General features: G+C 42.5%; 3 protein-coding genes across 7 annotated transcripts; 1 reads left to right on the forward strand and 2 right to left on the reverse strand.

Moving 5' to 3' along the window:
* Window positions 1–31,435: 31,435 nt before the first annotated feature.
* On the reverse strand, window positions 31,436–52,269 carry slc9a8 (solute carrier family 9 member 8). The gene is made up of 16 exons (XM_035382841.1): window positions 51,911–52,269; window positions 51,206–51,384; window positions 48,728–48,808; window positions 47,029–47,087; window positions 43,082–43,165; window positions 42,743–42,844; window positions 42,570–42,604; window positions 41,353–41,496; window positions 39,523–39,661; window positions 38,921–39,026; window positions 38,410–38,526; window positions 37,172–37,254; window positions 36,225–36,336; window positions 34,556–34,776; window positions 33,174–33,320; window positions 31,436–32,918 (listed from the first exon to the last, which is right to left on the reverse strand). Exons 1-16 carry the CDS (start codon window positions 52,150–52,152, stop codon window positions 32,802–32,804), a joined length of 1,968 nt encoding a protein of 655 aa, XP_035238732.1. The 5' UTR covers window positions 52,153–52,269; the 3' UTR covers window positions 31,436–32,801.
* Window positions 52,270–56,142: 3,873 nt separating this feature from the next.
* b4galt5 (UDP-Gal:betaGlcNAc beta 1,4- galactosyltransferase, polypeptide 5) lies at window positions 56,143–88,708 on the forward strand. The gene is made up of 9 exons (XM_035382389.1): window positions 56,143–56,735; window positions 75,661–75,780; window positions 76,236–76,349; window positions 76,658–76,785; window positions 79,927–80,043; window positions 80,942–81,129; window positions 82,201–82,323; window positions 83,048–83,149; window positions 83,497–88,708. The coding sequence occupies exons 1-9, from the start codon at window positions 56,630–56,632 to the stop codon at window positions 83,678–83,680; spliced, it is 1,182 nt and encodes a 393-aa protein (XP_035238280.1). The 5' UTR covers window positions 56,143–56,629; the 3' UTR covers window positions 83,681–88,708.
* Window positions 88,709–91,418: 2,710 nt separating this feature from the next.
* On the reverse strand, window positions 91,419–110,426 carry LOC118207403 (EMILIN-3). Of its 5 annotated transcripts, none has more exons than XM_035380921.1 (5): window positions 102,505–102,628; window positions 101,918–102,336; window positions 94,814–94,933; window positions 93,785–94,032; window positions 91,419–93,560 (listed from the first exon to the last, which is right to left on the reverse strand). In XM_035380921.1, exons 2-5 carry the CDS (start codon window positions 102,082–102,084, stop codon window positions 91,711–91,713), a joined length of 2,385 nt encoding a protein of 794 aa, XP_035236812.1. In that variant the 5' UTR covers window positions 102,085–102,336; window positions 102,505–102,628; the 3' UTR covers window positions 91,419–91,710. The 5 variants fall into 5 exon arrangements, with proteins under 5 accessions (XP_035236812.1, XP_035236811.1, XP_035236814.1 ...); XM_035380920.1 differs by having other exon boundaries at window positions 101,918–102,387; window positions 102,505–102,605; XM_035380923.1 differs by lacking the exons at window positions 101,918–102,336; window positions 102,505–102,628 and adding an exon at window positions 109,902–110,426.
* Between the last annotated feature and the right edge of the window lie 33,753 nt (window positions 110,427–144,179).

Raw genomic sequence — 144,179 nt, forward strand, 5'->3', positions numbered from 1 at the left:
CATCTATAGCCACGATTTTTGTTTTTTCATAAAACACCATCATTCACATTTTAAATTTTTCCATAAGATGGAAGACTATTCATCATCTTAATTATTCATTATATTTCAGAATTTATATTTACATTGTTTGTATGTCCAGCTGTAATATTAATTAGCAGAATCTCATCGATATTCAATATAATTCCTGTAATATGACCATGCTGCTGTTCTTCATAAATTTGCATGGAAGTACTATTAAATACATTACACCCAGGGGTGGACAGTAACGAAGTACATTTACTTGAGTACTGTACTTAAGTACATTTTTTGAGTATCTGTAATTTATTTGAGTATTTATTTTTTTGGAAACTTATGACTTTTACTCCACTACATTTGAAAGATAAATATTGTACTTTTGACTCCACTACATTTCTATGAAGGTTGTCGTTACTCGTTACTTTGAAGCATAGCTTTGAAGTCAGCAGTTGAATATTTTTTTTCTTTTCTAAAATGCGATTGGCCACACGCTGTGTTCCTCACAGGAGAAAAACTAATCACAGTGGCCTACTCCTACTACGCTGTCGGTCAAGTTCAGAGTGCTTGCTTGTTGCACCAGTGATTGAACAATTCAATTTGAACTTGGCGGCGGTAATGATGGTGACAGCAGAAGATAAGGACGATTCTTCGCCACCTTGGCCATATCTGAATTCCATGTTTGAGATTTGTGAAATTCAAAAAGATTCATATTGTTTTAAATGCCTGCTCTGCTTACCGCGCGCAAATTCGTATACTCCAGTCCATGTGTTCCCTCTAGCCAGTTACTCTTTCAACCAATCAAAAATCAGAAGAAAAAAAACTCAGGAGGAACAGTCGTTTATATATAGACAGGCACAGAAAGCAAAATATTGTTGATTGTCTTGATTGTGTGGAAGCGGACGCGGTAGGTAATTTCATTAACATGTAATTTCATCTATGCAACATTTTAAAGAGAGATGAATAAACGGCCCCCACAAACGCCGGCTATTATTAAGGGCAACTTAGACTGCTTGAGAAAAATCAGCAGGTTGCTGATCAGCAGCTAAGCTAGGATTGGATATTTCCCACATAGCTACATAACATTTACAGCGGTGACAGGTGAGCTGGAAATTGGTGGGGCGCAAAACATTCCTTTAAACTAATCATTAGTAATTTTTCCTTTATTATCAAGCGTGCCAACGATCGGACTAATCAAATGGCAAGTAGCCTAACACACAGCGTCTTCATACCGTGTTAGGGGGATTAAATCATACATTCAATTTATCCATTTAAAATCAGTTTTGATCACCAACTAGCTAGTCTACACTTAACAAACAAGATACACCAGTTTGTTATCTACCGTGTTAGCTTTCAGAATAACCAGCAAAAACAAAACCTACACTTCAATTTTGTTTACAATCTACGCATTGCAGATATTTGCCATGAATTCGAGTGCGGAGAAAAAAGTGCATGTATCCACAAATAATGTTGATTAAAAATTATTTCACAATTTCGTACTGCAAATGAAAATAAATGTAGGCTATTAGGCCTAGGCTACTCGCTAAAGCTGATGGCTATATGATAGTATTGCTATTGAGTAGCCTATTTTGTGCACTAATTGCATTGATACTCAAGGAAAATCAGGGGAAGATTCCGCCACTGCTTAGTGATTAAAACTAGTTTTTCTAAATCGCATTTATCATTTAATCTCCTTAACACAATGCGAAGAAGCTGTGTGTCCCTTTCCAATTGCTTCAGATCATTTGCATGCTTGTTAATCACTGAAAATTAATTAAAACAGTTCGAGATCAATGATTAGTTTAAAGGAAAGTTTTGTGCATCACCAATTTTCAGCTCACCAGTCGCCGCTGGTTTTATTTTGTTTCAATTCGACAGTTTAAGAAAGATGGATAAAGGAGGAAGAAAGGGAGGACAAAAGAGGAGGATGACCAATTGTTCTCGTGGGTAAAAAAATTCTCAGCATTAATGACACATTAATGAAACTTGAAATATTTTATGTAAAAGCTTGCATCAATAGTATACATTCTTTTTAAAACATTGTTTTCCTTAATTACAATTATGTGCACAATACATTAAAGATGTACTATTACTAAACTATTTTGAGCTGAGACATTCATTGGTTTGTACCTTTTTTCACCCACCTCCCAGCGGATCTCAGGGTCCACCCACCTCCAAAATCCCAATTTAACCCCTTATGTTGCGGTATGTAAATGTTAGTTAACGGTAGCCCGTTTGCTAATTATGAAGTTGTCTGAGCTTTGGTCAGATGAAATTTCATGGAATTTGAGCGAAGGGTCATCCAACTGTTTCACATTTCAGGCAATGCTATCTATCATGTGTTGCTATCTAATAACAGTAAAAATGCATCTGTAAATGAGCTTCTGTAAATGTATCGTAGAAACAATACAACAGTGCGTTGGCATTAAAAAGAAAATGTACTTTTGAATACTTAAGTATTTTTAAAAGCAAGTACTCCAGTACTTTAACTCAAGGAAAAATTTGACTAAACAACTTTCACTTGTAGTGGAGTAATATTTGACCAGGGTTATCTGTACAATGTATAGGATTACACCCTATACATTGACAATGTATGTGTTTTTCAAGAAGAAATAAATGTAGAAATCCACTGGGCCTTGACCTAACATATGGTTGTGGACTGCTGGTAAACAGATTTGCGCACTGCTGATGAGTGTAGAACTAATCACGTGTTTGTAAGCATACTTTGCACTCCCTCGTGATGTACCCAATTGCTTTCACCTTTCAGCAATAATATAGAAAAAATGAGGATACAACTGAGGTCAAAAGGTTAGAAGAAGAAACTTCAAACAAGTATTACCATGGACTACCATGTGCATTGACATTACCAGCATCCATGCTGGACTAGGCTGGTGCTTGGTTTGGAGACTATGGGCCTGTATCACAAAGCAGAATTATGGAGTTAGCTGGGTAAAACCTGGAACCACCTCAAATCTGGGACGTGGACTGAAGTAAAAAGAGCAGTTCTGTTTTTCACCCTGGCCCGCTGATTATCCTCCAATTTTGTGTTCTGGCAGAAAATTTTTCTTGTGCATCACTGTGACAAGTGATTCCCTGTCCTTGATTGCAAAGCCCTTTGAGATTCTGAGATTACTGTAAAAGTGCTATATAAAACTGTTCATTATAAACCTATTTACAATGGCATTTTTAGAAAGTGGACAAACTTATTTCATGTGTGCAATAAGCTTAACAAATTCATTTTCAGAGCTGCATGGTATACAGGAGGCTGTCACATTTTTTAATTGTTTATCTAAAGTTCACATATAAAACCACAACCATCTGTTATTTGAGAAAGGCAGCATTCATTTGTTACTTGGTAAAACAGATACATACACACAACCTACAGTACCCATTGTTCTTAGTTGTTGGTATTTGCATCACATGTTTCCCATGCACAGAGACACTTCAAAACTAGTACAGTAGTACAGCATTCATTTAATGAAATATGCATAACAGAGGCCTTTGGCAAAGAGACTAACACAAGTGACCTCCTTAATAATAAGCCCAAAAGTAATGAAAAATATTGTAGCAGTAAATGAAGGCAAGGCAGTTTGGTTTGTTTGATTTGCTGCCGACTCCCAAAAGGGACAGATATCATCAGAGAATACCAAAGGACAGAGATAAATGGCTTTTATAAATGGCTGCTTCCGTGGAGAGGAATAACGAGGCAATTTGTCAGATGGCCCTTGGAAGTGGTGGACATCGCAGGTCTACGTGACATTACTGTGGGTCCTCCTGCGGGCGGAGGAGGCGATAAAGTGATGAGCCAGAGAGAAGCAGTGTCATTAATGCTGATTCCACGAGGGAGCACAGGGGACCGCGCAGGACGAACAGGGGAGGCTGTCACAGCGGCAGGGCGGTGACAGAGCTGGCCGACAGAGCAGTCAGCGTTCCCCCGGGGGTCCGGTCACCGCTGACAGACGCCGTGCAACGCTGTCTAAAGAAAGCTGCTGTGGGGAGTGAGAAAGGAAGCTCTCTCGCCCCCTTAGAAGCCACAACATAGTGGCAGGTGCTCATTCATGCAAGCCGATTACGCTTGTCCCTGGTGCCATTAAGCTTAGCGTTTTACATGAGCATGGTGCCTTCGTGGTGAAATCTGAGTGCAAAAATACAGACAGCCACATCCATGTAAACACAGACACCAGTGTGTAGCCAAATGAGCTATTAAATAGATAGTAATACACACATGTCCACACAATGTATAGTCTTGAATTAAACAGAAGGAAGGGCGATATAAGGAAGTTGTAGTGGTGCCACATTAACTTAAAAATCAGTGCAGCATGTGGCAGCTCACCAAAGTATCACCCGTTGGCAAACAATTTGTAGTTGAACCTTGCCAAACCATACTGTAGAACAGCATACATAGCAAAATGAGTACTTTTAACTCAAACAGAATGCATATACTCCTCTGTTAGTTATCTTTAATCTCATCTGTTAGATAGATCTGTATTATTAAATGAGCAAACATGCTTCACGAAAGCCTGTCAGGTTTAATGCCTGATCATTCTTTTAAAATTAACTCATATTTTACCATTATTGCTTAACATGTAGTAGTCCAGAGCACAGCTGTCACCATAACAATTGAATGTGAAGGGCACTACAATTACTATTTCTAGCTGTAGTGTAATTATGAGCAACAATTCATTTTACACAGGGTTTTTACCAATAACAGCTGTACATATGTAGGAGCTTTTATAGGTTCTAGCATAATTGGGGTCTGACCTGTTATACAATTTATATATTCCAATGATCATCCCTAGGGCTGCATCTAGAGTGTGTGACAGTATTGCTTGTGCAGAATCAGTTTCCATTCAAACCAATTAAAATTTTACAGCTGCTCTCTTAATGGTCTGACTAGCCCCCAATGCCCAGCAGAGTGTTAAGACCAAACCCCATATGCTAAGCATTCATCACATTCTCGGGACCTGTTCCAGAACAATACACTGCAAACCACTCATTACTGTAAATGCATATCTAATTTTTGTGGGAACACCTGGTGAATCTGAACACGATGCTATTGCAGGTGACTGGTCTTGGTACAACATGCACCGCTTACTGCATGCATTTGAAATAATAATAAACAAATAATGTTGAAGATGATGATGCTGACAATGGAAACCACTGATAATGCATTTCTTCCTTTTTTGAATAAGTGTGCTAGTGATCATGGAAGGAGCATTGATATGCTCATCCACAAGCCAGGAACTGTCTTCTGAAATAAACATCACTTGTGGTACTGAGAGGAGACGTGCATGTCTTGCTGATGACAATTTGTAAGCTGTGGTCACCTGGATTGTAGCAAGGGGGTGCCCATGCAGCGTTAAAATGGAGCCCTGGTGGACTTAAAAACCGTGTGCCACCACTGCAGACCCCTGGTTATTATTGGTTAGTGAAATAATTCAGACATAATCTAGCACTGCCTGGGCTATAGCAGTCAGCCTGCAATTGTTGTGAGTATGTTTACCCACTGACCCACTCAAGAGACGTCCAAATCCACGCCTATTTGAATAAATGCCAGGGAGCTTTAGACTGATGTTCCACCAAGGGAACACACCAAGAGATTGGCCTTCACAAGGCTAATGGATAAATGCATTGAGTCCAATCTGAATTTTCTGCTTTCAGCATCTAGGAAATGTATGTTTGATAGAATGAAAGTAGTTACAGCACAAAAGAGGAAAATGTAAGTATAAGATGTGTAGTTGCTTAGGTATGGTGGGCAAGAAGTGTCTGACAGTAACCTGCGACCATTTTCTGTTGAACACATCTATTCAAAAGCATCAGGTGGCATTTAATGTCTCTCCAAAAAAGAATCATCATCTCATCACTTTATTGTACTAATGAATCACAAATCTAGGATAGTCTGAATGATCAACGTTGGTTGCATTTGCCATCAGTGTGCACACATTGTCTGCGTGGAAAAATAAGATAACAGAACATCTGAGCAAAAACACAATTCCCACTTATTCCCTCCAAAGCTGTTTGGGTTGTTTTGTGCCATTGGAAGCCACTGTGTCAACTGAGTCAGGTCTAGTTACTCGAGTGATAGAAAACTGTGGACATGTAAAGGTCACCTTGACCTTAGTGAACAGCAGTTACATTCTAAAGACTTGTGTGTTTGTGTGTGTGTGTGTGTGTGTGTGTGCGTGTGTGAGCGAGAGAGTGAGAGAGTGAGAGAGAGAGAGAGAGAGAGAGAGAGAGAGAGAGAGGGAGGGAGCAGAGAGCCCACTGCCTGTCTAGCTAAACGTGTAAAGATATTCCAAAGCAATAAGCCCTGGATGATAAAGACTTAAACAGCTTAAGCAGATTATTAAATGAAAACGATCTTGTATTTTTTGTCTGATACAGAGTGCAGTTGAAATGGGTGCTGAGAGGTGAGGACATACAGTACTTACACTCTTTTAACACAGAAGCAATGTCCTGAGTGAAGCCTGTGTTTACCATTGGTGTGAGAAGGTCAACCCGCGTTACCCGTCCTGGGTCCATCACCCCACGGGTTTGACACAGCTCAGCTTTGGTATGAAAGGGGTGACATGAGTTGCTGTACACAGCACGGTTAGCTGGCCAACCATCAAACTTGTTATGTGTCTTACTGGCCCAAATTTCCTGAATCGGTACTCCGGCTTACAACAACCCACATGCTGAGATGATGTTCCAAAGCATTTCTATATATGATGGAAACCATATTGGCAAGATTTGGGGCTATCAATTAATCATTGGGCTATCAATTAAGGAGCTAACATACTGGGTTAAGCTAGCGTAATGGCAAACTACATTGTATCTGATAGCCAGCCAGTCCAAAGACATGCAGGTTAGGTTAACTGGAGAGTTTAAATTACCCCTGGGTGTACTCCTGCCGTTGCCCTTGACAAAGGCACTGGCCTCAGAACTGGAGTTGGTCCCCGGGCGCTGCACTGTGGCTTCCCACTGCTCCTAAGTAATTAGGATGGGTTAAATACAGAGGATGAATTTCACTGTTTGTACATGTATATGCACGTGACAAATAAAGCCTTCTTCTTCTTCTTCTTCTTCTTCTTCTTCTACCAAGCGGTGTTAGCAGGAAAAAATGGAATGCGTAAAGAAGCTGTAAAGCTGTGTGAACGGCGAGGCCCTGGTACTTACGCATGACCATAGTGTGATGTGAATGGATCAAACGCCGGTTGAACCCGTGTTCAGTATCCATGTCAACCCCAGGTTTTGTGCATGAAAGGGCCCACATGGATGATGCAACACAGTGATAACAGTGGATGCTCTCACTCAATGGCCAGGCTTTGAATTAGGGAGGACAAGCACAGATGCAATTATAAAATGGCTATTAGAGTTTTTATGTATGGCACCAGTATTCATGTTCTCCTTCGTGCTTCATTCCATTTTTAAGAAATAATGCCCATTTCAGAAAATACTCATTGATCTGTACTGCATTGATTGCAGTTGGGTTGTTTGGAATTTACTGATGGTGAAATGCCCAGAGAAAAGTGGGTGTGGGAAAAACGTTATTATTCAATGGCAAATTAACAAAATGGAGGAACAAGCTGAACAACCTTTGTCATGCAATGAGTTTTATAGATTTTTTGCTGTTCAAAATCTACAATTGTTCATACAATGCAAACACAGAACAGCAATGTGGTTTATACCTGCTGTCAGGTGCATGTTTTGACCTCTTGCTGCTGAGGAACACAAATGGAGAAACAACATTGTTTGTATAAACAACAATGATACAATGGTAGAATATGGCAAATTATTTTCAGTGAATTATGCCCCTGTTCAGGACGTGGATCAGTATCATTTAAAACACCAGGGGCTATGAAACCTTCAAATAGTGACTGTTTTCAGCAACAAAGATTTGAACAGATGCAATCACACATAAATATACACACACACACACACACACACCCTTAAGCTGAATCATCAAAATCCATGAGTGAAAAGCATAACAATAGCATTCGTGCATAACAATTATCCATGTCACAGCTTTATGGAATATGAGACATACCGCTGACACATCATCCCCTATGGAAGATCTGGCCTCCCTCCACTGCTCCCACTTGTAGGAAAAATTGGAATCAAATAATATTGAATGGGCAGGGCCAAAACATATCAACAGGCAATTTTGCATAGATTCAAAAGTGGGTTTCTATATAGAACTTCAATAAGAACTTAAACCAGAATTAGATATTTTCCTTGTATTGCTTTTCATATGATTTAATAGCCGAAGACAACTATGCAACTATGATTCAATAATTATAGTTACTATTTTCAAAATAATGTTGCTCGAACTTCCTTTACCAAAACAAAGCAAGACTGCAGACAGGGGTGTGAGGGCGAAGGGAGAAGCCCCAAAAGATTATATCTAAAAGGGCAAGACCTCATTTACACAATCGCACTGTAGAAGAATCACAGTTCAGCTTGGAAGCAGCTTTATTCAGAGCAAGTGTTTAGTATTCACAAAAGAACCTGGCACCTTTAATTTGAGGTCGAAATTAGTGGGGGGGGGGGGGGGGGGGTCCCAAGAAATACATGGAAGATTGACAATTTTGAGGTAAAACATTTTCCATTACTGTAAGTGTATCATTTAATTTGATGAACACTGACATTAAACATTTAGAGAACTATTAAAGGCTCACCACAGTCAAATCTATTGCTATTATTATGAATGTGTAATGTGCATGAAACATTACCTCTACAGTTCAGAATGATGATATATTACTTATGATAGTACAATTTGGAATTGTACTAAAGATGTAACTTTCCTAGTAACCCTTGGATTGCTGAACTCATGAGTGGCAACTGTTACATGAGCAATTCATTTGAACTGTGCAGATTCATCTATCCATACCCTGGGTTTTCAATAGGGGTTCCACAGACCCTTGGGGGATGTTGAAGGTACTGGGTTCCTGGCTAGACTTGATATGCAATAACGATTTATAAATTTGTGAAAATATAAAAAATATATATATATAAATATAACCCCTGGATGGGTGCCCCTGGATCAGAAAAGGTTAAAAACCCATGACTGGTGTGTGTGTGTGTGTGTGTGTGTTTACCGTTATTTGCCTTAGTCTGTTCTTCCTCATCCTTCAGGGGCAGCCTCACATTTATACTGTAGCTGGATGCTCTGTGCCATCAATACAAAGGGAACCCTTTGAAGTTTGTTTTCAGGGTCAGAATTACTCTAAATATTATTGAAACATTGTAAAAGAAGCACAAACAAACACAGTGAAAGTGGCTAACATTTCCACTGCAATCAAAATGCAACTACACGTCACAAATGGCAGACAGAAAGAGTTGGACTCAGAGACCTGAGAAATAAATCATCAGGGTGCTGAAGGCCCCATTGCATGCGTTTAATCGGCATCAGTGGTATACAGCTATGGCGGTGGCTATCTCCTTCTGTCGAGCTCCTCTTCTAGACTACAGAGAAACATATTTTTCAAAACAGGATATCACAGGCAGAAAACAATCACATTCTTTCTAGTGGAAAGCTATAGCTTCAGGCATTTAAAACTGCAGTGTAACTAACAACATGAACAGGCACAGCAGCCGGAGAGGGGTAGACATAACTGTGTTCGACAGTAATTAATCGTTTTAGCCAAAAGGCACTGTTCTGCCCCTTTTCGATTGAAATAACTAGATATACTAGGTTCAGGAGACCTGTTCCCGGAGATCTACCATCCTCTAGACTTTCATTTCAACCCAAATTTGGCTCAGCTGATTCTGCTAATTAGTAGCTCAACAAGATCTCTATGATACGATGGACCTGCCCAGAGTGTATTCCTCCTTTTTGCCCCAATGCATGCTGGGATAGGCTCCAGCACCCGCCAAACAACCCTGATCAGGGATAAGTGGGTTAGATAATGGATGGATATACAAGATCTGTTGTTGAATGAAGTCTGCTTTGTTAGTGAAAACCTACAGGATGGGAGATCTCCAGGAATGGGGTTAGGCACAACTGTTATAGGTGATTCATATATATTGCTCTATTGAGCCTTGATTCATGAACTAGTCTGTAAACTGCCATCTTTCTGTAATTCTGTTCTTAATCTATATGGGCTCTTGATTGCTAGCACTGAACAACCCTGATGGACTATTCATTCTACTTCCACTCAGTTAACATGCTGACTCAATGTAATGCCATGGTTGTGTTGGCAATGGTTAAAGGCCATCAGGCTGAGTGACATAACCCCTGCAAGCCCATCTATCTAAAGAATATTGATTGGATTTCCATAATACTCAAATATATGTAATTGTAATTGAACCTATAGTAAATGCCCAATCAAATGCCTACTCCTTTTCTTTTAATGTGGGAGAAAATAAAGCATGATCTCCATGTAACATTCCAGACATATGAAGGACTCCAGGCCCAAAGAGACAGCACAATCCACTGAGGGGTAGTGTGCACTGTCACAGGATCAAGATTTTTCCCATAGCATGACTCCATCTCATGATTTTTACTCGAATGGTGCCCTTGATGTGAGTCAACTTTGCGTGCATTCTCAGAACCCTCCCCCACCCCCCACAGACACACACACAACAACAACATGAGTGGGGAAAGTGATACAGATGTTATGTGAGAAACTGCCAGGCCAGAGGAATCAGGCCCTAAACTAAGGACAGAAAAGCTTTGTGCTCCAACACAAAAGCTACTTTAATACTGGAGCAGACATACTTTCCGGCAGAAACCCGCTCTGAAAAAGACCTGCTATGTACTGGGGCAGAAGAACAGGGGGCTGAGTAATAGGTCTAAATCAACAGCTAAATCTTTGTGAATTTCATATCTGCCTGGCTTGATTATTAGGAGTAAAAGACTGTCCACAACTGATGGCTTTGTTCGAGAACATTTTAATGGAATCTGCCACTGCTATTACCCCAAAACAATTATGTGCACCTAAAAGATACACACACAAGGAGATTGATTACATATCCTTTTGAGCAAAGTGGAATCTAATTTTGAAACTGTCAAAGTGCATTTCAACTACTGCAAACCAAAGCCAGACTGTGCCCTATTTATTCCTCATCCATCTCATGGACACATGGCTCATCTGGATCACTGTTCAGTATCAATGTAGTATTCTACATGCTTATATCTCCATGCCCCCCAAACAACCACACTTGTGACATTGTCTTTTTAAAGGATTCCAATTTATCATTGGGAAGGTTTTCTTGGATCTGTGTAAGTAGACACACCAACCATGCTGATGTCTACAGATTCGATTTTCAGCTGTTCTGTGGATGTTTTTATTTATTTTTTTTTTAAATTATTTATCAGTGGACCCAAATGGATTAATCCATGAATTGTATTTACAGGCAAATAGCAATGTCTTGGTCAGGGAAGTACATTCGGTTTCTGTAATGACTGTCGTTTAATCATGCATTGATTGATTTCAATCCTGCTGTGTTGGATAATGTTGCTTGTAACAATGTTCTGAATGCACAAGAGGATATTTCTGAATCAATAAGTTGGATTGCCTTGCCTTCACTGACTACTCATGACACCAATTTGCTGTGTGATAGCAATTTCAGTGTGATTCATGATTTTTCTGTCCTCTCTTATGCTATCATGTCGTATCCTGACCAAATAGCATCACGACCTGAGAATGTTTAACTCAACTCTGCTGGCTAGGCATGTGCCAAAGACCTATTAATGAAAAGCATGATCACTGCTCATTATCCTGGATAACATGGAGTGTGTAGAATTCCCTTACCTCTATGCAATTAAACCACCCTACTCAAACAACTACAGTTTGAATTCAGTCAGTTTAGTACAGATTGCTTTGATCATAGGTGGTATTCAGAGAGCTGGAAGATCTGTTGGCATGTAATTCTCCATGGCTGTGGTGGTTTAGCACAAGACTAAACTAATCTAAACTAAAATAAGCCAAAAGGATCCGGTCATGGTGGACTACACATATGACTTCTAAATAGTTATGAAATATGTCTATCAAGTATTGCACTGTGCGTTAGATGCTGCTACAGAGCTTTTGAAACTGTGTGCATTAAAATAATTAAAATAATAGATGCGTTCATGCCAATATTATGCCTTTTGTCTATTCAAGTTTATCTATTTCAGCAGTGTGTATGTCCGTATGTCCCATTGATAATAAGCCCTATGTAACTGCAGAAAAAGAAAGATACACATGCACGCATGCACACATACACACGCACACACACACACACACACACACACACACACAAGACTTGCAATTGCTTTCTCTTATGTCCTCCACTGTGCATTAAAATGCTTCCTGTATAGATTAGTCCTTGGAATCGCTAAAGGTTACAAAAGATTTAAAAGGGCTTTTCATAATTTGTTTCTTTTTTTGCCTCACAGAGTTTTTCAATGATTAGCTACTCAAAGCTGCTTCAACAGAATGAAATTAATCTTGAGAACCATGTGATACATAAGGATGCAAAATGCAGGAAATTTGCTGTGGAATTGAATCAGCCAGAGGCAGAAACCTCCAGGCTTAAATCAAGAGGTCTATTACATTGGAGCATTGTATAGATCTAACCCCTGTACCTTTAGAAATACTGTATAATATATTTATAAAGGTACAGGGGGTTTCTGTGTAGGGTATTCATTTCCTTAGAAGAGTTTAATTTATTTAGGCAGTTAATTTATCTTTTTTTTTTTTTTTTTGAGGGAGTCTGGATAGAGTGTGACTTCTGTGTAACAAAAATCTCAATTACATTTGTATTTCTCTCTTCTGTTTCTGTGAGACGGGTTCTCAGTGTTGTATTTGCATGTGTGCCAGTCTTCATTCTACAGGTTGGCACCTGAGTTCAAAATTGACAAAGGTTTCTTAATTGACAAATGACTATTTTGGCTTGAAACAATCCCACATTTCCTTTTGTTACACCTATGCCTCTCTTTCTTATGCACTTGATTTTTTAGGAGGAATTGTTATTAATAACGTGGAATTGTCACATGTACTTTTGAGTCTGAATTGAGCTGCAGCTGAATCACAGTCTGTCTTGCCCTTCAGTTACAAGCCACAATACAAGTCACACAGCAATACAAAGCTCTGATCCTTATCAGTGGCTTTATCTCTCACTGACAGAACTGCAGCCTGTGGGCACCTGGCGCATGGGCGGGAGGCATTAATGCAACTGCAACCCAGGGAACCCTGGACATATTGAGCTCATCCTGATACGACAACATGATACCATTTGTGCCTTTCAAGTCCAGTCTGTAACCTGAAATATGAAGGCAACAGAGCAAAGTCTACTCCGCATGACTTGCTTGTGACTTTCAAAAGCCTTTTTTTTTACTACAAATTATAGCCAGTTCTCCAAAATTGTAAAGTGTACAGACTTTTCATCATTGCAACCTGTGGCCTCTATTCTCTGACATGGCTGAGTTCATCATTTCATCAACAAGGGCATTTTTCAACTTTAGAAGCAAAAGCAGCGGCAACAGCAACATTTCCAATGACTCCGGCGAGGATGGCAACTGAAAATAGCCTGCAGCACTCATCTGCTGGATGGGTCATCAAGAGACCACTCACCCTTCCTGGGCTGGCTCCTGGAGGACATGGTTGACAGCACACCATGAAATTCCTCTCCTCTCATCACATCTTCAGCTGCTTTGGCTCTATTCCCTCATTCTATCTCAACTCCATTTTCTTTAGAAGGTTTTTTGTCTCTCCTCCTCTGAGAATTTCGGATCCCTGACAAAATGTATACTTTTTCAACTGTACACTTTTCAAGAAATACTCATTTTTACAGCCTGTGTATTGTTTCTAAAGGTACATGCCTGTTGTGATATTACTAACTGTGATTGGATTTGCACATTGCTTGAATATAAGCACCCCCCACAAACCTTTCTTGTGAAATTGCTGATGTTGATGTTGCATCAATGTTTCTACCCAGTGGATATGTGAGGATCTGGCCGCCAAAATGACACTGACCAACTCTGACACTTACAGGAAGAGGTGGCCACAAGGCCTGCCTGCAGGTCTTTCCTCTGATATGACAAGTGGCTGGGTCCTGCAGTTTGAAAGTAGATGTTTTTCCCCAATTCAATGGGGGGAGCTAAGCTCCACACCTCAAGACAGTGAAAATTAGATCCTGTGGTTTATGTGCAAATGAAGGATTATCCAGGATTATCTGAAAGGATAAATAGACTCTGTAAACCTCACCAGTCCTCTCTAACAGATCAGAGGGGACTATGACTGGCAGACGGTAAAGAAAAATGAATTGGCTGATCTCTTGGTGGATTTTGATGTCCTAAGGCAGCCAGGAAAAGAGTGGGTGTACTTAAATTGATATAGAAAACAATAAAACAAAGACATAACTAGAAAAAATTCACTCAGTAGAATGCATACCTCTGCCAAGACACAACAGTCTCCTCTTGCATGACTTTGCACAATCATTTCTTTTCAAGATATGTTTGGCTACAGGTAAGGTCATGGGATTACCAAAATTAATAAGCTATTTTCCTCTTGGGTACATTCATAAGCACAGAAAATTCATTGCAATCTGGCCACTATTTTTAAAGATATGTCAATCACAATTTGAAAGTTGACGGCACTAGGAAAGAGGAAAGATCATGGACACACCAAAATCTATCATTTCCTTCCTCTTGGGAACATGAATATGAACTGTACATTTCATGGTAATCTGTCCATTAGTTTTCCAGATATGTCTGTCATGGACAGTTGGACAAACAGATGGACGGATGGACGTCATTACAATATCCTCCTTTGTGGAGGTAAAAATTGACAGCTGCTCACAGTTATTTGAATGGGCTTCTGTGTGCATGTAATCAAGTGTGACAAGGGAAGAAAAGGCACCATGTCTTAAAAAAAATAAAAAGGCTGCACATGCTGGAGAGAAATATGAAACTTCTCTTGATCAATTTTTTTTGTCAAGAAAGGGTATATTCACACACAGTGAATGCTTACAGAAATGCATTTCCTTCTTTCAAATTGCTATAATTCATCCTGTATTGCAAAGTTTGTAAAGACACATTCATTATAGCTACTTACAGACATTATATAAGTCACTTTATAGCTATCCTAACACAAAACAAACTCTCTTGCTGGACTCAACTGAAATATTGACATGTTTAAAATGGAGTGCAAATGAATCCATCTCAGTCACGCAGACATGCTCTTTAAGGTCCCATTTCAGCTCCATAATTTGCCAATGCAGGGGACCCCTGGGTCCCCTGCATTGAATGTCACAGATGTATCTTAATTAGACCTGTCAATCACTACCTTCGCCTGGCCCAGACTTGCTCTCTGCCCTACCTGGGGAACCATTAGGGCAAGTTTCCTTAATGGAGAGTGCCAGCAGCTCACACCTCGAAAGATCGCTCTCGGATATGCTTACAGATCCAAGTGCCATGGATTAAGGTCCCATCTGACAGGCTGATGAAGGCTAATGGTGAAGATGTTGTAGTCTGTATCTCCCAGTCACTTGTCTCCCCAGTACTGTCTCTGTGTCTGTGTTCCCTGAGCTGCTTCACTCCCCTGCATTTGTGTGATTTCACTATTCGGGTGGTTCCGGGTTTTCGTGGTTCCCCCCCTTCCTTCCAGTCTCGTTTTTACTTCCTACTTATTTCTAGTTTTACTAATTTCTACTAATCCTTACTAATTTATAGATTGTAAAGTACTAACCTCATTAATATACTAACATGTGAATATTACTAATGGACTAACACACACTAGTTTTGGGTTTTTGATAGTTTAGATCACTATACTAATACATTAACCAGTCTCCCCTTTTCCATGCTGCGCTGTAGCTCCGCCCCTTTTCTTTCTAGCCTGCTCTAACGCGGAGTTCTGCAATTGCCTGCACCTGTCTCTTGCTCTGACTGCACCTCTCTCTCTCTGCACGCGTTTTTACCTGCTTAACCCAGGCCGTCTATTATCATTGTTGTCTATGTGATTCCAGTCCGCGTTTTGTCAGTCCCCTGTCATTTTATTAGTTATCCTAATGTTCTTCACCTGGATGTTGTTTGTTACTCCGCCCTCACTCACTTACCCCTCCTTGATTGTTACCTTCCCCAGTGTATAAATGTCAGTCTTTTCCACCAGCTCACGGTCAGAACGTTGATCGAATTCATTGTGCCGATATTTAGTAAGCCTTTGTTTATCGAGATTCCTGAGACACCCCTTCTGTACGACTTCGAGTTTGCCTGCCCCTTTTGGTTTGTTTGCTTCTGGTTTGACCTTTGCTTTGCTTTGACTTCTCTTTTGCCTGTCCCTTTGTACTTTCGCTGCTCTGATCTCCTGATTTTTGATTTTTTGCCTGTTTTTATTTATTACACATTTTCCAGTGATACTGTCACAAAAAAAGTTGTTTAGGCAAATAGACAAAATAGGTTGCTTGACCCTTGAAAAAACTGCAAGTGAGGTAAAAAGAATGCTCAAGTGCATCAAATTTAAAACATTGGTCCTAGCATACCAGGCAGTCAAGGGATCAGCCCCAGCATACCTCCACAAGATATTCAAACCCTACACGCCAGCCAGACCCCTCCGTTCTGCTACCTCAGGACGCCTAGCACCTCCCCCTCTTCGCACCTGCACTTCCAGAACACGCCTCCTGTCTGTTCTGGCCCCACGATGGTGGAATGACCTCCCAGTGGAGGTCAGAACAGCTGAGACTGTGACCCATTTCAAACGACTGAAGACCCACCTCTTCAGGCTGCACCTCTCCCCATCCCTCCCTTCCCCCCTGTAAATGACTAAACTTAGGGTTGTAACTAGGCAGCTGTTTCATAGGTGACTTAGGCGCATCAATTGTCTTAACGACTACTTGTATTTTTATTTATTTTTATTTTTTATTTTTCCATAGATTGCGTTGTTGCCGTTCTCGTTGTTAGTGTTAATCAGTTTAACCATCAGGGTCCAAGTTGAACTATGCGGTTGTTCCCTGTACTTGGACCGGTACTTCTCTCTAGGGGTTTCGTCATACTTGTTCTTGGTTATGGTTATACACTTTGTTGTACGTCGCTCTGGATAAGAGCGTCTGCCAAATGCCTGTAATGTAATGTAAAGTGGGAAAACACTGAAGCAGTGACAATTAAAAAACAATAAATAAATAATTTCTGGTGGAAAGTTATTCTGTTCGGAACCAAGTTTAGAGAGGAAGCCCATCGTACACTCACTGGCCTGATGTCACATCTTTTTACACCCTCAGTTTGAACAGAGGACCCCATCCAAGGCTGAGGGGGGTTCCTCATTTTTCCATAGTTTGAAGTAATTCAAAATGTCCCACCTGAGGGCCTGTAGCCCACATCCATATGACAGTGACTATACACTTTGCATGTAACGATGCATAGAACCAGGCTGTGCTGAGCACTGTGGAAACCATGACAGGAGGGTACAGCTGAAGGTCAGGTTTAACGATGAGACTATAATTCTCTTTAAAGGCACTTGACAGTTTTAATATCTTTAATATAAATCATTTGAGATTCATTTGCTACAAAAAACATGGATTGTTGCAACAGTGAGCATGCTCAGTGTTTGCATGTTAACTTTTAGTGTTTCAAGTAAGGCTTCCACCTCTGTGAAGACCGGTGTTCTGTTGCCTTCAGAAGTCATTACAGCCTATACCAAGACTGAGTCTGTCTTGGATGTCTTGTGTGCAGACTGTAGTGTGTTCATTTTTTGCAGCAAGTGTACTTTCTGTTTCTGTGTATACTGCAGTTTGGTATTCGGTCAACTGCAGGTCAATATGCAACCTGGGTCAAATTCCTGAAATGAGACCATTAAAATTCCAAAGGATTATTGGCTACCTTAAATGGTAAATGGACTGCATTTATATAGCGCTTTTATCCAAAGTGCTTTACAATTGATGCCTCTCATTCGCCAAATATACAATACAGTACAATATAGATAACAAACTTCCTCTTTCATGTGATAATATGTTTTGGTTGATAATAGTGTGCCAAGAAAAAGTATTTGCCCCCTTCCTGATTTGCTCTATTATTGCATATTTGTCACACGGAATTGTTGCAGATCTTTTGACAAAATGTAAAATTAGACAAAGTGAAACTGAGTACACACACAATACAAAACTTATTATCATGGCTATCATTAACAGTTGTAAATCTTCCTAGGAGTGGCCAGCCTGCCAAAATCCAACATCATACCAACAGTCAAAAATGGTGGTGCTAGTGTTATGGTGTGGGGATGCTTCGTTGCTCGGAACCAGAAAATTATTAAGGACAATGTCCAGTCATCTGTCCGAAAGCTGAAGCTGAGTTGAAGTTTTGTGCTTACTCAAGTTCCCTTTGTCCAATATTATGTTTTGTCTAAATATCTGAAACCATTCAGTGTGACAAATATGCGATAATAGTGGAAATCAGGAATACTTTTTCATGGCACTACATTTTCTTTGAAAATTCTCAGATATCTGCATGATCAGCATGCAACATTTATTGACATTTAAAAAAGTTAATATGTCAGCCACGTATTTAATTTAGGTCTTGTCTGTGTGGCTCAGTGTCTTCTGCATGGATCAGTATTGTAAGAACAGAAGTGGAGGGGTGGCTCCATGAAGAATGATCATATCCCTGCCTGGAGCAAGGAGCAGAAGGCTGATGTGTCAAAGGCAGCATTACTCACTATTGTTAATTAGAAAACATTGGACAGTTATGGGAAATATTTTTTTGTTTGATATATGGAGTCATGGATGCTTTATGGAACCAGTTTGGCGTACTTATGGCAGAAGAAGGCACTCTCTATTGATTAAAGTATAGGAATTCAAACAGTGAGTGACATCTATTCCCATGTCATACTGTCCCCAGCAATGCACGATTCAGATCATTCCAAGAAAAGCCACTGATTTTTTTGTCCTCACACCCCGATCTATGCTCAAAGAATGACCTCGTCATACGACCTTGGTCTTTGCGTCATTGTCAGCTTGCTTCCTCAGAACATGATGACAAAGCACTACCGTGCATGTGAAAGACAAGGCCATCAGTTAAAAGCGGAAGTAGTCCAACATCTTGTGCCTAACACATCAGTGCAGCTATTTTAAGCTGTATCCAATCCAAAGCTATTTGTGAATAGCTCATTCCAGCTATTCACAAATAACATTCTGCAGCTATTAACAAAAATTGTTTGTTGAATAGACACTGCTATTATCTAGAAGGGCAGACATTCATTACTTTTAATACATTTTAGACATAATCTATTTGCATAGCGGAATATTTACAGAAGCAATTTCAGTGAGGGACACAAAGGTTTCCAACATGAATTTGAAATAACAACCTTTGAGTTTCACAACCAGTCATGGTACAGTTACAGATACAAAGAATAAAGAAGTAAGAGCAATGACTGCATAATTTGAGGTGCCCATAGAGGGGAGAAACCATTACAATTTCACGTAATACATGAAAAGGGAGCTTTTTGAAAAAGGTGGTTGCTTTGCAAACTGTCTAGGGTCTTATGATTGAAGGCTAAAACACAGTTGTGGAATTTGCTTTGGATTTAAATACACTCCAGAGTACAGGTGATGATTTCATTTATGTTTCCTGCTCACTTAAATGGTAACTATCTTCTGAATTCTTCTTTTTGTTAATTATCTCTTCCCCTTATCCCCATTATCCCCAAATATATCTCTCTAATTTAAACTTTATTTTACCAGGCTGGTCAATTAGCATCATAATCTTATTAACAATCAATGTAGCTGGTCGTCATAGCAACGCCACATGAAACTGTTGTGACGTCATCTTCAACACGACACACACAGGAACAATGGAGGATATCAAAGCTCTCACTGGATCTTTTCGTCGGCAACCAAACAGAGGAACGTCTGCACCTCCTCAATTGACCACGGCGTGGTTTTGTGGGTTGCCATTTAATCGAATAGTCCAGTGAATAAATAAATAAATAAATAATAGTAGCTTGGCTATTTTAAAATGGCGGGTTTGTGCAGGATGTCCCGTGTCGCGCAATGATGACGCAGTGACGCAATGACGCAGGGATGATTCTAGTGACAATTCTCTCTGACCAATCAGTGGTCTGCAGTGTTTTCACGTCACCTTTTTGTATCGCCTCAGCTCGCTTGGAACCTCGACTGAGGTGATACCAAAAAAATTACCAGGCACCAGGCACTATCCACAACTTTTGCCCGATAGAAAACCAAAAAAGTTGAGTAGAGTCGAGTTGAGCCGGTACCATGCGGTGGAAAAGTGACTATACACAGAGCATGGCAATAATACATCTATAAGACGGCCTTTGAAGGCAGGTAGAGGGATGACATTGGCCAATTTTCAGCTTTTCCAGTCCCTAGCAGCGGAGAAACTGACGGATGAACTAGGTGAGCCAGAACTACATAGAGTGTGGCTTACGGGGGCAGAAGGAGCTGGGGTTAAAGTCTCTCAAATGTAAAACCTGGAAGAAGGATGTTCGTATTCAGAGCAGGTTTCCTGGCTTGACACTGGAAGAGAGAGTTGCCACTTTTCTGCCAATTCATTACCCTGTTTCCATGTACCTCTATTAAACTAAGCACGTGGTTCCATTCGAAAATGGCAAACCTACAAGATGAATTAAGACAATACATTAAAAAAGAAGCTGGAACACCTTGACCTGGAATTAGATCCTACAAGGGCTGGATGAATTATGTACGCTTGTTTTTCAAATGCGTTACAGCCTGATGAAAACATCTCAGAGCCCTGCCCACACACACACACACACACTAACTTCCTCACTAACTCACTCTCACATGCACCCATAGCCACATTTTTTTTTCTTCATTTAATTACAACGGAGCTCCTCTCATCAATCGTGGCAGCACCCAGGCACTCATTTGTCATTCCTTTGTGAGACCTTTTACACTCACCTAATTGGCTACTGGATGTGCCTCTCATCCATCTGTCTGTTACTCCACTGAGGCCGCTGTTGTGAGGAAGCTGTAACTGCTGAGATGAAGCACAGCTCATGCAGCATAGCCCCCGGTGAAAGATTAAACACACGCTCTTCTTGCACTTCAAATTTTTTATAACTTCAGCGAGTGAGTCTGAAGCATATCTGACTTCAGCTCTTGGATATTTATTACTCCTGAGAATATCAAGTGATATACGGAAGAAAAAAATACAAATTTACGACAGGCTTGTGCCAAATCTTATAAATTCTGAACTGAATAACTGAGTGACAAATAAGCATCTAAGGTTATTGGCACCCTGTGCATTTGTGTGCTCTTGAATGTAGATTTACTATTTGAAATTATGCTGTTCCATATATGGAAATCTACTATTTTGACATTTTTAATTCTCCCCCTTTTTTACTGGCCAATTTATAATGTCCAATCACACTCAATGCAGTGCTCATAGGACGGCCCCCCCGATCTGTCTGCGGGTGCTGCTTGTTCTGGTGTGTTTCTTCACCGGTACCTGGCGGGCAGAGCAGAGGGTCGTTAGTACAATTGGGAGCACCCGTGGCCACTGTTCCCTGTATTGTTAAGATGTCCACGTCTCCAGTTTGAGGAGAGCGCTTTATACACAGATACCTTTTGGTTTTTGTTTAAGCCTTGGTTCCTTTTGTCAGCTCTTTCAGGGTTTACACCATACATCACTGCTGATTATACTTTCACTTTCGCTCCCCACATTTGTCCTGTTTTTAAAAAATGATATTTCATATACATTTGAACTTATTTTTAAATGCGTTGGTGTGAGTACCTCCATATTCAAATGTATAATACAAGGCATTGCAATTTTAAATGAATATATTTTCAATGCATTAGGAGGAGAAATCCACAAAACCATTCTTTAAAAATATTAGACTGCATGTATGTGTATTTACAAGGGCGAATGTACAAATACAAATAGCACATCCCCAAGAGAATTTAGTTCCTAGTTGACCTACCCGGTTAAATAATGGCAATAATTTAATGCAAAAATGACACACACGGAGACATGGCACACTGTGTACGAATGGCATGACTCCAGAATTAGCACGTCGCTGCACATGGGACTTGGGTGATGCATAGGTGATATTTGCTAATGGGCTTATGGATTATTGGTCTCATTGCAGAGTCAGGTGGCACACATGCAGCATCTCTTCACAAAGCAACGTCCTGCCCCTGCTCTCACATGGGGTTTGTATGATCAAGGTCACCTAAGCTGTGAAAGAAGACCACACGTTAACACAATTAACATGCTGAAAACCTGCCAAGCTGAATTAGCTGCACACGCCTAGAGTTCCCCCTTGTGCCAGTCACATATCTTCACAAGTTGCCAAGACCGGAATGTTCTGATGCGATTACCACAGTATAAAGATCCATTGCATACATTTGTTTTGCACCATGTCACAAATCAACAGCATGAACTTCATGACGGTATCAATTTCACAGCATAAAATAAGCTGAGCTTTGCTTGACTGAAAGATTATGATTTCATGTTAAAAACTGCTAATATACAAAAGCTGAATACACACCTCCAAACTACTTGACTGCTCAGTGACCTGGGGCTGAACCAACAAACATAAGCAATGCCTATACTGTACATACATTGTTTTTAATACTGAAACTAGAGGACATGCATTGCTAATCCGTGCATACTAGTCTGATAATCCTACATCCTATATCCTATGCCAGTGGGCATTCCGGGGAAATCCCCAAGCTTGCTCCATGTGTTTAATACAGCAGGGCCTTCCGGAATGATGGACAGCTTGGAAGAACAAGCCACGCAAGTATATCACACTGTAGCTTGCTGACAAACTAATTTTAAATTATATCACTAACCCTAACTGATCCACAGAGTCCTTCCTTCTGGTGGAGCCAGTCATTGAAATTCCCATTGGTGGATGGTAATAACACATTGATTGATGAAAACATTTAAAGGTCCAGGAAACTGGATGCAGATTGTGGTTATATTCCCCAGAAGTGACAATTGATTTCCTTCTTAATATTTCTTTCAAGTTTTTAACCCAATTATAACCATTAAATTGTAATATATTCATATCCCTAAGACACCTCAGTTGTAAACCATTCCTTGTTCCTAGGTTAGAGAAATTTGTCCAGTGCAGTAACAGACTACTAGACAACATGAACAAAAGCAACTAGCCTTTACCACTGTATAGTTAAACGTGCAGATCATTCAACATGTAATAACATTGTAACAATTAGCTACTGTACACTGACATTAGACTTGACAGCAGTGTCAAACTCCAAACATTACACCCGAATAAAGAAAGGCTGGGATTCCATATATCTAAGCTTGAAAGCTATTTAATTATTGCTAATGGTCGGCCTACTTACCGATCCATCATGCGTCTGTTCTGCAACCACCAGGAGTGTCAGTGGCAGTAACAGTTGGGAGGGAGGTTAAGGGAGGAAAGGCACTGCACCTGTTGGCCTCCAGAAATTAAACACATTTCTTGTGGGTCTTTTCATTTTTTGGAAAAGAAAGAAGCATATTGGTTTTTCTGCATCGAGAGAAGGAACAATGCTTAGACATTTCTAACTTAGCTTACCGGCACACAAATGGTAAGAGCACATTTACATATTACAAGTAAAAAAGATGTCACTGGTCATATCGTTTTAGTGATGAACAGCAAACCCCACCCACAGAAAACCTGTCGCTTAGCCAAGGGGAAAAGCAAGCCAATCTCGGCACAAAACGTTTTAAAACAACACATCAGCAAAGAATGCATGGATTTCATTTGCCTGGACCTTTAAGAAAACTTCAAGATCATGATTACACAACCCCTTGCTGAGAATTCCTTTCTGGCTGCAAAGGCAAAACTATATGATTATCCTCTCCTCCTTTATTTTCCACCCATGAGACCTCATGTGTCTATAGGAAACTGCACAGACCTTATCTTATTAATGAGATAATCCTCCAATGTACTACAGCGCATCTCAAAGCACCAATTACTTAGATCTATCTAACCCTTTCAGTCCACTGGTGGTTCCTTTCATATGAAGGTGCAGTGACGTCTTATACTGTACAATGTGGTAATTAATGTAATTCTCACATTAGGGATTCTACAAGCCTGAGAAAACAGGTGCTCTGACAACATTTGTGTAATTAGTGTTTGGCTTCCCTGTGGTACAATATAAACTCCAGAGAACACAAGGAGTAGGCAGAGTCCTCTCCACTTGCATACTGCAGGTGTCTGGCTTCTGCTCCAAGCCATCAGCTGTTCGACTGCAGTCAAATAAGCACCCTCTCACCACTGCAGAGGTGTCTCTCATTCTGCCTGTCTCTGTTTGATTGATCATGCAGTTCATTTTTGCCTTTGCTGACTGCAACCAGGCAAATAATTTCATCTCAAGAAGAAGCGTGTGTGTGTGTGAGAGAGAGAGAAAGAGAGAGAGAGAGAGAGAGACATAGTACTTTCCCTTTATGTGATTATGGTATTCCTGGCACATTGTTGGATTTTACTTTTTTTAGACCAATTGTCAATTTGTTTCACTTTTAGAATACATACGTCAGCTTCAACAAAACTACAGTATTCTTGAAACTGAATCTGATCGAAGCCTTCAGAGCATGCTAAAACCGCTCGTGATATTCTCAGATGAGGTGCAGTGAGATAGCACCACTGCCTATCAAACGGCTGCCGCATGCTCCTCTGTACTGCTGTATTTCAGATAACCCTGTTTTGAGCAGGGCCTCAGGGTTCCATGGTGCACAGCAGCTCTCAGAGTCAGTCCTCCATAACAACTGGGGGAGAATGCACGTGGCACCTTTTGTTTCCAGCCAATAAATGGACCTGACTATTTTTGTAGATTTAGTGCCAATATTCTTATTTATTTGTTTTGATGGTAAAGATGAGTTTTCCATGTTTGGTGATGTTAATTGCGTGGTTGTTGAGGACTGTGAGCCTGTGTTTCCACAGGTCACGCTGCTTCATGCAACATATCAGCTGCACAGAACAGAATGCATCAGGCACCTTAGTTGGACTCTTGTGACAGACCAAATCTGCTGAACCTGAGGTCTGAACTGGCTGTAACCGTGGCTGCCATTTCCATGCTGTTGTTGTGGAGCAGAGACTTTATGAAGCATTCATGGTATTTTTAGAAACAATCATTAGCTTTTGCCTTTTTCTCAGTAATTTTACTTTAGATAAGAAAATACCGGGTAGGAACTGGATGGGGTAATAATAATAATAATAATAATAATAATAATAATATGTTGTTGTTGTTGTTATTGTTATGCTATTTTTTAATTGTGTTTTTCATATGTTAATTATGTAAATTACATCAAATTCATGTACAATTTCTTCATGCTCTATATACTACATATTGTAAATTCAATAGCAGATGTAATTTGTCATGCTGGTCAAATAAATTGATAAATAAATTCAACTGATTTCAAATGGAGCCCCAGGAGACTACCTGGTCAACACAGCCATCGCCTGCTGACCGCTGTTGTGGGGTGGAGAGAGAGCCAGGAGAGGGTCCTGTTCTGTTCAATATCTCCCACCCTCCACATGACAGCAGGGAATGCTCCAAACGGGCCGTGTCTCTGAAGCTCTTATCAGCCTTCTGACAAACCTCTCTCCCCCTCTGCCTGATCTGACTTTCTTCCCAAAACTAATTGGGTTTGCTTTAGGCAGAGACCGTAAGAAAAAAAGGCCCTGTACTATCTTCTCTCAGCAGCTCGCCACTTCAACCCTTGGCAAAGACGGCAGAGACAGCAACAGGCTAACATCACTTATACGCTTCTTATTTTGAAGTGCTACACTTTTAAAGAGGTCAAGGTCGAGGGCTAGGAAATTGGTTCCGTGCCGGTGCTTCTTATAGGTCATTTGCTCCCCCTCAGCATCTTGCATGAAATGTGAGGCATCGGTCTTGTTCTGCTGTGTTGCAGTCATGTGCACCCTGGAGATTGGACTCCCCCTTCTTTTTATCAAATCTCTTCAACAGGGGGCTAACATGCAACATGGCACCTTGCCCTTTTTTGGCAGAGAAAATCTTCACTGAAGGGAAAATCAATTATTCCCTGATCTGGCATCCTCCTATTTCTCTAGTCAAAGGATCAAAGAAGCTTACTCCTCAATTTCTGTGTTAAATACATTGATGGAATTTAAATAAGAATTTTTTTTTTTTTTTACTCTGAAACTGGAAAAGGAATTTAATTTACAGAGGCAAGAAAACACACCCGTCCCGAAAAACTAGACATTTCAAACGAAACAACAAAAGCCACAGGAAGAACAGAATGGAACTGAGTTGAAAATGTCCTGATAACCATAGCTCAGTGGAAGACATCCCTACCTTTTTGTCATGCCTCATTCTCCACAAGTAGGTTGTACCATGCCTCAAAAGGCTAATGAAACCTCCACAGGTGATGACACCATTAGAAGATGAAGAAAAAAATGTTACATAGAACCTTTCAACGAGCTCAGCTGCACCTCATCTTTTGGAAAAGTTCCAAGGAACTTGGCAGTCTGTTCACCTCCAGTACACTCTCTCTCTTTCGCTGTCTCTGTCCTAAAGCTCTCCTCTCATGGGCAGCACCGCCCACACTCCTGTCTCAGAACCTCTCAATCCCCTTCCCCTTGAGCATCCACCTCTAGTTCTCTTCGGCTTGGCCCATTAGAAAGATGGAATACATTAAGCCTTGCATTTCCATAAGACATTGCCACATTGATGAAGCTAGGAGCCCACAGGGAACACTTTCAAAGACTCTTAAACTAAAAAATAAATTCAATAAAATAATTAAAAAATGATAAAAGAAAGAACAACAAGCTGTTGAGAGAGAAATGCATAATAGATGCAAAAGCCCAACAAAATTCCCAAACAAGATTCATGGCTCCCTTCCTTCACAAAAATAAAATTTTTATGCCACTAGCAAAATGAAATAATTTCACTCTTTTATTTTTGGACATTCATCCTCAAAATTCAGATACATGCCTCTTCTGAGAATGTTTCTGATCCTCATATCTTTTCACTGCTTGTATTAATTAATTTTATTTTGTATTGAAAAGCCTAATATAATGCATTTATACTGCAGCTGTGCACTGATATGCAGGTACACACACACACACACACAGCCACAATCTTAATACCACATGTCCAAAATCTGCAACCATCATGACGGACCCTTTCCCCAACCCAGCCCCCGTTTGCCAGGGGTCAATGAACCTACTTCCATGTCTATTACGTGACAAGAGGACATGACTGAAATCAAGGCAGGCCAAACATTGATCCACCTGCCAGTTGCACATCACAACAGGCTAGCAGTGACCAAGCCTCCTATGGGATTGGCAGGCGGCAGACATGGGTGTCAGCCAGGTCTGTGACAGCTCACGGCCATACTGCTTAAATTAACATTGTACATAACCAAGCTTATTCCATGTTAACCAAATGCTGTGACTGTGGCTTGCTGACTTGAATTTCTATGCATAATCTACCTGGCACTTGGTTCACTTCTATTGCTTTTTTATCCTAGCATACACAATCCACTCATACCAGTATGAAGACAGGATACTTGGAAGTACGTGAAATGACCAACAAATTCATGAGGGAAGTTGTAAGGGTGTACAGTATCTCTAAAATCAGATGCTGGATGATCAAATATGCAGCCTTATCTGGCCAGAGTCACGCCAGTTTGGGCTCAAAAAATCTTTCTCCAAGCAGAAAAGGAAGGTGATAAAGAGTTTTTGATGGCAGTTTGATACTATCTACCACCAGAGCTGCATCATCGTGACTATTCCAAATGGGCAACATGTTTGGAATCTCAAACTTTGGTAGGTGTGCTTAAGTGTAGTCCCCACGCACATCTACTTTCACGACCTTCTTTTAAAATATACAAAAACACCCATAGGAGCTAAAGCAAGCCAGGTTACACCCTTTCCTGTTATTTTCTACAAAGCCTTGAAGCCCTTATTATTCTGTGATGGTTGAATCACATTCTACACTTGAACGAAGCACAAACCTCAGGAAAAACAGGAGGCCCTCGTTTCTACTTTCTACACTATTTCAAAGAGTCTTTCTTTTCACACAATTGCCTGTACTTAGCAAGAGCACTAGAATCTGCACATTACATCTGTGGGTAACCATATCAGAGCAGTGGTCAAGTCTAACTGAGTCATGACCCTTGCCAAAAGTGAGCACTCTCTTCTTGAAGCTAGTAATTGTTCCACTGTGTCCAATATCATCATACAGTATCATTTAGTATTTAATAATAAAGTCAATGCACAGGGTTAATATACAGATTATATACAAATTAAAGGGAAAACCTGAATAAATGAGTGGAGAAACATAATGATTATTATCATCCTATCATGCTCTGTGGCATGTATAAAAATGCTGAGCAAGCCCAGTTGACCTCGATTTTGGATTAAACTGGCAAGAGGGAAAGATCTAAATAACTTTGAAAGAGGGTTCATTATAGGGGCACGTATGGCTTCAGTCACAAAGACTGCTCAACTGGCTTATGTTTCAATAGGAACAGTGACTAAAGTGACATCTGCATTTAGATCTATGGGAAAGACATTAGTAAACAGGGTCAGAAATTGAGGTCGAAAGCACACATTCGATGACCGTGATTCTCGTGCATTAGTGCGATATGTAAGGAAAAACAGAAGAGCAACTCTTCCTCAGGTGACCGAGAATGTCAATGCAGGACATGATCAGACTGTGTCAGCAAAAACAGTCTGTCGTAACTACATAGAGAAGGATATTAAGGTCGCAGGGCTTAAAACCCTCATTAGAAAGACAAATGCACATTTGAGAGTTCAGTGGTGCAAAAACCATAGGCACTCGTCTACAGAAATGTGGAAAAAAGTAATATGGTCAGATGAGTCATCCTTCACCATATTCTCAACAATGGGTGGGCGAATGCATGTGTGGGATACAAGAAAAGCGTACAGGACTGAATGCTTGACTTCTGCAGTGAGGGGGTTCCGGTGGGGTCACTGTAAATCAATACAAAGTCATTCTGAGTGATCACCTTTATCCCATGAGGACACATTTCTATCCTGATGGGAGTGGTTTCTTCCAAGATGACAATGCCCCCATCTGCAGGGCATGAGGGGGTCACTGAATGGTTTGATGAGTATGAAAATTATTTGAATCATATGCAATCACCAGATCTCAACCCAATTAAACACTAATGGGAGATTTTGGACCGATGTGTTAGACAGCGCTCTCCACCACTGTCATCAAAACACCAAATGAGGGAATATCTTGGAAAGAATGGTGCTCCATCCCTCCAGTAGATTTCCAGAGACATTTAAGCTGTTCTGGCAGTCCATGGTGGTCCAAAACCTTACTAAGACACACATGTTGGTTTTTCCTTTAATTTGCCGCCCATCTGTATATCCGTTATATCTAACAATAAATGTTTTGCAACCAAATACATTTTGAAGAAATAAATAAGCAATGCAATGGAGTGGGGATAGGATGGAAGCTCTGACTACTCAAAATTCTCCAACAGGCAAAGTATTTGATACACCTGGATTTGTCATCACTTTCCTCTGCCTCTGTCAAACATTGCCAAAATGTCTTCATAGATCATAGATCAGCTTCTGACCAGAGCGGTATTTATCCTTCCTCATTTATCAACCTCAAAACCAGCTATTTGCATTTGCCATTTACAGAGCACTCCCAGAACTCAGGTTCCCCCTACCCCTCCCATTCCCTCCTTCTTTCGATAATCCACCAAACTCGGATATATCGTGACACTTGGCCACTCTCATGGCGTTTTTGCAAGCACCATGAGACACGTCAACAAAAGGATTATTACACAGCCTGAGAGTAACGCAGGGCAGGGGGGCGATGCGTTAACTCCTTTCCCAAGTGAATGCAGGGTGGGTTGGCCTGCTTGCCAGAGAAAAGTATGTGGTTTGGTGACATTCTATAAATATGACAGATTGGTCCATCTTGAAATCCAGTCAAATCTTGTTCATGAAAGCACCCATGCCACCGAAGCCTGACATCTCATTCTTCAACAGTAAAGCCTACAAAAGAAAAAAAAAACCTTTAAACGCAAGTCTCTATTAGAGGGGAGAGCGAGGGGCTTGAAACGGTTTTAAATTGATGTGCCCTCCCATCTGGGCACTCAATGCATTTTAATAGAAAGCGGGAGAAGAACCTGTCCAAGGGGCAGCAGGGGTGAGCGGGGCATGAACCTCTCTGTCTCAGAGCAGCAGAGCCTGGAGACTCGCCTCACTGCATGAGCACAGCATACAACACCAGGAGAGAAGAGCAGGAGAAGGAGGGATGGAGAGAGGAAGGGGAATGCAGTGACGAGCAAGAGAGAGAGGGGTTAGACAAGGCTGCAAAAAGTAAATAATCAGAGGGAGAGAGGAGTCAGAGAGGGAGGGATGGAGAGAGGGAAATAAACTGAGCGAGTGAAGAGTAAATGAGAGGGATTAGTGAGGGAGGGATTGAGAAGGGAAAGAAAGTGAGGAATATGAAGTGGTGAGAGAGGGCCAGAATGAAACAGAGAGAGTGAGGCTGGTGACTGGTGAAAGATGAGAAAAGAGAGCAAAGGATGGAGAGAAGGAATGAGCAGTCAAAGAAAGGGGCAAGAGAGAGAAGGATGGGGAGAGTGAGGAGTAAGGGAGTGGGGAGAAAGAGGATAGTCTGAGAGAGGGAGATGGGGATCTGCTGCCCCCTGCAGGACAGTGTCCTTTCAGAAAGGTCTGCAGTCTGCAGCGTGGCAATCACAGGAGCTGTGCCTAGTGCTTATGGCCACAGGTCTGGGAGCAGTCAGAGAACAGTCCCTCACCTGACTCCAGCCCTGACTCCGACCAAAGGTTCGGCTTCTGTCACTCATCAGAGATGGGCACAGTTCTCCACCTCAGCTTCCTTCTATGGTTTTTTTCTATGCTGCTGTCTAGTTGTTCTTGTTTAGGTCCAAATCTGAAATATGACCAAGTGAATCTGATAAGCACACAATTCCTGATGCATTTCCCAGTTTATCTGAAAGTCATCTGAAATAAATACAATATATTGATATTATAAAACAGTTCATTTTCTTCACACTGTGTTAAGAGATGAATCTTTTGTCATCTCCACTCACATTTACTGTTATGTGTCCCTGGCGTTTAGCAGGGACAGAAAAGTGTCACAGTATGCAATTTGAGTGTGTATAAGGCAAAGGACTTGAGGATTTGTAAAATTTTGAGCAGTATAAAATCAGGATTATATATGGTTAAAATTGGAAGTGCTAGAAATCAGATGCGGGACTACAAAAAGGTACCTTCGGCTCCCTCTACTGGGCACTTTGCCACTGCATTCTGCAACCATTTCAACCAAAAATGAAAATCAGTGCTACCAAAAGCAAAGGTAATACTGTTTTTTCTGACATACCTGACATTAGCTAAAATATATATTACTTCATAAAATAAAAAATTGTAAACTAATTATAGACCTGAAGATATTAAATAAGTCTTAGCTCAGATAATTCCATAAATTACATGCGAATATGCAATGACAAAAAAACAAATGCTGAGAATAAGAATACTTGAAAGTACACAGCGTGCATTAGTGTGTCTTTATTCTTACAGCTGAAGACATTACCGTTATGTGAGTACAGTTTCAGTATTTGACTTCATCATTGAAAAGCTAGGAGGGCCTAAGAAAAGTTAATCATGTCCACTTCCCAGAAGCACAGACCTCCAACATTAAAGCAATATCTATAACCACAAGCTGTAAGATTCACTGGATTACCACTTCTGGTAAACAGTATTACACATGTATCAAAGGGTAGATTTGCATATCATATAAGAATGAATGAAAACTGATCACGCTCATAAAAAAATTAAACTGTTGGCTGCGTTATGCATTATGAATGTGGCATCCAGACACCCAGTGAAATGGCTCCTGCTTTATCCTGATGCTTCTCCCCTCACCATAAATATCAAATTGAGACTTCTACCTCGCTGCACTGTTTTGATTGGACATCCCAAACATCCACACCAGCGTGTGAGCTCTAGTGGTGAGGAAAACACGGATACTTAAGACAATTTAAAGAAAAAGGGAATCCAAAGCAAAACTAATTAACACATGTGGAGGATTATTATGTGCAATAATTAAATAATCATGAAACATTTTTCACTGTTAAACAAGAAAACTGACATTCGTCAAATTGTGGTCAACCACAGGCAAATTAATAGAAATTACATCATAAAGGTGCTCTGTGATCAATCCACAACAGTTCTGAACCTAGGTTATTTTTACAGCAATATTATACAGCAACAAATATGGCTTTTATATGAATCACAAGGGGCCAACCACTCGTTCCCTAAACTGTCATTTGAATAGCATGTGATTCATGGATATGCCATTATTTCCAGCAGAATTCCCCAGGCAGAATGGAAAAAAAACCTCCCTTCATTTTTTGACACATCCTGCAGTGTGCAGCTTTTACTAAGTAGCACTCCCTGGAAATATGACAATATTATAAAATCTACACTGCTGTCCAAGGAAACATAAATCAACACACAAATACAAATGAAAAAAGATAAAATACAAAAATCCACAGCCCAGATTCAAAGCCCATCAGCCCAGAACATTCATTGGTACTTAGTGTCATATTGACACAGAAATAAGATCATAAAAAAGATTACTTAAATGCAGGAAGTTGCAATAATATTGCTCTTTTTGGTTGAGAGAATTCCCTTCTTTTTTCTGTCTTACATTTAGTATGTGTGCCCATTTTGTGTAAATAAACTCCAGTTGTGTCAGGTCTTCACAGTGTGACTTTCTAAATGTTCCTTCATTTCAAACATTCATCATTTTGGTTCACATTAAATGGTTTGCTCCAGTGGAGGGGGGCAGGGTTCATCTGTAAAAGTGGTACAGTCCCATCTTTTCCTGTGGAAGTCTGTATCAGTAGCACCCCCTCAGAGCAGCTCCGCCTCCTCTTCCTCCTCATCCTCTGAGCCTGAAGGGCCCTGGCGCACCTCCTCGTACCACTTGTTTGTCAGTGTCTTCATCTGGATTCGGCCGTGCAGCAGGTCCTAAAACAGATGGACAGGTGAATGTGAGGTTTCCCTTTCTACAAGCCAAGAGAGAAACTACGGAGCTTCACTGCTATACTTGGATGTTAATGTTCATACCAGGCTCGAAAGTGTTCTCACTTCTTCACTATACAACAAGCGACCTTTCATGAGCCTAATACCACAGTCTAAATACGTAGTGCGTGAGGGAACATAGGGAGGGTGCAGGGGACAGTGAAGTGGACACTGGGAAGGCAGCGGGGGGCTGGGCCTCACCTCCTGAGTGAGGCGCCGGGTGAAGAAAGGGTTGAGGTACTTGGCATCCAGCCACATGAAGCCCTTTAGGTCCTGACGCTGGTAGATGTGCGCTTCGTACTCCTCCTCTGTCAGCTCAGACAGGTGCTCAGACTCAATGGCGTTGCCCTGCGACGGAGGGAGATGAACATTTAGCCATTTACAGCAGATGCTCTTATCCAGGACTTGCAAAGTACATATATAAAAATGTTAAGCAGGGAGCAGGAATGATATTATTAGTAATGAAGTTATTAGTATCACAACCAAGAGAAAGTGTCATCAAGCAAACCTTTTACAAATGCCATCAATAGCATAATGGATTTAAATGTAGCATAAGTATGTCCAGGTTTATTTACCCCTAGGACAATGCTCAGTCTATGATATTAAAGAGCCAGAGTTTGCTGAGCCAAGAAGCGATTTGAACAAGTGGGTTTTCAGTCTGCGGCAGAAGATGGAGAGTGACTCAGCTGTCCCGACAGTCACAGGGAGCTCATTTCATCACTGGGGGCCAGATTATAGAAAAAAACACCCTGAAACACATGCACACACACGCCCACATACGCACAAACAACATCGTTCCCACACCTGAACGCAATTCCCACCGCCCAATTCACTAAAGACAACGTGACGCAGAAAGATCAAAACATGACATCACTGCGGGAGGAAACAGCATGTGACAAGGTGGAATGAGGCAAAAATAAGACGGAACGTTTCAGACAGAGCAGCATACCTAACAAGCGAGTTTCAGGCCTTCATCAACTTACCAGTCAGAGGACATTACTATTACATATTACATTAAAGGATAAAATGCTAAAGCGTCAGTCTTTTTAAAAGTATTGAAATATTTGTCAATCTAGCCCTGAAGGCAATAAAACTTCACAAACTATCCATTATCCTCAGCTGATAACATAATGAGCAAGAAACTCAAGCTGTCACATGCAGAGGATATGAATATCCCTTTCAAACCAGCTCATTGTTGCCTGCCAATCAACAATTTGACAGAAATCTAGATAGACAAAATAAAACCAGTTAACATTTGCATTTTACCTTTGCACAATCTTAAAATGATAACTTCCAAACAAATGGCATTCATGCGAACATTGTTGGGGGAAAAGAACCCTCTTATTTTTTCATACAATAGTTTACAAAATCAATGAAATGATACTATTATTACAGCTTCTCTCCAATGGTAATAATGCTGACAGTGACTATTTTTTACTTATTCAATTACTTATGGGCTAATATTACAACTTTTACACCTTGTTTAATGGAAATAACAAACAGCTTTGCATAAAATGTGAATCAAATAGATCACATTTATGCACTACTTCAATGTGAACACAAGTATGAAGAAGCACTCCCACCATTTTCTCAGTCTTGCTGAGGTTGACATCCTTCTTGTTTTTGCGATGTGATTGGCTCTCTGCGATGTCCATAAGGCGGATAAGGGGCATGGTGCCACCGCCCATCAGCAGGATAGTGAAGAGGACGATGACAATGGTGGTCGTTCCGATCAGCTGACGCTTCTCCAGGGGCTCCAGGCCCAGATGGAGGCTCAGGGCATAAGGAATGGCTCCACGGAGGCCTGGATAGATTATTGGGGGGTGGAGCATCATATGAGTTTCCCTACACATTCCCCACACTTATTTGGCAGTTTTTATTTGCCCCTTGCACCCGTGATCGAACCAGTTATAACACCCAATAAAGTTAGAGCAGTCAGAGTTGGCCATTTATTTCCACCTCTCTATCAATGCTTTCTCTGAATTAATGTGTAGCTAGGGAGCACTGACAGCCTGTTGGCAGTAAGCACTTCAGACTGGCAATCTTGTTACCTTATTCCCTAGTCGCTGCACTGGGTGAGCAATTCACAAATCCTCTGAAGCTTTTTTTCCCCACCATTCCTACATCTTTATTACTGATGTTATACAGGTTACTCATGTTACACATTATTTCAGAAGGGTTTTAAAGACAATTTTTTTTAAAAGCATGAAACTTAAAACATGTCAATCACTGTGGTGAATTTCCATTTAAATGTGTAATGTTGTTAGAACTTCACAAGGAATTGTGTGATTGTTATGTGGAGCAGTCTTCCTCATTAAACTACTGAAGCTGCTACAACACCCTTGGGGACCAAAGCCACTGTAACATATTAACAACATATTCCCACACCCCAGGAGCTGCTTTCAGAACTCAGGAGGAAACCAAGCTGTTCACTTCGGCTGCACTGAGAATATGCAGAGGAGCACGAGGCTCAGAAATCAGAAATGACAGCAAGATAAACACCACCTCATCATTAAAGTATGCTTTTGCAAAGTCGACTGAATGTCATGAAAAAGCCTCACCACTCACAATGGGAATCAAAACACCCTCTATATTATAGATCCTCTTATTTCAACAGGATATAAACTCATTTTAAAGTCACTTTTACGTGACAGGATTTACGTCACAGAAGTTTGGTTTCAGGTATTATTCCTTTTCTAATATACAGATAACTGGACTATATCATATTTGGTATACAAGTTAATTTGTCATTTTATCATGCATAATAGTGGTTATCTGTGTATTACGTTAACGCAACATCTTAAATATACATACACATAGCAAATACATCTCATAATTGTTCCTGTTATTTAAAAAAATAACACTTCATCACACATTTTGCCCATTCTAATGTCAAACAACTAAACCTCTTCACCATGTCTGCATGCTTTATACTGAGTTGCAGCCACATTATACGCTGTTTGGAGGAGAGTAGGCAATTTGCAATATCTATCTAATGTATCTAATAAAGTGGCCACTGAGTGCTTTATGCTTCGTGCTTCAACAGCAGCTGGGCTTGCGCTCAAGTCATTCTCACTTCAGGGCACACCATAAAAGCAGCGTGAATTTCTATAGTTTCAGACCCCTTATCAAGGACTTCATCGCACTGCACAACCGTTCTCGTGGAGGGATGCCTCATACACAGACTGAACCAATAAGCCATTTCCTTTACATATTTATAGCCTTGTTTTTATAGAAGTAGCATGTTCTTACCACTGAACCACAAGATAAACATCATCTTAGGTGTGATCTTGTGGTCACGGAAGAAGTTGAGCAGGAAGGAGAGAGGGAAGATGTTCACTGCTCGACCCACCAGCACAAGGACCTGCGGAGAGAATGAGCAGAGCAAAACTGGGCACTGGGGTCAGCTCTGGACCCTACAGTCTACCATAATCAATGTAAGCACTTCCTCATTCAATTTCATCTTTATGGGGCTTCTGAGTGACTCAGCAGGCAACAGCACTCACAAAGCACAGGCAGAGCCCTATAGCCTGTCTGGGTCTGGGCTATGTTCAGGACTGGAGTTAGTCTGGTGGGACACCATTGGCTTTACCCCCCCCTGGGGATGGGGTGGTCTAAACCCTAAGGTTCATTGGGTTCCCATTGCATAAGCACCTCAGGCTACAAGCCACCATCAGGGAGAGACTCGACTGAAATACAGTCTGATGATGGGCGTGTCCGTACAGCTGCAATTCTGACAGTGCAGAACTGGCTGGAACAGCAGTGACATGACAGCATATGGTAAAACTATATTTGAAGACCAGTTGTTGTTGAAGATCAGCATCTGTACTCTAAAAGGAGGCTACTGGCATTAAATTCCTGGTTATTAAAAGAGACCACCTCTTGTTATGGACAGGCCCAGGAAGGCAAACTCATGGAAGGTGTATGTAATCAGGACGGAGTGTAGCACAGTGGGTAAGGAACTGGGCTTGTAACCGAAAGGTCGTAGGTTCGATTCCCGGGTAAGGACACTGCCGTTGTACCCTTGAGCAAGGTACTTGACCTGCACTGCTGTATAAATGGATACAATGTAAAATGCTATGTAAAAGTTGTGTAAGTCGCTCTGGATAAGAGCGTCTGCTAAATGCCTGTAATGTAATGCAATGTAATGATGAAATCGTGAAATGGAGGAGTGCATGGTCATTCTGAAAGGCCCTTACTATGCACCAGATGACAAAGGACAGCTCAAACTTATGCGGGAAGCTGAAGATGGACAGGCCCAGGAAGGCAAACACGCACGTCTCTGCAGAGAGAAAAGACAGCAGAAAACTGTCACCCACAGGGCATGAACCTGGTGTGATGGCTCTAGTCCCTCTCTTAATAAAAAGTCCCTCTCTTAATAAAAGGCTCTATGGTATACTGGTGCACATCACAAGCTCGGTAACATGGATCCAGAAAGTAACTGTATAGTGGTCTCTCTCTCGTATCATTTCCCAGTCACGTTCCTCCAACTACAACACAGTTGCATCACAGAAATGTTATACGGCTGCCAAAGGGCACAAACACCTAGGAATTGAAGTCTAAATATGGTAAAGCAGAGAGTAAACAAACATTTATGAGAGAAATGTTTTGTACTTTTCACAGATAACTAGAACATACTGCAATTTGAGTTCTGTTATTGGGCGAGGGGGAGCTGTAAAATTTAATAAAGGGAGCCTTGTAACAGATCATTTTATCTCAACACATTCTGGAGGAAAATACCTCAGCAACAATTGATTCAACGAATTTGGCAAGCATTTTGATGACCAAGCCTGTGTTTGTACCAAAGAATACTTGTGTGCTCGTACACTGCCATCTTTGCAGAGAAAAAAAAAAGATCAGTCAGCAGACATCGTTTTTTGGTTTTCTCACGATGAAAACCTTCCCTAAAGGCTAGCCAAATACTACACCCAACTTCACCAAAAAAAACCATCAATAAATCAAATAAATTGTGGACATTTTGCCTTCAGCATCAGCAATTAATTGAGGCAAAAAGGCATTGGCTGCAATGTCCCTGGGCTGCCAGCTTTTCTGCAAACCGGCAGCTTATAAAGTAAGCTTCATGTAGTCCTGTTCTCATGATGTAACCCCAGCTAATCTCTCCATTGTGCATCTGCTCAAGTTCTCAGAACAGTGTGCCTTAGAGCATTACATTACCACTGTGCAACGTAAGGTCAGAATCTAAAGAGCCACTCCACTCCACTCCACAGCAAAAAGTATAGAAACGGGGTTCTCCCCACTGGCCATCATTCTTCCTACAAAATAACTGCTCGGGTCATTAAAAAAAAAAGGAGGAGGAGACAAAAAACTGAATATGTGCAGTAACAAAAGGAAAGGGGAGCACATTTCAGAGAAAAAGAGAGGAGCAGGGAAAGAAGATTTGAATTAAGAGAACAGGCAGAGAGGGTTAAGGACTGACCGCACATGAAGGCCACAGTTCGCAGGGTCTGCTGCATGAGGATCTGAGTGACTGGGGACAGGTTGTGGTGGGTGTAGTGTGACATCACAATCCCAGAAAACAGGATGGCCATGATGCCTAAAGAAAGACAGCCAGACAGAGAAACATAAACCCAGAGAACATACCAGTTATTACATTTGAAAGCACCACTCCACATAAACTCTACCCATCTATTAAGGCAGGCTCTTAAATCTTTGCCCCAGAGGGCTACAGTCCATCAAATTTTATTTCTTAACTTTGTCACATGCTCACCTGGTGTAGGGATTTGAAATGGGTCGATAAAAACATCAGAGTGACAGTTAGTTCAATCAGGCAGTAAACACAAAACCTTCAGAGCGCCCTTAAACACAGTTAACTTGAAAGATCAGAGCTTCGTGTTTTGCTTACCCGTATACAAGAGACAACACATTCAGTTTTTCCTGTTGTGATGCGCAAAATGATGTTTCGTTAGGGGTGAAGTGTACAGACTCACCAGACAATTTGATGCCCTCAGCCAGACCATACGGAAGGTAAGCAAATATTATCATCATCCCAAATTCCAGGGAAGGCGTCTTCCTCAGGTCAAAGTGTTTGAGGCTCTGAGAAGACTTAAGGAGATCAGTAACCCTTCATTCTCGAAAGCCTCCTACTACACTTCCTGTAACGTTATTCCATATTATTGCTACGCATCCTGTAACATGCTAGTTCTCATAGTGCTACACTTACTGTAGCCTGTTATCTTTTGCATCAGTGTCCTTAAACATGTTAGTCCTCATGCTTGTCCCACAACATATTATTCCTCCTGCAAGCGTCTCGTATGTTATTCATTATACCTGGGCCCTGTGCCATGTTACACTCATATTACTTAGCCCTTTAACATTTCTCACATCACAGTGCCCTGTCACATGTTATTCCTCATACTGGTGTCCTGTAGCTCATTATACCTTATACTACAGCTTTCTGGTCACAATCCTATGATCTTCACCTGATATGTTTTTTGACATATCAGAGGAAACAATATCAAGTAGACTGTGCTGAAATATCACATCCGGTGATGTTCTAATTCTTGCACACACAACCAGCCTGAGAGGATACAATGGCAGAGATGAGCCCAGTGAGCGTGCCCAGTGCCGCGGAGCCGAAGAACATCTTCAGGAAGTACCCAAGAGCCTGCGTAAAGGTCTCCCAGCCCGTCACCGTCGAGTTTTCTGAGCGAGCGAAGCCCTCTGCCGTGCTGTCCAAAAACACAGACCACACGCTCGGTCACAGGGTCAACAGGTGCCGCAATCAGAGGGCACTCTGGCTTTAATTGAGGCTATATGTGCATTTCCACACAACCTTACGCAATACTGCATATCTCTCATGGGCCAATACTTTTACACAGTGCTCAGTACCATAATCTGTCAAAGAAAAGTGGCACTGGTGCAACACTAATATTCATTTTGCGATGTTATTTACGATGCCACAATATGCAGACATGAACATGTAATCCAAAGAGGAGAACACCTCAGCAATCTATGCTCGGTCACACACATTTCATTTGCTCAACTGTTTCCCTAGGGGGCACCAAATTTGTACCAGGAAAATCTACCACAGCTACATTTCTCACAGGGAGAATATTTCAGCAAGAATTCTACACACGCGAGGGAGTGTCTATTCTTCCTGAGCTGCAGTAGTAGCGCCACTGGTAATACAGTCCTTTTTTTGTTGCTATATTATTATTATTATTATTATTATTATTATTTTATTATTATTTGTAGTAGTAGTAGTAGTAGTAGTAGCTGTAGCAGTAGTAGAAGTAGTTGTAGCCGTAGTATTATTGCAAACAAGTCACACACACATTAAGGCTTTGTTTCTCATTGCTTTTGCGACAGGGGGAAATGCTGAAATTGAAAGTGAGCCCTTCCTTCGAGCAGCGCGTCTGTCTTTCTTTCACAGCCAGCTTCTTCATGAATGCATTATTAATGAGTTTTCCCGCACACGTGCAGTTGAGGTGTCCATTAATCCCGTGACAGGAATCTGCTGCGTCATTTACCGCAGCTGTGAGTCACACCGAGCGTGAGGCGGAAGTCACCTGGAGGGCAGTATCTCTCACCCCACCGAACAGGTGACCGTGAAGTAACTGACCTCATCCACCTGCCTCGAACAGCTAGTGACGTATACCTGTCTGAAAGCCCGCTAAGAATGTCTGCAGTATTGTGTAAATAAAACAGTACGTGCATTTATACATTATACAGGCATGTATAAATAAGGAGGTGGGCACACTGCATAAATACCTTAAGGCCACAAGAGCGGCACAATGCAAATGATAACACCTCTCTATGGATTCTTTTGAGCACTGGAAGTGAATGAAAGTTGAAAATGTTGAAGACATGAATGTTGACCTCCATCCGCCAGACTGATTTACACCTCTGCAATTCTTTTTTTCCCGGCATGAGTGGTTCAGTACACAAGTTTCACACCTGTAGGCTTTCCACTCGGAGGAAATTGCATATTGGAAACTTAAGTGAAGCTGCCCACATCCTTTTAACATCAAGAGCTGAACTGAGAGCATACTCACAGGACCACTTTTGGCCAAATGAATAAGAAGAACAAACAGAATAAGTAAACCACATACAACGGCATTTTGAAAGTGGTGCGTCTCTTAAGACCACTTCCTGAGCAAGTCAGTCTCTTTAGCACGTTAACACTTCATTTGCATTCAGTTCTCAGATGGGTAAAGTAAATACAAGTGTGGCGTTGCGAAATGGGTCATTCTTTTCAGAGAAAAAGAAAAAAAAAAGATGGCCGCAGTTGCACTTCTGGGGCACGAATGAGTGTCAGGAAAGAAAAGGGCACAGACGTGTTTTCTACACGTGGGTCTCCAGCCCAGAACTTTGGCACCCTCCGGTCTGGAAGGAGAGGATTGTAGGAGAGGCCACCTACTTGGTGAGCACGATGGAAACGGCGTCGTTGAGAATGCTCTCGCCGAACACCAGCATGTTGAGAACGGGATCAATGTTGAGCGCGTTGAAGATGGCGATGGTGGCCACAGGGTCAACGGCTGAGATGAGTGAGCCAAAGGCAAAACTGTGGGAAAGAAGGTTATGAGGAAAAACACCCACGTATCTCACCACTGGGTCAAATCTTAAAATACTTTAACCCTTTAGACACCAGAAAAATTAAAACAAACTTTTCCTTCATTTGATTCTATGTTTTGGCTAGTAACTATTCTCAGGGTCCTGTAAGAGCTTTTACAAATTTAAGTAGCATCAAAAGAGTTAATGCATTTCAAATACATTTCGCCCAGGCATGATATATATATACACAAAACCAAGAATTATCAACTGGCAGATAGTCACTCATTCATTTCATCTCAATTACATGCTACATTGCTATTTCACTAGCCCCACTTGTTGGGCTACTGACTTTAGGGTACCATTGAGCTTGACACTGTGGTGAGGTAAGTCCATATAAATCTCAGGGATATGCTTTTCCTACAAATCAATGGTCAGTTACTTCTTATAAATTATGATCTTGTGTACATGGGACTCCAAACCAAGCTAACTTCCCTTTCCAGATCCTCTAGAGCAGTGATGCCCAATCATGTGCCATGGAGGAGCGAGAGTATGCAGGTTTGCCTCCCAATCATTCACTTTACCAGCTGATTTCACAATTAGTTCCCTACTCTCTGGTTGAAAGTGTGTTAATTTGTGAAATCAGCAGGAGTAGTGATTGGTTGGAATGAAAACCTCAGCCCTTCATGGAACCTGATTGGGCACCACTGCTGTAGAGGGAGAGTGTTTGGGGTGAGACTAATTCCCACACAGAAAAATGTACAGATAGGAAATATTTCCAATAGTGGCTTTAAGAATGGGTACAGAGGATAACGCACACCAAGGTCACATTCATCTACCCCAATTTCTGAGGGTGGAGCCCCCTCCCTCCTTCTTCTATTACATGACCAGTGATGTGGCTGGGAAGTCAAGCAATATGAGCCATAACTGTCTAATGACCAAGTGGACCCTCTGTGTTATTCCCTTCACCAGAAAATATGGTAAAAACATAACGTAGAAGACAGCGACTGCTGTTGCCCTTCACCATCAGAGGAGACCTCAGAACCTGTGTACAAACTCACCTTATTGTTAAAATGGCATTCTTACCTGTCAGTCATAGTCATCTTGTAAATGACATCTGCCTACATGAAAGACAGACACACAAGGGTTGAGTAATTACTTACTCAAGAGCACATAACCCCACACTTTCACACACTGCATCACATACACACAGTTTGTTTATTGAAAACAAAATGCAAAACGTAATGGCAATACTTCACCTGCCCAAGGAAGTAGATGCCTCCTCCAACGATGAAAGCAGAGATGGCTGTACCAATGACAGCAAATAGGGTGATGGATCCTATATTTTGGAAAAAGTTACCCTGGGAAAGAAAAAAAAAGCATTATTCTTCCTCCCACTGCATTAGGAAGTATTTCAATGAGGTGCTGTTTTAGAAAGGCAAAGATTCTTTAACATACAGTAAATAAACTCCATTCTCAATTATGTTTCTCTGACTTCAAGCAGAAAGATGGCTGTCATTAAATTATTGTCACGTGTGGTGTCATAATAAGGATAAGCCATGATGGCCATTGATTGGATGAGCAGCTTCAAGTCTCACCTTGTGCAGGGAATACCCAGACTCAAAGATGATGGGTGGAAGCAGGAGGAGGAAAAACATGTTTGGTCGAAACATTTCTTCTTCCTGCCAGACACAAAGATATCTCTATGAGCATAATCAGCAAATTAGCAAAAATCTAATATGGCTTCACTGATTCTAGATGCCCAGCAAAGTAGCCTTGTCAAATTAAATTTTCCAAATAAACATAGTTATATATGAAAAACCAGTACATAATAATCAAAGCACATTTTCTGTAGCCTGTATGAAAGACAACAAAAGTGCTGGTGGCAAAGTGTAAATAGCACAGAAGCACAGTCACAGAGCATAATGTAAAACAAAATATTGTAATATCACAATAAGTAAATAAGAGTTATCAGTGTGAATCTAAAATTCTGAAACTATGAACCTGAAAGGAATAATAAATAATGCCAAAAACAGATACTGTAAAAATACAGTACATAACACTTATTATACAGAGCACATTTACTAATGTAAAAATAGATACAGCATGCAGCTGACCCATGACCCTGCCATTATGGACTGAGACAAGGCATCTGCAAATGGAGCTGTGCATATCAAATATGGCTGTGACTGGGGAGGTGAATCTATTTTAAACTTAAACTAAGTTTCTTATCAGAGGTCCTTCCAGAACAGCAGACTCTGAAAGGCAAGAGCGACGGAGGTCAGGTCCGGGTGCATCCTACTTCACAGAGCTCACTGCCTGCTATCAGAGCACATCCCAGAATGCACTCCCAGGTTGGGATGGAGACAGCAGGCTGGTGTCACATGCCTAGAGCTAATGCCCAGCTGCCCTGGTCCACATTGATCCACATATTATGAACCAGAAACACTGGACACTGGACAGCTTCATTACGTGGAGCCAACCCTGAGAATCATGCTACAAACTTTTGTCAATTTCTCATTGGCTCATTTCCTTTGCTCGTCATTTCAAGTTCTCCTCACAGATAAAATTAACATATGTGAGCACACAAGGAAACAAATACATGTATTTGTTCCTATGCGTGTACATAACCATAAAATGCATATTTTAAGACAAGTATTAGCAATAGGTATGTTCACAATACACAGAGCATTAGCAAACATAAAAATGTGAAAAATGAGGCATTCAAAACTGGACAAAAGGGCATTACATGTGATGCAACTGGGCAAAAACAATAGTTGAACTGCACTAAGTAAGAGCTAATTAAGTTTCTGTGGAAAATAGCAGCTAAAGTGAGAAGAATGGTCTTTAGGAGTCTAACTAATTACTAATCTTCCCCTTAAAATCATCCTACATATGCAGGGTGATTGACAGACATGTTAGGAATGTAGTTGTAATGGCTGTATTTCTGCAGATTGAGAGGACCATATTATTCATACTACCATTTATACTACCATTTTAAAGACTGTGGCCACACCAAGCAGAACTTCCTCAAGCTAAAGTAAACAAAAGTCACTAAGGGCGATTAAAGCTTAATGCACAGAACAGGAAACGCACACAATTCATACACAACATTACAAAGGACACACCCTGCATTTCTGTGTCTGAGGCAGCTTTCTGCCCCTGTGGGAACCCTATCTTTCTACAGTTCCAAAGAGAAAAAAAACCTGGCAATGAACAGAAACCTATTAGCTATTGGCAATTAATGCATTACATCTTTATCATGATTTTTTTTTGACAAATTATGCACAGTCTCTGCTAAATTAGACCGTTAAAATGGCCAAGCAGCAAGCTGGGTGATAGCCCAAAATGAATATAAAATATGTTTAGTATTTGTTGCTTTACAGTAGTTGTGCTATGATGGAGAGGGAAAAATCCACAGAAAGGGTAGTGATGCAGAGAAAAGGGAAAAAGAAGGGGGGAGAATGAGTGAGGAGCAGGGAGATATGGAAGCAAGACTCTGTGTGTGTGTGTGTGTGTGTGTGTGTGTGTGTGTGTGTGTGTTTCAGTGGATGCTCCTCACTTAGGCAGAGCTGCAACAGGGCATCGCATGGGAAAAACAGGTGGTACGAAAAGGAGAACACAATTAAAAAGGCATCTCTCTAAATGAGGGAGATTTTTATGATTCCGTTTGTGGATCGAGAACATAATAAAGCAACACAATTCATATTCTTCATAAAGAAGTAGAGATTATTCAAATGCAGTTGGAGCAAGTTCAGATAAAACTACTAAACAGACAGCAAATAAAATAATGAAAGTTGACCTTTTGATAGACATAGAAATAGAAAGAGAGAGAGAGAGAGAGAGAGAGAGAGAGAGAGAGTGAGTGACCACCCCACTTTAAACAGAGCAGTGCAAAATCAAAAGTAGCACACCACTTGTGTGCGCAGACAGCAGGGGTCTGGTACGCTTTAATGCTTCTACAAAAATTACAGCCCCCATTTTTCCTGGCCAAATCTCCAGAAATACCAATAGAACCTAGGACTGAGTCACTGCATTATGAACCTTGGGTTCATGAAGTCTGATAAAATTATATAAGGGAGTTACATAAGGGAGTCAGAATAAGGGCTACAGTCAGGCCTAAAACATAAAGGCCGCCGAACTTAACAGAGTAGCGTGTGGGACAGCCGTACTGTTTAGTAGCAAAATGGGCCTGGCTTGCACAGTCAAAGGGAAATGTCCTGATAACTCACGGCAGCCGGCAGCGATGTGTTTAAAACAAACAGCTTCAGTAATTATTCAGCTGTGGCCATTGATATCATGCGACGTGTCAGCCCAGGAAACCACTCTGACTAAGGGCTCCTATCAAACAATTAACACATAAATTCATCATCAAGCAGTGTCAGACAAATGACGTTCAGTTCCACCATCTTGTGTATGTCAGTTCTATTTTCGACACAGTCCCCACTCAGACACAGAATCATGAAGTCAATGAACTAAAAGCGTGTGTCCTCCAGAGTGTTGTAGGCTCAAAGCTCCAAGCACAATTCCCTCTCTGTTCGGCATTGGCTTCCCCAGCCACTGCTGACCATCTTTGAGACGTCCAGTGCACAAGCACAGCATTGTGGAGCCACTTCCACTTCAACATTTATTTTCTATATTACTGGGAGTCCCGTAACAAAACAGAGGAGACCTGTAAAAGTGTGCAGAATATCACAGCAAACACGCGAGTGCCGAGGCTGGAAAGGGGCTCGCCTGCTTTCCTCCCTGCAGCTGCTGCGGGGACAACGTGCCGATGAGCCAACGTGCGTCTCCTGTTACTGGGCCCTGGGACTCAGCACCGGGCCCCCAGGCCCAGAACAATAGTCACTTCTGTGCAGAGCACAGAGATACCCAGCCTCACCGCTTTGCTTCCTGGAAAGAATGTTAATTAAAGCCTGTGGACTGGGACAGGGTACCACCAGGGAGGGGTACGGAAAGACAGGCAGAGTGGCGCAAAGAAGCCAGGGTAAAACACCGCAAACAATCTTTCTCTGGGAAGGAATTATACAGAAAAACCCCAGGGAGCTCTATACTGCCAATGGGGTTTCCATGACAGACCTCACAGCAAGAAAACTCAATCAGTGTATCTGTCTGGGTTTGATACCTGATAGAGATAACCATTTTCTCATTTTTTACTGCATACTAACACTGATAAAGAAAATGAATCTGGCAAACCCCGAGGCTACAGGAAATGGTTCATAGCCCCTTGGTTCACTTGCCCTAGGCTGCAGCTGTCCGTGTTGGCCAGCCTGTGTCTGTTATGAACGGGGTCACTGAAATCTGAAATGGATCACCAATGCTAAAAGGAGCACCGTGCTGTGGGAGGCAAGCAGGCAAGCAGGCAGCAGACTGAGAATCCACAAGACCCTCCCGTTAAGAGCTCAGTGAAGGCAATCACAGCGAGTGCTCCACAGATGCATGGCCTTTGTAAAGACAGCTGTCCTTTTCTTTGGCAGTGTTGCACAGAGGAAGAGGCATAAATGAAAATTAACAGTAATTCAGGGATTTAAAAGAAAACTCCTACCTTCCAATTGGCCAGTTCCTGAAACTCTATGATCTTTATGAAAGCACCCATTAGAATACCTATAACACATGAACAGAAGCAAAAATAGATTCAATTAACATTTAGACCACCATTTCATTAATAACGATGCAAACTTTAATTATGCATTCAAAAATGAGGGGAGGCATCTACATGGCATGGCTAATGGTGGGGGGGAGGGGGGGTTGGACATAAACAAACCAGCAGATACAGTACATAACATAACAAGCTTTAAAAAGCAGCCAATGCTTGGGAAATAAAATCCAATTGGGTAAATTAACATTTTGTTAAGTATAAAATTAAGTATTTTCCTGTCTTCTCGTGTATCGCATCCATTTTCAGTTCTTTTTTTTAGAAGACACATTACAGGTGGTATTGTACTACTTTAGTACAACTTCACATATGACATCTGTGACATCGATGGATGTCTAAAATTTCACCACTCTGAAAAAGTAGTTAATTAAATGAAGCAGAAAGACAAGGAGGGCACTCAGGAAACGGAAACGCACAAAGAACAGAGTGAAGGAAGGAAATGTTCCCATGTTCCTGAATAATAAACTTCTGTTATCTAGCTGTCGCCTTCGTGCATCTGCTGGCAAGAGGAAGCCCGTGTTTGATGCTCCATAAAACACACAGGAAGTAAAGGTTTGAATATAGTTACAATTCTCAAATTGCATGCCCTTGTACAGTCTGAAAGGAACTTAAAGGTCCAGGAAACTGAAATCTGTGAATTCTTGGCAGATATGTTGTTTTAATACCTTTTTTGTATTCGCTAACAGCTCAGAAATATTTTTAAATGATTCTTGAAATAAAAAAATGTCTGTGCCAAAATTGGCTTGCTTTTCCCCTTGGCTAAATGCCAGATTTTCAGTGGCTGAGACTAACTGGGTGTTGCAAAAACGCTAAGCCCAGTGAAATCCTTCCTACATGCAATATGTAAATGATGCGCATGCTACTGTTTTGTGCAGGCAAGGCAAGTTGAAAATGCCTAAGCATTGCCCCTTCCCTGGATTGAGAGAAAGCCATATGCTTTTTTATTTTCCAGAAAATTAAGGGACCCGCAAGAAATGGGTTTTATTTCTGGAGCCCATAGGCACTGCAATATTGCAACAGCCCTTACAGTTAGTATTTTCACTGCCCATTTTCACTCAGAACCCAGTGCAGAACAGACGCGCAGTGGAACAGAAAGTAGGCCTGCCATTAGCTAGCAATAATTAAATAGTTTTCAAGCTTGGCCATGTAGAATCAAAGCCTTTCTTTACTTAGGTGTAATGTCCAGAGTTTCAGACTGCTGTAGAGTAAAATGTTAGTGCGCAGTAGCTCAGTGTTACAGTGTTATTAAGCACAGAATCTTCAGGTTTTATAATGATGGTAAAGCCTTCACGCTGCTTTCTTTCGTTTTGTCTGGTAGTGTAATGTTCCTGCTGGGGGAAATCTGCTCTAATCGGCTCTAACCTAGCAATGAGAAATGGTTTGCATATGATGTGTTTTACAGATATGAATGTTAATGAGTGCAGGATACACCCCCACACCGTAATAGTCAATTGTCTCCTGAACAGTATTTATTACAATTTTATGCTTATAACTGGGTTAAAAACGTATGAGAAATATTAAGAAGGAAATCAATTGCCACCTCTGAGGAATATAACCACATAGTACATGTAACAGCCCCTGCACTTACCCAAAGACACAACTGCAACACTCTCTGGCAAGAAATGCAGCTTGAACTTTATAAGAAGGTGCACCAATATGATGCAAATACCTGGGGAAAGACAGAAAGAATCATGTGAATGCGAACATATGACTTTCAGTGTTACAGAGGCCAGCTACTTATTCCAAAGCCATTTTCATACCTGCTTTTCAGACATCTCTCAGCAGGTCAGTATAGCCTATCTTCAATTGCACGCTACACAATTATCACATTACACCTCTCCAGATATCGACATTGATGAGTCAGTTTCCATTAACAATGACTTGAAAGCAATGTTTGCATACTTTCACCTACTGTATTCAATGTGGTAATTAGAACCACAGACATGTGGCATCTAGCATATTTTTACAGTGCCATGCTATGAAGTTGTTATTAGGTGCTTGCTGAAAGGCATTTAACAGTCCTTCGAAGTTTTGTGCAGCAAAAGTTTCTGCTTGGATAATGCTTTTTTCTTTTTTTTAAATCTCCCAACAAGTTTGTCAACTTGGGGGAAATTGCTTTGCCAAATGTGTACATTCCTGGTTAATTGGACTGCATGTCACATCAAGCCTTCAAGGGTTTCCTGGTTCCTTCCTTTAAACATGCAACTTGCATTATCAACAAATGCCCAACAGGCATTTCTTGATCCCATCTGCAACTGAACAGTAATTTAAGCAGTAAGGTAAGTCATATCAGCAAGGACAATCTTCAGATCTGATGAAGTTGATTTTCCAGGTAAAATAAATAAAACTTGCTAAACATCATTGTCTGTTGTTGAGTCATATGTGACTACGCAGCAAGTGTTAGTCGCATCCAGTTAGTAAGGTGCTGGGCTCAGAAGCGCAAATGAAAAGGAAGGAAGACCCCACACTGAACAGCTCCATACACACCTTTATAAGAGACAACTTTTTCAATTCCCAGTGGATCTTCTACCAGCTGATTTGTCCAGCTCCATTACATTCATTTTATGTCCATCAGTAGCCTGTGGCACGTACTTCTGCCTATGCCATTTTAAATCACCTGATATACTTGTAATTACATATATAACTGACATGGGGCATTGCAAAGGTTGAGGAAAAGCCTATAAATGTGAACATGGGCATCCCCTAAGTCAAACGGGCTCAACAGCCATGAGGCCAAACACTGACATCATCTGCAATGGAATTTTTCTGAGTAGATGACATCGAAAATAGTAAGCTAATTGAAGCTAATCAGTGCAAACATAAAGGAAAGCCTGCAGATGCCTTTCATTTCAAGCCAAATTGAACTGAAAGCTTTAGACATGTGATTAACACAAGATACATAAATCGTACTGTACTTCCAGCAGTGTGGTAAAAACTGCTCCCAGTCAGGAGTTAATCTGATTAGATCTAAGACCTAACATACAATCCTCTTAAATTAGTTCCAACAACATTTTTTCAGTAAAAAAACTGTGATGATGGCTCTGTTCTGTTATTTTTGTTAAATCATACAGAAAACACAGGGATGAAAAGTTCAGGCCAATATGAAAATGACACAATTATAGTATGGAGTGAATATAGCATACAAACAATAATACTTTGTATGTTATGGTTGTTATCCATCAACTATGAATTTTATATTTCTGTCCCATAGGGTGGCTTGGTTTTTAGGTTGTGAATGTTAGTAAGATAGAGTCTTGAAAACTTTCTTAAATGTATTTGAATTTTCTTGTTTGTTTTCAGGAATCTAGGCTGCTGCAAACTGTCCAGTTAAATGATAAGAAGCTCCCACAAAATTACCACGCTATTTTGTTGTATCAGTTGTTCAAGCAAAATAAATGACTACAAGACTGTACGTTCATTTTCACAAATCCCAGAGAAGAGCATGTTTGTGAATTTACAAGCAATTCATAAGTATGACATGAGACTGATGAGCAGGTGTATCTAATGGGATTGAGGAATATCCACCTCAGTGAACTGCTTAAGTGTCTATCCCTGAAGACCTCATTATGTATCAAAAAGATCACAGCTCTCATTCAACAAATCAGCCCTAAGTCAACATGAGCTTTTCAATATATTTATTCACAAAAAAAACTTTAAAATAAATCTTGACACATGCAGTCCATTTGTTGTCTAAATGAAGGTGTTCGTAAGGCAAGCAAACCTAAATTTCACATTTCCCTTGGATATGAAACTAGACTCAACATTTTTCTCCCTGCCACTCCAGTACGGCTTGGTACATGGTCGTTTATCCAGGATGGACAATACGCAAGCCATGATCTGTCTCACCTTTTGCTCTACTCTAGGTAAATTTCACTTGCTGTCCAGCTGAATAGAGACATAACTGTTTCATAGGCCAGATATAGCTGCTCTGGGTGAAGCTTTTGAGTGCTCACTCTGGGAGTGTATTCCCCCTCAATTTTCCCCCTCCCTGTGTTTCACTGCATTGTGCCCCTTGGGGGGGGGGGGGGGGGGGGGTGAGCCACACTGACCCACAGACAAGACTCACCAATGACCAGGAGGCTGAAGAAGATGGTCATCCCACTGGACTGCTCCTCCTCCTGGGCTTTGACCCCGGTCTGCACTGGCAGGATGGGCTTGGGGGTTGGAGGTGAAGGGGTAGTTGCCTTGGCAACGGCTGTGGTGTGGAGTGACTCATTGCTGGGATTTTCAGTGTCATTAAGCCTGCTGCATTGGGAGAAGAGCAAAATGCATACCAGCGTTTTAAAAAGGGGCTTGTCCTGTGCTCAGCCTCACTTCTTTCTCTGCTACTTGAATATTGACTTCAGTTCCCATACAATTGGAAATATTGGCCATCATTCCAAACAATTTGTTTCTTAGCACTGCTTTTGCACTAAAGAGCCTATGGCTAAAAATACTTCACCATATTGATACATGTGATGATGACTGGTTGACAAAATGGACAGCCCTCAGCTAATTTATGTTCTTTTCGTCAAATGAAAAGTTACTTAGCAAAACGTGATAAGACAGCACAGGTAAGGAAGCAAAACGCAGGTCAAGATTCATTCCTCTCGAATGACGACACTGACGTTGTCAATGACCGCATTCTTAACCAAGTTAACTGCGTGTTTCCATGCACATTAATTCCTGCCCAGCGGATCACACGTCAGTAACTCACTAGCTGCTATCTGATATCCATTACACGCATACGTGTCGTATTTACTTAGCAAACACAAGTTATGGTTACTCTTACCTAGTTGACCCCGGTTGTCCATCAACCAAACGCTGGTTGGCAGAAAGTTCAATGTCGTTTTTTGCTGCTATTTGTTTAGCGTCGCCTGTATTACTAATAAGTTCTGGTCCCCCATTACCTCCGGCGTCATCACTAGAATGTAAACCAGAATGTTGGCTCAGAACTTGCTCTGTCACAATTAACGCTGGATGTAGAAGCAATAACGTTAGGTACATTAATACTTGGTTTTTTAAATTTTCCATCCTTAGAAATGTCCCTTAAAATGTTACAATTCCGTTAAATTGTAACTAAGATTTCAGTCCATTCCATATCGCCTTATGTTTTGGACTACACCACGGCTATACTTCCTGGTTCACCGTTCTTCACAGTGAAGGGAATTGCAGTCTCTAAATAACGATGGCTATTTGGTATGTCTTTAATCTTCAGTTATATGGTATATTCGATATTTTACATGGGATGTAGTGGTAATATCTTGAGGTGACAATATGTAAACATGCTTAGGATCAGCGCAGTACCGTGTTAGCTCTGGTACTAGTAATTATTTGTACTACAGTTCCCGAAAATACGTAGTCAAGTAATTGACGTAGCCAGTGATACGCGATGTTCTCAGGGACTTGTAGTTTTAAATTTTACTGTGTGCGTTTAGTTAATCGGAATAGTATTGGAAAGTGCGCATGTGCAAGTGTTTTCTCAATACATTTTGCGGGACACAATTGGCTATTGAAATTGAAATCTCACGTTAGGCACAATACGATTACTTGGAAAATAATCAGTAGATCTACTGGCTTTTTCTTAACCAACCTGAGGTCGTTTCAGATAATTGAAGGTGTCTTTTCTCCTTAGTCTCATGAGCATCATTTTTTGTTTTCAATTTATTTATTCATTTATTAATTTATTTATTGTAAAACAACTTCTGACTCAGAACATCCTTTCATATCAAATTGGGATCACTTGCTAGGGCGCTAAAATTTCCTCCTGAAAGAAAAAAGACACTAATAGTATTCCCTCTAGGCAGCAGAAGAATATACTGTAAATCAGTAATATATCAACAAATTAATAATGGTCTGAGGAGAAATCCCTGAGCAATTCTCACACTACATTTAAAATGCATATTATCTGGTGCCACTGATAACCACATATTGCTCCACAAACTGGAGTAAATAAAACATCAAAAACTGAAGCCCCTACCATTTTTATACATGGTACAGAGCATGATAGGATGTAATTGCTTAATTGTATCATGCAGTACACCTGTATGGAAGAATCTGATTTTGTTTCTCAACTCCTTTATTCAGGTTTTTTCTTTAATTTGTCACCCATCTGTATATCTTTATGCTTGCAAGTCAAATGGGTGTTAAATTAAGCTCATACGCAGAGTCTGATATTGTGCCTGAGAAAATGTAAGATGAGAAAATGCTGATTAGCACAAAATCTGCACATTTTGCATGGTCAGAGACAAAGTGGTTAGAAAACCTAAATACACATCTGGAGGCAATCCCTAACATACACATCAAATTTTCTAGAAATGCGAAATTACTCTGGGAAGTTATGAACCTCTCCATAAAGACACATTTGGTAGACATATCAAGGCAGGTTATAGCCTCGTGCAATACATCTCTAAACAATAAATGCTCCATGTTTGGTTAGGCCATTCTGGGAAAGGATATGCATGAGTCATGTTTTTCAAATATAATGGGTGTGGCTGGGCACAGCAAGGATCAAGAGTTGTGGTTATCCTACAAGTGAACATATATCAATAGACTAAGCTTGTAACTGCAAAATGAGAGATAAATTAATTTAGACAATAGTCACTGATATGTGTGAGATATGTTGGTGGCTATAACTGAATCAGATTATAACATCTCAGTTACACTTTACATAGATTGAATCCTGTCAAGTAATACTGGGACAAGTTTCCAAAAAAACATATATATTGCAATCATGTATCACATAACAACAATAATTTGTTGTGACAAAGTTCATGAACTCACAAAAGGTACTTTCCAATGGCTATGCAACAGATTATGTAATTAATAATTAAATTAGTAATTAAATTATTAGTAAATTGTAAGTTAGCTACATACTAGCCTGTTGAACAAGTATTCAACAGGCAGTTTGGTGCAGCAATGGCCATGAATAAACGAAAGAAATACAAATGAGCTCAACTTCTGGCAGATCAATGCCTTGATATGACACATCCAAAATAATAATTGACGAAAACCTAAAAAAAAAAAACCTGACTAATTTGGCCCAGATGTGGACAATAAATAAATAAATAAATAAATAAAATGTAAACCTCCCTACTCTACAAATCAGGTGAATACTCCTTGGTTGCCTGGGCTACAACACTATTATAGGTCAGGAACACTTTGCTAGCCTTATCTATCTGGGAATAAAAGATCACTTCCAGCGGAGTTCTCACAGGGACAGTGGCAGAGTATCTGTAAACCTGCCAGCTGCCACCAATTTGTCACAAGCTCACATTCATATGCAAGGAAATAAGGTACTGTAATTGAGTAAGAGTAACCTAGAGTAAGCTCACACAACGCTAAAGGCTTTCTTCTGTTCATTTAGTTTTCCTTCCCTAAAGATGTAAAATCTTCATCTGACCACCGTGGATCCTTGTGTCTCTGGCAGAAAACAATTGCTGGACCCATTGCATTGATACTGAAAAATCTGCATTTTGACAGATCAGATTGTTTGCTTTTTCTCAATTGCTTGTGGTCATTGCTGGCGTCTGAGTGGATCAACCAAGCTTGAATTTAGCTGTCTTGTAGGCAATAAGAGAGCCAAACCATCCCACACTAAATAACACCCTTCTTGCTGTATCGCCATCTGCTGGGAAGACAGGTATTCAGAGAGACAAAATTAGGTTCCGGTACACTCAGTCTCCACCGATATCTGCATACCTGGGGCACACTGTAGGGGATTCCATATGCTAACAGATGACAACCCTTCCCCCTTCTCTCCAGCATGCCTCTCAGCTCCATCCCACTTGTACTCCACTTTTCTCCCTAGATGCCCAACCCCCACCCCTGCAGAACTATATCTAAAATGCCCTATTTAAAACCTACAATGGCAGACTTGATTATATGCCCTTGTTCACACGCACATCCACACACACAGGCAAACCTATAAGTATTCATATGAGCATGCACATATTTGTGTTTACATATGTACAGTGCAGTCCCTAAGTATTTGGGCTGCAACAATTTTTGTTGTTTTGGCTCTGTACTCCAGCACATTGAAATTTGTGATTTGAAATTATTTGGATATGAAATTAAACAATGAATATGAGGTTAAAGTACATGTTGTCAGCTTTATTTTGGGGGTATTTATGTCCATATCAGGCGATCTGTGTAGAAATTACAGCACCTATACACATATTCGTCCCTTTCCCCATTAGGGGAACAATGTTCCCTTATGCATGGTGCTTAGTCCCAGTCGCGTCATAACAGATATACACAAGACATGGTGTATAAAATTCATATGTGGTGTAAGGACATCAAGAGAGGAGAGGAGATCCATGTAATCCTTGCTGGAGTCTACCTTTTCAGAAGCTGACTGGCAGTGCTAAAGTGCAGCAGTGAGGCTGAGCTGGCTTGTGGAGGAGCAGGGCAGAGTGGAAGGTAACTGACAGCCCAGTTCCACTGATAAGTGGCACAGACAGGCTGACCTAAAGGCTTGGGTAAGGCTAAATCTCCACATAATTACACAGTGAGTAGCGTTTGGAAGCCTCACTTGTGACGCATCTTCTATGACTATGTGTGGGTCAAGGTCTTCAGGCTATCTTCCCCATACCCTCTTAATGAAGGCTCTCTTGCCGATACAGATAAGGGCAGAGTGGACTTCAGGGTTACACTGTGTATGAACTCTCATCATATCGGTACGCCAATCAAAAAAAAAAATAATAATAAATAAATTTTAGAACACTCACACATATCATATAAGTTTTTTATTGATTTATTTTATTTAAAAGCTCTACTTTTTTGTAGGCCTATAAAATGTATGTGATTTTCTTTTACCATTGATTGACTCCAGGGGACATTTTGTGGGTTGGATCAATGTGTTGCCCAAAAAAAACAAAAAACAAAAAAAACATTGTTTCTGTAACTACAAATTCCCGCAGGAATTTTATTTACACAATTTACATTGAACGTAGTTACCTACCGTAATTTATAAACAGCCCCTCCCACTCGGATGCACTTCTCCCGACACTCCCTCTAACGAAGGTAGCCAGCTCGTCGTATCTGCAGAGTGCGGACGCTCGTAATGCCCCATTCATCACCACAGCGCAGCGGCTGAGAGGCAACCTTCACCGTAGTGATGAGATTTCACTGAAACACTAACAGTATTAACGAACCTCCAAGCAGTGAAGTGTTCACATGAAACGCCGCTACTGACAGCTGTACTGTCGCCCAGGAAGGGGAAATTTTTAATGTCTACCCGAGGAGCAAGCGAATATTTTGGATACTTCTTGCTAGCTTTTATCCTGCCTTCCTCTTCGTACCTCCTCGGTCGGTGGTGGTCTAGTCTAGTTAGCCTCTCCTCCTATTGCAGCAAGCTTAACAGCTTCTAGCCGCTATCGCTATCGCGTTAGCTAATTTACCGCACGGATAGAGGAATAAGTCGGGGGGAGATTTTTGCTTTTCGCGGTTTCTTTCATTTGCGGTTCTTATAAACCTTTCCGTGTATTTTATTTCTCAAGACAGAAATATAATGCGGACATATTTCAGATTACCGAGAAGGTCATTCCTTGGGCTGTTATTTCTGTTCTCTCTTTCCACCTCTGCATTATACTTCATCTATTCAGCACCAGGCATCGGTAAGTCTTTTTCCCTTTCGTCCCAATTAGCGGTTAGAAAGAGCTTAATTTGTAAAATCAATTTTTCATATTGCTGGTCATTAAACCAGGTTGTAGATTAGCTACCAGAAACATAACAAGAATATTGCTACATTACTTAGGCTATATAGCTTGCTCTCTGATAATTCTCTCCTGTGAGATGTGTTGGCTCTGGCTAGATGTAGCCGAAAGTCCACATTACACAGCTGTCTAACGTTACCTAGCCTAGGTAAGTTAGCTAGCTAGTTTGAAGGTTTTGGGAATAAGCAAGCTGGTAGCCTACGGCAGCACTCTGCACGTTGTAGCTCTTCACCTGTTTGATGATGATGACGATGATGAAGATTATTATTATTATTATTATTATTATTATTATTAACGTCATTGATGAGGTAACGGTAGTAAAAGACGTCGATTTTGTTTGATTTTGCTAGCTAACGTTAAATCTGGTAAGTTGAAGGATGTTACTGATTTTCCTCCATGGCTACTGTGGTGTAATTTAGGCTAATTTAATTGAATTTCGAATAACGTTAGGCTGCCTACGTACATTTTTCTCGAATTCTTAGTAGCCTACTGGACGACCTTGATTTTGATTTGTGGTTTTTTTTATAGTCTATGATGTTGATAATAAAATATAGCATAGACTAGTATAAATCGATATGAAGCAGGCGTTGTGGACTACAGAGAAATATTGGCTATTTGCTACTTGTATTTCTGAGGTTGTATCACCGAGCTAAACTCAAGGTTGAATCCAAAGTTACACGATTAAACCTCGTTTAAAGGTTTTGGGTTGCTTAAAATAATAAAATGATGTTACCATTACACCATGAGCTGGCATAACAATTAAAACATTCTTCCACGGCACGAGAGGCAATAGTTGTCGCATGGTGTTTGGTGGTCAGGGACGCACTTCTCACAAGGGTAGTGGTTTCGATGGGATACGATCGAATTGTTGAGATGCTGAAACATTTTAATACCCGATACGTTTTTATAACGCTTCTTATATTCCATGCCCATAGAGTTGATGACAAATGCTTACGTTAGCTTCATAAAATGCGTTTAGTCGCCAGTGTGGTAACACACAAAATTGAATTCAAAATGCCCTTTTGCTTCAGTGTTAGAGTAAGAAGTTGTAAAGAGTTGCATTACGTATAGTCCAAAGGTCAGAATCGGAAAGTTACTCTGCGTGTCTTGTTATACTCATCTTGTTTGTTTGTATTCAATGCACAGCCTAGTGCTGACAATTCGCTGTCTCTGTCAGTTGGCCTCATAGCACGTAAAAACGGTCTGGGCCAATGTTTGCTTAAACTGAGATAATATTGTTTAAAAACGAAAATATGAAATTTATTTTAAATTAATTAAATTTGATTTAGATCTCCAATGTCTGTTGAAAATCTGTTGCTTGTGGACAAGTAATTTGTAGCCTAATTCTGCTGTATTTTTTAAGAAACAAATGGACTAACTGTTTTATGTGTATATCAGGTCCTCTATTTTGAGAATAATAAGCATTCCACATGTGGTTGCCTTGTTGTTTAGTAGTTATAGAACACACCTTGTTCTGTCACGACTACAGTGTGGGTTAACAGAACATTTGTCCTTTTAATGTTGTACAGTTTATAATGATCCATTATAACTGGGCTGTCGTGAACCATGTACTGGGTTCAATGTAGACATCAGTAGGGTTTGCGTCAGCTTGAGAGGTTGTCCTCATCCCAGTGAGCCGGAGCAAATCTGGTCATGGATCACCTGCCATAAGCCTATGCAGCTCCTCATGAAGCATATCTCTACAACACAATAACTGTCTGGCTCAGTTTGAGGACGACAAAGCAGCTAGGAGGCCATGCTTACTCTGCTTCTGAAAATATATTCAGAACATTGTGGGCTTATTTGAGTACACCTTACAGAGATATTGTTAATATAGTCTATGAAAAATTGAACATTTGTATAAATATATTTATCTGAATGACATATGATTTGGCCCATTGTGTGTCTGGAAAGTAGTGAACAGGTGAGAGGAGGTAGGATGTAGGCTAGTGTACAGCATTGGAACTTAAGGCTTATTTGTTACACTGTGTGGCACTGCACACAGTGTATGTTGTACTGGTAAATTACAGTCTGCAATGAATGTACTTGTCAGTCCAGATGATGAATGAGTTATTTTATTGAGCTTTTTTTGGTCCATCCCAACTTCCAGAATTTGGTAAATAATGGGCAGTTGTCCATTAACCAAAACCATGTAATAGACTTGGAATGGGAGTGAGCAGTTGCATTGTGTTAGAGTTCACATGGGTCAATGAGGAGTATCAACCATAACACCCCCACCCCCCTTGCTGTTGCTTGATAGTGGATCCTTCTGGGGGGGACCTCCTTTGGACCGTGGCGCAAGGCCAAAAGAATACCAAGGGTTCAGATCCCCCACCTCCCATCCCCCGCCTTTATGAGGGCTGTAGAGAGAGTAGACTCGGGCCACAGCTGGGCTCGAGTGCAGAATTGTATTTAATTAAAACCGGAGAGGATCCCGTCAGACTGCACAAAGTGAGCACCTATTTATAGAAGAAAACCCTGGGAGAGACCAGGTGCTTTCCACGGTTGAGGGAGCTCTGCTTACGGTGAGAGAAAGAGTGTGCAGCAAGTGAGCGGTGGTGCGTAACACTCTTATTGTTGTCCCAGTACACATTTACTGTAACATGCACTCTTATTGTACGACAGCTGAGGTGCAGCCATTTACTCACTTCAATTATAATTATCATTGACTCAAAAATCAATTACAATTATCAGGACTAAGAACAGGACTGAGAACTATAGGTGAAAAATATGTAAAAGCAAATGTAGGATAATGGATACAGTCTAATAGTAATTCAGAATACTACTACTGTCTCATGACATCACATTTAGGCTAAAACACGTGGCTCAAATTCAAGAAATGCTTGTGCTGATAATATTAGTTTAGATAGGTAGCTGATTAATTTCATGTCATGAAATTTCTACATCTAGACTTTTAGTTTTTTTATTTCATGAGATGTCATGAACAATGGCCTAACAATTTGTTCATTTATGAGGTGTTGGTTCAGGCCTGTAATGCAATGTAAAGAAAATGTGTCCAGACTTCTTAACAAGAATCTACTGAATCTGAGAGCCATTGCCTTTTACTACAGTTATTTTACACCCAATTATGTATTTGCATCAGGGTTGCATTCCACACAATGAGAAAACAGAGACTGTGAAAATGTAATCTAACAGTAATTAGCATAATTTACAAATCGTCTTAGTAAGTTGGAACCTCATCAATTTTGTTCTATGCTGAAAGCTACACGCAGAAAACCTGTTTATAAATCCTCATGTATAATTAACCCTACCAGGACAACCTTGCACGTTTACTCAATTAGGCTGTAATGATTCATTGATCCCTTCCAGAATGTTGTACCAAGAGGGAATATATTGATTGCTCACTTATGGTCTTGCACTCCTTTTGAAGTTATCTTTAAACGTTGGGTATTTTGCACAGAAGCCTTCGACCATAACTTTAAATAAAGCAAGTTATCTTTAGTTCAGATGAGAGTATATGCCATAGAGCGGACACGGGAACTGCTGAGGGTAGGAGGGACCAGGTGGTGAAGCCTAGGCAGTAACAGGAAACGGCCTCTGCTGCGCATGTTGAGGGCAAAAGAGCTTGCTGCCCTTTTAATTCAGTTTAGAAAACCAAGGTGATTTAACAACCAAAGAATACCTCACTGGTCAATTTTTTGTGGACATAATTTCTGATATGTGTAGCACTTTGTGAAACAATAGTTGTTTTGGTCCAGTAGTTATAAAAATATATATTTTTTAACATTTACATATTATGTATTGTATATTTTCACAATCGGCTTTTAATATGAAACTTAATGATCATTAATCGAGTTTCAGAATACCATCGGTGAAGTTTTATTTTGCCTTCAGTAGGCTGATATTTCCCATTCACTTTAATGGGAGCTCCAATGATTTGCACTTACCATGGCTTACTTCTGGGGCTTCACAAGCTTAGGATAGCTTCACAAGCTGAAGGTGTGCTATTCTGTCCATTTAAATATGCATGTCTGTGCTATTGAAAAATGAAAAATTGAAAAATTGAAAAATGAAGGGCGACACATTCATTAGAAGGACAATATCAGTCATGAGAAGCAGAAGTGTTATAAAGTGCAATTCCCCTTTAAGCTTCCATTTTGTACAGTACAGGTCTTAGCCCGAGAACGCAGAGAACACTTAAATGAGTTGATACGGCCCCACTAGTAGGCACTTGTCTATCTGCAGATCCCTTCTATAATTAGATGTACAACAGAATAACAGCGGACCCCCTCAAACACACTGATACCATGTGAAAACAATTTCTATCTGTCATCACTTGACCCTGCAGGAAGCCTTTTGTGACTCTGAGTGCCAAGTAGTTTAGAAGTCCTTCTGATCTACGAAGACCTACAACCATGCACTGGTAGGCTGTATACAGATCCATGGTAGTAATTTTGGGTAAGAAAGGTCTTTTCTCATTTGTGTTTATTGTGCCTTCTGCATGGAGGAGAGCGCTGTCCAGTGTGATCAGCATAACCACAGGCTGAGCTAAAGACCGAGTGAGTCAAAGCTCTCTCAGCCTACCTAAAAATGGGCACAATATGGCGCATCATGCTCTAAGCTGTTATTGGCCATTGTTAGATATTCATACATTTGTTTGGTTTCGGACCTCTTCCTGGGTGAATTCAGTGCTCATAGCATCAGCGGCTCCAGTGTAGCATGAGCACATGGTGCAGGGAGGTAGTCACATATGGACGCATTATGAGATCATTGGCGGGGTGCGTAAAGTCATTATGAGTTTCTACCCCATGCATTTGTCATTCTTTATTATGACTTCTACATGGGTTCTGTTAATCCAGTGATATGGGCGATGATCAACTTCTTTTTTTAAATTCTGTAATTTATATATTTTGCATCCAGCGTATATGTAATAAATAATAATTATTCATTGTTTTCTGAAAGCGGCTTGCTCTGCCCCAACCTCTTCCTGTCGGCAGGCAGTGGCTTTCTCAGGAGCACCCCTGCTCCCCGTGCCACCTTTCTGGAGCCGTGGTCATGACCTACTGCATTTGCCATTTCCTCAGGGTTTGAATGGCAGTCTATGTATAGTAAACCAAAAAGCATGCTAGAATGGTGCTCAGTCTGTGACACTGCCTTTTTTGGCACTTGGAGGATGTGAATTCCTTATTGATTCTTCTGTTTGACTTACTGCTCCAGTTCCTGAGCCTTTTAAGGTGCACTGCTCTTCCTGGTTCATCTCCATGGTAATTCACTGACCTGAAGCATGCATAGCACTACCTTGTGGTTGTAATGAGACCCTGTTGTTTTCCATTCTGATATGAGAAGCTGCAACAGCACAAAGTGTGGTTTCAGAAAAAAACGGTGGTCTATAATGAGAATTCTTTCATTGCTCCGTATTGTGCGGGCTCAATCGTGGTATGTGATGGGATTGTGTAAGATCCAGTGCTCAGCGTTATTTGAAGAATTTAGTTTAGTTAAACATGTGTTCTTCAAGGACATAAAGATCAGTTTTTATACAGAAAGACTTGCATCAGACTGTTTTTCTCTACACGCTTGCATTTGGCTTTTAAGCCTATATCATTCAACAATATAGCCTGGTGGTATGAAGGAGTAGGCTAATAAAACGCAGGCTCATTCATAGACTGAAAATATTTGATCTGTGTCTTAAGCTGAAACTCTGATAAGTAGAAAAATACACATATCTGACTGTGCAGTATAGGCATACCTCTGATCCATGTTTTTGGCTAATTACAGCAGGGCAAACCCTGTATTAGTCATCCACTCATAAGAGGTGAATGGGAAAATATTGTTTTGTGAGGAGGCATCATTTGAAATATGGAACACACAGACTACACAATCTAAACAGCCTGTGTCAGTGTCTCCCCTGGGTGTTTAGGCATGAGAATGGAGTAAACAGCACTAATGGCTTTCCCCAGTGATGGCTGTGGTTCATCAGTTACAGCCTGACCCAAGGATTCAAAAACTTGACTCTAGCACAGTAGGGCTTTCCAGGAGACTGAAACATCCTGCCTAAGACTTGTCTCGAGCAGTTTGTTTCAAGTGATTTTTTGTTTGTTTATTTGTCTCTTAGTTTTAGTCCCGCTTGTGGTCAGTAGGCTTGTCCTGTGTAACAGAGTCTTTGGCCTGACTAGCAGATGGCAGTATGGTTGGGGTAATTAACCATGTAACCCAACCAATTTGCAGTGAATTCTTTTCTTTGACGTCTTTGTCATCATCATTGCCTTGGCGATGAGAGATATCCAGTCATTGCTGCAGTAAACAGTATGACAAATGGCACTGCACACACCCAGCTTTTGGTATGCACAGTGACATACGCAGCTAGGACTGATTGCATAACATATTAAACAAAAACAAAACCCTTCAACACATTTTAGCCATAGGTGCAGAGGCGTGTCATATACTGTTACTAGTAGTTCACCTTCTGTTCTTCAATGTGGTAATACAGTAAAGTGTACATTAGTGTAAAAAGGAGAAAAAAAAGGCTGCTACATATTTAATGTCATCCCTACATTTAATTGACTATATAGTAGTTTTGATTGGTTTAATGCTAAGCTCCACAAAACAAGTTCAGTATGTAGCAGCTAAATAAAACCTTAAGTAAAAAATCAGTGCAGAAATGAAGTGTTTGATGTTCAGCTCATCAGTGGCTCAGGGGACCTTTACATGGGTGGTGTTGTAATTTATGGTCATTTGCTCAGTGAATGGGAGTGACCCCAGCCCTGTGGAGCATTGCCCTTCATCCTGGCCAAGGACGTTAAGTCATACGGCTTTGCCTTGAGCCTTTACAGGGGAAAGAAACATCAAATCTGCATTGAGGGTCTCCCATGTGACCCTTTGCCATTCTGACACTGATATAGAGGCATGCTGAAAACAGAAAGAGGGAGGGATGAGAAGAGCAGTAATGGAATGCCACTGAAACCTACTAAAAAAATGTAGCAATTGGAACTTGGAAGAATGCACTTCATTTAGAATCCATTTCCTGTTGTCCGTACAATCAAAATGTACAATAGGCCTGCTTTAGGAAGAGAGAGGGCAGAAGGCGAATCTGAAATGGCTAAGCTATGTGTGTGTGTGTGTGTGTGTGCATGTGCGTGAATGTGTGCGTGTACATGTATGTGTTTGTGTGTGTGTGTGTGCGCGCTTGTGTGTGCTTGAATGTGTGCGTGCACATGTTTGTGTGTGTGTGCGCGTGCGTGTGCTTGAATGTGTGCATGTACATGTGTGTGTGTGTGCGCGTGCGTGTGCTTGAATGTGTGCGTGTACATGTATGTGCTTGTGTGTGTGCGTGCATGTGCGATCCTGTGTCTATCGGTGTGTCTCTGTCTGTCCGTGCACGCATGGCTGTAGCCGGGGATAAGGTTAACAGGATTATGGGAGATTACGGCGTACAGCCAGTGTAATTTAGGGATGAGCGGAGAGCAGTGGGTAAACAGGGATGATGACTTTCAGAGCTGGGGAAGAAGAGGGACAGACGGCCCAGTGGGCATCTCTCTCCGCCCTCTGCCGTACCAGAGACCTGCTGTCAAACCTGCTCTGTCACCTGCCTGGAACTTCTGCGCCTTTACTACAAGGAAACAAAACCACTGATTATATCATCTTTGCACTGTCACCATATAGGCCTATCTCGAAAATTTTCTGGTATGTAGTACTTCCTACCACGCTTGGGGAAGAACAACCCAGTAATCCAAGAAACCAGTTATTTGTGAGTTAAAACAGCCTGTTTAGATAATAATAGTTTATTCTATCCTTTAATTTAGAATTTTTCTGGTGTTTTATTCACAGTATTTTTGACTAATAGTCTCACCAAAATGCTGTGCTATTAGATAGCCATCAGAAGTCATGTGAAGTAAGAATTCTGAGTGACTTATTTTCATTACATCTTTATTAGTCACTGAATACCTTATCATTACCTTTCCCTAAACTGGCAGAAGAGGAAACTGGGTAATAGGTGTTCCGTGCAATGAAGGTGGAGATCACATTATGAGGCTAGTGCTAGGGTGCATGTAGTGCCCTGTGTGCATCACACATATCACTGTGGAACACCCCCCCCCCCCCCCCCCCCCGAAAAAAAAAAGATGACAGTCCAGTTTAGGCATGTGGTACAGTTAGAGTCCACACCAAAAAAAAACAAGTTAGCGCAAATAATAGAGTACAGTAGAGTAGGTTGGGCTGATAAGGTTTTCATTACTGTTAATTTATGTATTTATTTTGGCTGTGACTGCATATTTGTCATCAGATACCACTTCCCCATAGCCAGCCATCCGGCGCCTGTGTAGATTGGTTGATTTACGCGACTTAATGAGATTTTATGCTAGCTCACAGCAATATGCAAGCAGAATGTGTTTGTACTTAAAGTCAAGTCAGCTTGGCAACGAAAAGAATGCTCTGTACTGCCAACTTCTGAACTACATGAAGCTTGCTAGTAGCTAACTTATTAAAGACAGGTATCTAGATTTTTGGCAGGCTATTTATTTAAAATATTAACCCTCTTCACATAAAACTTGGGCTGATTGCAAAAAAAAAAAATGAATGCAATGCCTAGATACATCAGGGATACGCTGAATATCTCAGACATTCCTGCATCCTGTGTGGTTCTGCATATGTGATTAAATGAATTTTCTGCTGTACACTAGTTCCAAGGTTAGTTACTACCTTCCTCAAAACAATAAGTACATTTTGATCTGTTCTGTAAATTTAGCTAAAGATCTTTAAAACTGTGTGCCATTGATCTAGAAAAACAAGCCTCAGGTTTCACTGGAAGTATGTGTTTAAAGGCTTTTTCTAGCTCTAATTACTGTACCATCTTAAACTATGCAATAAAGTACTTTGTGTGAGGTAAAATTTGTGACCGTTGGTGTGCCCATTTCAGTATCTGCCTTCTCTGTTCTGTCATGGGCAAACATTTATGTGGGAGCATTTTATTTTCCACCAAGGGTAGTGGTTGCCTATTCTTTAAGAGTAAGTGATTCATTCTGGACTTGTCATTCGGAGCCATAAAAAGTATTTTATTGTTAGGCCAAGGTGTGGACACAAGCCACGCTGTACCTTGACAACAGCTTGTGACGGGAGCTAAGTTGAAGTACTACAGCATTGGTAGTCATGATTTTGGTTGACTTCTAGCAAGTACAACACAGCATTAAGGGCAAATGGCTTCTCTAGATAAATATAGAAATCTTGTTTTTTTTTTGGGGGGGGGGGGGGGGGGGGCTTTTTCAGCTTTATTTGACAGATCAGTGTAGTAGAGAGACAGGAAGAATTAGGAGGATAGAGAGGGAGAGACATCCGACAAAGGTCGGCGATCGCACCCGACTCGCCAACGTCGCGGCTCGCAATGGGCATATGGAAAGCGCTCTACGGGCTACACCACACGAGACACCCTAAATACAGAAATCTAACACCTTTTCCTTTATAGTTTGTCTAATTTTCAAATACAGACATTGTTTTGTATCGTGGGATGTTTATAATATTGTTGATTATGCTTCAAACCTAGCTACTTGTTTATACGGTGTCTGCTAATCAATGTTCATGTAATAAAATAATGAGGTCTAATAATACAGGGCTGATTGAAGGCATTATTGGATTTTTAAAAATTTGGAAGTGGGAAAATTTATTTAAATAAATATGGACATTAAATCTTTTTTAAAAAAATACATTGTGTAAAGTTTTTCATTTGAAGGTTAATGAAATATTTTAAACTTGATAACCTTTTTACCTCAAATATGCTTTCTACCCAAATTTATGTATGTTGCTATGCAAAATGCAGGCATAGAAGTCCGGGACTTTCAGTATTTTCACTACTTGCCTAAGGAAAAATCTCTTAGAAGCTGCTATTGACAGATATGATTATCTTTTGACCCGAAATACTTGCTGAAATTGGGGAGCACTACCTTTTAGTGTAATGTTTTAAGAAATGCAGGTAACAAAAGAAACAGACTAAATACCCAATTGAAAGAGAGCAACTATAGAGCATAACTGTGGTGGTTGTTTAATAAGATTTCCATAGGTGCAAGTACATGGTCTATTGTCCACTAATACTTTCAAGCCCATGTCATTGTCATTGTATGCTGTAGCATTCATATTTTCCTTCACTGGAACTAAGGGGCCTAGCCCAAAACATGAAAAACAACCCCGGATCAGCATTCCTCCTCCAACAAACTTTACAGTTGGCTCTATGCATTTGGGCATGTAGCATTCTCCTGGCATCCGCCAAACCCAGATCCATCTGTCAGTCTGCCAGATAGTGAAGCGTGATTCATCACTCCAGAGAACACGTTTCCCCTGCTTCAGTGTCCAATGGCGGTGTGGTTTACGCCACTCCAGCCAGCACTTGTCCTTGCGCATGGTGATCTTAGGTTTGTATATGGCTGCTCAGCCATGGACACTCATTTCATGGAGCTCCTGACGAGCAGGTCTTGTGCTGACGTTGCTTTCAGAGGCAGTCTGGAACACGGTAGTGAGTGTTGCATCCGAGGACAGATGATTGTTTCACACTACGTGCTTCAGCACTCGGCAGTCTCGTCCAGTGAGCTTGTGTGGCCCACTGCTTTATGTCTGAGCTGTTGTTGCTCCTAGACGTTTCCACTTTATAAAACTGTATTTACAGTTGACCGAGGCAGCTCTAGCAGGGCAGAAATTTGATGAACTGAGTTGTTGGAAAGGTGACATCCTGTGGCGGTGCCAAGGTGAAAATCACTGAGCTGTTCAGTATGACTCATTCTACTGCCAAGGTTTTTCTGTGGAGATTGCATGGCTGATTGCTTGATTTAATGCACCTGTTAGAAATGGGTGTGGCTAAAATAGCCAAAACCACTAATTAGAACCGCTGTCCACATACTTTTGGAAATGTAGTGAAGTCTGTCGGTCTTCATCAATATCCAGTATTATTGTCATACGGCCCAGCCCTATCTCATTGTGAATTTTTCTGCGACAGATAAGACTGGTTGCCTTGGTAATATGGAATTATCAAAATGCCTGGCAGCCCCAGCCATACACTCCTGAGACAGCCTTGGGTTGATCGCCCCAGGAGCAGATGGTCCTACCCTCACTCTTCCACTGTCACGTGTACCGGGAAGCAGCACACTCAGATTCCAGTTCAGATGTATTCTACTCACTTTGATACTTTGGTCGTTGATACCGTTTCTCAGGCTAACTGTTCATGAGTGTTTATAGCCCTGCGCTTGGTGATTATCCTCAGTCTCAAACCACAAGTGCCTTCCTGTTCATCTACTCATTAACTTTAAATCATGCACTCCTCTCAGCTCTATGTCCCTGCTGACACATCAAGCTCCACCCATCCTTCCTATTTTCTGTGTCCCTGCTCTTTTGCCTTGGCTGAAGAGAGTGTGTGTACCAAGGCTTTCTAATGGCGTCTCTAATGAGATTATTCCTTTCCTGCAGCGAAACCATATATTCAGAAATTCAGCCCACGTATTTCACAATTGCATACTGGCTGACTTTTGTTGTGCGTGTAAGGCGTGTAATTAGAGGAACACTTAATTCATACTTGTCTCACTACCTGTGCGACTCTTGCACGTCCTAAGCTGTCCATATCTGCTCAAGGACAGCGCTCGCTACAGCTCTCTTTAATGTGTGCCGGCATTGTGGCAGAGCAGAAAGGGCACGGTTCTCTCAGGCAGCGCTCGTAATTTGGTTCCTGTGGTGCTATTAAGGGATTCACTCTTTTCACTTGAAGTAGGGCGTCCCTCTCCCCCGCGTACCCCGCTTCCTGCTGCGGGAGCTTATTTGGCTCAGCAGGAGTTGGGCGGCCTGCCATCCCCTCCACCCTAACACAAAGAGCGGACGAGTGAAGAGAAGGCCAGAGGGGACGCGCTTTCCGAGTTGCTCACACCTGAGGTATGCAGGAAGTTATGGAAAATTCCTGGACTGTTTATGGCCCAGGGGCTTTCAACCTTTTCTGATCCAGGGACCCCCACCCAGGCTCATAGGCATCCAAACTATTTATATCATAAGTTACATTTAAAAAAGGGTTTTATAATTTTCCAAAATAATTTGTAGTCATTTCTAAGCAAATCCCTGAGGGGTCCGCAGGCCCACGGTTTGTGAGCATGATGAACACACTATGTACAAAAAAACCCTCCATGATGCATTTCTTAATGTTATCTGTAAAACAAATCAGCTCTCGCCCACGCAGCATAAAAGATTATGGCATAATGGATTGATGAAGCATGTGATATTTCTTTTAAGCGCTGCCAGTTTCTCAGACTTCCTGTCCCCTGTACAGGGTTACGATCAAGAGGGCTTTTTTGGGGAAATGGAAATTCCATAGAATTACGCAATGATTGGAGGACATTGAGAAGGGCAGCGCGGGATTGAGTCGGAGCAGGCGGGGTAGGCGCTGTGATGAGGGACTCAGCATGGGGCTTGGGTGCCCCCATGATGCACACATGACTAGGGCTCATGTGACCCTCAACTGCATGGGACCCCTGTCCTGGTCAGCTGGGAGCAATCAGATGTCCCGTCCCCAGCTTGGAGTCCCATGACCCCACTTTACTCACCCAGAGGAGTAATCCCCTGCCCCCTTAGAACTTCTCTGGAATCACGGGACTGGTTGTGTTGGGGGGGGGGGGGTTTGGTAGGTTCTGAATTCAGCAGAAAGAGGGCGTGTCTGGACAAGGAGCTCACTGGAGACTCATGTGCATTGTACTGCCTTAAAGCAGTAGCCTTAATCACAGGTCTGAAGGTGTAGATTAAGGATAAAACCCCTTATTAAATGCACTTGGGAGAAGAGAAAATGCTGTGTCTGCTTTCCTCAGTAACTCAGTCAAAAGCCATCATTACTGTCACATGGGATTCTGACTCACAGGAAGAAAAGCTTTTCACAAGTGGTGAGCGTGAGCAATATCAATGTGGTATCAATGAAAGCTGAAGTGTTTTGCTCCAAACCAGACTGATACGGTCCCATATGGGCTGTGTTCGGTAGGACCTTGTCCTGGCAGTGGAGGAGGCCATCATGATGGCTAATGCTATGGGGAGGCCAAGAAGCTAAACCAAACAACAGGACTGGGACAAGTACATTAAAGCATCATTGCCCTGATTTCTTATAAATTGTCCATGCCCAAAATGTTTTTAGGAGCACATCATTTTTGCCTACAGAGATGGCAGTTTTAGTGATTGTGCACCGTTGTGAACAGTACACAGTCGGCATGAATCAGTTTTCATATGTGTCACTGACATAACTGGGGACTGCCCTACCCACAGTGTTTGAATTTTAGCTTCTAGATTTTAGACTGAAATGCCTCTGAGCCCATTTAATAATGTCCACCCGTATACGTTGACTAGTCTCCATTCACTGCTTCTCTGTTCGCTGTAGAATTCAGAATCAACCATACGCCCCCCCACCCCTTCCCTGCAGCTAGTCCCATGATTCCAAAGTCCAAAGGAGTTCCTCTGATAGCTCAACAGCGGTCCTGTGACTGATGTTCAAGTGCCTTATGCATTGTGTGGAAACTGGAACTTCAATTCACTTCAATGATGTACACTTGGCTTTGAAATAAAGTTTGTTTGTTGAAGGTTAATTAATATCCCATGCACATAGATGGAGAACTAGATATTTGTAGCAGATTAATACATTTAGTAGTATTTTCCCACCACCTGCATTTCATATTTTGTATTTTGAGAGTGCAGATCTAGGCTAATACCTGAGTGTTATTGACCATCTTCTATTGTTTGCTTTTTGTCTGTCCTCTAAACCTGATTGTTAATGTTTGTTATGCTAAATGATATATCCAAAGAGCTTTCTTTTTAGTTTCTTTTGCTACTGCTTGTATGAATCTGTTTTCTGAGACCATGATGCGTGGGTGGTTCAAGTTTCGGACCTATATTTTACGCTGTATCTCTAAGCCGCGACATTCATTTTCACTGTGGTTTGTGAGAAGGCTAGCATGGGTTTACAGGCACACAGATTAATTTAACGGGATTATGAAAAGTAAAGGACTTATTATAGAAAGAGATGTGATGCTTGTGGAGGTCTGGGCCGTTCCCACTGAAGCAGCTGTTTCTCGGAAACCGTCGGTGATGCAGTGGGGGTGGGAAGCGGGGGTGGGGTTCTTCTGAAGTATTCCTGCTTACGTAACCCTGCTACTCCTCAGCTTCTGGCTGTCGACTGGGAGCGAGAATGGGGTGCATAGAAACAAAAACAAAAAAACTCAGTCAATCAACGTGGGCTACGCTGTAGGTTTGTCTTTTAGAAACATAAGATTAAAGTGTTTTATTGCACAGTATCTTTATATGAGCAAGATGTTTTTTAAAAATGAGCCGACGATGAGAATGAAATGAATGACCTGCGGTGGGTTTGACTGGCCAAGGCTGCCGACAAGAGGAGGGGGAGTGGGGGGGGGAGTAAAGCAGCGAAGGGGCTGGACTTCCTAAAAGTGCTGCTGTCACCCGTATTAAAATAAACTTCTCGAATAGTGGGTCTCTCAGCACACAGGGTCTCAAACATGGCACTCTTTCTTCCGGTTGTTTTACACTGGCTGTAAGAAGATTAGCCCTATGTGAAAGTGGTTCTTTTGGGTTCTCTTTGTTTTGAGATGTAGCCTAAATCACATGGGTGTTTTTGATCTTTAATCCAGATTTTGTTCTTGTGTTGAAATTAAAATTTTTCAATTTATTTGATCTTTAGACAGTAAAGTTAAGGTTTCTGGGTCATTTTGCACATTTAGGCTGATCATTGTCAGTGACTGAGTATCGCAGCAGTGAAATCCACAAGATATTGATGCATGCAGCTCTGCTGCATGTTGATACCTTGTTACTCACAAAGTGCTTAAATATAAATTTTATCTTACCACAAGGCCAGAAGAGATGGGGGAGTTGGCATGCGAATAGAGTGTGACATACAGCCACCAAAAAGTATTATCAGTACATACTCCCTTATTGCACAACTCGGTATCGTCGATAGTTTATGACATAAAATAAAATGACCCCTGCTGCTGTTCTGAATCCAAAATCCAACTCCAAACAATCACTTATTGTAATGACTTCAAAATAAAAATATAGCAGCTGGGAGATCTTTTCCATCAGAGGAAATTGATTAGCAAATGCACAGAATTGGCAAATGATCATGTTGCAACACAGGCAGCGGTTGACAATACCAGATGATTTTAATCTCACCCATCAACACATTGGAACTGTGGGCGAGGCTCTCAGTTGAAACGCAAATAATGGCGCTCACACAGCAAAGACAGTTCACCAGAAACCAGGACGTAGGATTTTCCAGCCACTGTAAACCTGGTGTGACAGTTAACGGAGCGTCGCACTTGCGGATGACTGTAGGGGCAAACAGGAAATGTGTGCGTGCGAATGAGAAGGGGAAGAGAATCGATTCTTTGTTGCGCGTCTTGAAAGGTCACGGAGAGCCTTGAGGACACCGTAAGATCAGACGCTTCCCTTACCCACTCCCAACCCACACACGCCCTGTGTGTGCTCAACTGTATACAAACACAGACTCGAACAACAGCAACTCTGTCTCTCCTTGTGACCCGTTGTTACACAGTAGGCTAAATGTTTCCGTATCTGTTAACCTTGATTCACGTATCGGGTCCAGGGAGGAACGTTAAAACCCTGAACAAAAGAACAGAATATTTGAGTGCCATCAAAGAGTCCAAGGTTGTTACTTTTTTATCAATTGCTCTGTGGATTTGCTCAGCGCTGTGTAATCTCTGCATGTGATCTAAATGCAAACACACCATTACTGAGGCTGGCACTGCAGTGATGGAAGCTTCTATGGGAAGCAGTTCTGGATTCATTACCTCTTTAAGGATCCCTCGTGTTTATTTTTAGGTTATGTTTGGTCTGAAGGGTGTCGTTTTTAAAGGTTTTATTATGTATTATTTATGTATTCATTTGCGGGGTTTTTCCTGGCCTGAAGGGTGCTCCCCATCGTTGGCCCGGGGTTCGTTTAGCCTAGCCAACGTTTTGCTCCAAATTTCAGTGAGATACCGTGTGCTCATTCAAGTCATAAATTTAACTTGAGAACGTTTCCGCCCAAACAAGTTGTTGCAACCTCCAATTCAAAACAATAGAACATGTTTCCTAATGATATGGATTAAAATATAGAGCAGAAAACTGGGACACCTCACAGGGACTGGCCTGAAATAAGGAACACTGGCGCACACTTAGCTCAGGGCAAAAGAAACTGTTTAATGAACTATTAAACCTGTTCACAGTGTGGTGCCCTAAATGAATTAATGTCCATGTGTACTGGATCATGTATTGAATGATCACTGTGTATGGAATTCCAGGCATTTAGGCTATAACAAATTTTACACTGAATAATTATCAAGTGTCAAAAAAGAAAAAGCGAGGATAAGAACTGGTTTTGAAAATATGCAGCACTTGTGTACATTTAAAACCTGCATTTGTGAAGGAAAAAAATGCTCCCGTGGTCTACTTCAGCCTCTAGTGAAGCAGTGTTGTATAGAATGTTGTCTTTTCAGACAGAAGCGATTGAACTGTGCTGGTGAGGGTACTGTACTGTAATGCGGGTTTCAGGTGTACCGTAGTCTCGAGTGTGTAGTAAGCTGCTCCCAAGGGACGACACTCTCAGGCAGAAAAGCCTCTCATGGTGAATAACCACCAGTGGATCTGTTGTGTCACCTTGGAGAAGCACCAGATGCAGACATTGTGTGTGTGGGAGAGAGGACGGGCGATTGGTCTCTGTGTGCCACGTGCATCCAGCGAGAAAACTGCACTAATGGCCAATCAGACCCAGACCACTGCAGTGCCACTGAAGTCCAGGTCCTTTGTTACTAATTACATTTTTCACAGTAAGTAGTCTGGAATACTAGAGAGGTTTAGAAGATTAGAGAGAAGGGCCTGACAACCCTTTAATGATGAAAAAATATTTTTTAAATGCTAGTGCTCTCAAATGTGATCTTTCAGGCCCTCTTCAATGGGATTCTTTGAGAACAGAGATTTCCTGGTGTACGGTCTGATAGAGGCAGATTCTCAAGGTTGTGTGCGTGCATGTGCGTGTTTGTGTGTGTGTGTGTGTTTGTATGAGAGAGAGAGAGGGTGTGTGTGCATGCTTGCGTGTATGCATGGTGTACATGCCTGTGCCTGAAATGTGAAATGTTGAACTCTGCAAAGACAGGAAGTCAAAAACACACTAATAAACATAGGCCGCTGCATGTTAAAACAGGCAGGTGATTGCAAAGTGTGTGTGTCTGACAAATATATGCAGTCAGCAGACTGGAAGGAAGAGGGTCATGTAGGCATCAGTGAGCAGTGGAAATGCACTCAGGCACCGGTAGTGTAATTACTAGCATTTGTTCATAATTTGTTATTAGAGTACATTTTGTGGGAAATTAAAGATGTAGGCTGGGGCTGAATAATAAACAGAATAACAGCAATTAGGCCTGTCCAGCCTAATTGTTGTTTAATAGAAAAGACCTGATTTTGATCATTAAGATCTAAACACTGAAGACTTTTGCTTTACACTAAGTTTAAACTATCTGTGCCTGATAGTTACCATGGAGATATATTTGACACAGTTGATTCTAGGTTGCATAAAAATCTTATGAGTTGTGACCCTTGTTTCAGGTATGATGGATAACTTGTTAGCATTACATAAGTACTGCTGCCTGATTCTGGCACTATTTATGGTTAATACTGTTCTATGTTTTTTTAATATATATCAGTTTCGTAAATTTGTGATGTTCTCTGTGAAGTGTCATACAGTGTTAACTAGAATACATCTAAAAAGCAGCAGTACCACTTAAGATAAACTAGTAAACAGCTGTAATACTTTTTAATTACTTATAGACTGGTTTATGGTTGACACTTTGGATTGAGTGCATACTGGCGTTGCAGCTGTAAACTAGCATTACCGCTGGGGTGGGAGGCATGGTGGGTGGTAGGCTGGGTGGTGGAAATGCAAGTTGGGCAATAACTTTGAAGTTATTTCTCAAAGGGCTGTTGACCTTTTTTATCAGCCGATACACATATTGTGTATCAGAAGTCCCAGTTCCTACAGCGTCAGCTGACCAACCTATCACTGGGCTGGAGATAACTGGACTAAACAGAGTGTTTGTGGTTGAAACCCTTTTATATGAAGTGAACTATGTATGTGCATGTTTATTATAGATTATAAGTAAGATTTACAAGAAGGCATACACGAGTCCTTTTCAAAGTACGTCCTTGGGTACACATGTAGTCAGACCACATTTTCTTCATTGCTATGCGGGGAAGCTGAGCACGTGTTTGAAATCACAGCCTGTTGAAGTTCAAGTCACAGCAGGGCTGAAGTACAGAGACAATGCTTCACATTCAGGTCACATGTATTAGCAGTCATGTAAATGAAAAAATGTGCCTTCATACTTCCTGTATCAGCTGCCCCCAAATGATGATGCAATCTCTTAGACTGACTGATTCCTGCAAATATGCACTTCCCACATGAATTGAGTAATATTTTGTTCTTCCGCCAAAGGGAATTGGCTTATGGCATCACATATTTAGATCATTACAGTTCACAGGTGACAGCAAAAACCCTGTTGACCAACGCACTGTGGCAGACTGTTTTCAGAACCTCATCGATTCAGTCACTATACTGCTGAGCTTTGGAACGTGGCAGTTTCTTCCTTACTGTAACTTTCTCAATAGTGAGCCATTTGTGAAAGAATGTTGAAAGTGTACTTCGTGTATGCAAATAATGTGCAAGGAAGATGACGTGTATACTAGGAAGATGATGACGGTGGCATGGGTTTTTCAAAGAGACGTCTCTTTGCAGCGGTGGACCCTGTTGCTATGGGGGGGGCTTTTCTTTTAGCGTAACCACATCTCACAGCCTGTCCCTCTCTCCACACAGTTAATGAGTACTTGTTTATGGTCCAAGCCCGGGGGATCCAGATCAGGGAGAACGTGCGGAGCATTGGAGCGCAGGTCCTGGAGCAAGTGGTCCGGGGAGCCTACAGCAGCAACGGCACAGGTAGAAGGAGCACGCGGGGGAGAGGGGCTGAGCTCGCTAGCACGGCCTGCTTGGAGGTCCAAATGTTTTCTCGTGTATGATGACGTGTTTCACTTCATCTTAGTTTTATAAGAGAGGTGTGAAAACATGACGTCTGACTTTTGACATTACTGAAAGTGACATGTTAGCGATAGCAGTTAGCTTCTGTGTTTACATCAAATGAATGATAGGCCTAGTTTACCAACTCAAATACGCAGTCGGCCTGCGTGCTGTCACTGTCACACATCCGTGTCTTACAGTTTCTAAAGTCCCCATAGGTGTGAACACTATTATTAGCAAGCAACTTAATGTGACAAATGAAAGTACGACTGTGTTAACACCCACCAAAAGAACAATACAAATAAGATAAATGCTATCTTCCAATTTTTATTCTCTCCATTCACTCTTTGTAACAGTGTTCCTTGTCCTCTGTACAGATTATGCCTATGACTTTGACATCAGTGAGCCATATGTCCAGACAACCACCTACCTCCCAGAGGGATTCACCTACTTGCCCAACCAGAGGTGCCCTGAAAGGCTGCCCTCGATGAGTGAGTATGGACTGCTATCTCACTGCTGAAGACTGTATCTTTGTACTGCCACACATGATACACAAGACTTGTGCAGGTGTTCAAGCTCCAAAAATTTTTACATTCCAAAAAGATTTACATTCCATGACTAGACATTCAAGAATGGTGATGTAACGTTTGAGAACTAGCCTGTACATAGACCCACACCTTGAAGCAGGCCTTTGTTGAAAAGCAGTGAAGCTGTGGGTTTTATGTGTGTGTGTGTGTTTCTCAAGGGTTAATGTTTATGTGTGTGTGTGTGTGTGTGTGTGTGTGTGTGTGTTTCTCAGAGGGCCCAGTGGATGTGAACATGAGTGAGATTGCCCTGGAGGATGTTGAAAGGAGTCTTTTGGAGGGGGACCCCAGTCTGGCTGCGGGGGGACACTGGAAGCCCCATGACTGTGTTCCCCGTTGGAAAGTGAGTGAGATTCCCTCAGTCTGACTCATTGCTGCTTTCACAATACGCAGTCATTTGGATTGTGGCATCACACAAATAGCATGTGTATGAGATTGATACAAAGATGAAAACGTAAAAAGGTGACACAGCATGTTGTGTTCAGGCTGGAACTTTGGGTCATATAAACACAGGTTGTAAAACAGACTAAGTTGCCAGCTAGAAAACCATGTCATAAAGGCATAAACCTGACCTGAGGATTCTCACACAGAATGTCATTTCCTTTTAGCTATTGATTTATGTTAAATGAGGGCTATTTTATTGAATAAAGGTGCACACTGTACCTTTAAGCTCAGAGGGATGGATGCCCAGCTGCCTGGTTGGCTCCTTAGCTAGTAAATTCTGGTTGCTGTTTTGTTAGCATGCAGCATAATGCAAGTAAGGTCATTTCCTCACGATGCAAGTAAGTAATGAAGGATGAGAAATAAAAAATCCCTTTCCCACCACTCATGACAATTTGCAAATGCCATAAAAAACATAAATACTGTAATTCATTGTTAACAAACCTGTTGTTGCTGCTTGATAGCTTTTTAAACTAACCACATGGAATCACAGCTGGTCTGTTCATTCTTAAATGATAGTTCAAGGGTGACATCAAAAATGCCGAGTTGACAAGCCCATTGTAGCAGTTGTACTGTTTTATAAATTATAAACACCAGTCTTTAGTAAACACTTCACTGCTGAGATGTGGAACATAATCACCAATTAGTTCCTTAATTTGCTTGATAGTGAGAATTTCCTGGAAGAATGAAGTTGAAAGTGTTCGTCATTCATCTATGAAAATAAAGCACAAGGAAGATGAGGGAAGATCTTGGGGCTGTTTACAAGCGGTGTTCCAGCTTTCGCCCAAATACTGGTGTGTGTATGTCTTTGAGTGAAGGAAGGGCGTGGCTACCAGAGGCATACAAGCAAGGGGTCTGAGTGCAGGTTCTTATCTCTGTGGGCCAGGTTGCTTTTGACAAAGGAGAGGTCCGAGCTTGACAGTGAAGGTGGCTGCAGATGACTATCTGTTCACTGCATGCTTTAGATCTCCCTTGGGGAGGCCTGTCACTTTGAGAAAAGATTACAGCCATAGCTCCTTCCCTCCTGCCCAGTCCCCACATCTGTCAGTGCAGCCCTTCCACATCTGGAAATCTGCGGAATCCAATATCAGAACCCCCTAAAAATGTCCGTGGGCTAAAGGCTGTTTCACATAACTGGAAAGCTTCCAGGTTTAACCCTGGGGGGAGACCCGCAGTTATTTTCTTGCTCTCCGGTGGTATAAAAACAGATATGTATTCTTGTAAGAGTCCCTGGCTACAGGCTCGGGTAATACTGTAAGTATCAGGAATCAAAAGCAGAGAAAACCCCTGTATGAGTATTACATTACACACCTCATACAGTGGTTTTTTTCAGCTTTGATTCCTGATACTCAAAGTTAAAAAATAAAAGCCTGTTCAGTCACAATGCTGTCCTTCAGTTCTGCAGTCTGAGGCATTTACGCCCAGACCCTTTTCCTTAAATTCAGATTGTTCCAAGTGTCCTTTCTGAGATGAGATGTCTCCTTCACTGCTGCTGATAAGACTTCCTTTGATGATCTTCAGTTGGGCTTAAGGCCAAATGAGCACCAAATTATGTACATAATCTTGAAGGCAATTGTGCAATCGGTTGTTGGATTTAGTCCATATTCCAACCCAGGCAGGTTCGCTCACACTGTGTTATAGGAAACACAGTAGCATTTCTTAAGTGGGACTCAGCCTGCCATTGAAAGACTTGAGGGGGGAAAACTGTAGAACAACAAAAGCTTTTGTAATACATGATAACATACCATTAGTATTGGGAACAGATAACGTGTGAATAGGTCCCAGGTAGGGCTGTCACAATTGTAGTATGATCGCATGATTGTGATTATTTGAACCACCCGCGTTCAGTTTGCCTAATCGCTTCATTTCACGATAAGTGTTTTATCTTCAGGTTTTGTGCTTTCTCCATTGCATATTAATTTTTATGTGTAAGTTAAACTGTATTTGTACATTAATGTACTTCCGTCCACAGTTTCGCCATATTACCAGATTTTCAGCTCAAGCTGTCGGAAATAAATATATGCGCAGGGAGTGAGCGGAGAGATTGCTTCAGCATTGTTTCAGAGTGTGCACACGCCCCTTGACGTTTAGGATACTCACTCCACCACTTTGCTGACAGCCATGTAATTTCGATGTAGGCAGAAGACTATTTAACTGAACAACATACATTTAATTCCAAAGCCAAATACAACTGCACCCATCTGGACACATTTCGGTTTGAACCCCAAATAAAAGGGGAGAACCCAATAACTTGGAGGAGACGATGTCTTGCATCGGCAACAAAGAAGTAGCGGTAAAAAAGTGCTAATACAGTGAACCTCAGAAACCACCTGACCCAGTTAACTAAATTTAAAGTCTCAACTGCAATCGCTTCAGGTCAGTCGAGGTAATTGCCAAAATATGAACAAGTTAGCCTCAAATGGTGCACATTAAGCAGCGGTGTGCCACGATGTGTACCGAAGGAAATGCGGCCGTGCAATACGGTTGAGAGCATTTTAGGAAATGGTACAAATATTTGCCAATCTATACAAATTGCAAAGAGAAACATACATTTCCCAAACCGTAATACCTGACTTGTGTAACCAAGTAAAAGATGAAATTCTCTGATATTAAATAATTTAAGTACAATATGTTGAAGGTTTTTAAGTATGTTAAAGCAAAGAGTTTTATTTAAGTTTGTGCAGTGTCAATAAATGGCTCTTCATAAACAATGTATCATTACAGAATTATTAATTCGGCTTATAATAGTTGAATATTAAATAACAAAAAATAAAAATATTCAGTTGTTAATCACAATTATTTGTGTGACAATTAATTGTTACTCAAACTTTTTTGATCATGACAGCCCTAGGCCCAGGTTTGTGGATGGTAATAAGGACATAGTATCAGTATGACTCTTATTTTTGTCAGCCATATGTTCATTTTGTATGTTGTTGGCAACACACGCCAGTTCCCTGAAATAGCTGCTGGCATCAGATAGAGGCTTATGTTTTGCCCTCAGTGTGGTAATGTGACCGCTTGGCATTTGCATCTTTGCCCTCAGGTGGCCATCCTGGTCCCTTTCCGGAACCGCCACGAGCACCTCCCCATCCTCCTCCGCCACCTCATCCCCGCACTCCAGAGGCAGCGGATCCAGTTTGGCTTTTACGTCATCGAGCAGGTCAGCCCCTTCGCCCCCCCCGTCTCCGCTCCGCGCGCCATGGCAGACCACGCCACTCGCCCCCATGCCATGGCCCGGGGAATTTACCAGCGTGTAATGTCGTATGTGATTACAGAACGCGTCCCCCTGGTGAGAGAGTAATGAGTAATGGCTGGCCATGTTTTAAGAAGGTGTCTTCTTTGTTTACACATGTGTAATTTCAAGTAAATAGGATGTGGAGCACGTGGTCCATATACAAAAAAAAAGAATTTTATGCCCGGGAAGAAGTAAAAGAACCCTAACCCTGAGCCACAGTTTGGTATTCCAGACCTGCCATTATACCAAAAGCACACGCCAGCACACAGTGATGTCCACAGTGTGTGGTACAGTAACTGGATGTGAAGGGCTTGCGTGACTGTGAGATGTGTTCTTTCCCTGCTTCATTTTGAATTTGCTCTTGGGAGTTAAGTGATATGCTACAGGTCTCAATCGCTTATTAAGAAAAATACCTATTATTGCAGTAATGGATGGAATCAGTTAGAGAAATCCCAAATTTCAGTTCCCCTTGAAGAAATCTGAAGAAGCCCAAGGTGCACTTATGCCCCAGATTCTGAACCAGTGCACCACAGTATGCAAGGTATTTGGTAGCTGTGGGAAAAAGGTGGTGGGGAGGGGTTGGGAGTTTTTGTTTGACAATATCTCCCACTGATTTCTCAACATCCCAACGTCTTTGTGTGAAGAAATGCCTTGGGTTGTGTAAGGACCCGGGTTGTACTCTGTGAGCATTCTTATCTGTTGAGTGCAAGGTATCAGTGCTTACTCAACGCTCATTAATTCCATTACGCATTCTAATGGAATTAATGTTGCAATGTGTTAACGAAAACCTGTGTGTGTGTGTGTGTGTGTGTGTGTGCATTAGGTAGGGAACAAGCCCTTCAACCGGGCCATGCTGTTCAACGTGGGGTTCAAGGAGGCCATGAAAGACCTGAACTGGGACTGTATGGTCTTCCACGATGTGGACCACATCCTGGAGAACGACCGTAATTACTACGGTTGCAGCAACATGCCCCGACACTTTGCTGTGAAGCTCAACAAGTACTACTACATGTGAGTGAGGCATTATGCATAAATCCAAGTAAAAGGCATTCTTTGGCTTTTCAAAGGCTTGTTCAATAGACAACCATGGTTTAGAATCACATTTGAAGTGTAAACCCTTTTGGAAATTGAATATAGCAGAAAATGAAACAAATATTTGTCATGTATGGTATATTTTCCGAAAGGTCTGCATATTTACAATGAATTTTTATTCAAAAAAAATTTGGCACAAAATCACAACTGAATGTAAAGATTTCAGATATGATTTGTTATCTTTAAAAGTTATGCTGTTATCTTGGGAAAACAACATTTGTTATTACAAGATAATGATATAAATAACTTGAAGAAAATGGAGTAAAAAATGACTCATCAGACCATAACTTTTTCAATTAGTGAAGTATAACATAACAGAACATAACATAACATAAAGTAAGTCGAGAACAGGCCATTCAGCCCAACACTGCTCGTCTATTCCTACCACTAAACTGCACTTAATACTTAGTTTACCTAAAAGCTATGTAGTATCTAACACTGTATCACTGTATTGAAGTATACAAAATGCATATTTTGTTGAGACAGAGTCATAGAGGTGTTCATTCAGTTCTGTGGTTTATTTTTTAAGCCATTTATTTGGGGTGTTTAGCAACTACCCTGTTAAGTGTCTGTCTGTCCCACTGATCCTCTTTGCCAATGTAGTTTGTGTTTGGTGTACGTTGGCGTAATTTTCAACACTTTTCCTCTTGCCACACTAGGTCGTAAGTTGCTGTAGAAACTCTTTCATAGCTGACACATACTGCTAATTAGCATTGAACGTATTATGAATCACCTGTGTAATATGACTCACCTTTGTAATATGTTGTGGTTATAATGAGATATTAACTAACTAGCCAGTTAAACACTTTGCACTTTGGTTCAACCTACTTTTTTTGTGTTTCATTTTTATTTGAGTACTTTCAAATCTCTGGATGGCTGATGATATATTCATGTTAGTGAGGTTTTTGTTTTTTTTCTTGGACCTATTTTATCAAGCTTTTGGCTGTTTTGTCCCCTATAATGCTATTTATTGCTTTTTGCTCCCTGCAGGCTTCCATACAATGAGTTCTTTGGTGGGGTCAGTGGTCTCACTGTGGAGCAGTTCCAAAATATCAACGGTTTCCCCAATGCTTTTTGGGGCTGGGGAGGGGAGGACGATGACCTGTGGAACAGGTGAGGAATTTTTCTGAGACAACAGTGCAAACCGCCCACTTTTATTACATTACATTACGCTCATATAACAGACACTTTTTTCCAAAACAGTGTTGGAGAAATATGAGTACATGCACCTGGTTTAAATGAGCAATAGTTCCAGACCTGACTAAGAACATCATTAAATCACTAGTAGAAAAATGCTAACAAAGAACTCTGAGCTAACCAAAGGAAGTACAAGCTAAACCACAAACTGAATTGATTCAAAAGGTGAGAGTGCTATGACGTGGGAATAATAGGTGAACTAAGATGCACTCAGAAGAGGTGGGACTTCAGTCTGCTTCAGAACACACCCAGTGATTGTACTGCCATGACCACTTTTTATACGGCCATTAAGTTTATTATTGGAAAATATTATGCACTGAGAATGCTTCTGGCACGTACAACAGAATGAGTAAAGGTCTTTGCAGAGCCCTTTGATCTGGGTAGAACAGCATCTCTTTATTGTGTACCTGTGTTTTATTGTGTACCTGCGCGTTATTGTGTACCTGTGTTTTATTGTGTACCTGTGTTTTATTGTGTACCTGCGCGTTATTGTGTACCTGTGTTTTATTGTGTACCTGTGTTTTATTGTGTACCTGTGTTTTATTGTGTACCTGCGTGTTATTGTGTACCTGTGTTTTATTGTGTACCTGTGTCTGCGGAGCATGCTCACGCCTGAACGCGCTCTGCGTCCCCCCCGCAGGGTGCAGTTCGCGGGGTACTCTGTGAGCCGGCCGCTGGGGGACATGGGCCGCTACATGTCCATCCCGCACCACCACCACGGAGAGGCGCAGTTCCTGGGCAGGTGAGGCTGGACACCTGTTCTAAAATTCACCTGCGTCACAACAGGAGCGCTCAGAATTACTTCTCCTGACGCCGGGAGGAAGGCTGGCTAGACAGAACGCATTTGTGTGACCTTCTTTGATGGTCAAAGATGTGGAAGTTGTGAATGAAGACTTATGCGTGTCCAAGCCACTATTTTTGGGTGTGCTGCCTCAGAGAAATATGGCGGCCATCTTTAACTTGTGCATCCGTGTGTATTTCTATTCGTGGTGGAGGGGGGATAGGTGAAGGGGAAACTGAACGAGAAGGAAAGGGAAAGGGGGGGGGGGGGGTTGGCCTGTTTCCTCATCCCCTCTGCGGTCCCTGCAGGTACACGCTGCTCCGACAGTCCAAGGAGAGGCAGGGCCTGGACGGACTGAACAACCTGAGGTACAAGCCTCTGGTCACCCGCCGCCACCTGTACACCAACATCACCGTCAGCCTGACCAGGGAGATGGCCCCGGTGACCGGCTACAGCGACGACCGCCCGCCCCTCGGCAACCCCCACTCGTAACCAAGCGACAGCCGCGCCTCCCACTACAGCCATATTTCAACGGTCTCCATCGCCGCTTTCCCCCCAAAAAAGAAGCTGGTCTTTTTTTCAAACGACCGAACAAGGAGACGAACCGCGTGTCCGCACTGGCTCCTCCAATACGCTCCCCCGCCTCCGTAACTCCTCCCATCCTTCTGCTGTCTGCGCCCAGTCCTCACGGCGACCGATGCCTTAGGCCTGCCTGCAGCGCTTTATTCTGTTCCCGTTTATTCATTTATTCTGTCCTTCCTTTCTCACGCCATAGCCCCCCTCCTGTGCAGCTGCAGAGCAGGCCGAATCCACTGTCACTTTGACCACAGACATTTCTGTTCCAAGCGGGACTCGGACTCCAGACCGAGCTCACAGACCGAGCTGCCTACAGTTCACAACAAGCAACAGTGCCTCCATCAGGTCATGCACCATTAGGAAACAAACTCCCTGTCCCAGTCTTAGCTTAGGGAGTCCTTTCCATTTCAAACAAATGCACACACACACACACACAGATACACACGCGTACACACACACACACACAGATACATATGCGCACACACAAACACACACACATATGTACACGTGCGCACTTATACATACGCACATGCGCGCACACACACACACACACACACACACACTCTTCTTGGTGTTCCGTTTGTTGGCCCCCATAGCCCGGGGACCCGTGGCCAGTCTCCTTTGGGTCCCCCAGCTGCACTGAACCTCTACACTGAGAAACAAGCAGCGCCAAGCAGCCAGAAGTATGAGTCCACACAGCTGGTTCTGTGTTGAACTTCCTGAAGTAGTATATCTTTTTTTAGTACTTTTATTTTGTCTTTTTTTTTTCTTTTCTTTTTTCTTTTTTTTGTATTGTGAAACACTCCTGCACTGAAAGAGGGGCGGTGAACACGGGGGACCACTGGAAAGGAAACGCGAATGAAACCGGCTGCGCTCACAGGACCGCCTCCTGGCCTGAACACGCGCGCCCTCGCCAAGATGAGCAGGACTTCCTGACAGCGTGCGGGCATCGAACAGCGCTGGCCGGCCGCATGCTCGTGACGCACGTGTCCGTACGGACACTTGATCAGTGGAACTGCTCCTGCGACGTTGTAAAGTTTAGTGTTCTCCAAACCGCGTGTAACTGCTGATTAGTAGGAATGATGTTGTGTTTGCCGTTTCTTAATGCACTGAATTGGGGAAGCCAGTGTTTCCTCGCACATATACACGTATATGCATACACACACACACACGCACCGATAGAAGCATTCCTGCAGCACCCACAGAACACATGCACATGTGTACATGTACAGACGCATGAGCAGTCACACACACACACACACACACACACACACACACACACAATTTTCAGCCCAAGATATGTTGTTCTCATTTGTGCTGCACACGCCCACGTTGATTTCCCGTGGGCTTGTGTGGAAAACAATCTTGGACCTTGAGGCATCTCGAGCATGGTCTCGTTGGGTTTGCCGGGTCTGTTTGTCTTTCTTTTTGCTCGTCCAGAAGGGGAACAAATGCAGCCAAAACAAACGAACTCCGCCTTCGTAGTAAGCGAGGGATCATCCTGCGTCAGGTGCTTTGGTTGCAACACTAGCGTTTTCATCTCTTTCCTGCTGCCAGTTCCTGTTTAAGTGGCCCAGTGTGGACACGGCCTGTCGACTGCACAGTCCAGGCTGTATGCAAACCCTGCTGCAGCTAATTCCAGGGTGTGCTTGAACAATGACAGCGTGCCAGCACTGACAGCTCAAGGCACGTACACCACTGAACGCACCTGTAGAAACGGGCACCCCCTCAGTGTAAGAGAGTGCCGTGGTGCCCGCGCCAGAGCCGAGTGAGGGCACTGCCACCTGACTTCCTCACTGTTTAGTTAGTGATTTTTGGGATCACCTGAGATGGATTTGAAAATCTTTTTTTTTTTCTTTTTGTTTTTTTTGAAGATTTGACTTGCTGGATATGACGCTGGACTAGATGAGATTCTATTAGCTGACCTTGTACTGGCGCTATATCACTTAGGTTAGTAAGCAGGAAGGGATTTCTGGCTAAGCAGTGAGACCGCACACCAAAGGCAGGCCCTCATCTGTGCACCTCGCTCACCACACCGCTTGTTCCTCTGGCACGTTAGGTTTGAGACGCAGGCGTGCTGGCGAGCCGCGGCGCGCGCGGAGCATCGCCCTGGAGCCCGCCCGCCCTTCAGGACTCGCTGAGCCCAGTGGGAGCGTTAGCCCGCTCCAGCTGGCTGTCCCACAGAACAATGGGCCTCGCTGCCAGCTCCACGGGCTCCAGCCAAGAGACACTAAAGAGAGGTGCAGGAGCTGCGCATAGCTGCGCAGAGCTGCGATAGCCATGTGTGTGCTGTTAAAGGCACTGTCTGAGCCAACGCTATGTGTGTCATATCTGACCTCAGATACCGCAGGCCGAAGTTGTACTCAGTGCACACATTCTGCTTGTTTCCAGTGCTGTTTTCTTTCAGTCGTGTGCGCACGTGTGTGTGTGTGTGTGTGTGTGTGTGTGTGTGTGTGTGTGTGTGTGTGTGCCTTTCACACAGTGGTCTTAAGGCATCTGTTCTATGACTGAAGGGCAATAGGAGATTTCATCGCTTAAAAAATTCTTTTGAATAATCGATTTTATGAGTCGTTTTGAAAAAAAAAAAGGCCATTACGCAAGCCTATGAACACTGATGTTACAATATATAAGAGGTTCCTCTCTTCCGGAGATGTAAATCCAGGTGATGTAGTTTCCACCCTCCTGATTTGAATGCACCCAAAGTAGTTCCAGCTTCCCTATCTTTCTTCAGGTTTGCGTTGGCACTCCTGTTTATCCCTGGGGGGTTGGATTGAGGGGGCGGTTTGGGACCATGGGGGGAGGGGGGGGGAGGAAATGGTTGGGTACTGACCTGCCAGGTGCCTCTGAGCGCTGCTGTCTGACACGTCACTCTTAATGTTCCTACTTTGAGGTCACGGTTTCCTTTTAGGGGTACAAATAGTGTAAATGCCAGTGTATGGGCGGAGCCGAGCCTGTGTCTGTGCATGTGGAAAGCCCCTCGTTGCAGCGCCCCTCCTCCCATTTAGCTGCACCCCTTCATGCCTCAACTTAAAAAAAAACCCTATTCAAAAATAGTATCTTATATGAACAGACATGATAAAACATTACTTGTTTTTATGTTTGAAGTTTGAATTTAATTTAGAGGCAGGCCTCTATATATTTAATTGATTCAGATTTTTTTAGTGGTTTCTGTGTTGCTGTTGTTGTAGTGATGGTAAGTGTAGAAAGAAGAGAGCAGCTAGAATATGGTGGTTGTGCGCGACGGCGGTGAACTTTAAATCCCGATAGGAGGTGTAGCCCGTCGGGGGGACATCTGTACCACCCAAACGCAGCGCCGTTTCCAATGAGAACCCAGGGAGGGGGAACCCGTCAGGGGCCACCTGTGTCCGAGACTCTCGCTTAGCAACCTCCCCACCTTATGAAATGGTGCTGTCCCTAAAAACCCATTTGAGGAGGTCACTCTGTGCTGTTTGAAACCAGTTATGGTATGGCAGACATCTGTTCCTGCATGTATCATTGTCTTAATTGGAACCCAGTCATGCACGAGCTGACGTCACTTAGCCAATCACGTGGGGGTGCTGAGTGGGAGGCGGGGCCATGGCACCTTCCCCCCTCTCCCTTTGTGTTTGAGCGAAACGGCCAGCCCTGGCGCTCGCAGGGCTCACAGTGTCAGGTGATGCTTGACGGAGCCGCTCAGGCTCTGGGTCTGTGTTTCACGCAGGATGGTTGGGGAAAGAGTCAGGGTCGCTGATCCGGGATCAGTGCTCAAGCTTGCAGTTTGCTTTGAACACTATGCTGTGAAACCCCTCCCATGCATTGTCAGTCACAGTTCTTCAAGAGCCATGATAGAATCTATTCAGCACCAGCCAAAATGAAGAGGGACCCCCTCTGAGTGGTTGGCAGCCTTAAACCGTTTATTTATTTCATTGTTTTCATGTGTTTTTGTTTTCATTTTTTTTATAAAACAATATTATTTAAATGAAATGAATTGTGAATCTTTACATGTGTCTACTTGTACATATCATTGTGTTTTCAAATAGTCGTCATCGCTGCAGAATAGTATTACACAAGAATTTGGAGTAGTTTCTGCTGGTCAGTTTTGTTCAGCTCACAATAGCGCACCATTCTTTAAGAGAAACAAGGCCAGATATTTAACAGTCCTCTCTGGCGCACTTCATTTCAGTGACTTCTAGATCTTTTGATCTTGTGATCTCCAGTTTGAGGTCACATTTTAGCCCCCTTTATAATATTAAGGCTTTTTTCGGTATTCCAAATTTGTTCTGCCCCATCGCGTGCCTGACATTTTATAAATGGTTTTAGTGGAAGTAAAATACTTCTAGTTAATCAGAAAAAAAGTGAACATTTTTTTTCTGCTGACCATACCTGTCTGGGTGGATGAGCCTGTGTAGAGGGTTTTTGCTGCAGAAAGAGGAAGGAAAGGGTTACCACAGCAATCGATGGGGCCCACGGTTAGCCAGCGGTTTGTGCCGCAGTGCTGTTTCTCTCAAATATCTCTTTATTAGCAAAGTCAAAGAAATCAGATCCAAGAGACAATAATGTTTATTTCAGGCAGCAAAACTGGAGCATCGTAAAGAACTCCAAATTCTATTACAGTGGTTTGCTAAATTCAAATAAAATAAATAAAAATGTACTTCTTTTGTGATTGTAGGAGTCTGAAACCTGCCTGGTTGAATTGAAGCCATTTGCCACATATAAACTTGATGTCAGTTGCGTGTGTTTGTGAGCGTGTGTGTTTGCGTGTGAGCGTGCCTGCGTGTGTATATATAAATATGTATCTGCATATCCTTGATTATTGAGATTACTTTGAAGTAGACTGCATTTTTTACCATTGTTATTCAAATCCACCAATAAAGTAAATGAACTTTCAAAGAGAAGAGTTGTACTGATTAATAATGATCTTTTCTTGACATAACCAATAAAGTTGTTTTATATGTTTTGTCTGAACTATGACCTCAGGCACTGTGTTTCTCACCATTTGAGCTCCCAATACTGGGAAGTCCTGTTTTTGTTTTCGTTGACTTGCCTTGGCTTTGTATTTTAGTCTTGCAAATGTGCTGAATCAAGAAACTTCAACAGCAAGGGCATCCCTCCGCTTATCTCAGAAAATGTCCCAGAAATTCAATTTCAGATTAAAAGACTGAAGGTCGCTATAAAAATTACGCATTCCACAGACAGGTCTACGATCAGTTTTTCCTATTATTTTCCTACTATTTTCGTTACTCCATTTAGAAGCGGATGAAAGGTACTTGTGGACATACTACTACATATTCATGCCTCATATTTCAAATAGTTCCCATGAGTTGAGAAAATGGCTGGCAGTTACAGTCACAGCGCAGGAAGGAACCAAAGGAGCTTTTTGCGAGAAACATGAAACCACATAAAGCTAGCGTGGTTCCATGAGTCAGAATTCAGGGCAAGCGCTTCTCCTTTTACTCTACTGTACAATTGTACATTTGTAGACTAAAAACAAAAAGGTGTCAACTGTTGCATTGCCATTGTCAAGTCTTGCTGCTAACACTCTGAAGTGGGGAGGGAGGCCAGTCAGAGCTTAGGGCAACGGTGCATGTGTTGCCCTCGAATCCTGGCTTTTGCAATGCAGTGCCTCGGGGTTGTGCACTTGCGGTCGGTGCCTGTGCACGTGTGCCCCCACCAGTGTGACTGTGTGCAGCGAATGAACAAAGTGGCCTTAAGAGCGGAGGATTTCCTCTGCTCCACATCTCCCGTGATGAATTTGTCTACTGAGCATCGCAGTAATGTCAGCTCTCCTGCCTGACGGCTTTACTGAGCACGGACCTGTCCTTCTAGATGAAGGAGGGGAGGCATTGGTGTCCAGGTTGTATTTGTTGAGGTTCAGAATCGTGGGGCTCTATCTTCCTGCAGACCCTGGGGCTTGAATCCTGCTAAACGTGCTTACACAAAACCAGTGTCTGCCTCCTGAACCTGCACTTTTTGCCTTTGGCTACTGTCATTGCACATACCTCTTTTATTAACCTTGCCCGCAATCAAAGGCTCACGTCCACACTGACAAAGGGTCCTGACCCGGTGATTGGGCAGCCATAGGCCATCACGCTGATGAGTGCTGTCACCTCCCGCCGCGGTCGAGCGCTCCCCCATCCTCTCCGCCGAAGCGCTAACCTTTATGGCTGAGGCAGCGGGCTGACAGCTGGGAAAAGCGAGGACTGCATCAGTTAGCCCAGGCATCCCTCGCTTCCTGGCTCCTGGGGGCCCGACAGGGACGATGAGCTGCCACGTCCACAACGTGTTCCCGAGTGTAAAAAAAGAAAATGAGCGCGCATCGTTCCCCCGCCCCTCTCAGCCCACAAGGCCCAAGGCTCTGACTCTGCCACAGGGGCGTTGGAACGTGCTGCAGTAACCATGGAGTCACGCTGGCGGCTAACGGCTCCGCGCTGCTCCGCTTATGCTGTCAGGGTAATTACGCCACCGTAGCGCAGCAGAGCAGCGCTCTTAGCGGGACGCAGGGCCTCCACAGCTCAGGGCTGCCTTCTGTCCCACTTGTTCGGTAATGACCTCTGGCCTTTTTGTAGTGCGAGGCCTTCCACATTGCTTTCATCAAATACAGTTGTGCACAGCAGTGCAATGCTTATGCTCTCAGAAATAAACTCTAAGCTGTACAGATGCATGTTTCGGCACCAGAGAGAAGAAAACTGTGCAATAAAAATGATCGTATGTCAGTGACGCAGGCACAGGACCAGCAGGTTCGTTTGCTTCCCCAAAATGCAATCTGGCACTTTGATGCTTCTTCATGAGTCATTATCATATATAGTGATATATGACAAGTGAGCTATTGCATTTCCAAGCTGGGGTTTGATTGTGGTCGGCAAATGTGCATGCATGAATAATGTACAGAAATATGTTCATTGTGGCGTGCTGTGATCTTTGTTTGGCAAGTCTGAAAATCCTTTTCCAGATGATTATTGTACAATTGATTTGAAAGACAATTCTGTTTTACCATAGTTATATTTGTGGGAGGTGCAGTGACTGCACACAATTGCATGCAAAACAAAACCATTATTTGAGTATTGAATAGGAAATAAGTAGTAGCCTCTGGCAGAAATACAAGGCATCAGTAGATGCAATCTGCACAGCACGTAATGCCAATGTGTAGCTAATGTATTTAATTCAGTTGTTAGTCATACATCAACATGTTGCTGATTATTCTAAGATAAACTTTCAGTTAAACAAAAGAACATTCTGCCAATGTTTGTTTAATTTGGAGAAAAATATGTATTTCCAAAAAATATGTTTGATTAAGCTAAACTAACTCTGCCAATGGTTGCCCATTCATTTAACTTTTGGATTTGCCTGTCACCTAGTGGCCACTCACTGAACTTCAAGCTCATACGTCTGACACTCGGTGGTCACCCATGGAACTTCACCTGAGCAAGAGCACAGTATCATGCTGACATGCTGGATTGCTTCACCATAACATGATAAACTCTGAAGTATATTATTTTTAATTTTCTCATTCTCTTAAACAGTTTCACCTTCATGTAAAATATTAGCTTAGAGGAAAGCTCACACTATAGGAAATACAAAAAACCAAGCCCATTTCTTTTTTACAAACATTTTGATGGCAAATCAAACATGTACAAAACGTTTAGCACCCTTGATGTTGACATACAGTATTTAAAAAAAAAAGTAAGGACAAGAAACCATGACGAATAAAGTAGAATTGACTTGCCAGTAGAAACCCGTAGCAGCTTATTAGTGTTGTTTGCCTTGTTATCTTTATAAAATACATCTAGTAACATAACAATGCAGTCACTTTTTCTTCATATAAGTTAAAATGTCAGTTAAAATCAATACAAAACAGGAAAAACGAAAATGGAAGGAATAGAGTGAAATGCCCCATTGGAGTAACATACGATCGATGTCTCACCGATCCATACATCCACTAGCCACGGCTCCACAGGCGCGCAAGCGTGTTACTGGGCGCCCTTCGGCCCGGCCTGTCCCGTTTTGGCGGCGCAGTCTTTGAGTCCGTCTTTGAGCTCGGACAGCTGCTGCGAGTGGCTGGCCAGTGTGCTGTTGACCTGGAGGAGGTAGCCGTCGGAGTGCTGCTCCAGCTCCCCCCGGATCCTCTCCAGGTGATCGGCCAGGTCGCCGAGGCTGCTGCACCGGCCCTCCACCTGCTTGACCCGGCTGTCCACGGCCATCACCTCCCTCTGGACGCCCAGCGCCGTGCTGCGGCAGCCCTGGAGCTCGCCGGCCAGCCTGCGCCTCAGGCTCTGCAGCTCGCCCTTGAGCTGGATGAGCCGGCGCTCGCTGGAGCCCAGCTGAGACACCTGCCGCCCCACCAGCTGCGTGATGCCCTGCACCTGGCTGGCCAGCCTGTCCTCGCGCTGCTGCCAGGAGGCGTTGACGTGCCCCACCTCGCGGGTGAACGTGCCCACCGACTCCCGGAGGCCCTTGAGCGTGCGGTTGACGGAGTTGATGTTGACCTTGAGCAGTGTGATCTCCCCCTGAATGGAGCCCTCCTCTTCCTCCTGGGCCAGCCTGGCCAGCACCTCGCCCAGCGTGCCGTTCAGCCTGTCCAGCCGGTCCGAGTGGCCATCCAAGCGCCCGGTGAGCTTCCCCTCCATGGTGCCGCAATGGTCCTCCTCCTCCTCCTTCTTCTCCCCCGTGTCCACTTGCCCGTCCATGGTCGGGGAGCAGGCGGAGGTGCAGAGGAGCTCCAGGTCGGTCAGCTGCTTCTGGACCCCGTCCAGGCCCTCCTCCACCCGCTGCCGCACCGCCTCGATCTCCGTCTCCAGCGCTGGCACCGCCTGCCCCTCCAGCAGGGCGGGAGCTGTCACGTTGCTCAGCTCCTCCACCGCCATGAACAGACGGTCCTCCAGCGTCTTCAGCTTGTCATCCAGCAAGGTCTTCCAGCCGTCCAGGCCATCGGCTGGCCCCCGCCCCCCGTCCTCGGTATGCACCCTCTCCGTGGTGTTGATCCGGCCCTCAATGTACTCCAGGCGGCCCTCGATCATGGTCTCCACGTGGATGGTCTGGTCGCTGTGGGCGAGCTGGAGCTGCCTCTGGGACTCTGTCAGGCCTTTGACCGAGTCCTCCAGCAGCAGCATCCTTTGGGCCAGGCTGCTCACCTGTGTGCAGCAGCTCTCCGTCAGGGTCAGGCCCTGGATCTGAGCCTGCAGGTCCCCCAGCTCCTTCCTCAGGCCGGTCTCCCGGCCGTCCAGGGAGGTCTCCATCTGCTCCTGGCCGTTCAGCTGGTCCTGGTGGCACTGCTGCTGCACCTGGCCGATCCGCTCGTCGCAGTGGCTCTGCATGCCCGTCAGGCGCCTCTCGAACCCGTCCAGGATCTCGGCCCGCACTCCGGCCAGCTTGGCGTCCAGCAGCTCCTCCAGGAGCTTCTGCGTGTCCCCGGAGACGGGCCTGCCGGCGGCCGCCTCCAGCAGCTGCTTCAGCTGGCCGTCGTGGCCCAGCACCATGCCGTGGATCTCGTCCAGCATGTCGCTCTTGGCCCGGATCTCGTCCTTGACCTCCGTCACCCGGCCGGCCAGGTCGCCGAACCCGGGGAAGCCCTCGCCGCCCTCCAGGCCGTCCGGGGTCCCGTCGGGGATGACGCCGAAGCCCACCGTGGAGTCGGAGGTGCGAGGCGCGGTGCCCAGCAGGGTGGTGAGCATTTTGTTGGTGTCCTCACGCATGCCCTGCCGCAAGCGCTCCTCCAGGCCCGTCACCGCGCCGTTCAGTGTGTCCAGCCCCTTGGACAGCCGCCGCACGTCCTCCTCGATCCGGTCCAGGCGCTCTCCTGTCACCCCACCAAACTTCTGGCCTTAAGGGGGAGAGAGGGAGAGAGAGACCCTCAGGCTGAGACATATAACAAATAGGTTTACAGGTGAGACTGCAGTATCATATCATCTTTTACTTTAATTCAATCTTATTTTAACAAAAGTCCATAGTCAGCATCAATGTCAGTGCTTATCTGATAACAGGATTATAGTTGCGTATTACGTTCTGTGTTAAGTGCTAAAAATTGAACAGGACTGTGCGGCTCACCATAGTTGGATTTTGTGGGGTCCAGGCGACCACCGGGGATGGGCTTCTGCTCAGGGCCCCTGGGGTGCCCGCGGGGGTATCCCTTAAAACCGGGATGGGGCAGGCCACCTTTGAACGGGGGCATGTCGGGGAGGGCAGTGGGTCCATCGAAGCAGCCTTCACCCGAATACCCTGGGCAGCAGCGCCACTCCAGCTCAGTCACAGTCTTGTACCCCACTTTGTACTTGGGCTTGTAGAATGTCCGGTACCTGGATAAAACAGTCAGTCAATGGAAAGCATGAGCGTGTCATAGTCACAGGTGTTCCTGGCTTAATTTTCTCTGTTTAGAAGAGCTATTTAATGGTGTTTAACATCTAAATCGAAATGTATATTTGAAATATAGATTAATTTATTTAATTTCATTTATTTTAGTTATTGTGTTATAAAAACAGTACCTCATAACCCTTTTTGGCTGAAATAAAAGGCGGACCAAATTATATTTAAAATATATATTAGGATCTGTCACCATCTTTATATATGTTTTATATTATGATAATAAATATTCTACTGAGTGTAAATTGCAGTTTCTTCAACAATTGGCTTGAGCGCAGACCGCAATAGGATTGGCTCCAACTTGGGTATTGCAGTACCAAACATAGACACATGATGTCAGCATTTAGCCAATCCATAGTAGTCATCTCTTTCAGCATAGATTAGAATTAGAGATCAAATATGCAACACATGAGTAGAAGTCATCAGCTGAGCTGTTGAATTAAAACAAATATGGTCAGTCTCAGAAATTTCTGTTCTTTAACAAAAGTCCAAATTCAACATTTCACTTTAGGGGCCGTTGGACCACCTAGTGCCACGTAGTAAAATGTAAAATCTCGCAGGCATGCTATCTAGTCTAGCAATCAATCCAAATGAAAATATTGGGGCTGACATGTCTCCATGTCTCCCCCCCAAACCTACATGTATGCTTAGCGACAGTGATTTTAAAAAGACTGAAAAAACATTATAGCATTTGCTTGTGGAACTTGAAGAACTCACATGACAGCTGGACACTTCTGCCCCCACGCGCATTTGCTGTATTCTGCCTTGACGTAGGTGGCCACCCCGTCCTGCATCGTGCATGAGATGTTCTTCTGGACAACGTAAGCGCAATAGTTTCTGAGGACAGGGCGGGAGAAAGAGAACAACAGGATGTCAGTTAGATGTCCTGCCAGCGATCCTTGCAACTACAAAATGTTTTAGCAGTGTGTCCAGTGCGAGGATCGAACAGCTGTCGGCCTATTTCGGAAAAAAATAAATCTCCTGTGGGAAATGTCAAACACGCTGATCAGGGATATCTCTGTCTCATGGCCACTCCTTTCAAGAACATCCAGCCTCTCCAAACGGTACTGGAACAATGGAACCGCCTGCCTCCGGTTAGACCTGTTAGAGGTCTTTAATAATATTACAGGGCAAAATGCAAATCTTGGCCTATGGCATGGCTCCAAAAAAATAAAATAAAAAAATAATAAAAAATTGTACGCATATGTTCAGTGATTCATTTTAGAATGCTCAAACAGAAATGAAGCTGTCAGATTGAGATACTGCTGGTGTTCGCGTTATTGGTCTAAGGGGACGTAGGGTGACTAAGTGAAAAACAGCATACAGTATGCGTACTGCATGCCTGTACTGTTTTTTTCTTCTTCTAAGCTCCCACAAAACATTGCTTAGCATCAAGAACTGCAAAACATGATTCAGTGCGATTGACCACCTCTGCAACTTATATTTTAATGGCCACCACATTCTGATGATATATTTAGATTTTATTTGAGGGTATTTAAATATAAAATATATGCACATCCTAACTAGTTGAGGTGCTGAGTAGGGGGGGGGGGGTTGTGATCAACACAAGTAAAGCTTGCAACGAAAAGGTGTGTCAAAAGGTGTGTCGGAGTTCACGAATGTTACGAACAGTATTATGTATTATGTATACGTATTATGTGCGTTTATGAGGGTATTTAGACATTATGAACAATGTGCCTTTTGTTCCCAAAGTATTGCAATTGTTGGCGCTTTGCTTAACTCTTTAAGTGTAGGTTTTGTAAAACAGGCTGGTGACATGCGGAAACCAGGAGTAATAATCTGAAGCTACTGGCTCCTCAGTCTATTCTGAGTGAAGCCCTCTCACACTGTGCAAATGAATACAGCAGAATGTGTGCTTTTTTAATCAAACAGATAGGAGAGGCTTGGATTAAACAGGCTCATGATAGGGCTCCTTTCATTCAAATCTTATGAGGTATTTAGCTGCTGTAAATCATCCCGGCAGTAGCTTTCGCTGTGTAACCTGGTCTCGTGATGTTGAGGTTGGGGACTTTCAATGGGTCAGAACTCCTGAGAGCTGAACCAGTAATTGATCCACTCAAGAGCCTGGCATGAAAAAAATATTCTGAGTGCTCAAACACTCGAGCATGAACCCCCAAATCTGCCCAACACCCCCTAACACCCACTCGTGTTCATGAACAAATTCCTGAGCAAACAATCTTCAGAGAACGAAACTAATGTTGTGCACCAACAATGCTCCCGGCAGTTGGAAAATAATACAATTAAAGTTCATATTCTTCTATTTTTCCGCTATTGAAAACTTTAGAAGAATCCTCCATAACCAGGGAGTTCAGATGGTCACCATTATACACACTAAGCTACAAACTACAAATAATGCACTGTGTTGAAATATCATGACCCTAACGCAACCTCAAAGTACAGCTGGTTTGGAAATCATTCAATAAAGCTTAAGAAGTTTTTATCATAGTATTTTCCTCCCAATAAATATAGGACTTTATTGATAGAGGGGAAAAAAATCTCTTACAGCCTGTCATCCATTTAATTCACGAGTGCTCAGCTCCCTCAAGGCCTGTTACTGGAACAGGGGACAAAGATGATGGACAGCCCGCAAAAGAATATATTTAGAAAGGAGGAATGTTTCTCACGTCACAATGGGGTCCACTGGAGAGGTAAAAGAAATTGGGAACCAAGATTTGTTTGTCAGGTGGACATCTGGGGAAAGTGAATAGCGTTCATATTTTAACTTGAGCCTTAAAGCAAAAGAATCCAGATGTTAGCAAAATATTTAACCCCCCCCCCCCCCCCAAAAAAAAACATCCCTCCCCATTCACTTTCCTGCCAATGTATTTTCGCCTATGATATTTGATCTAGTCAGGTGTTTCTCCAATGAGGAGACCAGACAGAGAAGATGTGGCTTTGTAAGGGAGATGCATACGGAGCATTAGTGAGTGCTTTGCCGCACGTGCAAGCGTTTGCCTCCACACAGAAGATCCCAGCAGCCCCTGATGGATCAGCTTTTAGACGCGAGCACCTCCAAGCTGTTCCACACATGAGCTATGGGAGGACCACACAGACAGCGCTACGGAGCCCGGGAGCCACGCATCAGAGAGGGGGTCCAGGGGGCCACCAAATGAGGAGCAGGCTCTTCATATGCGGTGGAGGCCCCAGACCAGCCAGCGACAATCTCCCAGCTCGAGCCAGAGTCGAGTCCTGCGCTTCCCTCTTACGCCTCTGTCTCTTCATCAAAGGGCCTGAGCGGAGCAGTGCGCTCACACTCCTCGTCGCTTTGAAAAAATATTTGCATTTTTTCAGGCGAATCGTTTTTTGGCAGCGCTGGTCCCTTGTGTAAATATATCTAGGATACCGTTACAGTGCCTAAATCCCCTTCGACCTTCCCTAGGGGAAAAGAGAATTCTCTTTAGATTCCCATACGGCACTCTTTGTCAAATATTATTGCAATTTGCCCCTCCCCCCTTCTCCTCTCCGGCTCTGCTTCTCTTGTGTAGTGAAACTGTAAACGTCGACTGTCAGGCGATCCAATAATGTGCTGCTTTCACCTGCAGTCATGAGAAACGGCCCATAATTTGACCTAAGTGGGATTTATTGGTCGGGAAGGGAGAGAAAAGCCTCACACTGTGGTTTAATGTTTAGACACATGAGGTTTCCTTTTTTCATCCTTTTGATGAAAACTTTTGTTAAATGTTTGGAGGTTTCCAACATCAAGAGAACATCAGAATGAAGAATAGCACACCTGCGGCCCCTGGTGCAATCTGAGAGAGGCTGGGGACCGCGCACGTGCTGACGAATCCCGAGCGAAAGAGAGGAGCCTCATATGCAAACCTGGCCACTCTGTTGCCAGCGCTTTGGCAGCGGGTGGAATATCTCAGCGCTTGCCATGGGGTAGGACTGGGACCTGCAGCACTGTATTTGGGTTAGAGGTCAAACCCTGGCCCGGATACACAGCATAAATTGCGCGCAGCCCCAGATCTAGGAATGTGGGGCCATTGTGTTAACCCTTTCAGATGCTATTGGTATTATTGTTAAACAAAAGGTCTCAGTAGTTTGCCTAAAAACTAATTCGCATATTCAAAATTCTCTGCCTTGACAGGGAGGCCCCCTAGAAAACAACTGTGCAATTCAAGCAGACAGATGTCACAGACTACTACACAGGTAGAAAGTCTCTGTCTCTGTTGTGGGGAATTCGGTACAGTAATACCTGTATGCAGTGGGACAATCTACGTATTCTAATGCCACCCCTAAATTGTTGCCTTTCGGGAAAAGGAAAAGGAAGGGCATGCTCTTTTTCCCCCAAAACACTTGCATACCAGAGATTAGGAATGTGATTTGGGCATGGCTGTTTAGGAATCCTGAAAGCCCCTCCTGCCTCGTACTGTTATAAAGTCCTGACACGCCACAGTTATGGTGTGAAGCACTGAAGTAATATTGCACAGCTGTCAAAGTTCGCTGGAGTTATTAGCGTGAATGTACCACGGGGACCTCTGCACTGCTCTCTGTTTTTGGAACGCGGTCCTTTTTCCTTTGGGGGAAATTGGTTTTGGAGTAACTTAAACTTGTCTTTCACGGTGAGCCCTGTGACCCCAGTGGATTCAGGACCGAAACCCCTCCCCACCCCCACCAGTCCCTAACCCCCTGGCCTCCTCAGAACAACCAACACAAACTCACACCGCTGACTCCTGACCCCATGACCAGGCCTACACCAGAAGCAGCATGTGCAAAACCCACCCAGAACAGACAGAAGGACCAGGCTGCCCCATGCAGCTCTGAGGCAAACTGTGGGCAAAAAGGGACACCCCCCACCCCAACAAAAGAGGAATGACTGCACTTGGCCCTTTGTTCTAGAATTCCCCTTCAGCAGTACAGCATTTCAGAGTTGATCAAATAATCCTCTATTCACTAGTTAGGTTACCCGTATGCAACTGCTCCAGTATGACAAAACTGAATGGGGGATAAATTCACTAGTGAAACAATGCTCTCAGGTATGTTTGAGAAGGCAAACATTTTATGAGTAATTTATTTAGACTGCAGGTCCCTCTCATAAGAAAACATTGTTTATCAATTGCATTACTCAAACTTAAGACTTAAAACTCGCTTAAGACACTAGCGCGGCTCGCTCTGGAAGCAGGATAAGCACACCTGGCATGGACTCTGAGTGGGCGGTGCCCTCAGATTCACTACCAGTCCCTGCAGCTGTGCAGAGAGACTTCCTCCTGAGACTCACTGTGGCTTTCTCCTGGTGGCATAAGAATGGGGGTTATGACCATCAATAGCTGGGAACACAAGGGACTAATGAGCAGTGTTTTAGTGAGAAATCCAACTTTTACTGCGGGACACATCGGGCTCCCCCCCATACAGTACGGCCCTGCCTTTGTGGTCATTGTCTGAGATGTCACTCCCAATGAGAAAGGGCTCACAATGGCCTCTCACCAGGAAGTGCTTTAAATAAAAGGGGGGAACGGCTGTCAAATCACATGCTCCATTGCAAGGCAGAGGAAAAACAAAAAAAAAATACAGCAGCATCGCTTGGTAGAGGAGACGTGGGGGAAATGACAAAGTATGGGGCTTTATTTCAAATTATTATTATTAGTAGTAGTAATAGTAGTAGGAGTAGTATTATTATTATTAGTAGTAGTAGTATTATTTTAAATATGTAATTGCATATGGGTGTTTATGTATTGTGTTTGTGTGTGTTCGCATGTATGTGTGTAGTTAGTAATATGTACATAGTGTGTCTGGTGAAGGAGGTTGTTTCATTGTAAAAGTTCCTTCAGGCTGATGCTGAAAGTCACATGTAGGTCTTACACTACACAGTTTCTAATAGGGGCTCATAACAGGCTTCCAACAGGCACACATAAGCCCAGTGCCACTGTTTACACAGTAGTATTAGAGCAAGACCCTTTTCATTTGTTCATTGTATACTAGCAAGGACTAAACATGTGTTATTTTTAAGGTCAGTGTGATCATGCTTTTAAACTTGACATCACAATGTGACAGACTTCTATTTCCATTGTCTGGCTCAGCCCAACAGCAACTGCGCTAATATGTCTGCCATAGAACCAAGTCCCCAGAGCAGTGACCTTTCTAATAAAGCCACAATACTGCCAGAGTTGAAGCTCAGTAGCTGTTGTCATTGGGCATATTACGCACCAAAGACACTCAATTACACAGATATTATACTGATGCACTGTGCAGACCATGAAAACAGTCTTTAAGGACAAGGAAGAAGCCTGGAATTAGAATGCACTGTTTTAAATATTTACACCTGGGGGAAACTCTGGATATGACTGACAGCGTTCATGTAAAGTTACAGTGAGTGCAAAGGAATCTGCATCTGCTTTGAGACAGCAGGGCTAGTGTGGTTCACCGCTACCCGAACATGTGGACTCCTCTACAGTTAAAACTCATAAACTGCATGGAAGTGGCATGCCCACGTCCAGGAGGGAGAGTCCGGACCGACCTTCGACATGGCTCTGCTTCTGGAAAGCAGCAGGCAGCCCGAGAGCTGTCTAGAGGGATTGGGCTCCAAAGAGGAAGCCAAGCAAAAACAACAAAAAAAAGGTGAAAGAATTTAGGGCAGGAGCCTCCTCAGCTGCTTCAGCTGGAGGTGTTTGGGTCCTGAGTCTGCCTGACGGCTTTGTGTTTCCCCGTGCGAAAGCAGGAACTCTTAGAGACAGGAATCAGAACTTCCTGCAGAGCCGAGTCACCACCGATCCCAGAGAGCACATGGCACAGGTCCACAGAGAGGGATCTGTGCTCCACATCGCTTTAATCCAAACCCAGAAACCTGAGCTTCACACTGCAAGCTGACAATGTGCAGCCTCCTTCACCTTTCCCCCCTCTACCAAGGTATTAACCGGGGTAAAAATGATAAAGAATTCACTTTCATCTTTTATCTTTAGCTCATTGATAACACAGCAGTGTCCTGTCCCAGATCTGACCCCCATGGTCTTCAGGTCCAGAGGTCAGGGCTCCAACCACAACAAACGCACTGCCCTACATCTCACATGCTGTCATCTTCTTAAAAACTATATCCATTCATATAAGTGACAATTCATCATGCTCATTCTCCATAGAGTGTACGCTATAGTTCCAATTCCCCATGATCTTCGTCATTGTAAAGAGTTAAAGGAAATGCCTGGCCAGCAAAATATTATACTGTGAAACTGTAGGCAATATGGCGTGCAATGTCAAGACATTTCCACTTTGTGTTTGTCTGTAAAGTGTATTGTGACAACTGCTGCAAAATACGCTATACAAATAAAATTTGATTGATTGATGATTGATTTGTTTGCAATCGGAATTTCAGTGAATATGTATTGCATATAATTTAACGTGAGTCACAACGAGCTTTTCATTAGCTTTTTTGTCAAATAAACCAAAAACATTCTGTCTATAATAAACCTGGGCAAACTCTCCCATACCAGGTCACTCTGCCAAAATTCCTGCATATGTTCTTCATCATTATTGTTTTCCTCTTTTCTTTCATGTCAAATACCACTGATGGCTATCAAAGTAAACTGTGGCTCTGCAGTGTTATTAGAATATACTGTACCTCAGATGGTTATCTGAAAAGCATAAACCCAGAGAAATTATTTGGTTGGCCTGACCAAAAGATTAATCAAACACCTTTGCAAGGATAGTCTACTTGATGTCCCAGCCATTCCTTGGTTTGCAAGTGACTCTAGTGGTATTTAAAAATTTCTAATGTTAAACGTAAATCTGTTCATACAGCATTTGAACTGATAAGAGTGAAATCAAGTATGCTTACAGTGTATTAATTCTGATATAGTCAGAGGTACTCACTTGTGGCGGCCCATGGGTTTCCCAGGTGAGTAATGGGGATTGACTCCAGATTTGTAGAGGTTGTATCGGTAGGGATTGCCATAGTAGGTCCCTTTGGCATCCACCAAAGACAAGAACACTCCAAAGAGAAAAGGATGAAGAGTGACCTTAGAGAGAATTGACTTCATCTTCAGCCTTCCCACTCAAAAAGCACCCAAAAAAAAAACAAAAAAAAACAAAACCAAGCTGGATGATGAAGGAGGGACGTGAAAATGAGATCTCCCGAAAACCTTCCTTTGGTTGAGAAAAGTTCTGATTTTCTTTAGTTATTTTGTTTAAGTTCCCCTGGGCCTCTGAAATGCCGACGTCTTCAGCTGGACTCAAAATGAGCATGTAGCCCGAACATCTGTGCTGGCATCGTCCTTATTCTTTCCTGTGGTCTGAGGAGGGATGGAAAGGAGCAACAGACGGTTTGGGAACCAAACAGACGACTGCAGGAGAAGAGAGGTTCAGAAAATAAATGCACAGATGTGGAAGACAAGGAGAAGGAGAGACAGACAGAGAGGAAAAGAGAAGAGAGAGGCTCTAGCAGAGACAGTGCTACATACGTGGAGACGGCCTGTGGACCTGGAGACCTGCTGACTGGCTCTCTCAGCCAACTGTGCTCTCCCTGCACGCTGCAGCCTGCTAGTGCCTCTTCAAAGGGGCAGGCAGCCAGGGCAGGATTTGCATATCCCTCCCAAACTACTGCCTTGAAATGCTATCCAAGCGGGACACCGGGGGGGTTGTGTGTGGGGGGGGGGGACACGATCTCCCCTCTCCAGTCTGATTTGAGTGAAAGAGGAAATGGCACAGGCCGGCAACCCCCCCCCCCCCCCCCCCCGATCACCCAACCCCCAAAAGAGAGGCATGCTTCTTCTCTTCCTTTTGCCCCCCCCCCCCCCTGCCCCCAAAGCCCCCCAATTTTTCTCCCTCTTCATAACAGCTGGATATCAAAGAAAAGGAGCTACCATTGGCTACAAGGAGAACCGTGAGCAGGTCTGGGGATGGAACAGAGAGGCATGGTTAACTGATGTCTTCCTAACCTATGAAATGCCCCTCTCCCCCAGACAAACAAAAACAAAATAAAAATACAACTGTGAATATATTATTATTTCATTATGAGACAGTACAATGTCATTATAGCAACACAGTTGTCAGGAACAGGCTAAAATGACATCTATGGTCAATTTGTGTGCAAGTGTTCAATGCATGTTTTCCTCTCAGAGTATTCTCAAACATGCAAAAATCCAGGAACGGTACAACATGTAGGAAAGCTATGTCAGTCATGCACAGTCTTGGCAATGTCTGCAAGTATGAGGATGTGGCAGTTTTGGGGTTATCAGCTCGCAGAACCTCATTTGACCCTGGGGACAGAAAAGGTGCTGTCAAGGGGGAGCGCAGAGATTATCTGTGACATGGTTCTTCACCTGAAAGAACATAAACCAACACTTTTACACAAGCCTACCTGGACGTACAGGCCTAAGTGACCCCAGAGGTGTGAAAACACACACACTGGCCCTGATAGGCGCAAACTATAAGCACCACCTGTGCACGCATCTTATCAGCTGAGGGGCTATTGATCTGACCTGAGAGATAAGGAAAGAGATGCACCAACGAGTGCCATTGTTCAATCCCAGTGTCCCAAAGTCAGTGCTGGGGCCCAGACTGCTGTCCATTTATGTCTATTGTGTTTTCACACCCATCAATGTATGTAGTTCACTGCTGAACTTCTAACCTGAAGTCAGACCTAGATTTAAACTGTGACTGACCCACAATGAGTGTAAGGGAATCTTTTTGTCTTTCCTCCTGTCTCTTTCTGTCTGTCTCACTGTTTCTGTTGGTCTGTCTGTATCTCTCTCAATCCCACTCACACACAAATGCAATTTCCTCAAAATGATCCCAAAAACCTTTTTCAACATTGTAAATAGTGTGTGTATAGATTTATATGATTTAAGTACAGTGCAAATTCTACAAATTCTACAACTGAGATCCCCGCCTCAGGTTTTTAAAAGTAAGCCCCAGTTTAAAATGTAAATGTGATCCAGAAAGATTAATTCTTCTGTATTACATCTGAATCAATTTAAAGGCTTAAGTGCTAGAGCAGGCAAGATCACATATATGCAATATCAGATAGATTATTTCAGACATAGTTACATACCCTGCACTACACACCACAGTATCTAACACCGTCACATATTTTACGGAAACTAAAACTTGTCTAAACTTTGTTGTGGTTAAAGGACACATGACTACAATTTCACAGAAAATGTGATGAGAAACAGGCCACTGCATTCAGAATTCCAGATCTGGTTCACAATATACCTGCAGTTTGTTCCATCTCTATCTTTCTTAATTCTGTAATTTTCTTGAAGATTAGTTAAATATGGTGCCCCATGTTTGGTGCATAGGTGCACAGCTTCCAAAACATCTGTGAACAGTTTCATATAAGCAGGCTTATCTACCCCACAAAATAGTTCCACATATTATAGGTAAAATTGCAATGAAAGTTGCAATTTCAGTGACATATTTGCCTCTTATCTTACACCTCATACAATTGCTAATGCTTTGCAGACAAATTGTGTTTCTAAAACATCTTTAAAAAAAAAGTCATTTCAATGCCTTCTTTGTCTGGGGGTGTACCACATTAGAAAACTAATTAAATGAGGATATGGATTATGTAAATCAGTTTAGCAGAATTATTTTTATGTAAAGAACGACATAACATTAGTATGCTAAACAGACTCATACATCATTGTTAACTCTATACTGTATAGCTTTGATATCAGGAGAATATATAAAGTAATATGTTCTCTCGAATAAGACATTTCTGTACGTCTGATGAATTTTGATTAATTCAGTGATACATTGTACAACCTTGGCAGATCACCATCATCACCATTCTGACAATTATTTGTGATAATTGTTTCATGTCCCCAGTTAACGAACACACAGATCTTCCTCGGGACTAATTAGTTCACTGAGACTGAGCACACTCCGGTTTGTTCTCATTTCTGTGTTCCCAACCACCAACTCAAACAGCTGAAGTGAATCACAAGCATGTGATGAGTGAACTGTTTAATTAAACCACAGAGGCAGGAGGTCACAGTGTACAATCACTGACACTTTGTGGGCACTTTCTGAATTCATCCATTTTTTTAAGCTTTACTGGTCGCTTTTTTCAGTAGGGGCGGCCATTAAGCAATAGCCAGAGGAAAGAATTCCAGAGATGTGACATCAACCATTTAGTGCAGGGACACTCGATACGTTCACACAGTAGTGACCCAGGAACCGGCCTGCTTTCAATAAAAAGGAAAAACGTTCAGAAGGCACATGCGTATCCAGCGGGCTACTGAAGGCCACTGCGCTTTTCCTTGCAAAGTGATAGCCTCGTACACATGTGCAGGCAACCATGTGTAATGGTCAGACGCATGGAGAGCAGGGTCATGCTGCTTTCAGTTGACATGGGCCATTGGCAGCAGTGTTGCGGCAAAGTGTGACACATGCTTGTATTTCAGGAGGCTCACTGCAGGAAGTTGAAAAAAGTGCCTTTCCTTACTAAATACAAATGTGAGCCCCTAATCATAGGTGGTTTGACCTCAGCATTTACACAATAAGCCTACCCCATTAACATTTGTCACCCTCTATAAAAATTAACCACCATTTTACAACTTTAAATGGACAGTGATAAATAGCCCTTGATGTATGGACTTACTTGATTAAAACTATCATGGAAATTTCTTGTTAAATTAAAAATAAAAAACTGATGTATTTCAACATGGTGAAAAGCTGTCAGAATTGAGTGCATGACAGAGAGAGGTAAATTTAATATGAAAATGTACCCACATTTTATATCTCCTTTCCAGCAGACTAAATTCTCATTTTCACTCAATTGCTTTCTCTAATGCTAAAACAAAATTCTTTCTTTTTATCACACTACACAACAAATCACCAAGTATGGGCACATTTATGTTTAATTATAATTTTACTTCCAGTGAATAAAAGTCCATCCATACAACTCAGAAGAAACAAGGTACTCAAAGTTATTTCAGCCTTGAAATAACTGAACTATTGTCATAGCAAAGAAGAAGGACGGGAAAGATTTGCTGCACTAGATGTCACGGTGTCAAAGGCAGTAAATACCTGCACACAGACATATACACAAACCTTTTCTCTCACTAGCAGCCCTAAAAGGCTGTGCAGTACTGCTCTCACAACAGGCTGAGACGAAATGCTGGAAAGATCCGGAATCTCACAGGCATTCTGGAATGGGGACCATGGTGGCGGGGCAGCAGGAGTGGTCACTCTCTCTCAGGAATGGCCTACCCGCTTCGCTGTACAAACAAGGCCCATCCATCTCACATCATTGTGACAAGCCCCGCCCACTCCCCCCCCACAGTCTGCAAACACTGACGCTTCCCTGCCAGCGGGTCACCGTCCCCACCCATGGGACAACCTGAAGGACTGGCCTTGTCTAGGGTGTGGAGTAGGATAAACAATTTTAATCAGCATTTTTCACCCTTTGGCACAGGTAGTGATTTCATCATTGAACTCCCCCCTTATTTCCATTGGAGGTGGCAGGCTAAGAGGTGTGATAATGAATACCTGGAGAGCAGTTTATACCCACAGGTCTACTTGGACTGACCACAGCATTGAATCAAAGTTTGAGTTACCCCAGTTTTGCCACAACTTGCTCATTACATCACTTAGAGACATACGTACGTACACTCACACGCATGAATACAGCACACAGGGCATGAGAACCCCCATTCACAAACACATGCATTGCACACCATCCCCACTCATGAGCACACACATACCCATACACACGAACACACAAAAATGCACAAAGATGACTAACATACAAAATTAGCTAATTGTGTGTGCTGACAATGCAGTCTAGAAACATAAATTCCCAGATACAAAGTCACAGTCTACCTCCAAAAAACTAACTTGTATATACATGTTGAGGACCAAGGGTATCCAGTCTTATTGAAGAAGGGGCCATGCAAGCCTTCCATGTTCCTGCAAAGCATTCAAACACTGGATTCAACTAATGAAACAATCATGAAAGACAGTCCATATTTGGACAAGACTGGACATTTCTGCTGTAGATGCATACACACAGAACAAGCACACAATAACCCCCCCCCCCCCCCCCCCCCCCCCCACCCCCCCACCCCCAACCCCAACATACAAACATACAAGAGGTCCTGACAGTCTGACACAAAAGAACAAAATGGCCAACATAAGGAATGTGAAGTGGTCAGAAAATTTACACTGACAGACTGAGTAAACTGGTGCTGCAGCATTGCCTGACTCCCCTCCTGGGCCACTCTGTTGCACTGGGTCCTGGTTCTGGTAATACATCTTAGGTTTCAGAACAAAATGCACAGACATTATAAAACCCACTGCACTCATAGTAAATTTAGGCCACCGTGACATTTTTAATGGGCCCCCTGCTTGGGGGTACAGGTTTTAAGTGGACTCTCCTGGCTTTCACTGAAGGATCCTTTGCTTTCAAGGCCCAACCAGCCAGAGGGTCCGGTCTGGGCCAAACTCCCCCAAACGTGTTAAACCACCCCAAGGAACACAATCTCTGATTCGTTTACAGCTCAACTGCACATGCTTGGGGCAATTTCTCCATCTACTAACTCAACTCAGTCAGCTAGACTAGTGGTTCTCCAACTCAATCCTGGGGACCCTTCTCCTGGTTTTCGTTACAGACAATCTCTTGCTCAATTAAGATTGTTGTGCATTTAAGTTATTTCATAAGTTTTTTCTTAAACTTGTTAACACAATGCAGGTTTGGCTCGTTATCCTTTGCTTTGCCTTTGAATTCGTCATTGTCTTCCACATGGTTAGTTTTTGTGGCAGGTGTCCACACTTTTACCAGTTAGGAGCCTATTAATTCACCTCAGTGGTTAATTTGATCAGTAAAAAAAATTGAACCTCTTTTTATGCAATCATTTGCAATATAGTACAATAAACACAAAGTGAATATGGGACTTTGATTCTTCATGGCATGCGTAGCTAGCTCTGACATAATGTGGCTTAAGAGGGTAAATAATCCTTCAAAACATGAAAAGCTTCTAATTAGGAAAAGTGAACAGCTTGTTAAAATTCTGGGATTGCAATTGCGGTTGGAATGAAAACCAGCATAAGCAGGGGTCCTGAGGACCGAGTTTGAGAACCATTGAGCTGGACTGAAAGGCTGCACTCAGCCACCTTTCGCATGAGAGAGGGGGATGGGGTGCTTCTAATGTTGTGTGAATATGACTGAGGTGGCAGCAGTGACATCACTGGGTGAGGAATGCAAGGGTAGACTTTTCCAGACTTTTCCTGGCCATACAGGAGGCACTCTGTGCGTTCACAATAGTCCCTCAGAAGAAACACACTGTCGTTTCCAGCACTATATTTACCTCATTCCATTTTCCCCCTTATAAAGCCCTGACAGAGAGCCACTCTGTACTCTACACCGACGCTGGGGGCAGAGGGGAGTTCCTGAAAGGGGGCCCCAGTGTAGACACCAGGTGCCACTGTAAGCATCCCTACAGAAGGAAGTGATGAGCGTCAAGTGCTAGAGTTTGAGTTGGGGGTATTGTAACTGATCTCAGGACATCAGCAAGCCTTTCCTCTCTATACATGCTCCACTACATCCTTGCAGTTTGTCAGTATCATTACCACTCTGGGTTATGGAACATGAGATTAAACTGTATGTGTAAACCACGCTTTTTCATTTTCAGATTCTTTTTATTTTCACACAAAAACCCGATAAAACACCTCCACCATGGTTTGCTATTTTAAATCAAATGAGCATCTGGTTTTAATTGCCCTAACCCCAAGCCCACCACCTCTTCATGCACACACACCCCACAATTCAGCAACACCCCCTCCCCTATTCCCCCACTTTCCAAACCTCATCACGGCAAACCAGCGAGCCCAAACACAATGTCCCTCTTTATTTAACACTAACCCACCGTTTACCTAATTTCCCAAACTCTATTAGTCTAACAAGGGGCTGCAAGCTGTCAAACATACCCTTTATATTCACAGAACTGATTTGCCTTGCCTCTTTACTGTGTGTGTACATGTCTGCGTGCATGTGCGCATGAGATGATGTGTTTAGGGTGAATATATTTTCCTCTTTTTTCGATACTTGCCAGGAAATGGGGCCTTTTTTTCGGGGAGGGGGGGTGGGGGTGTAGAAAAAATATGAGGTATGTTCAGATGAACTTATGGCACAATAAGACATTTGTTTTAAGAATCATGTTCTGGTTTCAAAGGCAATTAAAATGGATTTACCTGTGACGGTCCCCATGCTTGATCACTGACGCAATCCCAAGGTCCTTTACTTGGAAGCATTTGACAGACAGGTTCGCTCACCTCTTTTTTCAGCACTTACATTGTAAAACAAGCACTCTCACATGCACCTTCAGCTGCAGAGCCAATGCACATACTCTGCTCCCTGCTCTGGGCTCTCCAGGGCAGAATGAATGTCAGCTGTGGAGAACAATCATTGCACGACCGGACTGAGACACCTGTGTCCGTGCTGTCTGTTCCCAGTCCTGTCTGTTCCCAGCGCTCCACCTCCATCCGAAGGGGGGGGGGGGGGGGGTTGGGGGGTGCATTTGCTGATGGTTATGCTGCACCATTTTGAACGGAGCCAGTCCAGTTGACGGTGTAGCAACAGTGTTTTATTAAAATTATGAAAGGGCTGCAACTAATACAACAGTGTACAGAGCTCATTAGCCAGCCATCCTGCCATTAGCTTTTTCTCTAGCTCCATGCACGTCCACACTCACAATGCGTGTTCATGTGCAGTAACACAACACATGCACATAACACCACTCAAAGGGCCATACACTTCGGCTACAGTGCTCACAAAAGGCTTGCAGATAGCACAAGACAGCCATGTGCTGCGCTAACCAGAAGGGGAAAAAAGTAAAAACGGGAGTTCTCCGACCTGAGTAGAGGTTCCTTAATTTGTTTCCTCTCCTCATTCCCGAATGAATTCAAGCGTACCTCACATTCCCCCTCATTTCATGTTGTCCCTAGCAGAGAATTTGGAAACCAGCATCAAACTTTCAACTTAGAGAGCACTTTCAGGGCAATTAAGCCTTCAGCTGCGATTTGAAACTGGCCAGGTCAGACTGCAGGGTAATGTCAATGTTATTCTCTGCCACACCACAAGCAAACGGCTTATGTAAGGAGTATTCTCAAGCAAAATATTATTATTTTTTTGAGCAACAGGCAAATGTTCAGCTGGTGTGAACGCGTACAGCCTGTGGGACGGTCGATATTTAAGTCCTTCCCATTCCACAGCAAGCTCCAGCAGATGAACTAAAAGCATGCTCGTGCAGGGGTACACAGCTCTGGTGCTGTGGTCCTGGTGGGCCATTCTGCATGCTGGTTTTTGTTCAAACCAATTTCCTGGTTCAAGTTATCTGATAACTCTATAAACTATTGCTGGTTCACTTCTGTACGCAGTAAAATCTTTAGTATCCACTTGCAATCTACGGCTATAGCTGGTGCTTATACAAATGTCAGCTCACAATATTATTGAGTTAAGTAAATAATTAAGAGCAGAAGTTGGCACAAAATCCTGAAATGGATCAGCCCTGATTGTGCACCCCTGTGTGAGGTGGTGGCACCTCTCTCTCTGATTTCTGCGGGTTAATTGACCCTGACGAGGGGCAGGTGTGTGAGTGCTATGGTGAGGTGATGGCACCTCACAGGCATTTGCTCTGAGCTAATTGTTCGTGATGAGGGTCAGGTGTGGGAGGCCTATATCTAGCCCCTGATTTCTGGGGTTCAGCGCAGACTCATTGTTTGTCAGACTCTTGGTGTGTAGGGGTGTGAGAATTGGCAGAAGTTACCGTGTTGATCCTATCTGCCAGATTTGATCACCGTTTAGTTTCTTCTCGAGCTGTTTATCTCTTTGCGCTGTGGAGGACATTTTGCCCTCGTCTCTTTAGTTTTCCTTTTGTTTTCTACCCGCCAGGCTGCGAATATCCTTTTTCTTTTGTAAGTGACCCCACTCTGTTTTTAGGGGGGGTTTTCTTTCTGGGCAGCTACGCTGCGGCGGTGTTTCATTTCTTTTAGTTTTCTGAGCCCGCTGACAGAAGTTTCAGTGAGTGGAGGGAGCGATTACTTCGCTCTTTATTATTTGGTTTTTCCCCTTCCCTTTCTATCGCTCAGCGATTTTGTGGTTACCCCTCAGGGTTAACTTTTAGATCCCCTCGGTCTGCAATTGCGTCCCACCCTCCTCAACCGTGACACCCTGTGCTAGAGTCGTTTCAGTTCTGACGTACCTGGACTGACTTCTGAGTCCTCTGGTGAAAATAGTAGCTGGACAGAGAAACAGATTCACACTACATTCAGCAGACGGCCTATTGGAGCAAATACTGTGTCTAACCTTTATTCCCTTTACTCAAATCCACATGTTGACAGGAAGTAAAAAGCCCCTCCTGGACCACTGCAAGTCCAAAATGGGAACTGCTCAGATTTTCCCTACTGGAAAACAAGTATCTCTGAAAATCCTTTTCTTGTATATTTTTAGACATTTATGAAGGACACTTGTTAAGGTCCGAACACTGCAGTTCTAGTGCATGGTCACTCAGGGGTAACTCCCAGCCTGGCATTTGAAACCCCTGGACCTGATACCACTTGACAAGGGTATGGTTTTAGGAAGCTCAGCAAGCAGTGATTGCTGTGAGTTCATTACCACAGCATCTGTTGCTGCACTGGAAAATATCAAATTCTCTCTTGTTATTGGACTGCCTATTTAAAGCTGGCTGCACTTCAACTCACCTCATCCTCTTGTCCTTGCCTTCTGGCTGTGCACACAATGCACCATTTGACACATTAGTTTCGCCTCCTATGGACTTTATACTACTGCTGCATAATTAAACAGATCTCCATGTGTCACGTATATGAATAAACGTCATTTCTGATAAGTGAATCGCTAACATTTCCTGAGAGTTATTGTGTAGGCACTCTATGCTGAGTCTATGACCTTCACGGCCTTCTGTGTTGTGTTTAGTAATTAATTCTGGCATTACATAGAGCATTAATCAGAGCCAGGGGAAACCAGTCATCACACTATTTCCTGGGCCTTATCTGTAAGCAGATGTGTGCGCTTGGTAAACATTTGTTCTGTTTAGTAAACATTACTCTATTATGAGTTTTGACTTTTATTTTAAGCCGTGGCCTGTTATTCCTCGAAGCCTCCCCCAGATTGTGCGATAGGAATGGGGGTTGGAACTTCAATAAAGGTCACAGAAAGTTCTGGACAGGGTGGATTTGAATGCCAGGGTTCATGCTTCAGCACTGATAATTTCTCTCTGAATTCACTTCCAGGGGGCTCCCATGTTCTTCCTGTTTACAGCCGAGGCCTTTTCTGCCTTAACAATGAGGTCTTTGTTCTTCTCACCTCATCATATACCCAAAAACGTCTTGCCGCTCCCTCCCACATCCCCTTCTCTCCCCAGCTCCACCCAACACTTTGTCTAACTTCTTGACCCTCGTTCTGCCTGCAGGCAGCCTGTTTAAAATTCAGACCAGTTATAAATGACTGTATTCCTATACCATGCCACCACAAAGATTGATGTTTTCACAGGCTTACTTGTGTGGTTCCTGATCTTGTGTTTGCCTATATTCCATTTTATTGTATATTTGCACCTCCCCAGCACAGGTGGCAATAACAATCGGATCCATCTATGTTGACCTTGGCATCCTGCCAGAGGGCAGCTGCATTAGGTCCAAGGAATAGCCTCTTATAGCCCACTGGTTCCTAAACTTTCAGGTTCAACCAGCACAAGGCAGCACATAGTGTCAGGTCTTTGTGTATAAACACAGCTCTTAAACATTCCCCTCCTCTGTTCTGCTCCTCCAGAATACCTAAGTAGGAAAGACAGAAATCCCCACTATTTTAATTTCAGTTCAGGTGATTAAGAAGCATCAGCCCACAGCCTACAGCCCTTGAATGGGCCTTGTGCCAAGGTTCTGTAGTCACAAAGTTTCTCTGACCTGAATACAGGCTGCTGTCAGAGCATCAGTGGTGGACAGATTAAAAAGGGAGGATTGCTCCCCTGTCGCCTATGTTCTCTAGTCATAAATGGTCCCTTTCTTTGACATTGAATCATCAGACTGGTTTCGATGCAGATGATTTAAAGGCCCACTGACTGTACACTGTAACGCACACTAAAGACACAGCTCATGAAATTCTCAGGGTCCTCACGCTCCGTGAGATTGCAGATCCTCTCTAATGCTTCAAGTCAATGAGTATGGCACTTGACCTTGTGGCCTCTCTGCTCAACCAAAGACAATGGGAGTACACTCACCAAGTTCTTCTATAGTGTGCTTGTCTATCCAAGCCCCATCCATCGAAAGCAAGATTTCTTCCTGTTTTATTTTATTATTTTTCTTTTATGAATGCCTCACTGTCAAGAAAAACATCTGGCAATGACTGGGGTACCTGTCACCATCTTGTGATGAGGCTAGTTTTTCTTCATCAAAAAACTTCAGCAGCCAGCATCCAAGAAATTTATGACAGACCTGCAAGCCATAAAGCACTAGAAGGTGAAAAGGCCTGTGAAATTCTTCCTTAAAGACCTGTGCTGGGGGCCAGCAGAGCCCGTGAATCAGTGTACGTATGAATACTGCAACTTCTAAGCAGCAGTCTTCAATGAGAAATCAGGGCTGACAAATAACAGCTCGAAGACCGAGAAACTAAAAACCATTGTTAGTCTTTCCCCTACTTACAGTACAGCCCAGGTCTAAGGGACGCAAAACCTGGAGACTTCTATTCTACTGGGGTCTCTCAGCTTTTGAACAAGAAAAAAAAACAATCCAACAAAAACATTCTTTTTAAGCTAAAGGGAGAGTCTCATAAATTTTCATCAAACCTTTTGAGATGAGAACTTGCACTTTTTCTCAATTTCCTGTGGAAGCAGGTTGCAAAGAAAACTCATATGGGGTACATTCACTCCCTGGGCCTTGTAGCAATCCCAGGTCTGCATACCTGGGGAGTAGAAACAGGAACGGGGCATACCATCAAATATGCCACTGGGAGCTGAAACAGGAAAGCCTGTTGGGCCTGACCACTACAATAGCTTTAGGTGTTTATTGCCCAGCGACCCGTGCTATGTTTGAGTACAGCTTCTGGAATTAGTCTCTCTGAGGAATTCATCACTCACTCCCTCTGTGTTTGGCCCCTGGGCAATGTTTGTGTATGTTCCTTCGATAAGAAAATATAGGGGGCTGTGGAAACAGCAGGGCAACCTAAGAACACAGCAGCATGCATTCCTAAACCATAGCATAGCCATGCTTGGTTCTGAGACATTAGGCCCTTCAACTAGAGCCTTCAGAATGACCTACTCCTTCTGTAGTGATTCAGGTTTTCAGTATTTCAAATAAAAAATGGTGGAATGGCTATAAATCGATCAAATAAAGACTGAAAATCAATTAAAGTTAGAAGCCAAAAATGAAGCAAAATATGAAGTATGTTAGAAGCAAAATGTTCTCGTACTAGTTAACTAGGCTCTTTGCTTTGGATATCAGGGCGGCTGAGTAGACCAACCTGTTAAGGCACTGTTCTAGCGCATAGATGGATCCCCTGGTTAGGTATTGAATTCAGACCATGCCAGTACCACCTGTGTCCCATGATTGAAGGGCTTCAGTTGACTTGGATGATCACATGTCATTGCACACTAGTGACCCCTACTGGTCAATTGGGCACCCGCAAGTCTGCCTGTACAGCAGCCATGAGCCAATTGTATTCCTCCAATTCATGTCTGTGCAAACTTGACTTGCTAACTGTGTTGTGATACAAAGCAGCGGCTGACATTGTAAGCTTCAGAGAGCACAGGCTTGTCTCCTGAATCAATAGTGGAGGTTGCTGCAAATGTGCCTGTAATTTGTAGTTATGAATTCAGTCCACTGGCTCTGGGTGGTCAGTGCTCTCACCTTAAAATGCCAAACCAGCCATTAAAGTCTTCTAAATGAGTTTAGCATGATGCCCCCATTTCTTGTCTAAATTCATCAGCCTCAACAAAGGCCAAAGCAATCTGCTCTTTCTGGGCTTCATTACCTGCGTGGAAATAGATTAACAGGCCCAGAATAAAATAATGATTTGCACACATTGAACAAACAGACATTGGTTATTCTATAGTCCCTTGAGGCAGGAGGTAGTAAAAATTTACAATAAATAGGCTGTGCAAGATTGTTTTGGCTTGTAAATCTCATTTGCCATTTTTTATTTTTTTGGCAGTACCTGCCATCATTTTTACATTACATTATATTACATTACATTATAGGCATTTAGCTGACGCTCTTATCCAGAGCGACTTACAACAGTGTAACCAAACTCAGGATCAAGTCCACTTAAGTCCATTGAATAAAATGCAGATAAAAGCCTTTACTATAGTAGCATACAGTAAGGAAAAACAAGATAGTCTGAACCAAAAATTTTTTTTTTTTTTTTTTTTTTTTTTTTTTTTTTTTTTTTTAAATAGTTATGGGAGAGGGTTTAGGGAAGAGGAGAGAGGTATACAGAGAAGAGGTGCGTCTTGAGTTTCCGTTTGAAGGTGCTCAGACACTCTGCTGTTCTGACCTCCACTGGAAGATCGTTCCACCATCGTGGGGCCAGAACTGCAAAGAGTCGAGACCTTGTTGCTGCTCGTGTAGGGGGAGGAATCAGCCGCCCTGTAGTAGCCGATCGGAGCGATCTGGCCGGCTTGTAGGGTCTGATCATCTTCTGCAGATAACCAGGAGCTGACCCCTTGACTGCTTGGAAAGCAAGCACCAGTGTCTTAAACCGGATGCGAGCTTGCACTGGTAGCCAGTGGAGGGAGATGAGGAGGGGAGTGACGTGGGAGTCACGAGGGAGGTTGTAAACCAGACGTGCTGCTGCATTCTGGATGAGCTGAAGGGGTCTGGTGGCTGATGCTGGGAGGCCAGCCAGGAGGGAGTTGCAGTAGTCCAGACGTGACAGTATCATGGCCTGGACCAGGAGCTGTGTGGAATAATTGGTGAGGAGTGGTCTTATTCTGCGGATATTGTACAGGATGAACCTGCACGACCGGGTGGTTGCCGCGATATTCTCAGAGAGTGCCAGCCTGTTGTCCAGCACAACTCCAAGATTTCGGGCACTCTGCGAAGGGTGTAGGGGAGTGACTCCTAAAGAAATGGGCAGATGAGAAGTGGGAGAGGTAAGAGAAGGAATATGGAGAAGTTCCGTTTTGCTTGTGTTGAGCTTGAGCTGGTGTTTGGTCATCCAGCTCTGGATGTCACTCAGGCAGGCGGATATGCGATCGGAGACCTGAGTGTCTGTGGGAGAGAAAGAGTAGAAAAGTTGAATATCATCTGCATAGAGATGATATGACATGCCATGGGCGGCAATACAGGGCCAAGGGACCTAGTATACAGAGAAAAGAGGAGGGGACCAAGGACAGAGCCCTGAGGGACCCCAGTTGTGAGGGGACGAGGAGCTGATACTGCACCGGCCCAGGCAACCTGGAAGGAGCGGCCGGAGAGATAGGACGCAATCCAGTTGAGGGCTGGTCCGCAAATTCCCAATTCTGTCAGGGAAGACAGAAGTGTAGGATGGTCAACGGTGTCGAAGGCAGCTGAGAGGTCAAGAAGAATTAGGACAGATGAACGGGATGCTGCGTGTGCTGCGTGGAGAGACTCAGTGACGGAGAGCAGGGCAGTCTCCGTCGAGTGACCGGGTCTGAAACCAGACTGCTGAGGGTCTTGGAGGTTATGTTTAGATTTTTACATTACATTATATTACATTACATTATAGGCATTTAGCTGACGCTCTTATCCAGAGCGACTTACAACAGTGTAACCAAACTCAGGATCAAGTCCACTTAAGTCCATTGAATAAAATGCAGATAAAAGCCTTTACTATAGTAGCATACAGTAAGGAAAAACAAGATAGTCTGAACCAAAAATTTTTTTTTTTTTTTTTTTTTTTTTTTTTTTTTTTTTTTTTAAATAGTTATGGGAGAGGGTTTAGGGAAGAGGAGAGAGGTATACAGAGAAGAGGTGCGTCTTGAGTTTCCGTTTGAAGGTGCTCAGACACTCTGCTGTTCTGACCTCCACTGGAAGATCGTTCCACCATCGTGGGGCCAGAACTGCAAAGAGTCGAGACCTTGTTGCTGCTCGTGTAGGGGGAGGAATCAGCCGCCCTGTAGTAGCCGATCGGAGCGATCTGGCCGGCTTGTAGGGTCTGATCATCTTCTGCAGATAACCAGGAGCTGACCCCTTGACTGCTTGGAAAGCAAGCACCAGTGTCTTAAACCGGATGCGAGCTTGCACTGGTAGCCAGTGGAGGGAGATGAGGAGGGGAGTGACGTGGGAGTCACGAGGGAGGTTGTAAACCAGACGTGCTGCTGCATTCTGGATGAGCTGAAGGGGTCTGGTGGCTGATGCTGGGAGGCCAGCCAGGAGGGAGTTGCAGTAGTCCAGACGTGACAGTATCATGGCCTGGACCAGGAGCTGTGTGGAATAATTGGTGAGGAGTGGTCTTATTCTGCGGATATTGTACAGGATGAACCTGCACGACCGGGTGGTTGCCGCGATATTCTCAGAGAGTGCCAGCCTGTTGTCCAGCACAACTCCAAGATTTCGGGCACTCTGCGAAGGGTGTAGGGGAGTGACTCCTAAAGAAATGGGCAGATGAGAAGTGGGAGAGGTAAGAGAAGGAATATGGAGAAGTTCCGTTTTGCTTGTGTTGAGCTTGAGCTGGTGTTTGGTCATCCAGCTCTGGATGTCACTCAGGCAGGCGGATATGCGATCGGAGACCTGAGTGTCTGTGGGAGAGAAAGAGTAGAAAAGTTGAATATCATCTGCATAGAGATGATATGACATGCCATGGGCGGCAATAACAGGGCCAAGGGACCTAGTATACAGAGAAAAGAGGAGGGGACCAAGGACAGAGCCCTGAGGGACCCCAGTTGTGAGGGGACGAGGAGCTGATACTGCACCGGCCCAGGCAACCTGGAAGGAGCGGCCGGAGAGATAGGACGCAATCCAGTTGAGGGCTGGTCCGCAAATTCCCAATTCTGTCAGGGAAGACAGAAGTGTAGGATGGTCAACGGTGTCGAAGGCAGCTGAGAGGTCAAGAAGAATTAGGACAGATGAACGGGATGCTGCGTGTGCTGCGTGGAGAGACTCAGTGACGGAGAGCAGGGCAGTCTCCGTCGAGTGACCGGGTCTGAAACCAGACTGCTGAGGGTCTTGGAGGTTATGTTTAGATTTGTCATATCTGTGTAATTAAATTTAAAAAAACAAAGAACAAGCCAGCATGGGATTGGTACACAAACTCACATAAGTGCTTTAAACCAGAGGCCCATACATGTCCAGTGTAAGTCACAGATTCAAAGTACTATTATGACATCATTGCATTACACAAGTGCATGTGTCCATTTGCAATGACCGTTTCGAGGAAGATGGCAATCAATGCATATGAAACAATGCTGGTTGTGTGCATGAGATGCTAAACTTGAATATGTTCACATTTGGAATCTTAACATTATAAACAAACTGACTGATTTTAACAGTAGCCAATTACAGATTAGAGCTGGTTTAAAATTTATTTGGAAAACCATTACAGACCATTTTCTGAAGTATCTGAAAGGGCACTTAGCATATGAGGCTCTTATTTGAACCTCAGGACCAGCACTAACTGCTAAATCGGCTTTTCTGATTCTTACCCATTCATTATAAGCACTACAGCACACATTGGGTTGCCATCTTGCCACACAAAACAAAAAACAGTAGACTCTACTGCCTTCCCCAATTATCATTTCAGACCAGAAGTTTAAATTATGGATTTGATTTGCTCTTCTTTTTAAATTTTTAAAACCCCCCAATGGCCATTTGCATTAGACACCATGTTTAATAATAATCATGTTAGTCATAGAGAGGGTAAAGAAGGTTAAACTGCAATTAAAAGGTTTTCCAGCATGGGAATTAACAGACAACATTACAGAATGCTGGTGATGAACAGAAGAAAAAAAGGATGAATTTCTTGCCTATTGTTATGGGCTGGTTTACTGATGGGGGGGTGGATGTGGGAATTTTTGCATGATGCATTCTCATGATGTTTGAAGTCAATATCACTTCATTTTTTTAAAAAAAGCATCATCACTGGGTATGCAATGGAATTCTATCTCATCAAATTTTGTAGAAACTATTAAGACTATTTTTAATTATTGTTTTTATATTATTATTATTATTATTATTATTATTATTATAAATTGTAAAATTATATTGCATACTCGGTTATATGTATCTACACTGCACATCTAGTGAGGATTATTCATTTTCAAGCATGAGTCTGGCCTTCATTAAGGCCCAAATGTTTAAAACTGGAGTGGAAGCAACTGGCTGCGTATAACAGGGGACTGTGAGTTGTTCTGCAGTTATTTCTCATCTCATTCAAATGGCCTTTCCTGCCTCCCCATTATTAGTCCCACATGGCACATGCTTCCCTGCCCATAAGAGCAATTAGCTTCTCTTTCAGTGGGTAGGTTCACATTAATATCATTACAGTGTAGTTTTGCACACCTTTCATGAATGCCAATATAAAATGAGGCCCGTGTACACGCATAAGGCAGACAGAAATAGACTATGCATGCTCATAAAACTGAAAAAAGAACAGCTAAGAAATAACTATGAACATATCTGGACATGGAATAAAAAGAACTGAAGCTCTAAAAAAATATCAGAAGAATATAGTATGAAATGGAATATTAAAAATGCCACTCAAGTCGTGTGTGTGTGTGTGTGTGTGTGTGTGCAATGTGCGTTGCATATCCTGGAACTCAGCTGTATGTCATTGGCCATATAGCAGAACTGCCTTTGTTAATAGTTTAAACATATACAGGAAGGCACAGACTGGAATATGGGCAGTAAACATCCTGGAAGAGCAGGTCTATATTTGAAATGTTGCAATTATTTGCTAAGATTAAAAAAAACCCTCAAAAACTTATCAACTTTTATTAAGAAGCTTTTCAATAGCATTGCTTTCCATCCACTGGCTCTGTGACTGCACTCCGCTCTTAAGCAGTCCTACAGGAAATACATTATTTATGCACGGTATGAGAAAGGAGAGAAGAGGTTGATGGGTTTCATTTCATGTTATTCAGTTCTGAACTGGGGAAACCCCCCAGAGTATGGCATTAAAGATTATTTTGGCAAGAACACATTAGAGTCCATCTTGGCCCATCATTTGCCTGTGTGCCAAACAAAAGATGTGTGCAAGGAAAATGGACCCCTAACCAATTCAGAACCATGAGTATGCTTCACTGTTGGAACCAAGCTAGAACCTGTCTTGACCATATGTATACAGTGCATGGTGATTCATCAGATCATACCACACTGTAACACTGCTCAGTAGTCCAATGTTTGTTCTCTTTGCACCATTGTAAGTGCAAGCATGTGTTGCCAGATGTCATGAGTTGTTTTTCCTCTGCAACCCAACTTGGCTCTCACCCAAGATTGAATTTTCTGTTAACTGATTTAGAGTTGCTTGCCATGCTCCTCAAACTAGTGCATGGGCATTGTGATCCAGGACTGCTCGATGATGTCTTTCCCTCAATGTTCCATGCCAATATCACATTCCTCACGGTTCCTCATAAAACATCAGGAAGTTAAGTCACATTTGAGATATCACTAAAGCTCCTGTCAAATGTTGCCCTGTCGAATCATCTCTCTTTCAAAGTCACAGATGCCGCATCTTCTTTCCATGCTAGCAATAATTATAGGCAACCATTTCATAGTAAACTATGGGCAGCATTTAATACACCACCCTGAGCGAGCTGGGAAGTGAATTACCGAATTAACTCAACATAATTTATGTCTCTCATTCACCTAGGCTGTATAAAAATGTAATACTCATAATCAAGGGGGGAATTATATTGTTTAAATAAATACAACTTCATAGAAAACGGCGCTATATGTGAGCCAGACCCATGAGCCTGTTCTGCCACAGGTGAATGGTGACTTTGATGATCTTGGTCCACTCTTACCAGTTTGCAATGTCCTTCATTCCCTTATGTCCAGTTCACCACCGTGCGACAACTTAATAGGTCAGACGATTCACACCAAATATGGTACTGCACTGAGTTGCGTGTGACTTGGGAATGAAGGCGGTGGCCAAACCACCAATTTGCAGAGACTGAGAGCTGAATGCTTAGGCAGATGGACAGGAGTCCACTGAAGCAAGACGTGGTTCCACAGCCTGTCTGACAATGGGCACAATGGAGCTTTGACCCAATGGATGGGAAAGGGGAGCAAAAAGCTACTGTGACAGCCAGGATCAGAATGCAGATGAGGGGAGATCAGAAGCACTGGGAGAAAGTGCGCTCATTGCTCCCTTCAACCATTACCACCACCAGCACCCCCCCCCCCCCACGCTGTTTCCCAATGCCCAACCCCCACTGCCACGAGCCCCTGTTCTCTTCCCTCCTTTCTCCCAGTCCCAGGCTGATCCGTGGTTTTCATCATCTCCAATGACACGGGATGGAATTCTATTCATCGCATTTCCAGGGTTCAAGGGTGTGTGCAATATTGCATACACGGGGATGCCTCAGCATTAGCCATTCCATGCCAATCCCATAAAATTGCACATGGTAGCCCCCTCTACACTGAGAATGGCTCTTAAGGTTTAAAATACTTACTGCAAGTGAAAGTACTAAGGCCAAAGGTCGTATAGCACTTGTTTCGATAAAAAAACAAATGTAAAAATTAACATCAGAGATACAACACCTCCAGGTTAGGAATGTTTCCTCCTCCTTAAAAAATACTGAAACTGGCTTTCAAAAGCCCCCACTGATAGAGAGGCCCAAGTGGCCTTCAACCTTTACAAAGAGCAAAAAGGCCAGAGAAGTCAAGCTCAACGCTCCCAGAGAATTGATGAAATGCAGGCATTAATATCATTAGAAAGCACCAAGGACCAGATTTACGGTTGCGTGTGAGTTACAACAGTAAAAGAGGCACAAAGGGCGTGAAAAAATGTAGGTGGAATTTTCTAACCAGGCATAATGCCTCAAGTTCACAATTAAGAACTGTTTTTCAATGTGCTTCATTGGCCATGTTTCTGAGGGGTATATTGGAAAATAATTTTATTAACAGGCTCAGCCATGTATTCTGTTTAATTCACAGTCAAGGTCAATATTGCAAGCTTCATATCTGTGCAGAACTTTTGCAGATCTCTGGGCAGAAATGTACTCTTGCATCCTGTTCACTGCATAGCATTGTATGAACTCAACACTGTCGAGGAGCTCAATAAATTGTTTTAATCCACAAAGCACATTCTTCCGTATTTTTTCTTGTTCAATTCACAAACCATAAAATACATACAACATAAATCATTTCACAATATTATCATCTCAAGCACAATAGAGACACCGCCCTGTGGGAGTTGGCTTTGTGCACTTGTAATTGTCACCAGCTCAGGGGATGATAGGGCTGAAATAAATGTCCAAAGCAATTGCTGCTTTTTTCATAATCTCTCTGTCTGGGTTAAGTGATGCGGAGAATTGATTTAAAACCAATTTAAATTAAGAAGGTAATCTTTCTGGTTATTAAACTATTACATGAATTCCCCATTGAAAAATTCAGAATTTATCAAAAGCACAATGTCACACAATGGAATTATGACTTAGTTATTATTATGTATTTAACTTCACTGCACATGTCTTTTTGATATTGTAGGAACATAATACATGATATACCAAAAAGTTAACAAGATTGAATTAAATACCTTTAACTTGATATGATCTGCAAAACAACCTAAGGCAACTACATGCTTTGTGCAGAGATTATTACCTCTGAATTTATATCGTTAAAGGTTAGTTTACCCAAATATTAAAATTTTCTTTTAAATCATTCATCTCATCATATACATGCTTGTGAAAAAAATGATGCACAATGCAACATTTCTATATTTCATATCCATAAATTTAAAGATGAAATGCACCATCCCCACCCTTCATGCAATACTACAATAAGTAGTAAAGGACAACATAAAACAATGTTGAATGTGGGTAAAATTGTCCTTCAAGTAAATCTATTTACATGTAAATTTCATGGCAGATTTTACTTCCAATTTTAAAATACCAATTCAGTGGCTTCATGGTTGGAGCTCTAACCACAGAAGCCTGTGGGTTCAATTCCAAATCCGTTAATTATGATCCTTTAAAAATGATATCCACTGTCTCTCTGTCTAGCAGGTAGCAATAAAAAGAGATGTACTGGGATTAATCAGTCTGCCAACTGCTGTCCTGTTCTTAACTGTACAGAGAGTTGGTTCTTACTATGAAAATGGGGAGTTCCAACCTGCTAAACATCCACTGTAAAGGATTTGTAAAGGACTGCTAAGGATCAGTAAAATGCTTGTAAACCACCCAGGCTTGGATATAATAATAATAATAATAATAATAATAATAATACATTATTATTATTATTATTATTATTATTATTATTATTATTATTATTATTATTATTACTACTAATCCTTTACAGTCAGCCCTGCAAACAATGACAACAGAATCTTTCTTTACATCCCATTCAAATGAGCAGCTCTTTAGAATGGATCTTAATTGAAATCAACAGAGATGGGAAATAACACACAGTTATAGGATCCTTTGTTTTCCTTTGGTAATTTGGCTGTGAAAGTCTGATTAGGTTCTGGTCTGGCTTATGCCCTGTGTGTGCTTCAATAACTGGAGCAGAATCAACCTTTTGTTTTTCTGAGACTGGATATTGCTCCAGTGGGCTACCAACAAAAAGCAAAGCACACACAAATTAAACAAAGCACAATGCTGCTCCTGTTGTTACGGATAAGTCCCTATCTCACTCTGGTCTGCAAAATCATTAGCAGATGTTTATGAGCAACCCCACCGAACCCCCCACCCCACCTCCATTTTATAACTGGTCCCAATGCTTCCACCATGGAAAAACAAAACTCGAACAGCTGAGCTCAATTTCATTACACCCTCCCTCCTGATGATGGTCAGTCATGAACATGACCCTGGACCATTGTCTGAGTAAAGCCACAAGGAGCAGCCAAACATTGCTTCCCTCAGGAAAAAGCTGTGAATATCACCATAATAACATAGGAATGTTTGATGTGGGGAATAGGCAGTTTAGCCCATCAACAGTAGGCTTCTCAAGTTACTAAAATATGTGAATGTCTGCAATGTATTGTATTTTATTGATGTTTTTAATTATCATTTTGTTTGGGAAAATGTCAACAATTAGACATACAATGAATGCCACAATACCTCAGCATAGTAACAGCATTTATTTCATAACTGAAGTGATTTTTCAAGTGAGAACTTGTGCCTCCTTGTTATAATTCTGTAAAATGTGATATTTGATATTTTTGATATTTTTTCTGATTAGATAGACTTCTGATGGAGTTGCAGCAGTACAGCATGGACTCCATACAGCCTGGCTGCCCTGCGTGTCTGTTGAACCGTGTATTCTTAAATCTGGAAGTGCAAAGGTAATGCAGATTATTCAAACTATTCATCGCTGATTGAATGACAGTGATGATGCTATTTCAGTCCAAAACAGAAAATATTTATGTAATCAAATGCAATAAAGACTCCATCCATAGCCCAACAATAGCACTAGACATTAATCTCTCATTGCAAGTGAGCAACTAAACATTGCACATACATTTGGATGCAACAAACAGATGGACATGATGTCACGTTACATGTTAAGAATTGTATAATGGCGGTGAGGAAGTGTTAGCATTTCTCTTTAGGACCATGGTTTGGAAACCCAGTAGTAATCTTGGTTTAAAATTAGAATGTGATATTTACTGTAAAAGAGCCAGCAAGGGGGATGTAGAGGAGCCACTGAAAAAGAAGCTATGTAAGAAAAACAGGCCTTTCTCAGGCAGGACCCTGTGAAGGGACCACCACAGCACAAGCAGCCAAATGGCAGGATTCACAGCATGGCACCGAAAATGAGTCAGTCTCAACTGAATGAAACTCCAAACCCTGATCCCTTTTCTGGCACAAGTGAATAAATGAGTGTGAATTTTGGTGAGCAACAGCCAGGCAGGCATTTCAGCAGGTGGCTGGTTTATAATATTTGATGATACTCCTACAAGACCTGGCTGAGGGGAATCATTCAGAAGCACTGACATATTTGCAGTAAACAGAGCTTGTGGGGTAACACACTATGCATTGGAGATGAGGTGACTGAGGTATGGCATGCAGATCAACATTACAAAGTCCAAATACATGGGTCCACCAAGCTGTGATGTCCCCTGAAATTTTACCTGCACACTTTCTGACAGTCTAGTCTCAGTTGCATTGATTGTGGGGAGATGGTCGATTTCAAACTGTGCTCCTCAAAATGGCTTTCATCTCTACCCCACTTACATATTTTTCTGGTGTTTAGACCAGTTCTGAAAGTCTCCATGGCTATAATGTCACAAATTCATGGGAGCAATGTGAAACAAACACAAGCTGTGTGAGCCCCTAGAGGGGAATGTTGCTATCAACATTTGCCAAATCACTCCAAATTCCTGGCAATGCCCACCACCATGATTACTAAGTCTTTACCAACTGCTTCTACTGGATAAATGGAATCAGGCCCAACTGGAATGCAGACCTAGGAGCCCAGAAATGGCAGTTTGGGATAAGAGTTAAATGTTACATGTTATTACCATTTACAGCCAAAAGAGACCAAAGCACAGACAGCTTTCTGAGACAGGTATGAAAATGACAATGAACAGACACATGTACATGACTGAACTGAAATTTAAACTGGGCTTTTTTAGAGGAGGTGATGAATGGTGGTCCATTGGCCTTGTTTGTAAGTGACTATGTGAATGATCACCACCTGCTCCCTGCTGCATTCCAGCTGAACGTTAGTAGAAAACGTGCAGCATCTGCGCAAAGCCAGATTTTCCAGTGGGGTGAGAGAAAGTGAGAGAGGCAGGAAGAGCTCATTACAGGGAGAATTTTGGGGGGGGGGGGCAATGGGGTTGAACGAATGGTGGGGTGCTTTTGTTTGCCATTCCCCGGAGGCATTCTCATAGTGTTTACTGTTAGCACTGGGGGTCTACATTCAAACCCCAACCGTAATGCTTCTCTAGGCAAGCTCAACAAAGGCAGCAGTCTGTTTGTCTACCCAGAGAGGCTCTGGGTGGCACCAATGCAACGTGGGCCCCAACCCCAGCTCCTGCTGTGTTTAACCAAGGAGGAGATGGCAGGGCAGTGATGGAAGAGCTGGAGGGCTGGGGTTTCAATAGGAACAGATACTGTGGATTGGCTTGTGGCTTCAACCCACGTTCAGAGACTGAGAGATCAATGTATCATTATAAGGTGTTAAAATTTCCATCAAGCATCGTCTCGTTCTACTGATGACCGACTACAGGCTTAGTGTGGTGCGATGTATGTGATCTCATTGACACTGGCACAATGTTAATTTGTTCTGTAGTATTTCATATTTTCTCAGAAACAGTGTCTGTTTGAGCTAACACAATTCAAGGACGCAAGGGTTCAACCCAGCGGTTACACAAGCAAGTTCTCCTGAGAGATCCCGTAAGCAGCAACAAGGCTCAGCACAGACAAATCAAGCCAATGTTATCCCTGAAAGTTTCAGACATTCTTCTTCATGGACGTTTGCCTTGGAGTGCGAATCAAAGCAGCCTCCTCGCTCTTGGTGAGAGAAACCAAATCCACAAACCACCAGGGGACCCAGACAATGGCTCTGTGGCTTCAGTGGAACGTACGGCGGGCGTAGTTGTGCGGGTGGTCCCAGCTGGCGGGTGATGTCCTGCGACACACAGCTGCATTTTGACGGCCCTGGTATCTGTCCACTGGCACTCCAGTACACTGTGACGCTGGAAACAGGCCCTACTTCAAAAACAAGATTCAAGGCTGCCCTGATATTCCAGTTCTCAGTTTGCATTTCCTGCACTGCCCACGCTCACAATCAAAGAGCACGTCACAGGCCTCTGTCATAATAGGGACCACATTCTGGGCCCAAAGGCAGTCAGAAAGAAAGAGACCATGACAACTGGTCACAAAGGTCGCTCTACAATCTAGCATAAGAGAGCAGTGGGAGAGTGTCTCAAATTCTGAGACACAATACATTCATGCTGACCACCAAAATTATGTCATTTCAAAACAGATTTACGTGGCAATGCCTCACTGTTCACTTTCTGACTGTCTTTCTCTCTTTGATCACCTCTCCAGAGCTTAGGATCGATGCATCCTTCATCCCGATAACTTCCAGACTTCAAAACTTCATTATCTGTATTTGTGGTGAAGTACATCATCCATTCTGCAGGGTGTTTTTGGCCAAAGTTTCAACCCGGTGGGACTTCTGCCAGGTGCAATAGTGTATGCCATCACTGAAACCCTGCGGAGTTATGCCACGGCTGAAAGAAACCAGCATTTTCCCTGGGCTTGGAGAGGCACTGCCTTCATCATTAAAGACATCTGGAATGAACCGCATTTTCCAGATTAGGAGACACTAATCTCTTTTCCCCTAAAAGAAAGTGTGGTAATTAATTAGAAACAATACCAGGTTACAAGCAAAGCAGAAAGGATATTTTGGCCTCATGAACACCATCGTTTAAAGCCAGTTGCTGGTTAAGTCTGAGCTGCAGGGGGAAACTACAAAGGCATAAAAACGAATAAAATAAAACAGCGCAAAATTGGATCAAAGGACCATGTCATTATCTTGTCAGAGGAGGATTGCTATGCATGAGCATGAACCCTCAGTCTGCAACAAATGTTACTCCCTTTCTGGCTTTTTCAGGAATATGACTGCTTTAATTGGGTCTCAATGTACATTTCAATGACAAATTCTCCCAACTGAACACCTAACCCATAGTCCCCTACAATGCAACACCTCACAGTGAGGTAAGGATGGTATTCTATTTAAAAGTCCAGATTTTTCAAGGGAACAATAATAGCGACCAAAACTATACAAAGTGAAGGTTATGCATGAGTGTGAGCGCATGCATGCGTGTGTGTTGGTGTGTGTGTGTGTGGGGGGGGGGGTGTTTTCTCCCACTGGAAAACCAAAACTTGAAATTGATGGAAAACATGAGGCATTTATCAACACCCCTGATCATGAGCTGCTTTGTATTTATTGTTTTTTTATACTTTGTGTACTGGTTGCTAGAAACAAACATTGTCTTAAAACCTAACACATTTGCCACTGCAATTTTCTCTAAAAGCACAAAATGTTCAGTTTTATTAACTGAAAAATCTGGTGGGCGGAGGGCAAAATGTTGTTATTATCTGGTTGCTTAATAAAGAATGAAGCTTTAAGTAAACAGTGCAACCATTGTAGTCATTATAGCTGCTGACAAAACAGTAAATTCTTGCCATGGTAATGTACTTACTGTGTGTGTGTGTGTGTGTGTGTTTGTATGTATATGTACAGTGGAGGGGATTAGGAGTCCATGAAGTCTGAGTGAAGAGAATAAGTTGACTGACAAATGGACACCCATCAAATACACAGATGGCCATGCTGGTCATTATATATATGACAAATGTGCTCCAAAACTCAGATTCCCTTCATGGGGAAGCTGACTCTCTCCTCAGTGATATGACCTGGGACCCATCCCTTATATGGGGTGTGAAAGTCTGACACCAGTCATTAATGCATGACCTCAGCTCGCTGTGGGGGGTCCCAGAGCGGCAAGGCCAAGTCATCCCTTCCGGGTACATGGCCCAGCAGAGCGCTCCCCGGTGGCAGTTAGCTGCCTGGGAGTGATAAGACCAATGTGGCTGCAGACACAGTCCAGGCAGGAAAAACAGGCCCTGCTGTCCAAGAGATGGTCCGTTACAGCCTCGTTTCACCAGCAGACTCCAGAAATCGGGGATTCATAAATCACATTCGCTTAAACAACAACAACATGCCTGCAGACACAAATAAAGAATAACAGAAGAGCAATCTCGCTGTTTACAAACAGATATTTCCCACACTGTTTGACAGTATGCACCTTCAGGGAACCGAGATGTGTGCGTGAGAATGAACACAAATATGCGTGTGTTTGCGCTTGTGTGAACGGAGCACCGTGACCCCTGATCCTGAAGCTGGTGGGACGTCCCAGCTAACTTATTCCATTCTGCGACCGAGGGCATATTTGGGCTGATCCCAGGTTAGCGAATTCCATCCTGAGCACGAGTTATTTCATCATATCTGTGTATCGCCCGCTGCTTTACACACCTGCATCCACACAGATAAGAGCAGCTCTGTCCTTATCAGCACCCAAGCAGCCATATTGTCCTGGCAATCAGCATATCTCTCACAGAGTATTCTCGTTCTCTGTATGGATGAGGGCCAGTAGCCTTCACAGGCACGCCATAGGCCACTCCACACAACTTGCTATTTTTTTTTTTCAGTCCCCCAGGTTCACATCATCACATCACTTCAAACTCACAGGGATTTACTGCAAGTATTTCCTCAGCTTCTGGAATGCACCAACTCAGCCGCATTGCAACATTCCCTTCTCTGGAAAACCATGGCGATTTGGGGACATCCATCACCAAGAAACACAAGCATGTCAACTCAGACGTGGAGCTTTAGAAACTGGAGAGGTAGATTATTGCACTGCACACCACACCCAAGATGGACAGGGACACAAACAAACGGTGACAGTTTAGAAAGCCATGATGTACAATATTATAATCCTCCCAAGGGTCACGAAGAAATAGAATAGAATAGAATAGAATAGAATAACTATTGTCATATAAGTAACTTTGCCCAAATTGCACTGTGTAGCTACAGACATGAACAGTAGAAAAGCAAGTAAGTTTTGAAGTCTGAATAGTCTCCAATTCTGAACCCAAAGGCAGCTCCAATAAAATAATCCCCATCCATTTTTTCCACACTCACTGTCGTTTCATTTGGGAAGAATGAGGCCTGAACAGATATGAAAGGCATCACTTCCTCACTGGTCCAGCTCTAATCCTATTCTATACAGCAGTGTGTCAGGCCTGACTTTAGTGTCCTGTAGTGAACTCAAGGATTAGCAGCATATTCAAATGTGGCTTCTCCCATTGTGGACACCATCTCAATATCAGGGAAGCAAGCTGATGAGGAATCAGTTATGGAAGTGGTTACAGTAATCCCCTTCATTAGCATTCATGGATGTAGAACACACAAGAAGTGTATTAGTTCTGAACTTGCCTGACACAAATACTTAATTCCAGTGTTATGATTTGATTGATTTAGAGTAAGTGTCCGTGTTCTGTGGTCCAGGCAGCATGGCCATCTGTCCACTTGCCGGCCTGTCTATCTGTCTGTCAACTTATTCTTTTCAATCAGACTTTCTAGAGTCCTAATCCTACCCCTCCCCACCCTCTATCTCTCTCTCTCTCTCTCACACACACACACACCTCTGTGAAAGCAGAAAGCTGAGAAACGGAAGTGTGTTTGTTTTTGTGGGCTTTGCGGATCACCATTTCAGATCGGTGGGCTTTCAAAGCTGCTTCTAATCCATTTGATTAGTTGAACTCAAGAACCCTTGGAGAAACAAAGGGCTCTTTCAATCAGGAGCCCCTGCTTAAATCACCATGTGATTCTAGGGATCTTTAGATCTGTAAAACTTTTTAAACTCTCCAACATTTTTCAGCATGTCTCTCTGAATGCTGGTTTCCAGACATTACCCAAATTTTCAGTTTGAAAGACAACAAAACTTTACTGGCCAGTGTTACAATGGAAGTAGAAACCTCAAAAATATGTTCTTTTTTCTCTGACAGTAACCTAGAATCACTGGATTCAAAGCTTGATTTTGATCATGGGACAGATCAGGGCCAGCCCGTGGCATAAACGCTCTATGCAGTTGTTTAGGGCCACAACCGCTAGGGGGGGCCACACGATCCAATGTTTATCTAAGGTAAATAACGTTATTTTCGTAATTCCGTTATTCATCCCCTATCGCGGAATTAGTGGAGCACCCCCATCCTCCCCCCCCTGCTCATTGTTTAGGGCCACCAAAATCCTAGGGCCGGCCCTGGGACAGATGATGTAACTAGACTGACGGAGAAGTTCCAACTGCTTCTGAAGCAAATGGACGAACTGCAACAGAGAGTATCTGAGAACTTTGAGGAAACTATATATATTTCTTCAAACAGATATGGATATGGGTTTAATAAAAGGTGGCTGATTGGTTGAAAGTCATCCACCTCTGATGTTTTGAGGGATGCACAGTAACTTTTGAATAAAAGACGGCAGTGTCAGTTGGGACACAGTGACTTATTTCACGAGCAATTAACTCTGAAATGGGCAACTGCTGAAAAGCATTTTAATCTTGTGCAGATTAGTCCCATAATCAGAGGGCAATTATTGCATTCTATCTGATGTTAGTTGCCATTGCCCTCACTTGAGCATTCTACCAAGAGAAGGGCACTTAAGAGTTTTAACATTAGCAATTATGGATATTCAGAAAGTATTTACCCCATCAATGGGTTTATTATTTATAGCAGTATCTTTAACTGGGAAGGCATTTTTGGGAATGACTGTTATTGTGTACTGAAATTCCTAGTCTGAACATGAACTCGTTCACAAAATCAAACATTTTTCAGAGACAGCTACAAGCATATGTATCACATGTTTCTCTGGTTTACTATTTGATGGAACAAATGTAAAACCAACATGTAACAAATACACAATATTTTCTGTGTAAAATGCACAAGGCATATGTTACAAGATATATCAGCCTTTCCCACTTTGATATTTATCATTTAAAATTGCATGCAGCGTTAAGCCACTTATAGTAACCTCTTTTTCCATGTAAATTTCTACAAAACATGAAAACAATTGCAAGAATATTAGAAACAAATATTCAATAACAAATTAATTGAGTAAAGTCTATAGATTGTTTGGGTAATACTTTACTATAAGGGTACATTAGCTAATGCATTAAACAGCATGAATTAGTGTATCAAGTAATCATTTACTAATTGTGCACATATTAACTAAGCTATTTCTATATATAATATTAAATAATTTATAAAAATGTTGGACAATGTTACTTAAGGGATGCATGTTTTCAACTTTACAATAAGGGTCACACTTTCCATATTTCTTCATTGCTATTTTAAACCACTCTGTTTTGTACATACTTCAAAGTTGTAAGCTTCTGAGACACTAGATTGTGCAGAAACACTTTTTTCCTTCTCAGGCATGATGCCGAAACATATAAACAGCCCTCTGCAGGAGTTTGGACGTGTCCATATCGCAAAACAGGCCTCCTTTTCTTCTCTGTTGGCTGTGGCTGCGATCTGTAAAACAGTGCGCTTCTGAGTGGCTGTGTACAGCACCGTAACCATGTAACAGGCACACGTGTTCTTTTAGGCCTGCCTTATTGGAGCTGACGTTATGTGCCCTCCGTCCTGCAAATTGAGTTAACATTTCTTAAATCTTGAAAAAAAAAAATATGATTGCTTCCTCGTGTACCGATTTCTCAAATAATAATACAAAAATGCACTTTGTCCTCAAGGCCCCTCTTAGAAATTCCAGGACTTGTAGAAGAAATTTTTGTCAAAGCTACAGTAGGTAGAGTCATGTGTAGTTTTAAAAATACACTTTTGATGCAAAACAGAATTCTTTACAGGGTTAATGTAAAAACTGCATTATAATTGTGTTGTAAATAATGTGATTTTAAATAGGCTGAAATAAGGCCCATTCAGCTGGACCCATTCCACTCTAAATTGTCGATTTCGTCGCTTTGTTTACTGATATTTGTATTTTTTTCCATAGAGACGAGCGCTGGAGCTCCTCTGAAGACTTCGGGCACGTTTTGCAGCACATGCTGGGAGTTACGCTGCACAGAAGATGTTTGGGAGGGGGACTGGAGAGCACAGAAATGTCAGCTCTCTGGAATGGTGCTCGATTGGCTCCACAATGCGCCGCTCTGGAGACAGGCACAATAAAAGCTAATGAAATGTTTTCCAGGGGAGGCGGGCGAGGACCGCGGCGTGTGTTTTCCAGCTTGCCGAGTCCCAAGGTGCACCGGACTGGGAACAAGGCTCCAGGGAGCACTAAAAACCTCTGGGATGGAGAAATCAAACCGTAACGCCAGATCAGAAAGTCAGACCAATGAACGTTCAGGTTGAGATTCAAGGCGGGAGACTCCCTGACCTATTCTCCCCACTGGATAACAGCAGTGCTAAGTAAATTATTTAGGATAATGCCTATTACAGATGATTATCTCACAAATCTTCATTGGAAGAAAGACCTTCATTTAGCGCATGTGTTTGGTTAGGACAGGAAATTACACTTCTTTGTGCACGCGCTTGATTACACCATATTAACTGTGCGATTGATGCAGTCAGACACTGCATGGTGAAGCCTGGTGATGCATGTGGCTGCCTGGCTCACTCTCTCACCGGGAGTTCTGGGCAGTCATCTGTCCTTCTGGAGCAATATTTATGGCTGTCCATCTATCTGCATGTATACACGCACTCACAAGCAGACAGTGCCAATGGTTACCGATTGCATGGGTTACTTGGCGCTGTTGAGGTAGCTGAGATGTGCATTGTTCCAGTGCCTTTGTGCTATTTGGTAGCTCTGCTCACTGCCTCACTCCCCAGTCTGAGACAGGTGTGGCTACGCAGTGAAAAGCAGCAACATCTGAGACCCATCAGGGCCCAGAAGGCCCACAGCTGGAACGCATCGGCGCAGCAGATCCGCCGGTGAATCGAGCCACACTCCAAATGCACTGGGGGGCCCTCGTGGATTTTGGGTAAGGTGTGGGAGATAGCCGGGTCTTTTGAAGCAGGGCCAAAAACTGTTTTCGCATTCCACTCCCAGAAAAAAATTCTACCACTGTGTGCATGTGTGCAAACGGGCACTCTCGAGATGAGAAGAAAACAAAACCATTTTTAATCACTACCTCCTGTCAGATAGGTAAATAGGAAGGGGGTCCATTTTGACCATGAGCATCAATGAAATATTTGAAATATTCCAGATGTAGTGGGATAAAACCTGGGATTTTAACTTCATCAAAGGCACATGTAAAAAGATGAACAGAGAGCCCATTTTTTCAGCAACGTGATGCTGCACCACACCAGCAAGTCTTTGTCTTAAAGGAAAGAATGCATCTGTGAGCTGGCTCACAAAGGTGGAGCCTGAAGCCTGGGGAATGGGTAGACCTTAATGGGGAGGGAAGGGTGTGATGGTGGGGTCACTGACTCACAGCCACCACTAACACGTTCTGACACTAGCAGCCCTCGGCCACGACTAGGCCATTTGGACATGTCCGCACTGGCCATTTTCAGACTCAACGTTTGACCTTTCCAGAAAAGCATCTCTTGTTCTCCTCCAAGTAAACGCTGCAGTATTACGTGCCCCCGACACACTTTGCTGGAAGATTCCTGGAGCACATGCAATGCATTCTATCCCATGGGACCTGCTGTTTTCTGATTATATATAAAATCTGCCAGAAACCAGAGAGACTGGTAAATCCTCATTAAGAGGGGTCATTATATCCTGTTGGCAGGCCACTTACCAATATTCACCTTCACACCCAAGGAGCGCAGTACATCTCACCTCTGATCTCACTCCCAAAGGATCTCATTATTCCATCCCCCCTCATTTAACTGGAAGAATCAGAGGGACTGTCTGTCAGAATACCATGTGAACAGCTAGAGGAAGAGACTGGGTGTGGACGGCATATGAATATCGACTTGCCTTTCTCATGTCGCTTCTCATGGGAGAAATGCTTGGATTCCGAGCCAACAAAAAACCACACTGAGAAGTCAAAACAGAATTACTCCATAAGAGGGCATGCAAGCAAGACACACAAATGCAGACCTTGTCATGATGTTTAATATATACTGCCAGCAAGCCTTGGCACAGCTGCACAGTAAAATGCCACATTGATTTCTGGGTAACGGTCAATGGCTCACACCTCAAAGGAATTGGTTTAATGTAAGAACTATGATACAACTACCAATGTTTGGCAGAGATCATATCATTATATTAACACTTTAAAAGAAACCCAGTATAGTGAGTATTAAATTAAAGACTGTTGTTGAGTATCATTTCTATTCAGATCATTCAACCCCAGGGCATATATATATGAGTTAAAAATATATAAGTATATATATATGTATAAGTTAAAATACATTTTGTAGAAAGTTTTTGGTTGATCGTACATGTTTTTATGGCTGTTTTTACTATTTAAAAAAATTGTTTTTTTACTATTTTTCTTTAACAATTTATCAAATTTTTTAATTCTGCATATTTTAATTCTTCACATCATGGGACAAGAGCCTTTAGCCTACAGAATCTGAGACAACCGGCCTTGTTTCTATTCAAGAAGTTAAGCATCATCCTAAATTTTTTGGTCACTGCATTAGACAGATACCAATATATTTATATTCATAAACTTTTGATACATGTCCCAGTGAGCATGGTAATCATCAAATTACTGTGATCAGATAATGGGAAATGGACAATGGACACATCAATAAAACTGGTGACAAATTGTAATAGTTAGACAAAATGCTAGAATCGTGGCAGATTGATAATAATAATTAAATTCAGTGGATGAGGTCATAAATATCCTAGAAACTGACTTTTTGTAAATTATAGTGCATCCGACATAAGAAAGCAACTCTGAATAACTTATGGCTGTATCTTGCACACAATTACAAACTACAGGACGTAACAAAAGTGCTGCTTGTTTTCATGTTGGCTCCTGGCCACTTCCGGCACCAAGGCAGTAGTCAGGGGGTGTGTGGGGGGGGAGGGGGGGGGGGTTGGCATGTGGTCAGCCATAAGTGTATGGCTGCTGAACGCCCAGGGAACTTTTGAAGACAATTGGACCCACAGAGGGAATCAGGAAGGATCCCAATACCACTGTACGTGTCATAGAAATGCTTCAAACAAATCTCTTTGATTTGTTTGAAGGTTAACAAACAATAAAAGGCACAAAACATTTTGCTCAGCCTTGCTTCTGAGATAGTCTGAGACAAGAGTTTTCTGAATTGTAGACTCAAGGTTGACCATTGTAGTGCATTTCGCTAAAAATCCTCTTAAATCAATGACACAGCTATAAAGCATGAATTATTGCACTGTTTGATTAAAATCCTCATGAATCTGCCGGCACTGTCAAGCACTCTGCCACTCAATAAGAGGTCAAAAGCTTGGATCACTGTATCACCACACTGAGTCAAATGTGAAAGTATTGTGACAGTATAATTTATTTTCTTTCTTTTTTTTTTTACTTTGTCTCAAAACAGAGCTCAAAACCGAACATACATGAAAAAAAAAACTTTCAACAATGCTCACATTTCCAACTTACAGAGAAAATTCTAGCAGTAGAAGGCATTTCAGAAGCATGTGCCTTGCTTTGTAGTCAAAAGCCTTTCAGGATGTCCACTTTACACTATCCTGTCACTTCCAGTCGACCTGATCTCGACATCAGGGCCTAAACCTTATGCTTTTGTCGACCTTACACCGGATGCACAAAAATTCCTCCCTAGTCACTGCAAGTAGAGACCAACTGACAGTCAAGTGTCCAGATGCTGCTTAATTTCCTTTTGTAAGCGTCACTGAGGTCCAAAATACATTTACTGGGCATGTGATTTTAGACAGCTGGTGTACATATTTGTGTGTGGCTTTTTTTTCTTTTCTTTTCTTTTCTTTGGGGGGGGGGGGGGGGGCACGGTCCGATTCAACACTCCTTTGATGAAGCTTTCATTAGCAGATACTTAAAGAAACAAACAGGAGCTAATGGACTTTCCAGAGAGACCCTCCCTCTCCTTTATCTGGCCATCCACTCTTGGTTTTCTTTCTTCCTACATCTATTCCTTGATCACTTTGTGTTGTTCCCATTTATTCTAAGTGCATGTTCTCTTGCTTTGTTCTTTCTTTGCCCCTCATAATTTTCTTTTTGCATTCCAAAAAGGTGTGGTGGTCCCTTAATGGAGACTTAAGTCTGCCAGTCAGTTCAAGTTCAGTTTCAGGCCCAGGTTCAGTCATTAATGGAGCCAAGGTCAGCTGGTGTGTTCAGTCAGTGCTCAGGTTCAGTGATTAAGTCATTAGACAGGGTAATGGCATACAGGCTGAAATTCTGTGGGAGCCTCCCTGGAAGATTGGGTTCAATCCCTGGCCCTTGGTGCAGATCACCCTGCAGAGCCTGTTGTACATGACCAGCCCACACCAGACTTTGGCAGGAAAGGGCCTCAAGAAATCTGGCCGGCTCTCATTGCTATCGTTTCAACAGTTAGAATGGAACGACGAGGAATTTGTCGTTTTCCCACGTGAAAAAATCTTCAGCACGTTTCCCAGTGGCCACGATCAAGCTCCTTCCATCGACTCGGCATCTCCTCCCGTTTCCCCTTTCTCAGCCCTGTGTCCTCACATGATAAATACTCTCTCCCGGCAGAACCCTTCAGACTCATGATAACTTTACCTCACTGCCATCCTCAAACTCATTTGCTGTATTTATGCAGCATAGCGCATAACTACACAGAAAAAAATGAAATGAAAATGAATTTTTAAAGGGGACATTAAAAGGGGCTTTATATTCACAATTTGACAGCTGAATCAGTATTATCTGAGAAGGATGTCTATCATCAAGGATACTTATTTATGTTCTCCATATTTACCTATGTTCCCATTATGAATACACACAGTCATAAGGAGACCTATGTTCTCCGAAAGAATCTACACATAGTCATCATCATTCGTCATTCAGCAGTGCTTTCCAAATTGGGTCCAGGGGTTTTCATGCTTGTTTGTGTGTCAACAAAACTGAACTTTTCCATATGAAATGTGCAGTTAATTGATAGATTGTCTGAAAGATTTAGTAGAATAGTGTGACTGATTGCCTGGCTGAATGATTCGCAGAATAGCTAAAAGTCCTGAAACAAAACATCTGCCTCTAGAAAACTAAAACATTCTGTTCAAATCAGATTAAGGAGAAAATTCCAGCACCACTTTAATGCCTCTTTTTAATCCAAAATTGAAATTGACTAACAAAGACTGGAATGACTATGGAATTGGAAGGGGGGGGGGGGGGGGGGGGGGGGGTCGCAGGGTAGCAAGTTTACATTTAGGTCCCCCTGATATCAAGGAAATCATTCAGAGCAAAATATTACAATCTGTCTCTGTATGGGTCTCAGAAGTATAATGTAATGTAGCACAGAGTGAAACCTTTACCCATATATGAATTTCTGGATCAATGAATAATTTCTCTATGGAGAAAACGAATGGGAGATTCAAATATCTGTCCCTGTCAATGTCGGTGATTTAAAGTGGCACTTTTTTTTTTTTTCGTTTTTTTTTCCCCAGGTACATTTATTTCTTGAATTCCAATGTCGCTTACCAACCAAAATAAATCTTTTGCTAGCAGCAAAATTTTCTGTTAGCAATTTTTGTTTTTTTAAATTCCACAGAATTGTTCTAGTTTATAAAAAAATGGGTGAAAAGAATTATTTTTTCATATACAAACAAACGTCCAAAGGTCTCAAATTATTTCTCCCATTGACCATCAATTTTTTTGATCCAGAGGTCTCTAAAATGCTAAAGAACTGGCAGTGAATAATGACACGACGTCTGAGGCCCATGATGAGTGACGTTACAGAGGACATGAGCACCAATACACATCCTTAAATGACCCAGACCCACGGTCTCTCTGTGGCACGGATGTACCGCTCCACTCAGGACTGTCTTACAAACACCACTGACCTTCATGATCCCAGAAACTACCTTCAAAACCAGTAGTATCCCGACAGGACTGTGACAACTGACCTTTCTATTTACAGTTGGCATCGTCCTCTGCATTGGCAGGCCTCAACCAAACATCTCTCACTCTCCCTTTCAGAAATAGAGATCTGCTGTCTGTGAGTGCTGAAGAGGATCTGTGTCCTGTATTTAGATTTGTGCTTTAGAGTCACTTCAATTAACACTCTGGCTCTTTCATTGTGCACTACCCCAGTAAAGTGGAAAGTTTTGTTTGCTTGGCAAAGAGAAAGTTTAAAAAAAGATGAAAATAAACAGCATACCTATAAGGTCTGTGTGGCCTCAGAGTAGAATTTTGTCTTCCTGCTATTGCTGAAACTACTCTCACTGTTGAAAGCTCTGGGATATGTAGATTCTTTTCCAAAGGAGATAGAGTTAGCCTGTCACACTCCAGGAGTTATTGTAACCAGATTGGTGTCTACTCGATTATAATGGATGCCTTTTAGCACACACAAGCCATAAATCTTCATCACAGAAGACCTCTGTTCTAACTGATCTGCAAACAGTGCTGCCATACATCTGGTGGCTATATGCTGAATGTAGCAATCTTCCAATGAGGAGAAAACGTAAAAGAACGGGAAAAGAGAAGTGCAGCCTAGCAACAGTCTACACTGAAGGAACAGATGAGGACTGTTCCTCATAACAACTCAATTAAAGATATACTTTGTCAAACCGGCATCGATGATATACGATGGGAAAGACCCAAACATAAAAGCCATAGGAAGCCTGTATGCCCCTCCTGGCAGAACATATTTAACAGTGTGTCAGAAAGCAATATTATGCAATGTTTCAAAAGAAGAATGTGTACAGTTAGTGTAAAATATCATTTTTCCTGTTATCAGTTTTCTCTGGTTTCAAATTGTATGTTCTTAGGAAGTTATTTCATCGATGAAAATGCGATGTCTGAGGGGAAAAATGCACAAGCCAGGAGGGAAAATATTGATTTGAGAACAAATCTTGTAAATTATTTATGCAATCTTGTGGTTTTTTTGTAGTGTGAATGATGCTACTTAAATATATACCGTTTATAATTTTAACAAAAATTCTGTCCAACAGTATAACAATCCATATGGACTTGTGATCTGGACTTCATTACCTTTTCCTCTTTCCCTCATTTTATTTTATTACCTTTATTCCCCTGCCAGGAAATGGTGGTGGCAGTGGAACAGATACTCAAGAACTTTGAGTCATCAAGAGTGAGAGAGTGCCAGCACAGAAAGATATATCAGGCAGGGGGCAGAGGGCTGAACTTTCACTCCAGCCACTCCATTACCTCTCTGCAGGCAGAAATCACCCTGAAAATCCACTTTTCCTCCCAGCCAGCCAGGCAGGCAGGCATGCAGCATTGCATAAACTGTGAGTGGTTGTGTGTGTGTGTGTGTGTGTGTGTGTGTATGGGGGGAGGGGTGCACCCTCCATTGGACCCCCCCCCCCCCCCCCCCCATAGGTTTTTAGAGATCAGAAATGCTTTGGAACTCTTCCTTTTGGAAACTAAGGGGAAGTTTAAAAAAAAAAAAAGTAGCTATTGTTTAAAATCTTCAAGAACTCTAGACCTCTCTGTCATCAGGGTGGTAATGCGTTTCCCGTCAAACCATCCAATGGTTTCCAAATGTGTGGAAATTCCCAAGAGCCAAGTTTACATCAGCCCCATATTAGATTGTATGGTACCAATAAAGTCATGTGACAACAATATGCCTAATATGCAGTACCTTCAACAGTATACCTTCAATGAAACCCAATTGAAACATTAATTATGCATCACTTATACATGAATTATGCATCACTTGAATTTGTAGGCATCTTTAAATCCCAAAGTACTGTGCAATGACCTGCACTGCAGTAATGCCAAAGCCTGTATTCAATAGACGAATGCATTAAAATCCTTACAAAAGCACATCAGGAGTAGAAAGTCAGAAATTCACATGGGAGCATCATGGCAGAATTCTGCATCCTAGTAAAAAAAGACCATTAATACAGGTTGCTCCCACTTCAGCGCTTCAACGCAACTTGTACAGCGACATTATGCCTCCAGAAGTTATACTTTTGTATGTTACTTGATTTTTTTAAAAATTGCATTTAATCTAATGACTAAAAATCCTGTTTATGGAATTAAAACTTATGGGGGAATGAAAAAAAACATATTCAAGTAATTTCCACCAGGATTTAAAACAACCACGATCAATAGAAAATGTGGCTAGTTGTCCTCAAAACCCAAAACCCATTAATGCCCCTACGCCAGTCACAATAGCCAGCAGATTGTTGTGAACTCCTGTAAGCATCTAAAATATCATTCATTGCACATATAAACTGTCAACAGCCAATCAAAAATATACACTAAAACTGAAATAATATCAGAATACTATAAAGAAACTGCAGAAAGTGAACCATTCCTTTAACTGGAAAGCTCCATTATCAGCCTCAGGATAGAAAGTGATGATCCCTCACGAGAATGGCTTTCCTACTCCACTCCATCTGAGAGCCCTGTCCCCATCCCTATCCTCCTGATCCAGACACGCTCCACAAGGCTGTAGGATCAGATTCCAACTCTCTTCATTTTCTTTGTGGTGTGGCTTTATCAACTGATTTGTGTCAGTCTCCTTATGATTTATGCTGTGAATGTGTAATGCACTAGCGATAATGGAGTGCTCTTGTAAACAGGGTTGTGAAAAGGCTGATGTTTTTATTGAGCGACATACAGTTCCATTCCTGTTAAAAATTATTACCCCTTTGTCACATTTCAAGGATCCTTTGTTGTGTGTGAAAGTTGTAGCGTTGCTGGCAGTGGGGATTCTCTTCAGTGTAACTAAAACTGCACTCTCAGTCTCATGCCGAGGACTGCAACATTCTCTACTGAGCCTAGGCTAATTATGCCCTCTTTAAAATGAAAATAAAAAAAGTCAGTCACCATATGCTCTCCTGGAGCCAGATTGTAACAGCTTACAGATGGATTTCATCAATGTATTTAACTGGTGGAATGGCTATAATTTTTCCATCATTGAGCTAATGAAGGACAGCTTCCCCTGACAATCCCCTGGCTAAATGCTGTGTATTTATGCTCCAGTCCACTGCGGCCCTCTCTCCGGGGTTGTTTGCATCTCTGATACCAAGGCCATGTAGGCAGCCCCAACAACAATTACTTGGGGGGGGTGCAGTAATTAAGGACTAAAGGAAAATTCCTGTACTTCTGCTTACACGTCAGACCTCCTGCACTACACCACACCAGGAGAATGAATCGTAATGGATTTCTTCCTGGGTGAAGTTGAAACATTGAAATCTGACATTGAAATCCATCCAGGAGGGATGCATCCTGATGTGACAGAGATAAGTGAGCACTGAAGCACAATCCATATGCCCAGTGAAGGCTGCCCCTGACCATGTGGGGCCAAAATTTTATTTGTGAGCATGGATCAGGAGGACTGCGGTCGTGGGCCGGGAGGGTGGGACGTTTGAGGGTGACTGCAATCCTGCAGCTGGGAAGAAGGGGAGATTGTGACCAAGTGCACTTTCAGGGGAACTGAGCTGGCCATGGCTCCCACATATTCATGAGCAGTGGTTATAAACCCAGAAGGGGCCCTTTCACTGGAGGGGGCCCTACGAGCAGTGAGTTTCTTGCATATAGGGCGGGGCAGCCCTGTGCCCCATGTCACTGTGGCCTGCTTCAAAGTGCCTGAGGCCCCTTATACTCTCCTCTCATCGACTGAGCGGTTTTTGGCAGGACATGTCCCGATTTGAATTCCCTGCCTTTAACCTTGCTTGCAATATGAAACAAAGGCCAGGAAGTCAAGCCTTCAGCTGACCATTCTGTGCTCTGTGCACTACCCTTCCAAAGTCCCACATCCACGGAGTAAGAAGCAATAACACAAAGCGGTTGACAGGCTTTTCCTTCAGACGATTTCCCAAAGGCAAAGCCTTTCTCATTTCCGCTCTGAAGCTCTGCCTGGCACACTCGCTCACCCCTAGCTGTGGCTAGCCAAGTGTTGGCCTGCTGAAAGAGTGCATGCATGTTCCCCATTATCCTCTATGGTATTTATTCAGCTTTTTCTTCTTTTTTTTTTTTTTTTTTTGCTTTCAACCAAAACTGAATTAGCCAGCAATTGGATCAATGTTTCTTCCATGCTTCTGGCATGTGGTAGATGCAAGGTCTAAGCCAGCTCTTGTGGCTTTCTCCAGGATAAAAGTTTTATCCACAGTAAAAGGATAGGTTACGAAGACAATTCAAGCCTGACCTCTTTACAAATCCAGAAGAAATCAGCAGTAATGTCAAAAATAGTATACAAGCAATTTCTGATATAGTTGTCATGCTTCAGTTTTCCAGTATGGGTCAAAAATAGCATTTCAAATGTTTCAAATTAGAACTACCTATTCTTTCTTCAATATAGTAGAAGACTCGTGGCTCTCCAAGCTCTGCTAATTTTTTTCTACATCTTTATTAATAAATATTGTGTTTTTTGGAGAGAGAAAATTTTGAATGCCTCATCATAGAGGATTCAAACAGAAGGGTGACTAGTACATTTTGAATGTGCATTGGCCAATCTTAAACAGAGACATGTGGCAATTCCACATGGAATTATACACAACAATAAAACAGACTATTTGCTGGGAATAAAAATCAGTGAAGATCTTAAACAAAAAACTGGCAAAATTGTGTTAAATAAAATAGTAAGAGCCATTTCTTAAGAACTCACGCAAGAGGAAATGTTTCAGAAGAATGATAATGATATCAGGGGGACAAAAACATGAATTACATTTGAGTACAAAGTCACCCAGGAGAACAACGGCACCAGTCAGCTGGAATTCAGTGGAAAGCTGATGTAGTCCTTCAAGCTGCAGATGTGGCCACATCAGGAAGTACATGTTTACCAATGCAGAGTGTTTGCTGTGTGTGAGGTTAATATCAATCCAGCTTTTTGCTCAATCAAGAAAAATCTCTGGGCGACATTGCTAGTGACAGTATGGGTGTAAGTCCTAGACATTTTTCTGTCTGTTGTCCATTTTTGTGAGAAAATAATTCTCTTTTTCTTTTTAGAGGTTATATTAACCTGGTCCTGGCGTGGACAGAAAATATCAAGAAAGCCACTAGCACTTGCCAAGTGGCAACTGCACAGTCATTTCATCAGTACTTGCTCCCCTTCCTTCTTACTGAAATATGATATCTCTTTATCAACTTTTCACATGTGGTGTTACACATGCTAGGAGCAGCTGCGGAGGCCTCTGTTTCAAGATCAAAGGCTCTGTATCATTTCTCCACCACAGCACTTCACAATTCCCCACTTGTTGCATGTCTTATTAGATGAGTTCTAGGTAATTCACAGTTACGCTCTGCAATTCAGCTGTTATTGTTCATGCTAATTAAGCGTAAAGAGAAAACTGGCTGCTGATCATCTTCCCAGGGCTCAGTGCCAGGAAGGGAGGGGGATTCAAATTAATGGCGCACCATGTCCACTTGCCCACTGGAGCGATTCTTGTTCACCTCCCACGGCCC

The sequence above is a fragment of the Anguilla anguilla genome, chromosome 11, assembly GCF_013347855.1.
Source record: "Anguilla anguilla isolate fAngAng1 chromosome 11, fAngAng1.pri, whole genome shotgun sequence".
In the NCBI taxonomy this organism is placed as follows: Eukaryota; Metazoa; Chordata; class Actinopteri; order Anguilliformes; family Anguillidae; genus Anguilla; species Anguilla anguilla.

Excerpts from the sequence above, each read along its gene's own strand:
- slc9a8 (XM_035382841.1), bottom strand. The coding sequence starts at position 52,152 with ATGGAAAATTTAAAAAACCAAGTATTAATGTACCTAACGTTATTGCTT. Across the intron at positions 43,166-47,028 it reads AGGAACTGGCCAATTGGAAG|GAAGAAGAAATGTTTCGACC; the intron begins GTAGGAGTTTTC and ends TGTGTCTGGCAG. Across the intron at positions 41,497-42,569 it reads AAGATGACTATGACTGACAG|TTTTGCCTTTGGCTCACTCA; the intron begins GTAAGAATGCCA and ends TCTTTCCCACAG.
- b4galt5 (XM_035382389.1), top strand. The coding sequence starts at position 56,630 with ATGCGGACATATTTCAGATTACCGAGAAGGTCATTCCTTGGGCTGTTA. Across the intron at positions 75,781-76,235 it reads CTACAGCAGCAACGGCACAG|ATTATGCCTATGACTTTGAC; the intron begins GTAGAAGGAGCA and ends TCCTCTGTACAG. Across the intron at positions 82,324-83,047 it reads GACGATGACCTGTGGAACAG|GGTGCAGTTCGCGGGGTACT; the intron begins GTGAGGAATTTT and ends TCCCCCCCGCAG.
- LOC118207403 (XM_035380921.1), bottom strand. The coding sequence starts at position 102,084 with ATGAAGTCAATTCTCTCTAAGGTCACTCTTCATCCTTTTCTCTTTGGA. Across the intron at positions 94,934-101,917 it reads AAACCCATGGGCCGCCACAA|AAACTATTGCGCTTACGTTG; the intron begins GTGAGTACCTCT and ends CCCTGTCCTCAG. Across the intron at positions 93,561-93,784 it reads CCCCACAAAATCCAACTATG|GCCAGAAGTTTGGTGGGGTG; the intron begins GTGAGCCGCACA and ends CTCCCCCTTAAG.